The sequence below is a fragment of the Halichoeres trimaculatus genome, unplaced genomic scaffold (genome assembly GCF_033239565.1).
Source record: "Halichoeres trimaculatus isolate MK-OKI-2021-1 unplaced genomic scaffold, fHalTri1.1 fHalTri1_scaffold_8, whole genome shotgun sequence".
Lineage (NCBI taxonomy): Eukaryota > Metazoa > Chordata > Actinopteri > Labriformes > Labridae > Halichoeres > Halichoeres trimaculatus.
In genome coordinates this window covers 37,439,960-37,581,583 of record NW_027437186.1, presented here as the reverse complement: position 1 = coordinate 37,581,583, position 141,624 = coordinate 37,439,960, and the positions used below count along the sequence as shown (strand labels likewise).

At 38.1% G+C, this 141,624-nt stretch overlaps 12 protein-coding genes across 17 annotated transcripts in view; 9 read left to right on the top strand and 3 right to left on the bottom strand.

Annotated features, from left to right (window-relative positions):
* The window catches only part of tmem72 (transmembrane protein 72), a 114,150-nt gene extending 89,730 nt beyond the window's left edge, over positions 1–24,420 (top strand). For all 3 annotated transcript variants that reach the window (XM_074675482.1, XM_074675483.1, XM_074675484.1), the window contains exons 3-7: positions 15,154–15,301; positions 18,654–18,720; positions 20,441–20,512; positions 22,051–22,190; positions 23,730–24,420. In XM_074675482.1, the coding sequence (XP_074531583.1) occupies positions 15,154–15,301; positions 18,654–18,720; positions 20,441–20,512; positions 22,051–22,190; positions 23,730–24,172 (870 nt within the window). In that variant the 3' untranslated portion in view covers positions 24,173–24,420. The remainder of the gene's footprint in view (positions 1–15,153; positions 15,302–18,653; positions 18,721–20,440; positions 20,513–22,050; positions 22,191–23,729) is intronic.
* A 3,252-nt stretch (positions 24,421–27,672) lies between these two features.
* On the top strand, positions 27,673–65,274 carry rassf4a (Ras association domain family member 4a). The gene is made up of 11 exons (XM_074676624.1): positions 27,673–27,799; positions 39,502–39,567; positions 39,697–39,772; positions 56,023–56,129; positions 57,757–57,836; positions 61,687–61,856; positions 62,258–62,359; positions 62,443–62,494; positions 62,599–62,720; positions 63,396–63,493; positions 64,825–65,274. Exons 2-11 carry the CDS (start codon positions 39,515–39,517, stop codon positions 64,892–64,894), a joined length of 930 nt encoding a protein of 309 aa, XP_074532725.1. The 5' UTR covers positions 27,673–27,799; positions 39,502–39,514; the 3' UTR covers positions 64,895–65,274.
* LOC141795403 (C-X-C motif chemokine 10-like) lies at positions 35,225–36,885 on the bottom strand. Its single transcript, XM_074676259.1, has 4 exons — positions 36,755–36,885; positions 36,354–36,483; positions 36,187–36,270; positions 35,225–35,704 (listed from the first exon to the last, which is right to left on the bottom strand). The coding sequence occupies exons 1-4, from the start codon at positions 36,819–36,821 to the stop codon at positions 35,581–35,583; spliced, it is 405 nt and encodes a 134-aa protein (XP_074532360.1). The 5' UTR covers positions 36,822–36,885; the 3' UTR covers positions 35,225–35,580.
* A 2,366-nt stretch (positions 65,275–67,640) lies between the features above and the next one.
* LOC141795135 (peroxisomal N(1)-acetyl-spermine/spermidine oxidase-like) lies at positions 67,641–75,272 on the top strand. Of its 3 annotated transcripts, none has more exons than XM_074675912.1 (10): positions 67,641–67,867; positions 67,969–68,159; positions 69,609–69,785; positions 70,049–70,179; positions 70,265–70,452; positions 70,631–70,812; positions 73,614–73,783; positions 73,858–74,074; positions 74,192–74,346; positions 74,445–75,272. In XM_074675912.1, the coding sequence occupies exons 2-10, from the start codon at positions 68,009–68,011 to the stop codon at positions 74,610–74,612; spliced, it is 1,539 nt and encodes a 512-aa protein (XP_074532013.1). In that variant the 5' UTR covers positions 67,641–67,867; positions 67,969–68,008; the 3' UTR covers positions 74,613–75,272. The 3 variants fall into 3 exon arrangements, with proteins under 3 accessions (XP_074532013.1, XP_074532012.1, XP_074532011.1); XM_074675911.1 differs by having other exon boundaries at positions 67,941–68,159; XM_074675910.1 differs by having other exon boundaries at positions 67,641–68,159.
* A 691-nt stretch (positions 75,273–75,963) lies between these two features.
* LOC141795619 (peroxisomal N(1)-acetyl-spermine/spermidine oxidase-like) lies at positions 75,964–82,884 on the top strand. Of its 2 annotated transcripts, none has more exons than XM_074676581.1 (10): positions 75,964–76,228; positions 77,024–77,200; positions 78,111–78,241; positions 78,321–78,508; positions 78,677–78,858; positions 78,945–79,114; positions 80,692–80,777; positions 80,869–80,981; positions 81,100–81,254; positions 81,373–81,809. In XM_074676581.1, exons 1-10 carry the CDS (start codon positions 76,087–76,089, stop codon positions 81,418–81,420), a joined length of 1,392 nt encoding a protein of 463 aa, XP_074532682.1. In that variant the 5' UTR covers positions 75,964–76,086; the 3' UTR covers positions 81,421–81,809. The 2 variants fall into 2 exon arrangements, with proteins under 2 accessions (XP_074532682.1, XP_074532681.1); XM_074676580.1 differs by lacking the exon at positions 81,373–81,809 and adding an exon at positions 82,044–82,884 and having other exon boundaries at positions 75,966–76,228.
* Positions 82,885–84,823: 1,939 nt separating this feature from the next.
* On the top strand, positions 84,824–90,825 carry LOC141794678 (peroxisomal N(1)-acetyl-spermine/spermidine oxidase-like). The gene is made up of 10 exons (XM_074675076.1): positions 84,824–85,352; positions 86,166–86,342; positions 86,704–86,834; positions 86,914–87,101; positions 87,271–87,452; positions 87,539–87,708; positions 89,515–89,600; positions 89,694–89,806; positions 89,947–90,101; positions 90,182–90,825. Exons 1-10 carry the CDS (start codon positions 85,211–85,213, stop codon positions 90,326–90,328), a joined length of 1,491 nt encoding a protein of 496 aa, XP_074531177.1. The 5' UTR covers positions 84,824–85,210; the 3' UTR covers positions 90,329–90,825.
* A 512-nt stretch (positions 90,826–91,337) lies between these two features.
* mtg1 (mitochondrial ribosome-associated GTPase 1) lies at positions 91,338–95,318 on the top strand. The gene is made up of 11 exons (XM_074675970.1): positions 91,338–91,582; positions 91,729–91,795; positions 92,596–92,698; positions 92,781–92,867; positions 92,971–93,027; positions 93,105–93,195; positions 93,280–93,341; positions 93,443–93,539; positions 93,625–93,706; positions 93,785–93,897; positions 95,129–95,318. Exons 1-11 carry the CDS (start codon positions 91,480–91,482, stop codon positions 95,224–95,226), a joined length of 960 nt encoding a protein of 319 aa, XP_074532071.1. The 5' UTR covers positions 91,338–91,479; the 3' UTR covers positions 95,227–95,318.
* A 70-nt stretch (positions 95,319–95,388) lies between these two features.
* Positions 95,389–97,913, bottom strand: sprn (shadow of prion protein). The gene is made up of 2 exons (XM_074676082.1): positions 97,781–97,913; positions 95,389–97,170 (listed from the first exon to the last, which is right to left on the bottom strand). The coding sequence occupies exon 2, from the start codon at positions 97,168–97,170 to the stop codon at positions 96,703–96,705; it is 468 nt and encodes a 155-aa protein (XP_074532183.1). The 5' UTR covers positions 97,781–97,913; the 3' UTR covers positions 95,389–96,702.
* Positions 97,914–99,603: 1,690 nt separating this feature from the next.
* Positions 99,604–104,907, top strand: echs1 (enoyl CoA hydratase, short chain, 1, mitochondrial). Its single transcript, XM_074675825.1, has 8 exons — positions 99,604–99,791; positions 101,672–101,869; positions 101,967–102,094; positions 103,486–103,585; positions 103,694–103,798; positions 103,901–104,020; positions 104,110–104,177; positions 104,262–104,907. The coding sequence occupies exons 1-8, from the start codon at positions 99,701–99,703 to the stop codon at positions 104,325–104,327; spliced, it is 876 nt and encodes a 291-aa protein (XP_074531926.1). The 5' UTR covers positions 99,604–99,700; the 3' UTR covers positions 104,328–104,907.
* A 7,072-nt stretch (positions 104,908–111,979) lies between these two features.
* Positions 111,980–112,852, top strand: LOC141795478 (arylamine N-acetyltransferase, pineal gland isozyme NAT-10-like). The gene has a single exon (XM_074676373.1). It carries the CDS (start codon positions 111,980–111,982, stop codon positions 112,850–112,852), a length of 873 nt encoding a protein of 290 aa, XP_074532474.1.
* Positions 112,853–114,239: 1,387 nt separating this feature from the next.
* fuom (fucose mutarotase) lies at positions 114,240–116,944 on the top strand. Its single transcript, XM_074675861.1, has 6 exons — positions 114,240–114,514; positions 114,745–114,813; positions 114,924–114,994; positions 115,076–115,174; positions 115,270–115,343; positions 116,642–116,944. The coding sequence occupies exons 1-6, from the start codon at positions 114,430–114,432 to the stop codon at positions 116,706–116,708; spliced, it is 465 nt and encodes a 154-aa protein (XP_074531962.1). The 5' UTR covers positions 114,240–114,429; the 3' UTR covers positions 116,709–116,944.
* Positions 116,945–116,965: 21 nt separating this feature from the next.
* Positions 116,966–119,767, bottom strand: LOC141795095 (uncharacterized). The gene is made up of 4 exons (XM_074675860.1): positions 119,342–119,767; positions 119,157–119,220; positions 117,727–117,764; positions 116,966–117,631 (listed from the first exon to the last, which is right to left on the bottom strand). Exons 1-4 carry the CDS (start codon positions 119,347–119,349, stop codon positions 117,064–117,066), a joined length of 678 nt encoding a protein of 225 aa, XP_074531961.1. The 5' UTR covers positions 119,350–119,767; the 3' UTR covers positions 116,966–117,063.
* Between the last annotated feature and the right edge of the window lie 21,857 nt (positions 119,768–141,624).

The window sequence follows — 141,624 nt, the reverse complement described above, 5'->3', positions numbered from 1 at the left end:
AGAGAAATCCTGAGAGTTATTGTGGAAATGAAGCAGAGCTGCTCTAATCAGGCTCTGACGTCTCTCAGCTGAAGATTTAGAGGTTTGGAGTTTCAGGGCACAGATTCAGAGAAACTTTTTACTTTTTCTTTTCTTTTCAAGTGAAACCTCTTTTACCAATGACCCTCGTGTTTATGCAGAAACAGAAGTTTGTTTATCCTTTTTCCTGAAGCTGTTTGTGTTAAGGAGTTCGGCAGTTTGTTGGTGAATCTTGTTCAGTAGCCGAGTCAGGCCGACCTGGAGCAGAGGGTTTATGGGTGGATCACACCCTGACCCTGAGGTCATCAGGTGTTCATCCACCGTGGACACTCACCTTTTCTTTATTTAGGGATAAGGAGACGACTGGAAAACACAACTTGAACAACAGTTTTGAATTTATTTCCTGGATACTAAAAGGCACAGCTTTAGCTTGTTTAAAAACTTTGGGCAGATTCAACATTTCAGTCATTTTGTTAATCATATCAAACAGAATCATCACATTTGATTTTTTAATCTTACACCAGAAGTTTATCACTTATTGAAAACAAATCTGGACAGGATTTTTATTTTTGCAGCTGATGGAAAAAACACTTCTACATAATCCACATGTGGTTTAAAAAGAGCATTAGTGATTTAAATGGGCTTTAACGAGATTTACTTGTGTTTTTTTTTCCGCTTCACTTCATTTCTATCCAGTGTTGCCACAGTTACTTTGAAAAAGTAATCCGATAACTGATCACTCCTTTAAAAAGTAACTTAGTTACTTCACTGATTACTTGATTTTAAAAGTAACTAAGTTAGATTACAAGTTACTTTATTAGTTACTTTCAGCCATTGCCAACAGCACTTGCAGCTGCAGGATTCAATATTATGAGTCTACATGTTTTGTTTTAAAGGAACGTGCAGACATTGGTAGTTGTGAAAAGTTTACTTTATAACTAAAAACTTTTTTTTTTTTAAACACTTTGTTTTCGTCCAGTTTGGTTTTTATCAGTTTCATTTTCTTTTAATTTTCTGCCATTTTCTGTAGCCTGTTGATCCTGTATCTGTAATACAATAAGCAAAAATAAATATTACTGGGCGAGTGTGGGCTAACATAATCCTCAGTACTTTACATCCTCTACTTGTGTAAATATTCATTTATTTTTGTTTTTATTTTTTTCACTTTTATTTATTTTTAATTTTTGGCAGTTTTGGGCCTCCATATGCTCGGGGCACCCCAGTCTAAAAGTCTTGGCACGCCCCTGCTTGTCACCAGGTGCCTTGTTGTAGCCACATTATGCTGCTCTGCTCATTAACAGATGGATTAATGTTAAACAGAGGGTTCAGCTCATGGAATAGAGGGAGTTACAGAGAAAGACAGGACTCACCTTTCCCCCAGGTAAAAGTCAAACAGCTTCTCTTCTCTCTCTGTGACTGATTCCTTAATGTTTCAGTAAATGATCTGAGGCAAACTGCAGCACAGCGAACAATGAACCTTAATACTGTCATCTTCCGTCTAATGTTAGCGTTGTTGTTTTGTAGTTGTAATGCTGACTCATTCCAGTAGATGGCGGTAGTTTACCAAAACCCCAAAACCTGCCACCTGCGTAGACAAACAGTGTTGCATTGTGGGAAACAGTTTTCCAGGTAGACTGGAATTGGCGGATTTTGCAACTTTTCGCTCAATGACTACTACAGACTGAAATAGTGGGCTCTGCTGGTGGAGTAGGCGGTTGGAAAACAGCGTTTGTGATTAAGGACGTTGTCAGCTCCTGTGTCTTGTTGCTGAATCCTGAATCCTGTGAATATAAACACACTTCATGTCTGACTTATTGCTGCTCTGAGCGTCTCTGTTTGGACAAATGACCCTCTCTGAAAAGATGCTCTTTGTCTTTTTCACTCTGCTTTATGAAACATCCTGTTAACCTTTCACCGATCACCTCTATTGATCTTCATGGATCTGATTTTTCTGTCACTTCCTCTTTTCCTCTGCATTAATCAGAAAACTGAATATCTGACTCGTCTGTTTTCATCATGAACCTTTCCCTGAACTCTTAGTCCAATCACATCAGGCCCACGCCAGCTTGACCCACGCTGTCAGGGTCGCACGGAGCCTGTGGAGGAAACGCCAACACTTCAGCATCCGTCTTATAGAGAGGGTTTAAGAGCGGCCGTGACCCTGCTGATGGAGGCTTCTGTGTGGTCAAAGAGGGTCAGAGGTCACAGAGAGAGCAGGGAAAGGTGAGGAAGACGTCACTCTGACGGTGGTCCACTTTTCATCTTCATCGAGGCTCAGCTCAGTGTGATGTAACTTCAGGGCGTTTGGGTTGTTTCAAGATCTGTGTACGGTTAACCAGTTTTTATCCAGAGAAACAAACAACAGCACCACCATGTTTCATTTTTCTCCTCTTCTTCTCTTAAAGGAGCTGTTTTTATATAAAACACACACTAAACTCCACAAAACTGAAAACGTCTCAAATTTCCCTTATTCAGGCTGCCAGACTCTGCTTTTAAATTCAATCAGATTAAGTTTTTTTAATTTTCAAGAGCAGAGCTGAAAACTGTTTGCACTTCTGTTTGTTTGCTTCAGAAAGATCAAGAAAAGTTTTATTGATTAAAAAAGAGGATCAATATAAATTAAATATAATTATTAAAACATTTCTCTTCTTCATTTTATTATTATCATCATCATCATCACAATCATTATTATTATTATTATTATTGTTATAAATAATAATAATAATAATAATAATAATAATAATAACAATAATTACAATAATAATAATAATAATAATAATAATAATAATAATAATAATAATAATAATAATAATAATAATATTTTATTTAAAGCACCTTTCATAACACTAAGGTCACTTAAAAATTATTTAAAATACAGAAAATACAGAAATACAGAAAAACAAAACAGAACAAATAAATGAAAAAGTGAGTAAAATAAAAATGAATTTATTATACAAATAAATAAATAAAAATTGATAAATAAAAAAGTAAGTAAGTAAATACATAAATTGAATGAATAAAAATAAACAAAATAAAATTATTAATTTGATAAATAAATAAAAAATAAATAAATAATTAAATAAATAATCAAATAAATGAATAAATAAAAAAAACACACAAAAAAGTAATATGAAGTTAAAATCAACCAGGAGAATAAACAAACAGACCTTACTGTTGCTTTTTGTCATTGTGACATTAAAGCAGCTGTTTGCAGCTTCATATTTAACAAACTGATATTAGTTTTTTTTTATTTAATCCAGATCGACATCATTGCTCGCAAAATATTGAGCTTTCAAGAGACTTCCACCACAGCTGCATTTTGGTCTGTACCATCAAACCTGCTCTATAAGCTCATTCAACATTTGTCTGCTGCAGAAATCAGGCGGCATCCAGAAACCTGAGACGTGTCAGAAACAATCAACTCAGTCTGAGCTGGAAGGATTTTTCCAGAGGCTAATACTGATAAATAAAAATTCAAAATGTTAAATCTTTATTGAGAGAAAAAAGTCAAATTTCAGAAAATAAATGAGAGGAAAAACACACTGAATGTTACATAAACTTTCTGAGCTTTACTTCGCGTCAGACACATATTCCTAAAGTATTCACAGATGTTTGGTAACGAAACATGAAACTACAAATAAACACGATAATAAATGAAAATTCACAGCAAACACAAACAACATGATGCTCTTTAAATGATAACTGAATCCATCTGTTGTCCCTCAGCTCCTCAGCTCCTCAGCTCCTCAGCTCCTCAGCTCCTCAGCTCCTCAGCCCCTCAGCTCCTCAGCTCCTCAGCTCCTCGCTCGGCCAACTTTAGAAACGGGATCCTCAGAGAGCTCTTCTTGGGAGTTCTCCCAGGAGCAGGACGTAATTTATGTGTGTGACAGGTGTTCACACACACACACACAGAAAAACACACACGCTCTTATTAGAGCACAATTAAAGTCATCATCTTTCCAGAAAGTTCTCTCCTCTCCTTTCTGTGGGCCAACTATCTTTGGCTGCCAGAAGAAACAATTTCTGACTTTTTTCATCAAATCTGCCTTTTTTTCATAACGCTGCAGATAATTACTGTGGTGATGAAGCCGTTTAGATTCATGTTTGGGGAACGCAGATGTCGGCCAATAATCTGACGACCCTGGGAGGATTCAGAGGAACTGCAGACTCATTTTCTGTTTTTGAATTGATTTTATAATAAAGGTATTCAAAGAGAAGAAGAAGAAGAGCCTCCTCTGATTGGTCAAAAGGTGCAACCAACCAGAGGAGCTGCTGTTCACAGACCTCTCCTCCTGCATGGAAACGTTTAACCAGGCTGAGGATGTCCCTCACCCTGACCACTGCACACACTCATCACACACTCATCACACGTCCATCAGTTTGGGCCTCAGAGGACACCGTATTTATTACTTAAAGTGTAAACTATAGCAGAAGAGTTGGCGTTGGCGTTGTTTGTGCTGTGAGCTGCGTTTCCTCTGTTGGTTGAGCTGAACTTACGACTGTTTGTGTAGAGTTATATTTCTGTTTTCATGCGTTTAACGTTTTCAGTCTGTTTGCTTTTTATATTGATTTCATTTTGGATCAGTGTGCTGTAGATTTTGGTCTGCATTTCAATCTTTATGTTTTGTTTTTCACACACATTGGCAGCACTGTTTCCAGCTGTAAAAGTCGCTCTCTTGTTCCATCATTTGCTGTATTTACTGAGAATCAGGGGTGGAAGTAACGAATTATAAATACTCAACTTACTGTAATTAAGTAGATTTTTTAAGTACTTGTATTTTTGTAAGAATTTTTTTTTCAAGTGCATACTTTGAGTGAAAGTAAAGTAGAATTTACACCATGTAATCTACTTCACTACTTGAAAAATCATAAGTCACCACTGAATACACTCACTGTTTGAAATTTTGTTATTATTTATTTTTATTTATTTCTTTTTTATTTTTATTTATTTATTATTATTATTATTATTATTATTATTATTATTATTATTATTATTATTATTATTATTATTATTATTATTATTTAAATAAACAAAAGTTTAGAAAATTAAAAAAGGGAATTTTTGAAAGAAGTTTTAATAATAATATTTTATTTTGGGAAATTTCAAAAATTTGCAAAACTTAAAAAAATCAGAAAATTAAAAAAAAAACAAAATTTTTTTAACCTTAAAAATTTTCCAAATACTAATAAAAAGAAATTAAATTGATTTGACAAAAAGTTCAAGAGTGCCTTAATTTTAACAAGTTGCAAAAGTCGAACATGTTTTAAAATTTCAATAATTTCTGAAATTTAAAAAGCTGCAAAAAATTCAAAAAAATTAGCAAGAAATTAAAAAAAAATGATGAAATGAAATGACTAAATGATGTGAATAAATATGCAAACATTCTAAATAAATTTGAAATTAACTGAAATACAACAATTTCCAAAACTTTAAAATGTAAAATTAAAAAAAAAAATTGCAAAATTTTAAACTTAAAAAATTTTGAAAAATTGAAAAAGGAATTTAAAGAATTTGACAAAAAGTTCAAGATAAATGAAATTTTGATTATTTTCAAAAATTTGAACGGGTATTAAAATTTCAAAAATCTTTGAAATTTAAAAAGTTCCCAAAAAAAATCAAAAATTAGCAGAAATTCAAAAACCTAAATAATTGAAATGTCAAAAATATGCAAAAATTCTCAAGAAAAAAAAAATATATATACATTATTATAATTTTTTTAATAAAAATTCTTGAAATAATACTTGAATTTAGGCTGTTGATGTTGTAGGAGGTGAAGTAGAGCGGTGGCAGGCTTTATTGAAAGATGGGATGAAGATTTAGTTCAACTAAATGTTAACACAGGATTTTATTTAGTGTCAGTGTCTTTAATCATCAATACCCTCTGGAAGAAAAATAACTATTCTTTATTTCAATGATATTTTTTAAAGCTACAAGGAGCCACTGCAAAGGATTCAAAGGGCCACATGAGGCTCCAGAGCCACAGGTTGAAGACCGTTGGCCTGGTCCATGAGCCTCCATGTCGACTCTCTGAAATGATAAACTACAGCAGCGTCTCCTTTTCCTCTCTGATGCTCTCGGTGCTCTCTGTGGTGTGATCAGGACTTCTTCTCTTCTCCTCTGAATCGTCTTTAAAGTCTGACTCCAGTCTCTGAGGACCTCATCAGAAAATCTTTACAGCCAGACCGGATCACCGTGAGAGACGTTATTTTCTCCTCCTGAGTCTGAGCGAGGCTGAAATGAGGAGCAGATTTTATGTTTTCAGCCTCTGTGACAGTAAAAGACGCTGAGCTGAGTTTTTTTTCTCTCTCCAATGAAACACTGCACCGTCCGAGATGTTATCACAGGGAGATGATGCCACACAGTCCAGTGTTTTAAGGAGGAATACTGTGGCTTTTTGTCTGAATCTTTTATTCATGTGTTTGAATCAGATCTGCTTCCTGCTGGAGGAGACATGTGCTGTCAGGACGGAGGAGGAGGAGGAGGAGGAGGAGGAGGAGGAGGAGGAGGAGGAGGAGGAGGAGGAGGAGGAGGAGGAGGAGGAGGCTGCCATCAGTCTACAGGGAGCACTGAGGGCTGCGTTTGAGCTGCAACCTCTTGGTTACAGGGCAAATACTCCATCTTTAAAGACTTTTCGCTCCAACCACAGCCTGACTCCTCCTGGGACGGAGATGTCGTTTCAGACAGAAATAAAAATTAAGGAGGAAAACATGAGAGCGCGTCAGTACCAAGGCCAAACTCTGAATCACAAACAGTCCTCCCTGTTCGCCATCAGAGGATCTGATCCTGTGTGTGTGTTTGTGCCAACACTCAGGAGGGATTGCCCTCTTCTTTTAATACATGACATGTCTTAAAGGGACAGTTTGCTGTTCTTAAAGTTTAGTTACTGTCTGTCACTGTGTTGATTCTTCAGTTGGATCCTTGAAACTCTGACACCTACGTGATAACCTCACAGGTTCAACGTTTAACTCCACCTCGAAAAACCTGAGGCCTCATGTACAAAGAGTGGATACACACAGAAATGTGTCATTCTAAGTGAGGTCTCCACAGAAACTGCTCCCCCTGGTGGCTGGCTGCAGTATAGGTTTAAAAATCCATCTCCCCAGTCATTCCAGATGGGCTGTGGTCAAACTTTAAAAAATTAACACACCTGGTAGAAATGTTTCTCACGTCTGATTGTTGTGGTGATTTGAAGATATCATTTGGCTGTCTTGAATTCAAGTCCTCTTTTTTCAGAAAAGTTTTGTTTTCATTAGTTATAGGAGGTTAAAAATGAGGTTTTACATCACGTTTATCGATGATTGACAGCTGACACGCTTGTGTATTTGTAAAATATTTTGGGAGGTAGAGTCAAGGCTAGGTGTCGTCCTGTTGGCTATGGCTGCATTTCGCAGCAGCTCTCTCTTCTTTGTCTGTAATTTTTTCTCTTTTTTGTCATCTTTTTATTTGGAGTGGATCATCACTTTGTTTGGCTCATTTGTTGGTCATGGACACCAAACTTTTTGTGTCTTCAGTGATATTTTTACTACTTTTTCTCCTGTGTTTGTCTGGAGATCCTACATGTAACCATGGCTGCATTGTTCACATGTGAAATCAGCTGTTAGCAGCCTGTAGCATGTCAATGCTGACCGGTGCTAGGCCGGATGTTTCCCACAAGGTGAGGAGGAGGAGGTGAGGACGACGTGCTGGTTCTCAGGTGTGAGCTAAGAAGTGACGACATGGACCTGTCCTTCCATCCATCGTTATTGGGAACGTAAGATCTATCTCCAATAAGATGGACGAGCTAGCCAAGTAGCATCATGCTATTCACAGACATGGCTAACAGAGCTAACAGCAGACACCAAGGCCACATGTGAAGAGCTTCACCTGCTGTGAGCAGACAGGATCCAGGAGACAGAGACTGAACAGACTGCTGAAGAAGCTCAGTCCTGGACCCTGTGGAGGTGGAGACTGGCTGACTGGACAATGATGGACAAGCTGTCAGCATCTATTTTATTATGGAGCTTTTTACACTTTCTATACACTTTCTTACTTTGGTTTTCTTGATTACTGCTGTGACTTTTATTTTGTTGGACTTTTTACAGTGACAAAGTTCTATTCTATTCTATTCTATTCGATTCTATTCTAAGATGTGTGTGTACGTGACTTCTGGTCTGTCTGCAGCCAGCCTCAAGCAGATTCTCAACAAACAGCAACATTTAGCACTTCCACAGAGGCTTAATTTTTACTAACTGGATGTTGCCCCTTGGTTTTCTGATCATGCAGGAAGGAAAATCTCAGGTGCAGAGCTTATTTTCATATGATTAGCAAGTCTTAGTAGACAAGGCCCCTGAACGTTAAACCCTGTTTCTCCTGGAGTGAAGCTAAACTCAGCGACAGCTCAAGGTAAAGACCTGGAATAAAAACATCCTCCTGGTCCGGACGCCATTCATCATCCTCTAACTGACTGAAACCGTATGAACGACTCGTCTGATGAAGCCTGTCAGAGTCAGAGCCAGTTCCTCCTCATCAGGTCCGTCTGCGAGCTGCTGAGGAGGAGGAGAGGACAGCACGAAAACAAAATCTACAAAGTTTCCATCCAGGAGGTTCTCCCATCGTCATCTCCTGTCAGTTAAAGTGAAGGACGGGGAGTGACCCTCCAAAACAACCGCTGCATGAGCAGTGGATGATCTCCACGATACACGCAGCAGATCAAAGTCACATCCACTGATTTCAGGAGACGGAAACTTCCAGATTCAGCTGTGCTGGGATTAAAACCCTGAAACAGACGAGGTGTGACAGTTTGACATCTGGTGTTCCAGACGAAGCCGGGATAATTATTCATTTAAACATACGTTAGAAACTCTGACGGAGACCAACAGGTCAGAGTCAACACGCAGACATGAGAGCGGGACGTGGGGCTCCGCTTTGACGGATCCTGATTGGACGTTTCCACGTTACTCTGCCAGCTCATTTACATCCTGTGTGAACAGAAACCCAGACATTCTGGTTCTCTGAGCCACGTCGAAGACCAGGACCAAATCAGGCTCATGTGAGCGCGCAACAGTTTCTCTTATCTCTTTTTATATTTCATCAGAATAATCACAGCTTGAGAAAAATCCATCAAAAGGCCTGTATCACATATCAAAAAACACAAATACTGCATTTTAAAAGTCTATGTTGCTCTGACTTGTGCACAAACATAGCATTCAAATATTCCTCTGACTAAAAACTTTCATTCATTCATCCAGATGCGTTCATGCATTTCGTTTCCAAAGTGGTGACATGCAAAGAGCTTTGCAACAATTTGTCAAGCTAATTTTTTAAGCTCCAAATCTTTACGGCTCTTTTATGAGTCCCCTGGCTGTTAGCCTCAGGCTTTAAAGCAGCGCTGCAGAGTGATCTATGATCCATAAACCTGTGTTGATTTATGCGGTTAGGACCCCACAAACACCATCATTCTCCAGCAGACTGTGGGGGCTCTGACACTGTGAGATACAAATCACCACCTCGCCATGGTGTTTACATCTGTGTTCATCGTGAGACACTAAACAGGCAGACGTTTCACATCCTCCATATCTGTCCAAAACTGGCTTCATAATTCAGATCTGTGTCACAATCAAATCTTTCCCTGATTTTCCCACGTCTGGGCCTCATCTCGCGCTGGATGATACCGCTGAGTGTTTTCTTATACTGGAATGAGTAAACACCATCAGTTCAAATCAGTTTCAATCAGTTTTAATATGTTATAATTTTACAGCTTGAACGATATTCCCTCAGATCCCACAGCCTCCATCTCTTCAACAGATCCTCTCCAGCCTCAAAAAACAAGTTAAACTGATCGTTCCCGTTTCCAGCAAAGTCATTTACAGACTGTGAAGATCTGTTTGAGACAGGAAGTGATGCGTTTGCCACAGTGTCAACAGGCAGAGGGGGATGTTTCAGAGTCCAGAGTCCAGAGCCTTCCTGAGGACTGATCTGATGTGACGTGTGTGATCACTGAGTCCCTGGTGCTGCTTTTAGAATGAATAATTGAGAATTAACCAATCAGAATCAAGTATTTGACACAGCCAGGAAGTAAACAAGGATCAGATCAGGAGATGGGAAAATAAAGACATAGATATTAAAGCTGAATAAAGCTAAAAAAGGAAGTACATTACAACAGATGGAGATTTCAAATCATTCATATATATATATACATATATATATATATATATATATATATATATATATATATATATATATATATATATATATATATATATATATATATATATATATATAAACATTTTGCGCAAGAAAAGTCCAAAACATAAATATCTTTTGGGGTCTTGCTTTGCGTATTTTTTAAAAAGAAAACAAATATTTACCCATCCTTAAAAAAATACAATTCCTATAACACTTGAAAGAAAAAAAATCCAGTTTTTATGATAAAACTAACTTGTAAAAACAGAAATCACTGAAAGGCTTTAATGGTTGGTCAATCGGTGTGAAGGCGTAACCACCAAAAACACGTTCATTACAAAAATAACAGTTTGATGGACGTTAAAAGACTCCCATAACTTCAGCCTATTGGCAGTCACTGGTGTTTCAGAGTAAAGTGTGACCCTGTTCACTGGTGACCCTCAGCCTACAATCACTGAATGTTTGGCTTAGCAGTTAGCAGTTAGCAGTTAGCACAGTTCCTCTGAACTCCAAACACCAGCTGCTTTGTGACGCTCAGAACTCCACAGGAACTGACTCCATGGTTTAGTGTCGTCTCTGGAAATTGAACACAGACTAACCAGACTTTTTTATGCAGATGACAGTTTGAATTTAGTATTTGAAGAACACTAGCTAGTTTGATTACATGGAGCTAAACTCGACTTCTGTTGCCCGAATGCTTCCACATATTCATGATGATGTGAATCCTGTTTTTAATGATAGAGTAAAATTAAAAACAAATAATTTCTGTTTTTGATAAAATAGTTACCTCAGGAAAACAATATTTATTTTTCTTTTTATTTATTTTTTAGTGTATGCAGTACGCCATCAAATAAATCTGACTCTAAAACAAGATTCAGACCAAGAAGCTCAGGTTAAGGTAGGGAAGTTGTTACATCCCACTCTACGGTGGCCCTGTGGGACTAACAACAATCCACAAACTGATCCAAATTTAAAATTAAATAAATAGATAAAAAAAAAAAAAAAGAAATTAAAAAAAAAGAAAGAAAGTCAAAAAAGAAAACAAAAAGTATATATATTAAACGATTTAAAAGAAGAAATGTGTTATTAGCAGATGCCAAATAATTAAACCCAAAGAAGCAGATTGTTTTACCATCTTTTACTCTCTGACTCTGGGAAACTTTCTATTTTCCTTTCTCCAGTCATTTTAAAGATGAAAAATTAAAAAGGAAATGTTTTAAATTTGCATAACTTCAATTTTTTTTTTTACATAAAGAATAAAAATCAAAAAATCAAAAAAAATTTAAACATTTGAAAAAAAATACAGAAAAGGTCAAAAATATTGAAATTTCAAAACTTTGCCAAAAAAAAAAAAAAAAAAGCTTCGGAATTTAAAATATTGCAATAATAAAAAATACATTTCAGAAATATGCAAAAAGCTCAACAAACTAAGGATCAAAATAAAAAAAACTTAAAAAAGATTTGGAATTTAAATATTGCAAAAAAAAAGAAAAAAGAAAAAAAAGAAATGTAAAAAATTTGCAAAAAAAATCAACAAACTTTGGAATTCAAAAAAATTGCAAAAACAAAAAAAGTATAAAGTTATAAAAGCTGAGAAAGCAGATAAGTGTTTTTTTTTTTTTTAAACTGCACTTCTGCCTCTCCACCACTGGGGGGCTCCCTGCTTTTGTCAGTGTAATTAATAGACTCCATCAGGGTGCTGGTGTAAAGGACTTCAGTGAGGTGTGATGGTCCCAGATTTATTTCCTGGCGTCGTTATATCAAATTAATCTGCAGAGATGAGCCCAGTTTCTCAGCTTCCTGTCACCGCCTGTGGAAGATGAAACAATCAGGAGGAAGTGATCCTGGACCGAGTCCAACCCAAAGCACTGACGCTGGCTCATAAAGCTGCTGGTGTAATTAAGATTAGAGCTGTTTTCACCGCTTCTGTCAGACGCCAGACACCCACGCCAGACTGCGAGCGGCTGGAGGAGGAGAAGGCAGGAGGAGGCATGGCTAATCTCTGCGGTCTCCTGTACACAGAGAGTGTGATGAGGAGGCGAAGCCGTGTGATTACAGGGAACATGTAAGCAGGAGGTCAGAGGTCACGCTGGGGGAGCTGAGCGCTGAGAGGAGAGTGGACACGTCTGAAGCTGCACAGACCCAATGAAAACATGAGGCTGTGTTTGTTCTGTAACCTTAGATCTACAGTCTCAGAGATTAGCATCAGCCTCACCTTCCTGAAGACCCCTGCCCTCCGTACAGTCTCCATGAAGCTCACACTGATCCTCCAACAACACACAGACACTTATTACCATGACGGAGGTTTGTGTACCACCAGAGGGCCCAACATGTCAAACAAACACCAACACCAGCCTGAGGAGTCCGTCATATGATCATATGAACAGTGTGTGTTCCTGCAGCTCATGTATGTCCGAGTCAGGCTGTTCAAACACACACACGGTCTGATGAAGGCTCACTCGTTAGTTTGTCTTTGAGTAATTGAACACACTGAGGGTGGTCAGCGCGCTGTCTGTCATTATTCACAGCAGGTCGGGTTACACTGGTCGCTCTTTTACAGAAATTCATTTCTATCTGGGGTCCGACCCAGTGCGAGTGAGGTCTACCTGATAAAACGCTCTGTGAGTGTGACTGATGGTCGATATTTCACGTCTAACATCTGCAGAATTCCTTCAACCCTCTCCTCTTTATATCAAATGCCACAAATACTCTGAGTTTTAAGCCGGAAACAAGCAGAGCTGGGAAACAACAGTTTCTTTGTCAGAGGTTTAGGGAGATTTATGTAGCTTACTTTGGAGTCAGGGAGTGTGTGTGTGCTGGTGTGTGCTGGTGTGTGTTAGTGTGACTTGTTCCATTGGGCCTCTGCTGCGTCTGAACAGCTTACACCTCGGCTAAACGATTAGGCGGGCCTGTAATGAAGCCTGAGGAAGTGTGTCAAAGGCTCTCTGATGGCTGATGCTCCATTTTATCGCGTTTCCTTCACTTTGTTCCACTTTTCACAGATTGAACGACGGCTGGTTTGGAGGAGAGCGTAACACATTCAGGATTTCTCTGTCACTCTGAATCATTCTCTTTAAACTGATGCCAAAGAAGAGCTGCATGTGTGACTCCAGACTTTGTAGTTAAGGTTACTAAAAGTGTCTTTAACAAGTAGCATCTGAAGAAAACCAAGAGGATTTTATTATGAATCCTCTACCTCAAAACATGCATTATGTGTTTTTTGTGTTTCTGTGTCAGGAAGTAAATTTTAGATGAGTCTGCAACCTTTACTTTCACAGGAGCCATTTTGCCTCAGCTCACCTGGATTTAAGTCATTCAGGAAAAACAAAATCTACTTTATCTTCACAATCAAGACTATCCTGAACATAGTTTGAATCTTGTGAATAATCATCAAATCCAGAGGGTTTTTTTTATTTATTTATGAAATAGGTCATGTGATGTCTTTGTTTTTTGTTTTTAATAAGTCTGCAAAAATTGTGAAAATTTTGAAACTCCAAAATTTTGGGGAAAAAAAGCAAAGAAACAAAAAACAAACAAAAAAACCCCCACAACAACAATATTTGGAATTTCAAACATTTAAAAAAAAAATAAAAAAAAAAAGGAAAAAAATTCAATAAATTTGAAACTTTCAAAATTTGCAGAAATTTCAAAGAACTTAGAAATGATAAATATGCAATAAATAAATAAATACATACATAAATAAAAAAAAGAAAATTTTGAATATTTGCACAAATTTTAAATTTTGTGAAATTCAAACAAAATAATAAAAAAAAACATTTTAAATGTTTGAAAAAAATTACAAAAAAGGTTAAAAAAAATATTGAATTTCAAAAATTTGCAAAAATTCAAAAAACTTTTAAATATTGCAAAAATTTTAAAAAATCAAATTTCAGAAATTTGCAAACAAACTTTGGATCTTAAAATACTAACTTTGGAAAAGTATGGTATTGCAGAAATGGAAAAAAAAAGCAAAACAAAAGCTCAACAAACTGAGGAAATCAAAAAAATTCAAAAATAAAGAAATAGAAATTTATAAAAACTCCAAAAAAAGAAAAAAAATCTGACGGATTTCTTGAATCTGATAACATGCATTGATAATATTGCTCAGCTCACTATTTTTTGATGTTATCCAATGTCTTGCTGCATATCAATCATGTATATTAAGCTGGCATGTTGTTTGTTGTTAGTTAAATGAATCCATGCACACAGAATTAAAATCTGTATTTTCTTCCAGATTAGTCTTGTTGTAGATGCAGTTATCTTCCCAGGGCTGTAAAACTTGAGGTTAGCCACAGGTGCATGGAAAGTTGGTGGGCTGTTGATGTTGTAGGAGGTGAAGTAGAGCGGTGGCAGGCTTTATTGACAGATGGGATGAAGATTTAGTTCAACTAAATGTTAACGCAGGATTTTATTTAGTGTCAGTGTCTTTAATCATCAATGCCCTCTGGAAGAAAAATAACAATTCTTTATTTCATGAATATTTTTTAAAGCTACAAGGAGCCACTGCAGAGGAGTCAAAGAGCCGCAGGTTGTGTGAGGAAGTAAACTTAAGATTAATTCTCTGTTTGATCATTTTTAACCAGCTAATGACAAATGTGACATCGTTAACAGATGACCTGGAACTGAACCGTTTCACCTTGACAAACATGCAGGATTGAGAAACCAGCTGAAAGTGGTATTAGTGAAGTTTGTGTGTGTGTGTGTGTGTGTGTGTGTGTGTGTGTGTGTGTGTGTGTGTGTGTGTGTGTGTGTGTGTGTGTGTGTGTGTGTGTGTGTGTGTGTGAGGCTGATTAGCAGCTAATGCAGCGACCAGGGCACCAAGTCTCAAACCTTCCTGGAGTAAAGCGGTCTGCTCTCAGAGCCTCCACATCATGGCACTCTGGGATTTTCCAGCTTTTTCTCTTTCCTCCAGCAAACACTCAACCATGAGTCTCTGCTGCTTTGGTATCGTTTGAGACAGAAACTGATGACAGAGTTTGATTCAGATATCAGCGCACGGTGGGATCCACTTCCTGAAACTGTGGCAGAGGAAAGCTCTGGAGGCCATGGGGAACTCTGAGAGCGTTTGGTGGGTGGTTGTGGAGTTCGCCTGCAGGATTCTTGGTGTTTCTACAGCAACAGGTAGGAAATAAACACAAAACGAGAAATATGAAATTAAATAGTCTACTTATTGTCTCAGCGTGGGTTGGGTTGCATTTGTTGGAAACACTTGCAGATGCAGAACCAACTCCAGATGCTGTTCAGTTTCGCAGTGAGTGCATTAGGTACTAATGAGGACTCAGATTCAGCTTTTTATTCTGGAAGTGGTTTTATTTACTCCCAGAATCTGTTGTTTTAAAGCTGATTTATGCTTCTGCGTCTGTGATGAATTAACTTTCGACCCCAAAATCTCACAGTTATTTTTCAGCTTTGATGCAGATGAAGGGTTTTCCAGCTGGATTTTACAAACCATGAGTGTTAGAGGCTCAGTTTGTGCTGTTGGATAACTCTCCGTATGTTTTCCCTGATATACACAGAGCATATTGAAACTTACTGTGTTTTCCTCGTGCACACAGACAGATTGCACGTTAAATCAAAACTGGGGGGGTCGGTCTCTGGTTGCTGCTTTCTTTTTAAAATACGAGCTGCAGACGCTGAACATTTACCGAGACATGTGCCTCACATCACACCAAAACCAAGTCTGAGCATCCAGCTGGGTTCCTGAGAGCAAGCTGTGATACATTCACACCTACAGGAGCTCTGGGTGCACTGGGTCTATACATGTGTGTGTTTATGGGATGTCTACGTGTGCCTGTCTGCCTCTGTGTGTGTTCTTCAATCACAGGAGCATGCTGGGAGGCAGGAGCACAAACTGTATATGTTAATGTGCAGCCGGCCTATATGCAGCGTTAATTCCTCTCACACTCCATAAACTACCACGAGCTTTCAGCTACGTCCTCCTGATTTCCCTCTGGTGCAGATTTTATCTCTGAGCTTCTTTAGCAGGACAGAAAATTGCTGCCATGTGTTTTAGCGATAATCACCTATTTATGCTAACTTAAAAAGCGTTTCTTCATGTTGGAGGACTTTGTTCCAGCATCCAGTTACAACAACATCAAACCTGAATCTGTCCAAAAGCAACAAAACAGCAAACACATGTTGTGGTTTCAGGAGGCAGGAACTTCCTGAAGAAGCCACCAGTAGCTGAAAACCTTTCCCTGACAACAACACGCTTGGTACAGTTTTGAGGCCAAAATCCCCCACTAGAGGCACTGCTGGGCTCCTCCGCCTTGGCTCAGTGCCAGCAGCAGCACACACCCACAGCCTCCAACCGTGATTTTGTGAACACACTCACTAGCCCAGCAACCACCTGTAGCATCATGTTTAGCTACAGGCCGTGCACCTGACTGAACATGTTAGCACAAGCAAACCACAGGTATATTTCACTTTTGTTGTTTTTCTTCCTTCGTGCTACACCAGCTATCGTAGCTGCTCTGATTAGCTTCTTTCACTCGCTTATTAACACACAAAGTCATTTGTGTACTGGTTGCTCTGTGACTGACTGAGGTAACTACTAGGGTTGGGAGAAAAAAACGTTATATAATATATTGGTATTTTTTGTTTTGCAGTATCAAAATCAGGATTCTTTGTCAAGAAATTTTCCAGCATCCAGTTACAACAACAACAACAGACCTGAATCTGTCCAAAAGCAACAAAACAGCAAACACATGTTGTGGTTTTTCAGGAGGCAGGAAGTTCCTGAAGAAGCCACCAGTAGCTGAAAACCTTTCCCTGACAACAACATGCTTGGCAAGACCAAAGACTGTATATAGGCTCCTCCTCCTTGGCTCAGTGCCAGCGGCAGCCCACACCCACAGCCTCTGACTGTGATTTTGTGAACACGCTCACTAGCCCAGCAACCACCTGTAATATCATGTTCAGAGAGCCATGCACCTGACTTAACATGTTAGCACAAGCAAACCACAGGTATTTGACATAAACTTAGTTAGCAGAACGCTAACTCATGTCGCTCTTCGTCCCATGCTGTTCTCCAAGTTCCTGAAAGCGAGTGAAAGTTGAGCCAAGCTTTACCCTCATTTAGGAAAAACTTTTTCATTTTGACTGTTTTTCTTCTTTCATGCTATGTCCGCTATCGTAGCCGCTCCGTTTAGCTTCTTCCACTTGCTAATTAACCCACAAGTCACTTGTGTTCTAGTTGCTCTGTGATTGGCTGAGGTAACTACTACTAGGGCTGGGAGAAAAAAATGTTATATGATACTTAATTGTTTTTCTGGCAATGTCAAAATCAGGATTCTTTGTTAAAATATTGTATTGTTTTGTTTTTTCAAATTTAAATTTTTCATTTCAGTCTTTGTTAACAAACTGGACAAGAAAAAAGTTCCCACTTTTCTCCAGCAGGGGGGTGAAATGTTTCTCTCTGACTCACGTGATGTCATCATCATTTAACTTTTTCCCACGGTCTGGTGTTAAAAAAGTAAAACTAATAATTGCAAAAACCATAAATATTGAAGAATTGCAAATTAAATCGAATTAGCACCCTAAAGATCGCAACAGAACCGAATCGCGAGAATAGCATGTCATCCTAGCTCTAGTCACCATGCTTACTCTCCGCCCAGAAACGTCCTGAAATAACCAAAACATTCCTATCCAGGCTGAGGAGGGGGTTGAGGCAGACACAGATACTAACACACATATTAGAGGCCCTTTAAACTCAATAAACTGTTGTTGACTTGACACAAAAAATCTGTGAAGTCTGTGCTTTGTTCACAGAAGATCTACAAGAGAAACTGATAAGAGAATCGGATCAATAAGCAGAATCGATAATAGCATTGGTACAAATAAAATCTCATCAACCTTTCTCTAATCCTGACATATCTGGAAAAATACTTTAGTTGTGCAGCCCATCTGGGTTTTACAGCAGAGTGACATGATAAACACCACTCTGCTTTTCATACTGGTTGTATTCCTGCTCTGGTTGAAGAGCTGAGATGTGTTTAGCGTCCTCTTAAACACTGAACCAATCAGCCGTCAGCAGTGACATGATAATAACCATTACCCCAAATTACCCTCACTCTGTGATCATGAGGGGAATAATTACAGTAATTACTGATAAATGTGTTTTTAAACATCCTGATATGATTTCACTCTTATCCTCTGGAGCGTGGGTCACTCCAGGTCACTCCTGTCAGTTTGGTGGGATGATAAGTGAGGATGGTTTTTCTCCAGGACTTCAGTGAGGTCCTCAGATCTCCCTCAGAGATCACAGCGAAGCATCATGTCTCTAAGAAAGAAGACGTCTGTAGTGACATGCTGGAAAGTTTTCAGACCAAAATACATGAAGAAGTATGCTTCAACAGTTTAACAGTTTGAGATGTTACACAATGCGTCAGGTCTGACACCTGGTGGACACTCGAGTCATTACACCCAGCACCAAGGAAGTTAATGATCTGTCTGATCTTTGTGTTTCTTACAGTGCTGTGCGCTGTGGGAGTAGAAACTCTGCAACAAGGAGAATTCAGCAGCCTGGGGATCTACTTACTGTGAGTGCTAAACTTTAACTGCTCTAGATTCAGAAAATATATTTTATCCAAGGTCAGAATTTCTACTGATGTGTTCTTACTCTGCCTCCGCTGCTTCAGTTAAACCCATCTAAGCTCGACCTGGTTCAGGGGTCTTCAACCTGTGAGCAGTGGCAGGCTTTATGGACATATGGGATGGAGATTTACTTCAACTAAATATTGACGCAGGATTTCATTTAGTGTCAGAAAAATAACAAATATTTATTTCAATAATATTTTTTCAAAGCTACAAGGAGCCACTGCAAAGGGGTCAAAGAGATGCATGAGGGTCTCTCTGGGTCGAACAATATATATCAATATATGTTTATTTTTACTTAATTTGCAAAAATTGTACAAATTTTGCCAAAATATATATTGATAGTTTTTGCAGTTTTTTAAAATACAAAATAGTTTGAAATTTTGACCAAATTTTGAAATTTCAGAATTTTTGCAATTTTTTAAATTTTAAATTATTTTTATTTATTTTTTCATTGTTTTTACTTTTTTTTAAAGCCTGTTGAAATTTTTTGAAATTTCAATTTTTTGTGAATTTTTTGCAAATGTTTTGCGAAATTTTTGCAAATGTTTTGTGAAATTTTTGCAAATTGCAAAATTGTTAAAAAAAAAAATTTTTTTTAACGTTTTGTTAACATTTTTGCAAACTATTACAATTTCTAGAAATTTATGTAACTTTTAAAAATAAATGATGCATTTTTTTTTAAATTTCAAATTTTTTAAGATTCTGGATTTTTTTGTTTTTAATTTTTGCAAACATATATAAAAACAACAAGACGTGACATGTAAAATTTCTTAAATTTAAGAGTAACTTCTCATTTGAATAATTGTTCACTAGATTTTCAGTGTATAGAATTTTCTACATTATATATTTTATTCTATACTATTTATGTTATATTATATTATATTATATTATATTATATTATATTATATTATATTATATTATATTACATTATTTTATCATTTTGTATTATATTATTATATTTTGAAGGTCAGATAGATTTTGTGGCTCCTGAATGACTTTAATCCAGGTGAGCTGAGGTAAAATGTCTCTAATCAAAGTAAAGGTTGCAGACCTCTGACCCAGTTTTCTGGTCAGATTTTAGCATAAACACAACATGAGGATTACAGTCTGTGCTCGCTGAAGGTTTTAAAGCACAATTAAAAACTTTAACTACCTTCACTGTTACTTATGCAGCCAATAAACACACACACAAACACACACACACACACACTCAGACATGTGAGAAGATCCAGGAGTTAGAGCGATGAATCTGAGGGCAGAGAGGAGACGTGTCTGCTTCTCCTCATCATCTCTGAGGCTCAGAGCCAAACTCCCACAGAGGGACCGGATCATTTCTCCCAGAGGAGACGGAGAAATGTATTTCTGTTTACTCTCACAAACTCTGAGGAGCACAAACACACAAACAGAAGCTCAGAGTTCAGCGATAACTCCTCACACAGAGGGCAGAGCACGCTGATCATATCAGGACAGTCAAACAGAAAAGTGTTGCACCAAGCGAGCAAAGAAAAAACACTCTAAGTGTCGTTTTACTGCTCATATTATCCTCATTAGAGGATCTCAACCCTCTCCCACAGCTTAATGAAACAGACAGATCCAGGTTTACATCCTTTAGAAACAGATCCATTCAGATCCTGACCCTGAACTCTCCTCCTTCTCCTTCAGCGTCTCATCTGTGGGCATCATGTTGTTCGAGCTGGCCTACTTCCTGGACGTTCTTCTGTTCATGTGTTTACCGTGAGTACACAGCGCTCAGCAGCAGCACAAAGACAGAAACAAACAAACACTCGAGCTCTGTAAAATGCAGATCCTGGAGCTGGAACTTAAAGATAGTTTCTATCAGTTAGTGTGATAATCTGTTCACTGTCTGCATCCAAACAGAGGTTGTGTCTGGTTATAAAAGTTTAAACCAGCAGGGGGCGACTCCACTTTCTGTAAAACCAGTCCAGATGCACAGAATCAGATGAGAGAAGAATCCTCTCGGTCTATTCAGTTATTTCAGCAACATTTTCCGAACACTCACGTGTTACATGTCACCTACAGCACATACATGATGAATATTCTGTAAACTGGGCTTTTAAAAAAAAAGAAGAATTAAAGGCCTGGTTAGGTCATTGTAAAGTTGTTTCCACACTCATCTGTCAGCCAGAATAGAAACATCACAGTGAGTCATCCTCTCACTCCTCTTTGGCCACTTCAGTTCTTTGAAAGAAAAGAAAAATAAACTTTTTATTTGTCCGCACTGTTGAAAATTGTCCTCAGCTTAGAGGAATAAGAGGGCTTTCTATTGTCACTATCATCTATTCATAAACACAGAGAATAATATTCAAAGTTGAAACAAAATTCAAAACACAATTGTTTCATTTATGTCAGCTGCTGTTTCCAAATATACCTGTTGAGCTTTTTTTTTTTTTAGTTTTCTGCTGCCCCCCCCAAATAAAATAAAATAAAATAAAATAGAATAAAATAAAACGAATAAATAAATAAATAAATAAATAAATAAATAAATAAATAATAAATAAAAATCAACAGGAAAAAAACAACCAAAAAATAAAAAACAAACAAAAAAAAACAAGAAAACAAAAAAATGGTAAAAATGAAATATTTTTTTAAACAAAACAAAAATAAATAAATTAACTTAAACAAACAAATTAAAAAAGAGGTACATATTTATAAATGTATATTTACAGTCTCCAGGATCAGAATCAGAACCACTTGAAATATTTCAGGTGAAATTAGATTTGTTAGACTTGCAGCATAGATATTGGATTATTAATGGAATATGAATAAGACAAATATGTGACAACTTGTCTCAGAGTTAGACCGGCTTCAGTTAAAGACAGTTAATAAGATGCTATCAGGTAACAAAAACCATCTATGTCCATGGAAATATAGAATATTGTTAGTTTATTTTTTTGGTGTGATTTTATTATTTTTTATTTATTTCCAATTTACTCTTTTTGCTTTTAACATACGTCTGATTGTTGATGTGCTTTTTTTAAAAAAAAAAAAAATCCTTTCTTTAAAACATTGGCTTTGACAACAGGTTTTTTTTAAAACTTCACGCTAAGAAAGCTTATTTTGAATTTGAATTGAAATGGGAAGAAAAGAAAGTGATGTGCAAACAAAGCAACAAAGCACAGAGAGCTAAAAAACAAATGATCCAGTTAGCTGTGTGCCGTCCAGTCCTGTGTTGAAGCTGAAATCTCTTTGGTTTGACTTGAACCTGTTACCTGTGTGAATCACTGCCTCCTCCCCCCTCCCTGTCTCCTCAGCTGTCCTCCAGACTGGATGATCTTTGTGCTGTGGGGGAAGATGGCTCACGTCGGAGGTTTCCATAAGTTCCTGTACTACTCCATCATGGCAGTGGTTTGCTTCCTGCACCCTGTGTTGGTGTGGCACGCTATTATCCCAGGTAAGGTCTCCCACAATTCTCAGCCAGGTAATCTGGAAGAGGCCAAAAGAGCTGAGGATACAACAACACTCGCAAGATACGCTGTATGTTTTCCAAAGGTGTTGTGGTTACAGGTAGTTAAACTGCAGCAAAAGAAGAAAACGTGCAGGAAATGTTAACGTGCTGCTAAACAAAGAATTGGGTTAGCTGCACAGATAATAATCTAAGGTTACTTACTTTGTTATTTCAGCTTTATGTGCTTGACAAACTGTTTGTAAATGTGGAGACCAGAGTCTTCAACCTGCAGCTCTTTGACTCCTCTGCAGTGGCTCCTTGAAGCTATAAAAAATATTACTGAAATAAAGAGATTTTATTTTTCTTCCAGAGGGTATTGATGATTAAAGACACTGACACTAAATAAAATCCTGCGTTAACATTTAGTTGAACTAAATCTTCATCCCATCTGTCAATAAAGCCTGCCACCGCTCTACTTCACCTCCTACCACCTCTCGAACAGGATAAGTGTTTAAGAAAATGGATGGATGGACGATATGTGGCAAGACATTAGCAAACAACAAAAAGATATTATCAGTCGACAAAATAATCAACATATGCTGTTTTTCTTCATTTACAAAAAAAAAAAAACATGCAAATTTTGCGCATTTACACATTTATTATTATTATCTTATTTTTTCAACAATTTCTTTTCAATACATATTGTTTGAAACTTTACAAAATTTTGAAATGCATAAAAAAATCTTTCTAACATTTTGCAAATTTATATTTTCCAATTTTTGATTTTCTTTAAAAAAAAAACAAAACTGAAAATTTTGCAAATTTCTGAAAAGTCAAAAGTGTTTCCATTTTTAAAATATTTGTAAATTTTTGCAATTTTTTGCTACTCCAAATTTCTTGCTTTTTTGGGGGGGGGGAATTTTCAAATTTTTTGGATGTCAATATTTTGCGAATTTTTGAAACCTTAAAGTTTTGGTGAAACTTTTGCAAATTTTTAAAATGTCAAAATGTTTTAATTTTTTTTACAACTAATGTTAATTTTTGCTTTTTTTTTAAAAAACATTTTTGCTATTTCTTCTGAAATTCTAGATTTCTTTCTACAGTTTTAGAATTTTAAAAATTTGGAAATTTAGTATGTTGTTATGAAATTTTTGCCAATTTACTAAAAATGAAAACCAAGACATCATATTTCATAAATTCCAATTCCATATCTTCTCATTATTATTCAATAGATTTCAACTTTGTATAGAATGTTATACATTTTATATACATTTTATAGTCTTAATTGTGGAGATAAAGTAGATTTTGTGGCTCCTGAATGACTTTAATCCAGGTGAGCTGAGGAAAAATGGCTTTTATCAAAGTAAAGGGTTTAGACCCCTGGTGTAGATGATAAATCGTACCAACCAAGCCATGTCAGTGTGACAGTGACCCAGCATGAACAATATGTAGGACCCTCAGGTCAAAGCATCATAAATAAAAGCAGAAAAACATAAACACTTCCTCACGCTAAATGTAAGATTAACAGATATTTTCTGGTTGCAGGAATAATGCTCCTGGTGACCGCGCTGTTCAACTTCGTCCTGAGCAAGAAAACAAAGAAGAAGTGTCCAAAACGACCTCAGGAGAACCACAACGACCCGGGCCCCACCACCGTGTGTGTGTCACAGGGAGCGCCCTCACACATCAGCTCCTTCTCCTTCCTCCACGTCCTGACCGGGAGGAGAGGAGGAGGAGGAGGAGTGACTCCTCCAACCAGGGACCCCAGCTTCAGCCCGGGGGAGGGAGGTGAGAGCGTCCAGGCCATGCTGGAGCTCCAGCAGACGACGGCGCCCAGAGACTCAGACAGAGAGAGGAGGAGGTGGACGGGGAGGATGTGCTTCAGAGGGAGGGAGGAGCCGGTGGAGAGGGAGATGGAGGAGATGGAGGGGTACGGAGAGGCGGAGACGGATACTACCTCAGACACAGCACCCATGATAACGGACTGATCTGCTGGAAGGTGGTGCACACCTGAGCCGCCAAAATAAGACTCCTGACGCTCATCAAGACTTCTCTGTTTGGTTTTTAAACAGAAATTTCTCCTGATTTCTTCATTTTTTACTCCAAAAACAATCAATCAGAGCGGAATAATCCAGAAATTAAAGCAGCTCTGCTCACAGCTGGTGGCTTTTACTCAGATTACCTCTTTTTTGTGTCTGAATCCGGCGTAGATTGACAGGCACACATTCACTCTGAACAATCCAATCCAGTTACAGCAGCTTGAATTATTCATGAGCTGATAAATTAGATCAACTGTTCGGCTCAGTCAGCGTCAGAGGAAATAAAACGTGGCTGAGAGGAGCGGGCTCGTGCAGGTGTGTGTGTGTGTGTGTGTCGGACACATTGGAGTCTGCTCTTTGTGTGTTTGTGGTTGTGTGAGCCGTGACCATGGAGACGGAGCTCTGGGAGGAGTGTTTATGTGTTATGGTGATGAGGATGGAGCAGATCACAGACAGAGGCCTAAACCTAAAAATCTGCATCTGATGATTTCATTTCTCATGCACTTTTCATTCAAAATTCTGCAGAAAATCACCTTGAAATGAAGATTTTTGTGACGCTGCAGCGAGCAAAAACAGTCTGCATCAACATTTTCCTCTTTTGTTATCATGCAACCAAGAAAACACTTCTCCGTGCACACAGCCCTCCTTTGTTCAGGTTATAAATCAATACCGTTTTGTTCTGTCATCACACACACACATTTCACACACTGTATTCCTCTCTTTTGTTCCTGAGCTGCAGATATATACCTGCACGTAGCCGTAAGAGGCAATCTCAGCAGCATCTGAGCTAAAGAGAGAATCAATAACCGCAGAGAGCCTCATTCATCAGAGTGAGCTGCGGGGTCAGAGGACGCTCGCAGAAATAAAAAGCCTGAAGGTTAAACAGCTGGATGATTCCCCACAGCGGCTTAGATACAGACATGTGAGCGCTCTAGAGATGTTTTCTGAGGGCGAACACAGAGTCTTTGTCCTCCCTGGCCCCTGATCTGGACCCTATTCTCCTCCTCATAACAGGTCACACACCAATTAGCAGCAGAGTGAGCGATCAGGAACAAAAGGGAGGAAAAGAGCGTCACGATTTCCAGCCCGGCGTCCATAAATGTTGCAGCAGCTTTGTCACATCCACATCCTGCAGAATGAGCTGTTCTCAGAGGAGGAAGTTATTCAGCTGCAGGAACGACTCACTTCCTCTTTGTGCAGCTTCAATCATAAATCCTGCTCATACAGACACGCAGAGAGACTTCCTACAGTCTGAGTTTCCTCGACGGCAGGTCCAGGCTCAAAAACAGGATGGGGGAATAAATCCTATCAGGTCACTTCTTCCTTCACTGCTGGAAACAACAGGACAGATTCTGAAGACAGAGATTCAGTGAAGGATTGTTTCATTTCCTATTTGTTTGAATATAAAGTTCAATTTTAAAGGACCAGTACGTACCTTTATTAAAATATTAAGACACAGACACTTTAAAAACATGAGATTTGAACTCTCCACCACACAAACGGCTCAGTGCAGCTTAAATTTTACACAACTTCCTGATCGAGTCAAGCAGGAACAAATTAATCTACAGCATTTCTAGGTCTCTATGAAAATGATTTCTGTGATTAATTCTGTAGTGATGGTGGACACTGGAGCCTAACTGTCAGACAGAAAAAGGACAGAAGAGAAGAAGAAAGAGAAACAGGAGAGAGACAGAGCACCAGGTAAAGGATAAAACATGAGTTAAAGGCCAAAACCTGAGATAAAGGTTCAAACAGAAGCCAAAGGCTTAAACAAAAACTAAAGGCAAAAACATAAGCTACAGGCTAAAACATGAGCTACAGGCTTATACACAAGCTAAAAACTTATACACAAGCAAAAGGCTTAAACACGACCCAAAGGCTAAAGCACAAGCTAAAGTACGAAACCAGAGCTAAAGGCTAAAAACACCAGCTAAAGCTTGGAACACAAGCCAAAAGCTTAAACACAAAATAAAGACTAAAACATAAGCTACAGGCTAAAACATGAGCTAAACGCTAAAATGCAAGCTGAAATCGAAAACACCAGCTTAAGGCTAAAACATGAGCTAAAGGCTAAAACACAACCTAAAGACTTAACATGAGCTGAATGCTAAAACCTGATCCAAAGGATAAAATATGACATGTCTTAAAGGCTGACGCGCAAGCTAAAGGCTAAAACATGAGCTTAAGACTTTAACTCAAGCTAAAGGCTAAAAAACACAAGCTAAAGGCTTAAACACAGGCTACAGGCTAAAACATGAGCAAAAGGCTAATACACAAGTTAAAATCTAAAACACCAGTTTGAGGCTAAAACATGAGCTAAAGGCATAAACACGAGTTAAAGGCTTAAACATGAGCTTAAGGCTTAAAAAAAAGTTAACGGCTAAAACATAAGCTAAAGGCTAAAACACAAGCTAAAGGCTAAAACAAGAGCTAAAGGCAAAAAAAAGGAAAAAAAAACAGCTCAAGGCTTTAACACAACCTAAAGGCTAAAACATGAGCGTAATGCTAAAACCTGAGCTAAAGAATAAAATATGAGCTACAGGCTTTAACACAAGCTCAAGGCTAAAATATGAGCTAAAGGCAACAACCTGAGCTAAAATCTTAAATACCAACTAAGGTCTAAATGTGAGCTTAAGGCATAAACACGATCTTAGGCTTAAACACGAGCTAAAGGCTAAACCTCAGGTTAATCTGTTAGTGCTAATGTAGCCTCCAATCCACAGTCAGCAGTTATTCTGCAGTGGTCTGTTCAAACTTGAGAGTCTATCAATAAAATGAAGAGCCAGGTTACGTTAGCTCTGCTTGGTGAGGTTGGAGTTGGTAGATGAGCTCTGGTAGGACAGAACCAGGATTCACTAACGTTACACGTTACAGACACGTCTCAGAGCACCGGGCTGTGAGGAGAGAGAAATATAGCCGAGAAAATTATTTCCAAAACAAAGGCCTGGTTAAAAGTCACATCTTTATGACAGTGTGCGTGAGACTCCAGGCCAGAAGGTGGCGCTGCAGTCACATTGAAACAGATCCTCCTCACAGTATCTTTAACATATCAAACACAGCTCTAGACACAGCTTTTGCGCAACATTTGAATACAAATAAAACATTTTCGAGATTTTTTTTTATCTGAAATGCACCAAAACATAGAGCTCATTCAATACAGTTTAAAGGACTAATGCCAAAAGTTTTGTGTACAAGCGATTGTAAAATCAGCTGTCAGAGTTTGGTGTTTCAGTGTGACAATAAAAAACAAGTTACTTCTACACCCAAAGGTGAAAAAATACATTTAAAAAAAAACAACATTTTGTCTGTTTTGTCTGAGTTTTGTTTTTTTTTTCTTTGGATTAATTTCTCTGAGGAGGAGAGAGGTATGTGACCCTGACTCTGCTCGCCCCGCCCACTCTCAAAGCTGATTGGCTGAGACGCGTCATCGCTCGCCTCCCACTGGATTCTCCTGCTGTCACTTTCACCTCCCAGCTCTGAATGCCGCACGGCCGGGGGAGGCATGAAGACCGGGAGATAAGCGGGATACATCGCTGCTGGGGACACGGAAGGAGACGGAGGACGCGCTCTGATATGGTAAGCTCCAAAAAACGGGTCTGACGGATGTTTGTTTGAGACAGGGAGGTGAGGAACTGCAGGAAACCGAAACCAATACAATATCTCTGAGAAAATAAGTTACTTGCATGTTTCTAGCGGAGCAACTGAGTGATTTCCATGAAGGTTGACTGATTCAGAGGGGAGTGAACTTTCTCTCTGGTCACTTTGAGTCTGCGACACTTCTGGAAACACACTTCCAGACAGGAGCGCAGCGCAACACACATCACAACCTGCAGTAAATGCCCTGTTAGATATCAGCCTGACTCTGTTTTCCTCCACGTTTCAACAATGCCTGCGCTAAAATCTGCATCCTGCGCGTCACTCCGAGCTCCGCGCACAGTTTTACGCATGGGAACGGTTGGGTGTTTGGGCGCAGCTGCCGGAGCAGAGCGATAATTGGATCCGAATCTCGCGATGATCAAACCAATTAGACCTGCAGTGGAGCTCCTTTGTCCTTACAGGGAGAAGAAGAGCTGCAGTTTAGTCACAGGAAGGAAAAGAGGAAGAGAGGAGAGGAGACAGATTATGGAAATGAAGCAGCACCTCACAATGGAGTGACCCCTGTCTCCTTTAAGTCCAGCTCCTGTGCTGTGCAGCCATGTGCAGGGCTGAATAATTCATCATAATGGTGACAGACTGGGAATCTTTAAGTAATGGAATATTTATGCAGCCATTATGGTGTGAATATGAATCAGAGGGAGATTGGCCGTGCAGTTATGGAGCCACATTGTCAGCAGCTTCCTCAGATGGAGAGGAGGAGGAGGAGGGCAGAGGGCTGTGAGGAGGAGGAGGAGAAGGAGGGAGGTGTTGGATAAAAGCATCACCTTATCACTGAACAGGAAATAACTCTTTAATGAAGAGCGGGTTTAAAGCTCAGCGTATCTGACTCAAAGTCTGCTTCTTTTATCCTCAGTGAGTCTGCAGCTGGTCTCTGAGCTCACTTCCCAGTCTGTGCTCGGTTTCCAGTCTGTTTCCTGGTTTTTGTGGTGACTGTCTCTGCTCATGCAAGCATTTTTCTTTTTTTTTTCATGAAGTAACTTCTGTTTTCAGGAAATCCACAGGAATCAGTTTCTGAACACCAAATGTTATTTTTGGTAAAGATTTGTTTGTATCAGAGCGACACAAAGAAAATCAGAGGGGGATGAAATGACTGAGAGACAACGATAGAGGATACGACAAAAACACGGTTAATCTGTCGTCTAGCCTTCTGGTTTTCAGCCTGTGGAGTCAGAGGTCATAATCTCCTGAGTGGACGCTGCAAAAACTGAAATCTTATCAAGTGTTTTTGTCTTATTCTGCGTAAAAAATGTCTTATTGTACTCGAAAAATGTCTTGTTTTAAAGGTCCCATATTCTGCAAAAATCACTTTAAGTCTTTTAGTGAAATGTGTGGGTCTTTGTCTTTCCTCCCAGCCCACAAAATGTGATATTTAATGACCAAACCTGTTCTTAGTAGAGCTTGTGAATGTAAAATCCTGACCTAAAAAAAGCTGTTTGCAGTGGGGAGTGGGCACTGAAGTTGAAGAGCCATCACTGCTCTGTTTTTGGCTGTAAACAGCCACATAGCTCCATGCTCAAGCTTCCCATCTCTGAAGAAGACAGACTAAGTGTCTAGAGTTCATTTATCAGGAAATGTTCCAGCTACACTCAGTAAAACTGAGCATGTGTGTGCTCGTCACTTCACGGCCGACTGCTTTTCCAACTTTGGACAGTCCAACAGAGGGCTAGCCAATAGACTGGTCCTGAATCCAGGGGCATTACCAACCATCCTCCAACAAACCTGGGACCCTGGAAATGTGAGTATTTTAAATGCTGTGTGCTGTGGAGCAGATGGAAGAGCTTTTCCTCAGTGTCCCCCCTGTCTCTGTGTTAGCTTCAGGATGCTAACTTTAGCTGCAGTTAGCCTGTTGTTTTAGCCTGTAATGTTACGGTAAAGGAGCTTCTCTGTTTTCTAAACATTGTGCACTCGGAGCTCGTGGCGCCGCTCTCAGTGACGTGGAAGAGCGGGGCGGTATCAGCGGTGGCTCATTTACATATGAAGGCCACGCCCACTAAATCAGAGCGTTCTGAACAGAGGGGCTATGAGAGCCTGGAAACAATGCTGCTGTGCTTGATTTATTGGCTTTTTGGACCAAAACATGTTACTACCATTTCATGAAGACATCAATGATCCAGATTAAACTGAGGAAAGGAGCAGGAGATGGGAGCTTTAAAGACAAAAACAAGGTCGGGATGAAATCTGCTGATTGTACAAAAAAAAATGCTTGAAACTAGAATAATGTTTTCTCTTTTTATTTTTCAATAACTTGAAAGGACATTTTTCTGGACTGGTCAGGTGAATGTGGCTCATATTAATTCTAAATAGAAATTTTTTACTGAAATCAGACAAAAACACGTTATAAGATTTCTGTTTTTTGCAGTGAAGCAGAGTCTTAAATCACAGAGCAGATGATTGTCCCTGCAGTGAGGGATGTGGACAGCAGATGGCAGCAGACGTCTGAATTATGTCTGATGGAGAGCAGCAGATCCCTGTGTACGGGGATTTCTCTCCACTTTGAGTTCATATTTCTCGTCAGTTTACCTTTTTTTGTTTGTTTTATAGATGCATCAAGTTTTTTATCAACTATAAAAAGTTACCAGATCAAACCCTCAACCAATGAATTAGATGCCTTTCTGAAACTTCTGCCACAGTGACGTTTTATCAAAAGGACAATAAAACAAAACTCTAACCTTTGATTAAAGGGTTATCATAAAACAGGCATGACAAAAGCGTGGCTGTAAACTTCTTGATAAATAATTTACTGGAGTATATAATAGATTTTAACGTCTTATCCAGAGGTTACGTCTGCAGAACAGTGAGATCAGTGTGTGGTGACCCACAGACACCAATATGAGCGGTATAGAAAAGTTAATAAGTGAACAGTGTGGATCAGCAGGTGATTAACTCAGTTTTTGTTTTGTTTCCTTTCATGATCTGACTCGCTGATCCCCAGTTTAGCAGGTTGTGATTTTTGTATTCAAAGAACAATGTAGAGCAAAAGACAAACTTTGATCAATATTTTAGGTTGGGAGTACTTTTCTTTCCACGCTTCGGAGTGTTTCAGTCAGTCTGTGCTTAAAATCTCCATGACAGGACAAAAAAGACTGCTCCAGGAAACAGACTCCAGCAGCAGCATCTCACTTCCTGCTGACATGTCAGCATGTGTGTGTGTGTGTGTGTGTGTGTGTGTGTAGCTCTGTCGTTAGTGTTTCTGTCACTTTATGTCCAGCAAGAGACCTGTCCTCAGCTGGGCAATGGGTGGACTTCTATTTGTATTAATGAAACTTAATAAAAACCCTTAAAGTTACTGTTGGTAGAGTCCAGCTTGAGGTGGTTTTGGTGTTTGTTTGTTTTTTTCATGGGAAAAAACAGTTAAATCCACAATCATTGTGAGTATCTAGACCATAGAGTGGTAGTATAGTGAGTATATAGAGTGGACAGCGTGGCTCCACCATTTATCATTGTACAGTTTTGGAGCCAAATTCCTCCGTCATCGCAGCCATTGTAGCAGTTTGGAGCCAGAGTCTGTGCAGTAGAGACTGTGAGGGATTCTGGGAGAATCTGAGTGGAGCTGGGTGACAAAAATAATAATTATTATTTTTCTTTCGAGAGTCTGATCACTTCTTAACTCTACCTCCAGACATATTTTATGATCCCTGAAAAAAATACACAAGAACATCAGCTGTCAATCATCGTTTAACGTTACATAAAACCTCTTTTTTAACCTCGTATAACTAATGAAAACAAAACTTTTCAGAAAAAAGAGGACTTGGATACAAGACAGCCAAATGATATCTTCAAATCACCACAACAATCAGACGTGAGAAACATTTCTACCAGGTGGATTAATTTTTAAAGTTTGACCACAGCCCATCTGGAATGACTGGGGAGATTGATTTTTTAACCTATACTTCAGCCAGCCACCAGGGGGAGCAGTTTTAGTGGAGATCTCACTTCGAGCCAGGCAAGATGACGTCCACTAGCTTTACAGTCTATGATCTAGACATGCACTGATAGACTGGTGCCAATAACCTTAATTTTGGGGGATCAGTGATCAGCCCATCCCATCCTGAAACTGATCTCATAAACCTTCAGGAAGCTCTGACAGCCAGCCTTTGTTGCTTTTTGCTCTGAGACCTAAAACACAGGACACTTTGTTGGTTCCGTTAAAACACAAAGATTTTATTGTTTCACAGGTATTGTTCAATGATTTCCAATAGCTAAGATTGGAATATTGAAGGTATATGCTGTCAATTATTAAAAAAAAAAAAATCAGTATCGGCAGGTCAGGCTTTTTAAAGATTGGTAATCGGCCCCTCGACCCCTATGAGTATCTATAGATGTAAAAAAAATAAAAATAAAAAGTCTGTTTCTGAAGCTGTGAATGGGCTAAAACCAAACTCATGGCAGCAGCTGTAGAAATTAAATGTAGCCACATAGAAAAGTGAACTATTATCCCTGGTGCCTCTCACTGGGGCTTTAAAGTGTTCGTCCTGATAATGTGACAGTATTTAACACTCAAGAAGAAACCTCCAGTGATTAAATTAAACCCCAAACAGAATTTCTAAAAGCTGCATTTCCTTGAGTGTCCACTAGGGGCTGGCTTTAAAATCAACGGAATCAAATTTTTTAGTCTTCTTAAAATGTTCATTTTGAGCATAATTAGGGGCGTGTATTAGTTGATGGACAGGTGGGTCTGCAGTAGCTGTGTGGCTGGAGGTCAGAAGTTTCACCTCTTTGCTTTGAGCTGGATGGAGGATGGTGAAGTTTCCAGTACGGTGTCTGTGTTTGTGCTGAGGGCTGTCTGCTTTTACATGGTATTTTAAAATGTTTTTTAATTCATGCTGTCTTCAGTTTGAAATACACTTCTTTGAATTATTGATAACGGCACGCTGCTTAGAAAAGTTTATGCTGTTTTGGTTTGAAACCTCTCTGTCTCTATTAGATAAAAGCAGCAAAAATCTACAGCTCAGAAAACAAAGTGCTGCCAGTTTTTACTCTATGTTAACCCTTTAACATCCCATCCAAGAAGAAAAAAATTATGATATATTATTTTGTATTTTTTATGTGGTTGGAGCCAGGATTTCATTTTTGGATGGGCCTTAAGTTACAAAAGTTGGAAAATAACTCTTACTATATAGACATAAAGATATAATACTGTTTCCATGTTTGTTTCAAAGCAGATTTGATGCTTTTTGATCCTTTGATATTTGATAAAATTTTCAGATGGCAGTGGCTCTTCATGGTATGGCCAAAGAGTGGCGCTCTAACGCACCAATGGGGGCGCCGCCTCGACTTTCCATGTACTTTTCAGTGTTTCCCCTAGGTTTACAGCCTTGGAGGGGTGGTGGCGTTGTTGGCAGTGTGTGTGTGGGGTGGGGTTTTAAATCACTTCTGCTGTGATCTGGCGCCATATGGTAAAGAAAATTAAATTTACTGCCCCCATTAGTTTGACTCTAAGTTTGACTTGCCGCCAAAGACACCCTTTAACTATCGAACATGACGTAAAATGTGATGCTTTATGAAGGGGTGAAAAACACTTGTGAGCACAAATGAAGAGCAAATCCAAAGAAATGGAGGAGTTTTAAATGACAGATAAAACATATTACTTCCTGTTGACAGTAGGGGGCGCTGTACTTTAAGCTGAAACGGGCATATAGATGTGTTCAGGATGTCACACTTAACAGCTATTGAGGTTTTTCTGATGCTGAAGAAATGGTCAACTTTGGGGGTGTTTTATGGCCACAACCAGTGAGTTACAAAAAAATCTTTTACACATTTTCCTAATGAATGTGTGTAGCATATACAATCCAAGTTTAGAGTTGATAAGATGAAAAACCTGGTAGTAGTTCAATGAAATACATAAGCTATAAATCATCAAAATCTGATGTTTATGTCCAAATTGTGAACTTCCTGTTTAGAATTCACCATGATCTAAAGAGACTTTTTTGTAGGTCTAGGCATGATAGTTATGGGCAGAAAATTTTGGGGCTGTAGCTCAAAGGAACCACAAGGGACTGCAGTTTTAGGCCACAAGGGGGCACTATGGAGCATTTTTTTTTTGTCCTTATACCGGATTCATAAATTCTTACCGCCAACTTAATTTTGTGTCTCGGTGCATTCGAGTTTATTGTTTAACGTTTTTTAACAACAGACTCAAAGATTACCAAACTTGGCTCATTTTGTGAAGTAAGGGCATCTTATAATAAAACGAGCGTTACGTGAGAAAATTTTGTAATACTCCTCTTTAAACCCTATAAAAAAAAAGAGAGAGAAAGAAAGATTTTTTGAAAGAAAATTTTTAGGTTGGCTTATCAGAAAGTTGGTGGGCCTGGGACCCTTGGGCCCACCCATGACGCCGCCCCTGGTTGAAGCAATACGTTCAGAATCCCTAAAATTCAGAAAACGTATTTCAAGCTGTAGAGAGATGAGCCAATCAGGGTTTTAAGATCCTTAAAATCTGCTGTACAGAGGGTTTCAACAGGAAGTTAAAGGGTTAAGAAGCGACTCAGACTCAGTTCACTCAGCTGTTGATTTACCTCCATCATGATAAAGTTTAATAATTAACCTCAGAGGCACCAGGCTGCTCTCTCTGCAGAGCAAATATGAAAAGTCCCTGAAAGACCTTTATCCCCAGGACAATGGCGCCTTGTTGAGCTTTACTTTCACTTTCCATTTCACCCCCATCACACATTCAGAGATGGAGGGATCAGATTTCAGAGTCCAGACCTGTTCCAGATGGATTTCTGAGGCGGGTTAGCACACGCTGCGGTTATTAACTTTCCATAACCAGGAGAGGAGCGGGCGCCCATCAAACTTTTTGGTGTTTTTTTCCTCTCCTCTTTTTTTATTTGTTGGACTCAGTCACATGATTTAGAGGAAATCTCTGAGAGGGAGTGTGGATATCATAAAACGCTCAGTCTCAGGTGTTCGGATCACCTGGGTGAGTCTGTTTACTGTGTAAGAAGGAAAGTCAGTAAAAGCATTAAACTGTAAACTCTGATAAGCATCATTCACAGTTTGCTCCAGCCTCCGTGTCTTTGTTTACCTCCTCCTCCTCCTGCGAGTGTTTCGTGTCAGACTGAACCGTTTGCCCCCGTTCGAGCTGTGACATATTTGTGCAGATGTTTTGAGGGAGATGTGTTTGCGCCGCGCTGGCCGCTGACTCACATCCTGTGGTTTATTAACCAAAGCTGAGGCTGTGGGTGAAGTGACCTCTCATATCCTGCCAAGGAAGTAATCGCTCCTCTCATCCCTCCCGTCTGAGGATAATCAGGAGCTTTTACAAGAAACGGCACAACCAGTCAGTCGCTTTGTTTTTCTGACATATTTATTACAAAAAAAAAAAGTGGAATGTTCCTTTACACGTAGAAAAATAAATAAGAAATGTGTTTTTTTATAGCTTTTCCTGCTGCAGATGCAGAACGACACATCAACAAAACATTGAGTTTATCAGTGTTTTAAAGCTCTTATCGTCAACGTTTATGACCAGCCTCCAGGGCGGGGTTATCATCATCATCATCATCAGTCAGACGGACAGACGGATGCTTGCTGTCCCCGGTTTGAGTTAGAGCCCAGAAACCCGCTCAGGGACCCGGAGCTGAAGCAGAGAGACATTTACAGGAGGAGAAACCCAGAAGCGGCGGCGTGGAGCGCGTCCTCTCCTCCCTCCTCCTCACAGTAGCTTTAATTCAGGGTTCAGTGAGTCGACGGCGAGCGGGTTAAACCGACGTGTTCCTGCTCTGAGCTCGGCTCCTCTGTCTGCTCCTCTGGCGCTGACCTCCTCTTCCTCTCCTCCTCCTCCTCTTCAGGCACAGTTTAGCATCAAGACCCATCTTATGAACCCTGAAAACACACAAGAGAGGAGACTGAGACCTGTTCACAGCTCATTTTCTAATTAGCTTGGTGAGAAATGTGATTACATGTGAGAAACGAGTCAAAGAGTTTCACAGTGAGCTCTCTGTCGCACAAATAAAAACGTTAAACTGTAATTTATCAGAGTGAGCAGATGATGGTCACGTTGAAGCTTTATCTGAGTGAGGAAAGCTGGTGTTTTGTTGGGGCAAGAACTGGCTTGGCAGCAAACAAACAGGAAGCTGTTGGCGCTGATACACAGGAAACATGATCTCCCCTAAAGCTACGAGGACGCTCCGCTTTGATTTTCTGCATGTTTCACGTCACAAAAGTGAGCTTTTTCATTTTCAGACATGGGTTTCAAGGCTTTTTGCTACCCTGGGGTTTAAAATCTGACTTTTATTTCACAGAAAAGTTTAAAGAAGAGGAGTTTTTGAGCTCAGAGTGACTCTGTATGCTCAGATTTCTCTCACCTGTTCCAGCAGCGGACCAGCTGTTTCCCGAGCCCCGTGTCTGGATTCAGACACCTCGTCTCGCCGTTGCTCTTCAGCATCACTCTGAAAAACACACACCCCAGCGTTAAATCCCACTCACTCAACCTTGTGTGTGTGTAGAGTGTGTGTAAAGTGGAGGGACTCACATCACGGTGACTTTGTGGCAGCTGGCGCTCTTGGGGTACACGGTCAGCTCCTTCAGCTGCCCTCTGACGCCGCTCTGCGTCTCTGGACACAAACATCGCCCCGGGACGAAGGTGCTGTCAGCGTGTCTCACTGCACAGATGGAGAAACAGGATTAACAGGTTAATTCAACGCAGCGTGACACGCGCAGAGATTTAGTCACTGTGGGCTCACATGTTCAGACGGCTTCGAACTGAGAACAACAAACACAGAAAACTTCAGATCCTACAGATCTAACTTCACTGGAAATCAAACATTAGTCATTCAGCGTTCATGTGTTCACCTCTCCCTGTCTTATCTCTGTTCACCCTCTGGCTGAAAACACTCGTCTGTAGCTGAGGACAAAGGTAGAAACGTCTCTTACCTGAGAGGAGCACGCAGCACAGGCCCAGCAGAGCCAGCGGACACACAGACTCGATCTGAAGCTTCATCCTGGAGACGGTTCAGTTCCCTCTGAGCCCCTGAGCCACATGTGTGCTCCTTTATACTCCACGCTCCTCCTGCTCCTCCTGCTCCTCCCCCTCCTCCCTCGCAGTCAGACCTGGGCTTTCCAAACCAGGAAATCCCCACAGCACTTTCCCTTTTGAGAGTGAGGACGCAGGATTCAGGATCAGGGATCAGGGACCTCGTTTCTCTGGGTCTGTCAGAAAGAGCTGACACCCTGAAGGACACGGGGTAATGAAGAGGTTTCCCTTTCCTTTCTCTGTCTGCATCATGCAAACAGGACAGAGGATGCAGCTGAGTCACTTTTTACTGAGGAGTTAAACTGCTGAGTCATGTTTCTCATTATTAGATTCCTGGGTTCATAAGAAACACAGCATGAGTAACTCCTGGATGAAACAAAAGTGATCCCAGACTCTTTTTGGAGTTATTGGTTATTGAAAAATAAACTAAGATGTACACTGACGGATTATTATTTAAGTTATTTGTTGTGCTTGTAAATACTGCAGGAAGGATGGTGTCAGATTAGAGATAAAGAAGCTATTTTTTATGGTTTTGAGCTAAATTAAAAGTCCCAGTAGAGGTTCATCTGACTCCAACAAGCTGAGATTCTAATAAAAAAATCCCACCAAAATAAGAGAAACCAGGAGATTTACATTCTGTCATAATTTTCAGTATTTTTTTTTTTTATCCCAGCCGTGAAGTGGAAAGACAGATGCCTTTTTTATAACTTCCTTAAACAAACACTAAACGGCCAATCAACAGCAAGCTTGATCATTTTATTTTATTGTTATAATCAATTGCACATGAAGCGAATCCGGTGCTGAAAGGAGATGGTCGTGCAGAGAGCTGCACATCTGCACAGAAACAGAACATTGCTGAACACAGTTTAAGAGAGGTACTGGATCTGAGTTGTTTATTTTTTTAATTTATATTTGTTTAATTGTCCATTTTCTTATTATATATTGGTTTTTAGGTAAATACAATGTTTAAAAAATAAATAAATAAATACAACAATCTGGCACCACAAATAAAAACATCCCCCACCCTACCAACTTTTAAATCCCGTCTTAAAATTTATTTTTATTTTAGCTACAGAGCTGTGATATCTCTGTCAATTTATGTCTTTTAAGGTCTTAACTTCTGTGTTTTTATGACTCTTATTTATTTTTATGTGTGATCTTATTTTATTTTATCTGTTTTTATGCATTATTTTATTGTATTTGTTTTTATGCGGTATTTTACTTTATTGTATTTATTTATATGCGTTATTTTATTTCATTTTATTTTTTGCATTTTTTATTTTATTTGTTTGTATATGTTAATTTTTTTATATTATTATATTTGTTTTTATGCGTTATTTTGTTTTATTTAATTTGATTTTTTTGCGGTATTTCATTTTATTTTATTGTACTTGTTTTCTATGTCTTATTTTATTTTATTCTATTTTACTTGTTTTTATGCATTATTTTGTTTTATTTTATTTTATTTGTTTTTATGCGTTTTTTTTTTTTTTTTTTTACTTCATTTTATTTTTTAAATTGATGTTCATATTTGATTATTGCTGTTCAGCACTTTGGGAAACTTGATTGTTTTTAAAATGTGCTGTATAAATAAAATGGATTGGATTGGGTAAATACAAGAAAATAAGATACAAAACACACAAGGGTCAGACAAAAACAAAACTGAATGAGAAAAATAAGAATAGGGTAATGATGTGTACAAAATCTAAAACGGAATTAAAAAAGACAAATCAGGGAACAAAATGCAAAAACAAACAGAAAAACAAACAAGAAATCAAAACAAAACTGAAGCATCAGATTGTTACAAGCTGGATTAGTAACATTTATAATCTGGGTTTTTCATTATGTAAATCTGAGGCATAGATTTGAGTTGATTTCCTGCAGATCGTCTCGGATTTCTGTCTGTTTTATTTTAAGCTAAAACTCCTGACAGGAGCTTTAATCACCTCTAAGGAGAAGTAGTGAGACTTTCAGACTTAAATAGACATGTTGGTTAAGTTTGCGCAGTTACATAACAAGACAAGAAAAAATCAGGACGACTATTTTTAATGAGAGAACAATACTTTGGGATAAACAGGATAAAATTTATCATCCTGTTCAGGAGATAACACAGACTGAAAGTTCCTCTCTGATCTTATTGTTTCACTTTTTACCATTTTACTGACCTCTGATGTGTTATTTGTTTTTGTTGGTTATATTTCTTCGCCCTGTGGTTAAATCTTTCCTCAGTTTTTAACTTTTGCTCCTGGTGTTTATCACTCAGTGGAAAGTGTTTCATGGATTACCTGGCGAGGGTTCGTGGAGCTTTGCCACGACATGTTACCTCTGTCAGTCGCTTGGCGCTTTGTCAACAACAGCATGTGATTCATCATCATCATCATCATCATCATCATCATCATCATCATCATCATCATCATCATCATCATCATTCCTCGTCTCTGGTTTTCCCACAGGAGCAAATTATTCAATAGTATCTGATCACTAAGATAAGGAAACTGAATCAAAACGAAACATGAAGGAATGTGAATGAGTTGATCCTGAGTTTTTGTCTGTACTTTTCCATCGTTTATTTCTGTGTTTTACTGTCATGAGTTAATTTTAAACACACTTTATTGAAGTGTTATTTCATGTCTGACTTTCTCCTCAGCTGTGGAGCCAGGATGGATGAGCGTCAGACCCACGTGAAGCTCAGCGAGGACAAACTCATCCCTAAGTAAGTTCACGGTTTCCTCCAAACACGGCAAAAGTGAAGATCACACGGATTGAATTTCATCTCTGTTTGCTCTGTGTGTGTGTGTGAGCGTTGAGTGTTAATCTTTGTGGTGTTTGTGTTCACGCTCAGGTCTGACATCCTGTCTCTGCTGAGGACGTACAACTGTTACCACGAAGGGAAGAACTTCCAGCTGAGGACTCGAGAGGTAAGACGAGACACGGTCACCTGACAGCAGGCGGAAATCACCTGAGATAAACAAGGAGAGTCATCTTTGATTGCTTCTATAGTGTGTGTGAGTGTGTGTGGGTGTGTAGGTTGCAGGACAAACTGTAAAATGGGTCACACACACACTCACTCACACACATGCCTAAAGTGGAACCAGTTAAACCAGAACACTGTTCACACACACACACACTCATACACACATGCTGTGAGTGTGTCTGCAGGCTGCTAGGAGTCTCTGGATCCTGGCGTACCACAAAAAGCCCCTCGCCCTCCGAACGCGGCGTGCGTGGAGGACGGGATCCAGGTTTTTCTCACGTGCACTGACCGAAGAATGTCCACCCTGAGCGTTTTGCTGCTGTTTCAGGAGTTTGGGTCTTTGTTTGCTGATCATTCTATGGCTTTCATGGTCTGGAGTTCCCCTTTGTGTTCCCCAGCAGGTTTCTACATCGTGTGTGTGTGTGTGAGTGTGTGTGTGTGTGTCTGATACAGTATGTTGCTCTGTTTTGTCCAACCAGACAGACTCACTGCACAGAGACACACTGGGAAAACCCCTCAGGGCTGCAGACATGATGCACCAACATGTAACAAACACGCGTGTAGAGAGGAGAGCAGAGATCCCAGAGCACGGATCAAAATATGACCAGAGATAAAACAAAAGTTTCAACATCTCCCGTCTGGAGGAGCGATGTCAGGACGGTTTCAACCCGTGAGTGACAGGAGCCATAAAAACAGAAAACACAGAAAACACCAGCTGTGGGTGTGAAGTGATATTTTTTCACGCCTGAGATTCCTCACAGCCCCCTCAAAACCTCAAAACCTCAGACTGAGATTAATGTTGGAAAGAAAACATCACAGACGTGTTTTTAGATTTTAAAAATGACTCAACATCAGTTTGGACCAGCAGATTATCAGAGAGTTCAGCTCCATCAACACAAACACTCAGACGTCTCAGCATCTGTAACAGAGCCAGATCTGAACATTTCCCTGATTCACTTTTTCTCTCAGGGGTTTGAGAAAATGAGGATGTTCTGACTATTTTACCCAAATTCAACAAAAACATCAACAATATTTAAAGCAGCAGGAGTTTGTAACTTTTTAATGTGCTCACTGCTCATTTATTTATTATCTATTTATCTATGGGCAGTTTTATTTCCACTGAACCTCGCCTTTCCCTGGTTTTATTTATCATATCTTCCCATCTGATCAATTTTGTTAGACAGTGTCAGTTCCATTACTAGCTGACAAAACATGATTTTGTTTCTAATATTAATAATAATAATAAAAAAAAAATGTTTTAATTGTGGTCGCCTTACATGACACTGCAGGTCCCCTTACATGGTAAAAGTATAGAGGGATTATTTATCTATCAACAACGGAGGATGCGCGCGCAACTTGGGTGCAGAAGCACTGCGGAGTACAATGGTTCGTCAACTGAAGTGGAGGAATTGACCACCAAAAATCACATTTTTAAACTAAATATCATCACTTTGATGGACGGTAAACAGCTCCCAGGTTTGTGAAGTAGCAGAGAGTGGACAGATATTAGGTGGACAGACGTTTTTAGCGGAGAAGTCCAGCATGTACACAGAGAGGAATTTAAACACACAAATGTCACTTGATGCTCCTGTATTATCCATGGACACTTACAGACTGTGACAGACCAGGACGTAAACATGTGTCAATAAATCAGAAACCCTCCCAGACCAAAAATCACACAGACTGCTGAGTCTGAGACCAGGTTCAAAATAAAGAACTAGAAAACTACGTCCAGAGAACTGAACCAGATCGGATAAAGACGGCACATTTAATTATTTACCCACAGACGTTTCTGGTGTTTCAGTATAAAGTGTGACCCTGTTAACTGGTGACTCTGAGCCGTTAATTACTGATACTGTCGACTGAGAGTCACCAGTTAGCATGGTCACTATTAACTCCAAAACACTGGTTGCTCTGTGACGGTCAAAACTTGATAGACGTTGCCTCTGCTGTGTAATATTGTTTCTAAAAACTGAGCACAGAACAACCGTACATTTTGATGCTGATAACAGGTTGAATTTAGTCTTTAAACGCTAACTCGTCTGAATGAATGGAGCTAAACGCTGCTTCTGTGGCCAAGATGCGTGCACATCTTTATGACGATGTAGACTGATAATCCCTCTATAGCTTCATAAAAAACAAAACACAATCAGTTCCATAAAAATACAACAAAAGGCAGAAGTGAGGATGACGTGGTCAAACAGAAAAGACTCATCCAAACAAACGAGTTTTAAGGGGAGATTTGAAGATGCAGAGACAGGTGATGTATTTTCACCGACTGGCTCTTCTTCTGTCTCCCTACTGGCTCTTTTACCCTGCCTAAAGAAACTTTACAAAGATGTTTGTTTTTTGTCCATTTTGCTAGCTTGGAGACTTGGTGTCAAGAATGAGTTATAGACGGGTGTGACGGAGAGATTCTGGTCATTTTTCAAAATAAAACATAGTTCAGATAAATCAAACTGAAACATTTTAGGTTGAGTATTTCTTATGTGCGGCCCAGGACCAATCGACCCGCGTACCGGTACAGGTACGTGGCCGGGGGGGTTGGGGACCACTGGGGAAACTTTTTCGTTTTCTTCCCTTCCTTGTGGGGGGTTACAGTAACAGCTTCCTGTTTTCGGTCTTCTCTGGCTCCATGGCGCTTCGGTAGCTGAGCAGCTAGCTGACGTGAGAGGGGTGGTGGGGAAGGCGAATCGGACGAATCCGAACCGCACATACCATGCACAGATTTTTTTCATTCTTTTTGGTCTTAATATTGTGTAGATTGGACCATAGGACCATTACAGCCCTATAACCTGTGTTATTAAGATGTACAAAGCTTCCAAATCATACACCATAGTTTTAATAAAGTCCTGAATCTAGACGGTGATCTGGATCACCTCCAAAATGTAATCTCTTCTTTCTCATCCCATGTTGAACATTTCTTGAAAATGTCTTCAAGATCTGTTTGTTATTTTTTGAGTTATGTTGTTCACAGACACAAAAATTGACAAAACATAACCTCCCTGGTGGTTGAGGATAGTTCATGTTGTGAAGCTGGAAATATGCTGACTGAGTGATGATGTTGATCTGAGCTTTTAAGGATGGAGTCCTGTCAAAGAAGACACCCAGGCTCTTCACTGTGGGTGAAGGAGGGGCTATAGAGCTGTCACTGGTTACTGAAAAGTTGGGGGACGTTACCAAAGCTGGTTTGGAGCCAACAAAGAGGACTTTGGTTCTCAGTAAAAACACTTTCTTTCTCCTCTTTTATTACGTTGTCTCATGAGCAGCTTGTAAAGAGTTTTGTGGTTTGTAGCTTCCAGCGCAGAGACGACCTCCCTCCTTACGCGAGCTTTAAAGATCCACCAATCAGACGCTGAGTGTTATCGCTGCATCTCTTTCACTGAGTAATGATCAACCTATGAGCAGAGATATCTCAGGGATTGTTGTTTTACTGTCCTGTTTGAAGCCTGGTTATATCTCCTCCCACTCAGACATGTTGCTCTTTATTGCACAATAACTGTGATGTAAGTACAGTCGAGCAGAGGCGAGAGGTACACATTACGTCCGTCAGAGTCAGGAAACTTTTTATCTTCTGAAACAGAGAAACATGAAAGCAGGGAGCCGTCTGTGAAGCTACAGAAAGATTTTTTAAAATTCATTTTTGACTCAAAACCAAAACGCTGCATGTTACACAGGAGAGTTTATTTGGATTGGCAGCTTGATTTGGAAAGGGTTGATAAACGGGATAAAGAGGCTTTTGTGTGAGGGGAAGGAAAAGGGTCCAGAGGAGTTAGTCTGAAGTCTGGGAGGTGGGATTCAGGCGAGCTGACGACTCCTCAGGAAGAGTTTTTAGGAAAGCGTGAGAAGGTGTGAGTTAAAAAGAAACAGCCCTGGTTAGTTTTTCCTTGAATGCTTAAAACACTAAATTTTCTGTTTGTGTTTGGCACAGTTCAAGTTCACCAGTAATTCCCAATCTGTGGGCCCCGGCCCCCTGGTGGGCCACGAGGGTATCGCAAGTAAGCAACAAATCATGTCTAAAATATTAATTTTTTTGTAGGTGTGAGTAACAAATCTCACTTATATTCTTTTCATTCTTCTGTTTTGTTTTTCCATTTTGTTGTTATCAGCTGGATCACTTCGCAGCAGGACTGCGTGCAGTACTCAACCCTGTTTGTTCAATCGTCAGTAAAAAGAAGTGCTCAGAGAAAGTTAGCGAGTGCAGGCACGCTCCAAAGTTACTTTTGCGGTGCAGGGGCGCTTTTGTTGTTGTATCCGCCGTAGTCATCACCCAGCGCAGGCACTCTCCTGGGGCGGTCTCTGCCGTGAAGGGGGTAGGAATCCTGGCAAGGGTACCTACCTTGGCACAACACCACTGCCAGCTGATCAGAGCAGAGCCGACTGTGGGCGGGGCTTTACCTTTCTCAGCGTGTCTTCACCAGCTCAGTTTACAATGCTAAAGATGCGTGGCTAACTTATGCTAACATCTATTGACAGAGCCGACCCGTTCCGACCAGCAGCGTTCAGTCATTAGCCAGTACAGGCTCAGACTAACCAGAGTTATTCAGCTGACATCTCCCACTGTGGGAAACATAGTCATTACCTGTTCAACAGAAACTCAGCTGTCTCTGCGTCAGTCTTCTCCAAATCCCTCTGCAGCTTTTTCCACCGCTCGTACATTTCTCCAATATTCAGTCTCTGTTGGCACCTGTATCGCTCATAATTTTTCCTTGCTTCAGCCTTTTCCTTGAAACTTTTTTGTTTTCTTCCCTTCCCTGTGGGAGATAACAGTAACAGCTTCCTGGTTTCGGTCTTCTCTGGCTCCATGGCGCTTCGGTAGCTGAGCAGCTAGCTGACGTGAGAGGGGTGGTGGGGAAGGCGAATCGGACGAATCCGAACCGCGCATACCATGCACAGATTTTTTTCATTCTTTTTGGTCTTAATATTGTGTAGATTGGACCATAGGACAATAACAGCCCTATAAACGGTGTAATTAAGATGTGCAAAGCTTCCAAATCATACACCATAGCTTTAATAAAATCCTGAATCTAGACGGTGATCTGGATCACCTCCAAAATGTAATCTCTTCTTTCTCATCCCATGTTGAACATTTCTTGAAAATTTCATCAAGATCTGTTTGTTATTTTTTGAGTTATGTTGTTCACAGACACAAAAATTGACAAAACATAACCTCCCTGGTGGAGGTAACAAAATCCAAAATGTAACAAGTTCTTACAATTTCGGTTGTTTTTCAGTTTTTTAATAACATTTCAGGCTCAGCACTTCTGTTACATTTCAGGTTTTATTATTTTTTTTTCAATGTAGCTCCCCCTAGTGACCGGTTGAGCATCAGTCAACACATGCCAAATATTTTTTTAAGCAGTAAAAATTAAGAAATGTTGTTTTCCTACTGGACAGAAAAAATATTGTTTTTTCTCCGTGTTTGGGAAAAATTTAACTTGATGCTTTAACCAACAGCTGGAATGAAGTGGCTCAGGTTTCCACGTTATCTTCTTCTTCTTCTTCTTCTTCTTCTTCTTCGTCTTCTTTCTACATCCATCATGATACAAGATGACACTGTTATCTAAGCCTTAATTTCCCTGCACTTAAATAAATCAAATTAGCTTTAAAATGACCCTAGTGTTGGTGTAATACACTGTCTTTTTTGATTGTTGATTGTCACGGCTTTGGATGTAAAAACTATCACTGATAAAGACAGATCCAATTTTAGCTAAGTGGTTTTTTTTTTTGTTTGTTTTTGTCTTTTTCCCTTTTTTTGGGGTGGGGGGTGGTGGCTTTTTTTCGTTTTTTAATGTTCTTTGTCTTTTTCTTTGTTTTTTCTTTCTTTTTTTTTTTTTGTCTTTTTGCCTTTTTTCTTTTAGTTTTTTTTTCTTTTTTTTTCTTTTTTGTGTCTTTGTTTATAAATTGTCTTTTTTGCTTTTTTTGTTTTTTTTTTGGCCTTTTTTTTCTTCTTTTGTTTGTCTTTTTTATGTTTGTTTTTTGCCTTTTAGCCTTTTCTTCTTTTGTTTTTTTCAGTTTGTTTTTTTGCCATTTTTTTTGTCTTTTTGGTTTGTTTGTTTTTTGTCTATTTCTCTTTTTTTAATATTTTTAATCAGCAAATGCTGTATAACTAGTGCTGGAATAAAGGGGCTCAGGTTTCCATGTTATCTGATCTTCTCTTTCACTTTCCTCCAAGCCAGCACCTTTAATCCTGTTTCTTGTAAAAACAAAGGTTTCAGGTCTCAGGTCAGTTCAGATCGCAGTACGCTGACGTTATCAGTTTTTCCTCCATTCCCCAGATGAATTCTTCGATTCACGGTGTGACATCTGATGTTTATGTTTTTATTTGGGATGTAACAGCCAAATTATTGGACACTTCAGTTCAATGGCACCAGAAGATCTCCTTGAATTAGCCTTAAGTCTCTGATGAAGCAAATGAAGCGTCTGAGTTCACGCAGTCTGCACCGTTCACCTCGTTTAACAAGAGTTTCGTTTACTCCTGTCTGATCTGAACGCGACATCATACTTTGACCAGCAGCTGTTGGCTAACGCGGCCGCTGCAGCGCCGTCTGCTAACTAACACAGGAGTTATTGAACTCTCCATGAACTGAGTTTTCTGTTTCCAACTGAAGAATCAGTTTCACTAAAAGCTGACCTGAGGGATGTCTGTGATTAAAAGTTTGGGGATGATAATACCACGGCTCATCGGCCCAGACTCTTCTTTACTGTCCAGACTCCAGCTTGAAAAAACACCAGCAGTGTAATAAGTGGTCTCCAGCTGCAGGGCTGGTTTGGCTGTAGCTCTGTGTTACAGTAGGAAGTGGAGATGTGTCATCTTTTGCAGTGCTTTTAGGCACTCTGGAAATTTTACATTTGCTCCTAAACCACTGCCTGACATCAGGTGTTTTTAAAGATCATGTGACTCGATTGAATTCCTCAAAACAGCTGTTAAACCAGCTTTAAAGGACTGTGTTTGATCAAAGCTTCCTGCACAGTAAACAGTTATGGCATGGCGACATAGAGACAAATGACCTCATGTATGTAGGTCAGGCTATGACCAACACAGAGCTGAACTGGTCCTTGGCTCCTGAATCCTAAAGACTGATTCACCAGGAGTCTGTGGGTATGAGGGTCAAAGCTGTGACGTTTGGTGGATGGTATCTGGCCCCAGATCAACAAGTGGAAACTCCTGATGTGAGTGACTGAGGACAAAATAATGACTGTGCATGTGGCTGTTAATTAAAACAACCTGTTAGCATGGCATTTCCAGACAGAGCTGTGCTGTGGTCGTAACATGTAACTGTATAAATGATTAATTTAACCACATTAGGTCAGGTTTGGGTTTGTCCGCTGCCTTTATGAAGCCAGAGTTTGGTATGTTGTTTTTCTGCAGCCCAGAGTGATTGTGTGTTTTTTTAACCGGTGTGTTAGCCAAAGTAATACTCCAAGAATAATATCACAGCAGACATCTGGTTACTCTAATAACTGTGTGGTTTGTAACGGACCACCATCTCTCTGTGAGGATCTGCAAAAAAAAAAAAAAAAAAAAAAAAAAAAACATCTTGACTGTATAACCCCCACCCCCCCCCCCCCCAAAAAAAAAGGAAAAAGAAAAAATAAGTAAATAAAATACATAAAAATAAAATAAAAAAAATAAATAAAAATAAATAAAAATTGAAGTAAAATAAAATAAATAAAATAGTACAAATAAAGTTGCCACAAAAACCCATGGAATTGTAAAACATTGGCATGAAAAAAAACTAAAAAAAAATAATAAATTAAAAGAAAAATAAATGAATGAATGAATAAATAAATAAATAAAATAATTATAATAATAATAATAATAATAATAATAATAATAGTAATAATAATAACAATAATGATAAATAATAATAATAATAATAATAATAATAATAATAATAATAATAATAATAATAATAATAATAATAATAATGATAATAATAATAAGGCTTTGACAACAAAAACAGAGCCAAGACATTACTTAAAGAAACCTGAATTTTTCTACACCTGATCTGGAGTAGAGAGGACAGTGGAGGATTGAAGAGTTGGTTAACAGAAAGCTAATAAAGCTAAACGCTCATCCATCAGCTGGTCAGTGAGCCAGTTTAACATCAATAACAATATGACAACAGATGAAATTCATTCACCAAAACAACTGGAGCAGCCTCAGCTGGAGGATTATAGGGCAGGCTCATGGTATGACTCATCTTTGAGAAATTTCCCATTTTCATAAAAAAAAAAGTCCCTCAAAGGCACCAGCAGCAGGAACTTGCCAAGATTTAACGTTTGTGACTGAATTAGAAACTTCTATGTGTGTCAAATAGTAACAAACCTGTATTTGGCCTTGAAGTTATCTGCACACAGAGACAGTCTGTCTCCAGTCTGAGCTGGATCTGATCCACATGTTCCTGTCTCCTTGAAAACTGTTTCACACTTTGAGATCCCGGGCGAGGCTGAACCCCCCGGCTCATAGATAGACATAGCATTCCCAGTGTCAATGCATTACACTGGAGCATGTCTACTGTCTGTCATTTTCTTCTCTATCGAGCCATCTGATACATACATATATATATATTTGTCCAGTTGAAAAAAAAAAAAAGATTTACAAATCTTCTCTTTTTCGTGAATTCATTTGATTAGTCATGCACTATCATTTTGTAATGCCCTAGAATTAAAATTCTTTATGTGGGGACTTTAAACAGATATAAGATTAAAATGTGATTAATCAATGTGATCAATTAATTACAAATCCTGTAATTAATTACATTATTTTTTTAATCTCCTGACAGCACTTTTTACCACATAACGGCTGATGAATGTACTTGAAAGTCGTGTCCACAAAAAAACATCTTCTGAACAAAATAAACAGGATTTTGTTGTTTAAACTTGTGTATGAGAATATTCAATGATTTAGTCTACTACGAAAATCTGTTTGAATTGAAAAGTGTTGCTTCTGATATTGAATATTGATGTGATTAAAATGTGATTAATTACGATTAATTAATCACAGAATATAATCTCAAGTGGTCGGCCTACTCCTGAATTAGACATCACAATGGCAAAGAATTCTGTCCATCACTTTCAAGCTAGCACTTTTGACAAACATAAATGGCTAGCTGGCTGGACTACGACAGGGTATGGTGATTTCAACAACCTTCACACTGCTATGAGCAAGCATGAGCGAGCATCTCCGCACATACTCTGTACTGTAAATTCTAACACATCGTTGTTGGTACCATGGGCATGTGAGTAGGGATGGGTGCCTTTAACATTTGAAACGATACGATACCAATGCCCAATACCCGGCAATCGGTAGCGGTAGTCAATGGTACCACTTTTCGGTACTTTTTGAGTTAACGTGGTAAAAAATATCAATTTTTTTGATAATGAAATATTAAATTTTTTCAATTCAACATATTTATTCTTCAATATATAACCTTGCAATGCTGTGTTCATGTCCAGTATAGAAAGTCTCCTACTCTTTCACTCCCTCGCAGTCACAAGGATACATTTAGGTACCTAAACATGGTACCTTTTGGTTTATGCGTGAATCGGTACCCGGTACTTTTGACAGAATTCAGTTGGTGCCCATAAAAGTACCAAATTAAACCTCACACTACATGTGTGAGTGTGAGAGTGTCTATTAAAATTGATAGATATAGTAGTCAAAAAAAACTACGGAGCCCCGGAGGTGTCTCACTATAATATAGCGAGGTAACACTTTATTTATCTCGTTCTCTCACTGGACTATAGCGTGAAGGAAACACTATATATATATATATATATATATATATATATATATATATATATATATACACAAAATTAATTAAATTAAAAAAAAAAATCAAATAGAAATATCAACTATAAACGTTTTTTCACCAGGCTGTTTACACATTTTTTTCCTGCTGTAGATTTTGATTTTAACATGAGATCTAATAGTACTGGCTGTCTTTTAGAGCGGGCCCCCTGTGGCCACTTTAGGCATTGCAGCTTTGATGGTTCTGTGATGGTTTTATATCTCAATCTGTAATTTAGACGATATCAGGGGAAGAATTGTCTTTGGGATTAAATTGTTTGGGGGCTTTAGTCCTGAAGCAGGCAGCTCTGGTTTAACTTCCTTCCCTTCATCTTTCTATCCAAACTTACGAGTGTTGTCTGCTGTATCCACCATCCTATCTCTCTCTGAACAAAAAGTTACAGGCAAAAAATACATAACTTAAAAAAAAGAAAATATGCATTATGAAATATCTACAGTCTGTTGAACAATTAGATGAGGCCTGAAACCACAATATTTACCTTTTTCTCTAAATGCGTGTATGTTTAAGGGACAGGCATTACTCTGCAGATAGAAGCTGGTCAGGGAGATTAAATAAAACAGATACTGATTTCCTTTAACTGTTTTCATCCATCACCAACCTACCTGAGTTCTGCTTCTCATCGTTCAGTTACTGTTGTGTGTTGATGAAGCCAGGTGTAGTCAGGTGATGTGTGTTAGTCACTGCGTGGGAGGACGTGTCAGGTGCTCTGGGGTTCAGCTCCATCTACGGTAAACAAACTCCAAATATTTGAGTTCAACATGCTCCAACACGAGAACAGGCCGAGGATAAAGTCAGCGCTCAGAGTTCACAGAGTTTTCACTTTCAGAGTGACGGTCCTCAAACAGCTCCCTGTAACTCCTTCCTGCTCCTGGATAAAGGGGTCAGGTGACAGGGTGGGAAAGTCAGAGGCTGTTCACATGAGCTGAGTGTGTGGAAACATCAAAGTTTATGAATGGAGCGCCATCTAGTGGTTGTAACTGATACTGTAGAGTCGAGAAGGACGATAATGTAACGCCAATATTTTCCACAAGATGTCAGTGTAGAGCTGGGGTCTTTTCAGAGACAATGCTCTGGAGGATCTGGGTTTTGGATCGACTTCTTCAGACACTGGAGGAGAATTGAGTTGTTTTTGTATTTCTCTTACTCTGAACGTTTGTTACTGCTCTTTCTGTGTGTAGCTGGTTTGTGGATGTTGCTTTAATTTGATCTCTGTTGACGTCCAGCTCTTTGTCTCCTTTGGTTAGCTTCTACATTTCAGTCCTAGAGTTAAAGACTCTTTTTGCTTTTTCAAAGAGAAACATATTTACATTAATTTATGAAATTATCCTTTATGTCTGAGTAATGTTTTAACAAGTCTATCACCAGTTAGCTGCCCTTTTCTTCTTCTTCTTCTTCTTCTTCCTCTTCTTCTTTCTTCATGCATCATGGTCAAGGGATACAAAATGACACTGTGATCTAAACTTAAATCTTCCCTCTATTGAATTAATCAAATTAGCATCAAAATAACCTGTGTGTTGGTGAAATACACTCTGTCTGTTTTTAACTGCAGGCTTTGGATGCAAAAATTGTAAAAGTTTGTAAATGACTTTTTTTTTCTTAACTTCAGCCATAATAAATAAAGCTAAACATTACGACATGACTGATCCATGAAGCTAAATATAAGACGACACATTACAGGTAAATAAAAACACATAAGAAAGGATATCAAATAGTGACACCCATAGGAAGCTGTATTTATCATTCTTGTTAGTTATCATATTTTGTTCATTTTTTCTTTTTTTTTTGTTTGTTTTTTTTATCTTTTTGCCTTTTTTTGTTTTTTGTTTTTTTTCTTTTTTGTTTATTTATTATTTGTATTTTTGCCTTTTTGTTTTTTTCTTTTTTTGGCCTTTTTAGTTTGTTTTTGTCTTTTAGTTTGTTTTTTCTTTTTTTTTGTCTTTTTGCCTTTTTTGTTTTTTCCTTTTTTGTCTTTTTGCCTTTTTTGTTTTTTGTTTTTTGTTTTTTTTCTTTTTTGTTTGTTTATTATTTGTATTTTTGCCTTTTTGTTTTTTTCTTTTTTTGGCCTTTTAGTTTGTTTTTGTCTTTTAGTTTTTTTTTTCTTTTTTTGTCTTTTTGTCGTGTTATTTGTTTTTTGTTTTTTGTCTTTCTTTTTGTCTTTTTGCTTTTTTGTCTTTTTTAGTTTGTTTTTTTCTTTTTGTCTTTTCTAGATTTATTTTAAACCAGCAAACACAGTATAACTGGTGCTGTAAAAGGTCAAATATCTCCCTCTGGTGGTTGTTTACAGCAGTCAAAGCAAAGGACGTGAGAATGGTGTTTCAAATACATCGCTTCAGTCCATAGATACAAATGTGAATTTCTTGCTAACATTTCCTGAATGAATATAGTTTTGCTATAATAAGGGAGAGAAGGATCTGTTTAGAGACCAAATTAGAGCTGAAGTAAATGAAGATAAATCTCAATTGTCGATCAAACCTCAGTTTTTTTAGGATTGTATTAGGCTAACAAGCTAATGGTCTCATCATCATCAGTCTGTCATTGGTAGAAATGGGAAGTCAAGGTTTGATCCCAGGTCCTGTTCAGGGACCCTTGTGCAAGACACTTCACCTCTGATGGAAAAGGGATTTACTGCTTTCTGTTGGAGCTGCCATCAGCTGAGACTCCAGCTCTTTGTTTTTTTTAGAAAATAATCCAAAAGTCACAAATTCCCAGAACTCAGCATCTGAAATGCTAATGTTTGGTCTTAGATTAGTGCAAAACCACAAGAGACTCAAACACATCTCAGTCTTTTTAAAAAGGTTTTTGTTTGACTGATTGAAATCCAGCTTTGTTTCTCCTAAAACTAAGACGTGAAGATCTTCATCCTTTAGCTAAGAGCGTTCAGAAACAGAGGAATCAACCTTTTCATGATTATTTCAGGATTTTATTACAAACTACATAATTTACATCATAAAATATAAAACTCTGTAAACATGTAGACCTAAGTCCTCAGTGCAAACCGCGAACTACACGAAGAGATCAGCACTTTTCTCTGGAGCCATCGTTAGTCCATCAACCCTCTGTTCCTGTCTTCAAGGCCGCCTCCACCAGCTGAGTATTATTATAAAACCATCTCCACGGCGTCTCCAGGCCCCCCTTCAAGTCCTAATCTGACCAAACAGCCAGTCCACGGGGTCTGTGCCCCTGCAGTCTCTGCTGGTCTTCAGGGAGAAATCCTCAGAGCTGTTCAGGCTCAGACCGTAGAGTCTGGACGTCCTGAGGGCGCGAGGAGACCCGCGGGGCAGCGAGCCCGACGCAGAGAGCTTCATCTGGGCCTTTGAGATGTTCCTCAGCCGCGGGGACCTCTGGAGTCTGACCGGGCCGCAGCTGGGGGGCTCCACGGGGCGGGCCAAGGCCTGGATACTGCTCATGTAGTCCTCCAGAGACTGGGAGCTCTGGGAGGGCTGGGAGGAGGAGGGCAGCGTGGGCAAGTCCTCGAGGGTCTCAGTGATGGTCGGCAAGAGAGACAGCGAGAGAAGCAGACGTCTGTGTTTCATTCTGCAGGAGGAGGAAACATCAGCGGTTTATAAATACGTCTCCATCGTTTCTGATTCAGCATTTGTCTAATTTTTAAAATGTTGACCTCAGGAACTGTGAGCTGACTCTGGTTCAATCTGACATTTTTAACGTAAAAATAAATTAAGTTTGCAATCTAAAAAATGCATATTTATATTTGAAAAACAATCAAGAAATGCTGCAAAGTTTGAGAAGTTTGTGACTGATATTAAACAGTAAACATGTTTAAAGCTGAAGTTCAGTTAAAGACATAAAGAAGCTGACGATGAGGAGCATAAAAAGTGGAAGAACTCACCTTTGCTGGCGCGGTTGTTTGTTTGACACACTCAGAGTCAGTCTGATGTTCGTCCGCTGGTCTTTGAGAGTCTGGCTGGTCCGGAGTGAGAGTCCAGGCTTTATAGAGGCGGGCTGGAGCAGAGCGATTAGCTGCTGCTTCCAAAAATAACTCTGCTGACCTTCCTCACATCTGAGCCAACGTGTGTGTGTGTGTGTGTGTGTGTGTGTGTTTGTGTGTTTGTGTGTGTGAGGGTGTGTTCAGGAAGCCGGGCAGGGTCTGCCTGGAAAGGTCTGGTGGTGCAGCTGGGCTCAGTGTTTATGTTCCTGAAACAATGAAGCTCGGGGAGCGATCTGTCCTGACTCTAATTTCCACTCTGTGCTCCTGCATCTCTGATGTTCCAGAAATAAAAGCTTCAAACCTTTGATTTCACACTCATCCCTTTATTTATTCCTCTGACATTTTACTCTGAAACTTTCTTTTTTTCTCTTACAGTAAAACAGTTTTTATCTCCTGCACCGTTCATGCAGAAATCTGAACTTCTCCCATCATCAAACTCAGTTTAATCACATGACTCTACAGCTGTGACTTTACAGTGAATAATGTGACTCATAAATACTTCAGCTAAAGGTCAAACTCCTAAACTCAATCTGTAAAGGGATAAAATATTAAAGGCCTGCCTGTGGAGGCCCGTGGTAGCTTAGAAAATCAGTTAAACTCTGTGAACCATCTGTGTATAAAGTCGTAAAATGATAAAAAATAAAATGTTTGAGATCAGTATTCACTCTGCTTCCACATGAACTGAGTTCTGGTGCTTTCTCAGCAGGAGGTCTTAAATATTCTGCTGTATTTCTGTCTGAATTTTGGTTTCATCTGAAGATAGATTTGATCATTTTTCTACATTTTCCAAGATGTTCTGCCGGTTTGCTAACATATTTTTAAAGTAACAAATATTTAATACGGTGGCCCGCAGGTGTCAGCCGGATTAAAAAAAATTAATAAATAAATAAATAAAAAAACAAGACAAGAGAAATTAAAAGAGGTCAGTTATCCCAAAGGACACAGAAGATTTGTAAAAGTTAGTGAATGACTATTTTTTTTCTTAACTTCAGCCATGATAAGAAAAGCTAAACATTACAACATGACTGATTCATAAGGCTAAATATAAGATGAAACATAACTCGTCAATACAAATTTATAGCTATGGAAATCACAAGGTAAGACCCATAGGAAGCTGTAGAAATCAAAATTGTTATTTATCTTATTTTTTTCTTGTTTTTCTTTTTAGTTTTTTGTTTTCTCTATTTTTTTGTTTTAATGTTTCTTATTTAAGTTTTTCATTTTGGTTTTAATTTAATATTTTAGTTATTTGTTTTCTATTTTTATAGTTTTTTTAGAATAATTTTTGTTTTTGTTTTTTAGGATTGTTTTTTTTTTTTTTTTTTAAGTTTTTAGTTTGTGTTTTTTTTGTATTTTGTTTTGTTTTTAATGTGTTATTTTGTTTTTAGTTATTTTTATTGTTTTTGTTGCTTTTTATTTTTTTAATCTCAGTTTTTGATGTTTTTGTTTCATTTTTTATTGCACTTGTTTTTTTATTGATATTTTCATTTATTTATTTTTATATTTTGCTTTTGTTTTTGTTTGTATTTATTTTAATTTTTTCATTTTTTGTCATTGTTTTTTTTTTTTGCTTATATTTTAATTATTTTTTGTGTTTTAGTTTTGTTTTTTTAAATTGATTTTTTTTTTTTATCCTTTGTTTTTGCTGTTTTTTTTTTGTTTTTTTTTTGTTGTCTTGAGACAAAAGAGTGTATCACCATCTCTGTCTCAGTCGGGTTTATTGACAGGTGTTGGTCGTTGACCTGGCCACAAACATTAAAGAGGCGTCTCATCAGCTGACACACCTGACCGCTGAGTTTAAGATCTGTGTAATGATCTGTGTAGATACAGAGCTGATAAAACAAGATGTTTGGAAAAATAAAGCGCTGTGTGACAGACTGTGAGTATGATGGTCACAGTTGGACAAAACGTTGGACTAAATATGGAAATTTTCTCTAAAACACACACATGCACAAATTAAATGGCATACATTGTCAGGCCTAGCTAATCTACATGCTACATGCTCCTTTTCATCAGCTGTTTGTCTGTTTTTTGTTTTAGCTGCCAACCTTACTCACACTGACACAGTTACTTGTCCAAACTTAGAGCCGCTGGGGCCCTTTCCTCTAAATTTGGAGTTTCACTTCAGCAGAATCAAAAGTCTTCCTCCACTGTGTACGTGACCCTTAGCAGTACTTCTTTTTCCTTTCACTGCTGACTTCTCAGACATGACTTCACCCAGCCCCCTGTGGGAGAGGAGGGCTGGGCCCAAACCTGACGGGGTTCCTCCAGGTCTTCACCTCCACGCTGCGAGCGACTGCTTCTGCACGTACACCTGATACTGAGCCGCCGTGGCAGACGTCCAACAGGATATCCCGTCTGACCACGAGCTCTGATAATTATTGTTAAACGTGTGTGTTTATGTGTGTGTGTGTGTGTTTCTCTCTGTAGGAGGACGGCGAGCTCATTCTTGAGGGGCTGCTGAACATTTACTGGGGACTCCGTCGACCAATCAGACTTCAGATGTACGACGACAATGAAAGATTTCGTCTCAACCGGTAGGTACGAAGAAAATGTGATCGACACATGTGTCACAGATTCAGGTCTTTGGCCAGCTACTGCTGGAAAACGATCAAACACAGTTACGCAAGATGTTCACTGCCTGCCAACGAGGATATTTACACGATACAGGAGCATCAGGGACAGTCCTAAAAGTTTAATTCTGTTCAAACTTTTTATTCTTATTTTAAACCTTAAAGCTTTAAAGGTAATCTTTCAACTCTGAAATAAATTCAAGCAAAAACGTAGCAAAAAAAATAACCATCGTCACAGGCAGCTGTACTTGTCAACCTCGCTGAGTTTATTGGACAGAAAACAAAAATTTTCTGTTTTCTCAACCCACAGGTTTAAAATAAACTCCCTTATTCCAGGCTGGGAAGAAATCTGTCTTAACTACAGGCTGCCCAAGCTTTAAATAAAAAAATTAATTTAAAAAAATGGGCAAAAATAAGCAAAATTCCCCAAATTTTGAAATTCAAAAATTAATAAATAAAAAAAAAAAAAATGAATTAATAAATTAATAAACAAAAATGTGCAAAAAATTAATTTCACAAATTTGCTAAATTTTCAAAATGTTGTTAAAAAAATTTAATATAATTGGCAACATTTTTGGAAAAAATGGGTTTTAAATATTTGCAAAAATTTGCAGGAAATTAAAATGTTAAAAAATTAAATATAATTGGCACATTTAAAAAAAAAAAAAGATTTCAATTATTCGCAAAAATTTGCAAAAAATTGAAATGTTGTTAAAAAAATTAAATATAATTCGCAATATTTTTGAAAACATATGGATTTTAAATTATTTGCAAAAATTTGCAGAAAATCAAAAATGTGAAATTCGAAAAACTTGAAAAAATCTTCAATTTAAAATTGGATTTTTTTTTCTAAATTTGAAAAAATGTCAAAAAATTAAAATACAAATAATTTGCAAAAAGTAAAAAAAAAATTGAACGTTTTGTTGCAAGATTTTCTTTATATTAATTTGACAAAATGTTAACGCATGACTTCATTTAGCGGTATCTGGTATCTGTCTTAAAAGCAAACTCTTATCAAGCTGATTTATGTCTCATTTATTTTAGAAATTTCATCTAATTTTTTGTTTATTTTACTTATGGTCAGAGAAAATGTAACAAGCATCAAAAACTTAACGCTCTGTTTCTTTATGGATTTTCTCCCACATGAGGAAACGTCTAGGTGCTAATTCCCATGGAGGCAGTGTTTGGGTGGAAATCAAAGCATGTTATCTTTTCTGTACAGTCAATGGTTTGAACGCGAGAAGGATCAGATTCGCTTTTTAGATCAGACAACCAACATTTATGTATTTATATTTCTGTTTTTTAAGTCATCTTTTGGGGCTTTTACTCCCTGATTTGTGGAGGAAAGGGCTCAAACTGGTCCCAAACCCCAGGAAGCTGGTACCAGTAGGCCAAGGCGGGTCTGGGCTGGGCCCCAGGTTTGATTTAATGTTTGACTTGACTAATGATGCTTTTAATAGCCAGATAGACCTCATTTTTGGGGAAAAGAAAGTTACATGCTCAGGCTGCTCGTGATTCTTCATTTATCAAGAAAATGAAGAAATGTGTCGTCTACAGATTATAAACTGAACTGTGCTCATTTGGCCTCCAGGAACGACCGATCCTCAGTGGACAAACAGTCATCGAAGGAGGCCAACAACAACTCTGTCAGCAGAGAAACTGGATCAGCTGGTAAGTCGCTCCACGTCCAGTCATTCTCCAACTCACACACACACCACCTGGATTAATCTGGATTATTGTATACACACATACTGAAACAGATTAACGCTCCAAAAGTTCTCCCTCAGCATTTCCAGTGGAAAGGTTTCCTCACGTGCCGAGCAGAGATTACGGAACGGGGGATCTGGATCAGATCATCAGGACTATAAATACCCAGGGTCAGAAAGAGAGCCGCCTTTTTAAGCAGTTTTTATAACTGTTGACTTGTTGGTGGGGTTTTCCTCAACCACAGATAAACAGCTAAAGAAACATCTGAAGAAACAAGTGTGTTGTTCTGAGGGCAGCTCACGTACTCCCCCGTCTAACCAAGGCCAGGCGTGTGGGCGCCGCCGTAAACTTTGGTCACGTGTAGATCTGCGGGCTGACTAACAAAGAGGATTTAGGTTTCTAAAAGGAAACGCTAAGCCGTCACAGTTATAATTTAATTTCAGGGTTTCTCTTCATATCTTAATCTGAGAACAAACGCTCCATTGATGCTGTGCTTCGGTTTTCAGATAGAGACTGGCCTCACATCTGTGTTCGGTGTTTAAACACGGCACATTGTTAAAAGAATGACTGTTTTTTTTTGAAACTTTAGCCACAATAAGAGAAGCTATAACATTATGACACGACTGATTCATACAGCTAAATATAAGATGACACATAACTGGTAAATAAACACCTTTAAGTAAGGAGATAATAAGGTGAGACCCATAGGAAGCTATATTTATCATTCTTGTAATTTATTTGTTCATTTTTTCTCTTTTTTTTGTTTCTTTTTTAGTTTTGTTTTTTGTTTTAATTTGTTTTATTTTCTTTTTTTTAAGTTCTTTTTTGTTTCATTTTTTTCTGTTTTTTTTTATTTGTATTTATTTTAGTTTTTAAGTTTTTTTTTGTTTGTTTGTTTTTTTTTGTTTGATAGTTTTTTGCTTTTTTGTTTTTTTTTATCATTTTTAACTTTTGTTTGTTTTTGTGTTTTAGTTTTGTGTTTTAATTTTGTTGTTATTATTACTTTTTTGTTTGTTTTTTGTTTTTTATTTTTTTGTTTGTTAGTTTTTTGATTTTTTGTTTTTATCATTTTTAACTTTTGTTTGTTTTTGTTTTTATTATTACTTTTTTTTTTTGTTGTTTGGTAGTTTTTGCTTTTTTGTTTTTATCATTTTTAACCTTTGGTAGTTTTTGCTTTTTTTTTTAGTTTTGTGTTTTTTTTTTTGTTTTCATTACTACTTTTTGTTTTTTGTTTTTATCGTTTTTTGTTTTGTTTTGTCTTGTTGCCTCTACTAGAACAAAGAGTGCACCACCATCTCTGTCTCAGACACAGCACATTGTTTAAGAAGAAGAAACACTGAAGAATTAATAAAACTTAAACCATGAGATTAATTTTTCACATAATTTGATTTTGAAATTCACTAATCTAGGTCATCATTCAGAGTTAAGTTTCTCAAAACATGGATTTTTTTTCCTCCTTTCTTTTTTCGCTGTTGAGAAATATGAAGTTCTAATGTACCTTACAGAACGATTAAAGATGATGAATAATATGGATGTGTTTATTCATGTAGCACCTTAAAAAACCACAGGTTTACATACAAGCGAGAGTTCAACAGAACAAAACAAGAACCAGAAACACAAAAGAGCTCAGAGAGCAGATTAAGCGAAGTGACAAAAGAACCAAACATGATAATCCCAAAGAGAAAATAACCTCAGCCGCTTAGAGACCAAGAGCTGAGAAACCCAAACAATGAAAACCAAGTGACACAATGACCCAACAACATAAGCCGATAAGAAGCCACCAACACAGGAAGCGGATACGAGGTGAGATGATGTTTGGGTGAATAGAGAAATTTGACAAATCTTTACAAATCATGGTTGATAACCAACAATTAGACATTTATTTTATATTATTGAAATGTAATAAAGGATTTTTTTAACCAGAAATGAAGCATCGAATATTGGTCCAAACCATAAACTGTAAAAAAAAAAAAAATGGAAGTCATCTAGTTCGGCTTGAAATGAGGTCGCCACAAAAACTGCTCCCCCTGGTGCCTGGCTACAGGAAAGATCAAAAACTCCATCTCCCCAGTCATTCCAGATGGGCTGTGGTCAAACTTTAAAAAATGAATCCACCTGGTAGAAATGTTTCTCACGTCTGATTGTTGTGGTGATTTGAAGATATCATTTGGCTGCCTTGTATTCAGTCCTCTTTTTTTCTGAGAAGTTTCGTTTTCATTAATTATACGAGGTTAAAAACGAGGTTTTAAGTCACGTTTAACAATGATTGACAGCTGACGTTCTTGTGTTTTTTTTTAGGGATTGTAAAATATGTCGATTTGATGTGAATCGGTACCAGGTACTTTTAGCTGAATTTGGTTGGTATTTATAAAAGTACCTAATTCGGTACCCATCCCTACCTGTGACAGGGGTATTTTGGCTTTAGACAGTCTATGATCCAAACCTGTAAAGAAGGGACCAACCAGCTCAGTGAAGAGGAGTTATTTCTAACAGACATGGAAAATATTCCTGTGTTTCATGTTGACATTGACTCATTCAACCCTGAAAACAACTTTCAAACAGTTTGTACAAAGATGACCTTTGTTTTTGAGGCCTTGACCACACGTAGCCAGGCCTTTTTTTAAAGAAACAAACATCCCCCTTTATCAGTTTTTAGAAATACTTTCATCCACACACACTGGGAAAACCCAACGAGAAGTGCGGCTCGAAGCACAGCAAACCCATATTTGGGATTTTTGGGGCCGATGCAGATATCGATACTGGGGGCAAAAAGAAGCCGATATCAGATATATGGACTGATATCCAATATATGGCTGATGTCTAAAAAAAATTATTTCATTGAAGACAATAACTTGTGAATTTATAATCCCAGGTTGATCCTGCATGGCATTATGAAGTGAGACGCTGTGTAGTCCCCTTATATTAATTAACACACAGGAGCATGAGCGACAGAATCTACACGGAGCAAAAATTTTTATAATCAGCTACATTTTGGCCCATGTTGATTAATCGGTGACAGGCTATAATCTGCCCGGCTCTAGTGCCGACCAATCAGAATGACCCCCAATCAATCAGCTGTGATGTTTAAGAACCAAAAACTCAGTTTCCCAGCGTCTACACCAAACCATGAAAGTGGAGTTTTCCAAAAACTTCACTTTGGTCGGAGTTTTCAGAAAACATAAGTTTTAGTGACAAAAAAATGCGGTTTCATTTGGATAACAGGCGTAAACATATAAAAGTATATTTCTCAGGTAACAAGCTACGTATGGACGTGGCTCAACAACTAATAAAGACTCTAAGCATCATGGGTACTTTAGTCTCAAAACAAAGGTTTTAGAAATGAATCAAAATCAATTTTTTTATTTCATTTTGTTTTAAAGAGAAGTCAATGCAGAAGAATAATAATTATTAATCCAGCATTTTACTAACTTTTTAACCGCTGTTGCTAAGTTCTTCTTCTTCTCTCTTCGTCTGCTTCATAAACAGTTTACACATCTGCTGCAGCTTGATGTGATTTTATTCCTGTTGGTAGATTAGTGTCAGATCTTTGATGAACTCCAACAAAACAGTGTAAAAACAGTGATAAAGTAAATTATTATTAATGCCACAGAGGAAATGGGGTCCAAAGTGTTTTAATCTGTGAATAATTTACAAAGTAGACACATGATGGTATAAATACAGGTGTATGTGTGACTGAAATCACAGTTTGAGTGTAAATCACGCCTCTCTTCCCGTGTACAGATGGTGTGTTATAGACATCATCTGTAAACCGTAAATGAAGGTGTGTGTGTGTGTGTTGACGTGTGTCCCTCAGGTGGTGACGTGGTCGGACCAGAGGAAGAGGATTCTCCTCAGCTGCTCAGGACCAGAAGTGACGCCTCCTTCATGCGTGTCCAGAGGAGATCAAACACACACACCGCCAGGGACCTGCACCGCCTGCGCACACACAGGTTCTCCATCAACGGACACTTTTACAACCACAAGGTACACGGAGAAGATGTACACACACACACACACACACACACACACACACACACACTCTGTCATGATTGCATCCCGTTGTTGAGCGATGTCCAGGTGCAGAGGGGCCGAGCTTTCCTGTTGGAGTGTTTCTGTGCTCGCTGTGCGCTGATTACTTACCCAGTTCCTACATTAGCTTGTCCTGGTGTGTGTGTGTGAGTGTGAGTGTGTGTGTGTGTGTGTGTGTTATTGTTGAACTGCCAGGTGCAGATTTGAGGGACTTCCTTTATGTTTTGGTTTTCCGGGTTCAAAACGTCCAGACTGTTGAAGTCCAGGAATCTGTTCGCTCAGTTCTGAAAATAAAAAACTTTCTGTACGTTTTGTTCTTTTGATTTCTGCTTTGTTTTTCTTTTTTCTGACCGCAGACATCTGTTTTCACCCCCGCCTACGGCTCGGTCACAAACGTCCGAGTGAACAGCTCCATGACGACCGTACAGGTCCTCAACCTGCTGCTCCACAAGTTCAGGGTGAGAGGTCGAGACACAGCGCGTTGGTCTGGTGTCATTTCAGTGAAGCTTCAGACCAGAAATCATCTCAGTTTGTTTTTCAGGTGGAAAATAAACCAGAGGAGTTTATCCTGTACATGGTGCATGAGTCTGGAGGTGAGCTGGGACTTTAACCCTGTGTGTGTGTGAAGATGTTGAGTTGTTTGTTGTCTCTGTGAGTGTGTCTTCATCAGTCATCGTCTGTGTGTTTGACCTCGCAGAGAGGACCCCGCTGAAGGATGGTGAATACCCGCTGGTGGCTCGCGTGCTCTACGGACCCTGTGAGAAAATCTCCAAGATCTTAATCACGGAGGCCGACCTGGGAGAGGAAGTCACTTATGATGTGAGTCTGGGCCTCCTGCCGCGCCTCCCTCTGTTCCCTCAGTTTGAGCCTTTTTATATCTGTGTGCCGTCCTCACGGGGACGCTCAGAGCCACAATGGGACGGTGACAGACTGTTCGGATAAATTTAGCAGCAGAGGAAAGGTATCCTGTTTCCAGACTGATGCAACAATAGATTTCGCTGAGCGACGCTGTGTTGTGACTGAGCTGAGGGATAAAAATAAATGGAAATAAAACCAGGTTGTTGATGTTGGAGTTTTCTGACCAATCAGTTTCTTTTCCCTCCATCTGAGTCTCTTCAGGGTTTAGTTTTTCTCTGGAGTTTATAAATCCCAACACAATGGAGGTGAACAGAAGTCTGAACTTCTTAAAAGATTAGCTCTAAACTTGTCATCAGTATTGTTTCTTACAAAGAAACGAACACAGTGTTACTGTGGATTATCCAAAGATAAAGCTCTCTGCTTTTTTAATTGGACCTACTTTGTAATCGTGCTGTAATTTCAGGGCAGTAAATTATGTTGGATTATTCAGATTAACAGGGCAGCTACCAGCTAACGGTGGTTAACTGATGTGAGCTTTCTCCATCCCCTGTTTTTTCTCTATCTAAGCATTTTGATGTGTCTACAGGAACAGGTGCAGCTCATTCATGTTTTCTGTTTCAATCGTCTTTGTTCCAGGTCGCCCAGTACATAAAGTTCGAGATTCCCGTCTTGGACAGCTTCGTGGAGAAACTGAAAGAGGAAGAAGAGCGGGAGATAAACAAACTCACCAAAAAGTGAGTCAAAAGTTTCTGGAGTTAGCAAACAAAGTTACAGACCTCTGATAAAGTCTTTATTCGTGAAGTGTCTGTCTGTGAGATTAAAAGTTTTGAAATGTGACACTACTAGCCTTAGGGTTAGGGTTACTAGTCCTCCCCAGTATACGTCCAGCATATGTTACACACTGAAGCAGTCGCTTGCCCCTTTGAGCGCCATCTCCACATTAGGACAACTCTGTGTATTTTATAATGATGTAAAACAAACTTTTAAGATGATAACAGTTATCAAAGATGTATCTTGTATTAGAAAATACTCATCAAAATTGGCACACACCTCAGATTTGGCCCAAAATTTAAACTCTAGCGCCACCTAGGCACACTAAAACGGCTCTCAATGGCAGTAGGAATGTCATAGAGAGATCAAACCAACGTCAACATGTTCGCCTCATTGAGACGCACAAATTGTATGCAGACACCCCTGACCTATCTCAAACAGGAAGCCGGCAATTTGCCTTTGAAATAAAATTTGGCGACAATTTTGGGCCTTAAACAAAAATGATCTTCTCCTAGGCCGTAAATGGTATCTGCTTGAAATTTGCTCATATGACAGAGGGGACCCTGCTTTACAAAAGCTGTGCAGGAATTTGTTGTTTCTCAAATGGTTTTCAAATGATGAGCCCCCTTAGGAATCCCTAAGAAACCCTTTCAGCTCCCCCTATTAGAATGAATGGGAGAGGAGGATCCAGGTCCAGACAAGTCGCAGCAGTTAGGCCTCTACACAAAAATTTAAAAGTAGTACAGCTTTATAAATGACATGGGTGGATTCCTGACAAAATTTACTACTAAATATCTTTCTGCTTTCAAAGAGATTTGGTCAAAATTGTGGCATCTATGAGGAGACGTTTCAAAACATCAGTCCATTTCACTTCTGGGAGGGCAGCAGTTGGTGATGATGTCACAATGAATGATGGTTCCATGCAGCTGGTCATGTGACCAAGCGGGAGAAACTTCTAAGAGGGTCAGAAAGGGGTGAAACTTTCACAGTGGAGGTCAAACTAGCATGAGAGACGAGGCAAGCAGCGTTAATTTTCATGTGTGATTCTGTGTTTAAATTGTCCAACACATAGACAGTAAAAATAAACAATCCATCCACACAAAACAAAGCATTTAACACAACAAAATAACTGTAAATTTTCACTATTTTTTTAAATGAATGTGTATTCATTGTAAATAATGGCTCACTACTCCACTGCAGTACCCTTTAAGGCCACAGGGGGTGCAGCTTTACTTGAAGAATCCATGCTCTCTGCTGATCCATGCACATAACGTGTGTTTTTTCACCTCTGCAGGTACAGCGCTCTGAAGTCTATGATTCAGCATCAGCTGGAAGGCAAAGCTCTGACCAGTGACAGAGTATGAGTGTGTGTGGTTTCATGTCCTGATGGGGGTTGGTTAATGTCTCTCTGAGTGTGTGTATGAGTGTGTGTATGCGTGGAAACAACACTAATGAATGTTGATTAAAGCTGTAAGATCTCCAAACACTGTAGTGAATGTACAGGTGAAGGTAAAAAGTTAAAGTTAAGGCTGCAACAGAACCATATCAGAAACCAATGTGCTTCTACTTTTCTGACTTTGAACCAGTTTTTAAACCAGTTTGTTAATGTAAGAAGTTTATCACTGCTTTGATATCTGCTGTTAATACATCCACAGACTCTTCCTGCTGTGAATATTTATACGGACTGTTTTTTCATGATGTTTTCTAAGACTTGGACCTTTTTATGTAATAAATCAATTTTACTGTGGCCTTCTTTAAACGCTGTTCAATCTGTGCTGACACCAAACACAACACCAGCTCCCTCTTCCCACAAAGAAAACAGTGTTTTTTATTACTTCCTGTTCTTCCACTGAGACCGGAGCGCAGATTAGCATTGTTTTACTGAGCGACCCTCTGTGCCAACCCGTTCCCATGAGCTCTGTGTGTGTGTGAGTGTGTGTGTTTATTTGTGAGTGTGTATGTGCCTATCCACATTACACAATGGTGGTATCCTGAGAGAGGGCTGTTCCTTTTTTCCCACAGTTAAACAAACAGAAACTCTGTTGTATCAGCCTTGACCTTAAACACTGACTCAGAGTCAGCTGAACAATATTATTTGATTAATCAGATAAAACTAATAATGATAAAAAATGGAGCCTCCCACTTAAAGGCACACACACACACACATATCTCTGTCCCACAGGAAGAGAGAAAAAAAACCTAAATTTAAAAGACCGATCAACTATTTTTGCTTGTTGTTTGCAGAATCTGCCTGCATCAGAAACTAGTCCACCACAAGAAGGATATTTGAAGCCATAACTTTGATGCAAAGATCACAAAAGCTGTCAAATAATAATTAGATAAAGGCAAACACACTGAAAATCACTGAATCAGTCCAAACCTGTGATTAATGTCAGTTTTCTTGCTTCCTTTCTATCTGCTTTAAAATTATACTCCAATGACTCAATGTCACTAAGGCTGATTTCAAAAACACTGAAGAGTTAAAACAGGACTGGACTCCACATTAACACCTCACTCAACAGTACAGGGTGGGGAGTTAGCGCCCACTGCTGGTAAAACATGATGCTGGTGGTTTTAACACATCACATCTTTTAAGCTTCTGAGAATAAGAATGATGAACGTTCACATTATGAAGAATAAATATCAGATTTGTCATGGCAGCCTTGACCCGCTTCAGTCTGCGCCAACACTTTAAAAACTGTTTTGTTTTTCTACTTTATCTAGAAAATTTGAAGTGTCAACAAAAACTCACTCTCAACCTTCAGTCTGTCGCTTAGTTTTTCACTCAACTGTTTTATCTGGAAAGGGCCTAAAGTAAACCAGGTAAGGTGTATCTATTTTTATTTGTAAGCTGATTTCTTTCTTTCTTTCTTTTTTTAATTTATTATTTATTTATTTATTTATTTATTTATTTATTTATTTATTTTTATTTTTAAAGAGAGGCCACAAACAGTGAGATTGTGAAATGAAGAACCAGCCTCTGTTTGTGTCATTTGTGTCATCATAGATTCACCACATGGTTGGTATTTTAGGCTCTGTGTGACAGCTGGTTTTCATGACTCAGTACAATGTTACTTGCCTGGTTTCTACACTGCAAAAAAATGGAAAGACAAGTCAGTCAAATGATCAGTCCAGAAAAATCTCTTGTTTTAAGATTTTATTCTAGTTTCAAGCAAATTTTCTCTTAACTTTTCTCTTGATCAGGTGAATTTGGCTTATTTTAAGTCTAAAGAGACATTTTCTGCTAAAAATCAGACAACAACACTTGATAAGATTTCAGTTTTTTTCCAGTAGCAGCCCCATCTCATGTCAGTATCTACGGTCAGTATATTAGCAGTATGTACTGTAAGAACAGTAAATCATTAACACACCAACATAAGACCTGGTACATGTTTTGGAAAGAAACTGAAGTTGTTTAAATGGTGCAAAAAAAAATTAGGAGTTTATTATTATTATTATTATTATTATTATTATTATTATTATTATTATTATTATTATTAATTTAAGTATCCTGTCTTTTTTTTTTTAATAATCATATTATTTCATTTTTTTAATTATCTGTTTATTTATGATTTACAAACTAAAACTAAAACTAAAACTGCTATCCTAATTAGGATTACCCTAATGTGACCAAACTGCATGTAATGTTATTGTATGACACACTTTATGAGAAAATTAAAGAAAAACGCAAATTTACCTTTAACACTCACTTATTTTTCCTAGATTATTATTGTTATCATAATTAATATTATAATTATTATGTTTTGCGTGTGTAGTAAAAGTCTTTGTCAACAAACACAGAAAGCAAATTACCGTCTATGGTCATTTTAGATCTTAGATGTATCCAGACATTTTTACTCTGTTTTCCTTTGATGACTGTATGTTTCTGAGTTATAGGAGATGGACACCTGCTAGATTTCAGTAACACTGACTCTAAAGCGGTAGGAGAAAATGAAATGTATCCATGTCCATTTCCACTTGTGATTTTTGTGTCTATGAAAACACTCAATGAAATTTTTTCTGCTTTGCGTTGTCCTTTTGGGCTGCTTCAGCACCCGTACCTTAACTGTCCTAATAGGCGCGCATCTCGATCTCTTCGACTATTTAGCCTCTCCGCTACAGGTCACAGCGGGGCTGTCGATATGTGATGAAAAATGTACTGAGGTGCTTAAAAAAGTCCTGTGGAAGGAAAAACAAAAAACAAAAAACAAAAATATGACGGTGATTCTGGTCTCATTGATAAAATCCTAAACGCACCGCACCCAGAAACAACGGGTCAGGTCTATTCAGGGAAGTGGGCTGTTATTCTTTACTCTTATCAGAGTTCATGTCCAAAGGTAAGAATAATAACATGTAAGTCCCAGGACAGTAGACCAGAAAGACTCATTAAGACGTTGTGTAACCGCTTAGTGAGCCCTGAGGTGTAGCTCGTCTGCAGAGCTCCGGGGAAACCGACAGGTGGCGCACTCAGGGCGAGCATGGCTGATCGAGGAGCGAGGATTGTGATTATCGGCTGTGGGATATCAGGAATATCAGCTGCTCACAGACTCATCCACGCTGGTTTCCAGAATGTGAGGATACTGGAGGCGACCTCAAGATGTGGAGGACGGATTAAAACAGACAGACTGGGTGAGAAGATCCACGCTCCGTGTTTTACTTTCACTTTCACTGGACTGGGTCAGGGTGCAGCAGCTGGGGTCAGATCTAAGGTCCCACAACCCGATGGTCCCACAGCCCTATGGTCCCCCTTTCTAAAACTTCATTTCACTTAAAATTAGGCCCTATTTCCCCACATTTCTATTTTTATTTTTATTCTTTTTTCAGAATAAATTCTTGTGTCTACTTTCACTGGGTCAGGGTTGGGTACTTTTCGCCTTTGAAACAATACTTACTGCAAAATACAGAAATCTTAGCAACTGCTTTTGTCTTATTTTTAGTTAAAAAAAAAAATCTTATTCCACTCAATATGAGCCACATTCATCCAATCAGTCCAAGAAAATGTCTTGTTTTAAGTTTTTTAAAGACCAAATGATGTCTGAATTGCTTGTAATAAGTGATAAAATATCTGCTAATGGAACAAGAAAAATGATGCACATCCAGTTTCTTAATACTAGAATAATGTCTCAATACATGTAACTTTTCTCTTCTTCCAGATTTTTTATACTTGTCTTTAAAGTTCCCATCTCCTGCTCCTTTCCTGCAGTTTAATCTGGATCATTGATGTCTTCATGAAATGGTAGTAACATGTTTTGGTCCAAAAAGCCAATAAATCAAGCACAGCAGCATTGTTTCCAGGCTCTCATAGCCCCTCTGTTCAGAACGCTCTGATTTAGTGGGCGTAGCCTTCATATGTAAATGAGCCACCGCTGATACCGCCCCGCTCTTCCACGTCACTGAGAGCGGCGCCACGAGCTCCGAGTGCACAATGTTTAGAAAACAGAGAAGCTCCTTTACCGTAACATTACAGGCTAAAACAACAGGCTAACTGCAGCTAAAGTTAGCATCCTGAAGCTAACACAGAGACAGGGGGGACACTGAGGAAAAGCTCTTCCATCTGCTCCACAGCACACAGCATTTAAAATACTCACATTTCCAGGGTCCCAGGTTTGTTGGAGGATGGTTGGTAATGGGCCTGGATTCAGGACCAGTCTATTGGCTAGCCCTCTGTTGGACTGTCCAAAGTTGGAAAAGCAGTCGGCCGTGAAGTGACTAGCACACACATGCTCAGTTTTACTGAGTGTAGCTGGAACATTTCCTGATAAATGAACTCTAGACACTTAGTCTGTCTTCTTCAGAGATGGGAAGCTTGAGCATGGAGCTATGTGGCTGTTTACAGCCAGAAACAGAGCAGTGATGGCTCTTCAAACAGCTGGTTTTAGGTCAGGATTTTACATTCACAAGCTCTACTAAGAACAGGTTTGGTCATTAAATATCACATTTTGTGGGCTGGGAGGAAAGACAAAGACCCACACATTTCACTAAAAGACTTAATAAAGTGATTTTTGCAGAATATGGGACCTTTAAAAGAAGTTGAATGTACTCATAATTCTCCTGTTTCTGTCCCTGTTTTCACTTCAGGTGATACCATCACAGAAATAGGTGCGAGTTATATCCACGGTCCATCAGAGGAAAACCCACTGTTCTGTCTGGCTCGGGATTATGGCCTCCTGGATCCAGAAGCTGCAAATCCAGAAAACCAGGCCATGGACATCGATGAGCGTCCACCCTGGGTCTCAAACTTTTTCAGCAGCTCAGGTTCCCGAAACTTTTCCATCATGAATATTTAAATCCTCAGAAAACAGAATCACAGAAGAGCAGCTCTGATTGTTGTTTTTTAAGGGTTAATTGGTGGTTTTTAATGGTGTTAATTTGGTCAAAATTTGATTTTCATGGGTATTTTTTTAAAACACAAACTCTGATTGGACTGTAGGGGTGACTTTGTTATTCTCACTACTTGCTGTGTTTATCCTGCGTTGTGTGTAGAGTTTTGGTTTAATATCACCTTGTGTGTCCCTCAGGTCAGAAGCTGAGTGCTGAAGAAATGAGTCCTGCTCTGGACTTATTTAACGAGCTAATCGATGATTCGTCACAACTCAGGGTTAATGAAGGAAACTCCTGGCGAAGCGTGGGACAGTTCATTAAGTCAGAGGTAAACACTCTGTAATAGCTGGGATCGGATGCTGAACTAAAACCAGTCAAATTAAAAGCTGTTTATCTTTCATCTCTGTGTACAGGCCCGAAAACGAGCCGCAGAGAGGTGGGGAAACAAAGAGCGGACCACCCGGGAGCAGCTGCTGTGCGCCGTCAGCGCCGTGCTGAAAGGCGAGTGCTGCAGCAGCGCAACGCACACCATGGAAAATATTGACCTGCTGGGGTTTTCTATGTACAAGAGCCTGCCTGGACTGGACTGCACAATCCCAGGGTTTGTACTCCACCATCTCCTCAACTGCCTCCACTGTAAACCAAGGGTGGTGCTGTTCTGTCACCACCTGGTTGATGATATCAGACTTATTTAAGATAAACCACCACCGAATTCCTGACCTACAGATACCAAACATTTAATGCAGAAAATAAAACACTCTTTGTTTTCCTCTGTGCAGAGGTTTTGAAGGCCTGGTCAAAAACCTGATGGAGGAACTTCCTGCTGATTTGGTGACTTACAACCAACCTGTGCAGCGAATCCACTGGAACGATACGGAGAGCAGAGCCAACACGGTGACAGTGGAGTGTGACGGTGGGCAGAGGATCGCTGCTGATCACGTTATCGTCACTGTGCCTTTAGGTAGATCTCTGCACACACTCTGTACTGGATTCAACACAGTTTAATTATGTGATTTACAGGAATGAGGGCTGGGTGTTGGCAGGAACCTCTCGATACGCATCACGATACAATAATATCACAATGTATCATAATATTGTGATATATTGCGATATTCTGCACCAAGGCAAGGCAAGGCAAGTTTATTTGTAGAGCACAATTCATACACAAGGCAATTCAAAGTGCTTTACAGCTAACATAAAATAAAATCACAATAGGCAAAATAAAATCATTGCATAAAATCACATCATAAAACATTAAAATGATTAATTAAATTAAAAGAGGAGAGTGCAGATAAAATCCTTTCAGTTGTTGTATGCTATGCTGAACAGAACTGTTTTCAGCCGGGCTTTGAACATTGCCAGAGTTGAGGCCTGTCTCACATCTTCTGGCAGACTGTTCCAGATTTTAGGAGCATAAAACTGGAATGAAGCCTCACCGTGTTTAGTCCTGACTCTGGGCACCAGCAGGAGACCTCTCCCTGAGGTTCTCAGAGACCGAGTTGGTTCATATGGTTCTAGCATGTCCAAGATGTACTTTGGTGCTAGACCATGAAGGGACTTGTAAAGAAGCAGAGCTGTTTTAAAGTCTATTCTCTGAGCCACAGGAAGCCAGTGCAGAGACCTGAGAACTGGACTTATATGGTCGTATTTCCTGGTTCTGGTCAGGACCCGAGCAGCAGCGTTCTGGATGTACTGCAGCTGTCTTACAGCTCGTTTTGAGAGTCCAGTGAGCAGGCCATTACAGTAATCTAACCTGCTGGAGACAAACACGTGGATCAGTCTCTCTAAGTCAGGTTTAGACACTATTCCTTTAATCCTGGCAATGTTTTTGAGATGGTAAAAAGCCGCTGATGTTATTGATTTGATGTGGCTGTTAAAGTTCAGGTCTGAGTCCAATATCACCCCTAGATTTCTGACCTGGTTACTCACATTTAGAGAGAGAGTCTGAAGGTGACTGATAACCCTTTCTCTTTGTTTCTGTGGGCCACAGACAATGGTTTCAGTTTTGTCTGAGTTCAGCTGGAGGAAATTGTGGTCCACACCAGTGGTCCCCAACCTTTTTTGCGCCTCTGTCCAGTTTAATGCCAAACAATATTTTCACAGACAGACCAATATTCTGTCTCCTCACTGGCTCTTTTACGCTGCCAAAAGAAACTTTCTAAAGATGTTTGTTTTTTGTCCATTTTGCTAGCTTGGCGGGTTTGGCGTCAAGAATGAGTCATAGACGTGTATGACGGAGAGAATCTGGTCATTTTTTGAATAAAACATTATTCAGGATCGGATAACAAATCAAAATGAAATTATGTAAGTTGAGTATTTTTATTTTTTTTTGTGCGGCCTGGTACCAATTGACCGATGGACCAGTACTGGTCCACGACCCTGGGGTAGGGGACCACTGTTCTACACAGTTAACTAAGAAAGAAATGTTGATGATGAATATGTAAATTAAAATATTACTCGACATTAAAAGGACCAAGGAAAACACAAAAACCCACATCATCAAGTTTAGAAATTAAAAAATTTGAATAAACTGTGAGATGATATTTACTATACAATCTATTGGCAACATATAGAGTAGTAGCTCTTTGGCGCCATCTGCTGTAGTGGAAGTGTGGAAGTTGTAGTTCACTTCCAACTCAGCTAAAATATGAACTTTATTTCTCCAAAAATATCGATATCTGTGGTCAAAGTATCAGGATATATTGCTGTATCAATATTTTTTACACACCTCTAGGGACAATGCATATTAATTAACATTTCTGTAAATATGCTAGAGTTAGCCAAAAGGCTAGTTTCTGTCTGTAGTCCCTGCCCTGATATTAAAGTAGGAAACCTAAAAAGCACAAGATAAGATAAAACAAAGCAGAATAAAATGTGTGAGGAGCCAGTTATTAGAAAACAAATCACATCCTAAAGTTTAACATTACTAGAATAAAATAGAATAGAATAGAATAGAATAGAACTTTATTGTCATTGTAACAAGCACAACGAAATTGAAGCCACAGCAGCAATCAAGAAAACCAAATTAAGAAAGTGTATAGAAAGTGTAAAAAGCTCCATAAGAAAATAGATGCTGACAGCTTGTCCATCATTGTCCAGTCAGCCAGCCTCCACCTCCACAGGGTCCAGGACTGAGCTTCTTCAGCAGTCTGTTCAGTCTCTGTCTCCTGGATCCTGTCTGCTCACAGCAGGTGAAGCTCTTCACATGTGGCGTTGGTGTCTGCTGTTAGCTCTGTTAGCCATGTCTGTGAATAGCATGATGCTACTCTGCCCTCTGGTATTCCATCTGTTGCTGGGTTAGCACAGCTAGCTCGTCCATCTTATTGGAGATAGATCTTACGTTCCCAATAACGATGGATGGAAGGACAGGTCCATGTCGTCACTTCTTAGCTCACACCTGAGAACCAGCACGTCATCCTCACCTCCTTCTCCTCACCTTGTGGGAAACATCTGGCCTTGCACCAGTTAGCACTGAAATGCTACAAGCTGCTAACAGTTGATTTCACATGTAAACAATGCAGCCATGGTTACATGTAGGATCTCCAGACAAACACAGGAGAAAAGAAGTAAAAATATCACTGAAGCCACAAAAAGTTTGGTGTCCATGACCAACAAATGAACTGTACAAAGTAATGATCCACTCCAAATACAAAGGTTATGAAAAGAAGAGAGAGCTGCTGCATGATCCAACATCATCAGATACAAAAGGAAAATGAGCTCAGTGTAAATGGTCTCACAGCAGCCTGATCTTTCTCTCTCCAGGTTACCTGAAGAAGCATCACTCGGCTCTGTTCAATCCGCCTCTGCCCACACACAAGCTGAACTCCATCCACAGACTGGGGTTTGGAACATGCAACAAAATATACGTGGAGTTTGGTTCCCGGTGGTGGGACGCTGACTGTGAGATCATCTACCTGGTGTGGAACGACGAGGTCTGTGGTCCAGGAGTGAATCCCTGATCCACTGATGAATGTAATCTTTTGATAATAAGCTCTTGTGTCTCCAGGAGGACGTCGTGGACCAGGTGTCAGATTTAAAAAGCTCCTGGATTAGGAAGATGTCGGTTTTCACTGTGCTCAAACAAGCGAAGAAGGCACCAACATCTGAGGCATCGAGTCATGTTCTGTGCGGATGGATCGCAGGACATGAGGCAGAGCATCTGGAGCCGTTAACAGAGCAGGAAGTCAGAGCGTCCCTCACAGGGCTTTTCCACACATTCACAGGTGTTTGTTTCTGCTGTTCAGCTCATGAAAACATGAATTTCTGCAGAGTTTACCCAGTTTGTCAGTGTGAGGTGAAGCTGGGAAACATTTGAATGATCCTGGGTCATTTGTCTTCAGGCGACCTGTCTGTAACACCACAAAGGATCCTGTTCACTCAGTGGTTCAGAGACCGCTGGACGTGTGGATCGTACTGCCACCCAGCGATCGGCTGCTCAGCCAAAGATCTAGAAAACATGATGGAGCCTCTGCCCACAGGGGATTCGCAAGCACAGGTAACACGCTTCATCACACGAAAACACACACGTTAAAACATCCGAAAACATGACCTGGATCAAAATCTGTGTGTGTGTGTTGTCTCTGCTCGTCTCAGCCCCTGCAGGTCTTGTTTGCCGGAGAGGCGACTCATCCTCACTTCTACTCCACGGTCCACGGAGCTCTGCTCACAGGATGGAGGGAAGCTGATCGACTCATCGGTCACTACGCCTCCTTCACTTCCTGTCGTCATCCACAAAGAAAAGAGACCGACACACACAGATGAACAGACTTCACAGTTCTGGTGTCACTTTATGAATTATTTACTTTGCACATTTTTTTAGATTTACTGTGTTTTTATTTCCTGTTCTGTGTCAATGAGACGAGACCAACATGATTTTAAACCATTTCATGCACAGAGTTTTTCCCAACCCTGCAGCAGCTCAGGGAAACAGACAATGCAACATTCATGCTTTTTCATACTTTGTCAATACATTACACGTTGAAAACAGTGGGCGAATATGTTTGTTTTACCTCCAAACTCTGATTGTAGTGTTTGCATGGACAGACCTCTGAGTGGTTTAAAACGGCCTGCTTCCATTATAGGTGATTAAATCTGACGCTGATTAGGATTCATGACTTTATGAGCAATAAAGGAAATAAAGATACCACTTTAATGCTGGGAGTTCTTACGGTAAGAAATAAACTTAACGACCTCTGTCAGAGCAACTCTGGTCCCCAGGGGGGATTAACACTCTGTTGACGTATGGTTTCATGACACATACAGGACACTAGATGGCAGCATTTTCCCTCAGAAAAGACACCAACAAGTTTTTCATCTTTTTTTCTTTTATTGAGCAGGTCTCAATAAATAAAGACCAACATTACAGACACTTGCTCCACATAAATACAAATGAAAACAAATGAAAGAAAAGAAAAAAAAGAAGGGGCATATAAATAATGTTAATAATAAATTAAAATAAATGTCAATTTCTAGATGCTGAAAGAAAAATCTTCTCCAAGATATTTGTTAAAAAGATCAACTGTTCTGATGCTTTTTCTGTATCTATCAATTTATATGTAATCTAAATAAAGTTTGAGTCATTTAAAAAAAAAAAAAAACTTAAAAAAAAGGGGGAGAAAACAAGGGGTGCGTTTTGTTTTTTTCAATTCATGGGAAAAAATTTAGTTTACATTTGTGAATATGAGATTTACCAAATAAAATAATTTTAATTGCGATAAAGTCTATGTCTTTAAATTACGTTTTTGGAACAGTTTATCATCAACAAGTAAAATAAAATAAAGAATCAATGATTTGTGTAAAATTAAATGACAGCGATGAAAAAGAATAAAAAGGTGGTGCATAAAACTTTTTTAACCCCCTTAACATCCCTTTGTAACATCCGCATAAATGTCTTACCGTTACCTGCTTCCGGTGAATTTTTTTATTTTTATTTATTTATTTATTTTGTACGATTTTTTCCCATCTTAAACCTGTCCTTTCTAGAGTCACGACGACAGAATTATGGTCTGGCTGCCGTATTGTGCAGATCACATTTACTTTTCTAAGAAGAGCCATTTACCTGCTACCGTTATAAACGACCATTATTTTGAAACTTCCAACCGGAAGTATTTTTTTCCCCCTCGTTACCGATCTCCACTTAAAGGAAGCGCAGCTCATATTTTCCTCCCAGTGGAGTAAACCGCTATCGCAGAACTAGCCCGCTCTGGTTCCGGCTGTGGCCCACGGTACCGTGACTATGGACTCCAGAATAGTGATCATAGGATCCGGAATAGCGGGAATATCAGCCGCTCACAAACTGATCAAGTCTGGGTTTCATCATGTGCGGATCCTGGAAGCGACTGGAAGAAGCGGAGGACGCGTTAAAACCGGCAGATTTGGTGAGAGAAGATCTGCAACGATAGAAACTGTCACAACTAAACAGCAGTTTGCATAATGTTTGACGTTAGGAAATAATTAACAACTCTTAAAAAATTAAAAAGCTCATTATTGAAGCCTATTTCAAAAGTCTACCAGGGGCGTGTCAAACAGGGTGGCACATGGGGCCCCTGTGGTCAGGTGATCAATCAGGACCTTTAAAACTTTGTTTGGCTTCTTGTCAACCATGATTGTTTTGATACTAAACAATTTTGGCTGGGTCCAAACAAAGTAAAACCTTTTTTTGCGTTCTATTAAAGTTTATATTAATATTGAAGTTTTATCGGTGAATATACAGAATTTTTTTTAGGTAAAAAAAATGGCGCTCACAAGATTCATATGTTTCCACTCTGTTGTATAACTTTATGACACTAGAGAAAATGTAAACATGTCAGTGGTTGAGCAAATATGATTAACACTAATACGTTTTATTCATATAGCGCTTTTCAAAAACTCAAAGACACTGTTCAATGATCAAAATCATATCAACCAATGTGTGATTATTTATGTATTTGAATATACTTCAGGCCAGCCTTGCATTATTCAAAGGGTCATAAAATGACCCCATATATAATACTTGAAGAATACTTTATTTATGATACTTATGATACTTTATTTATATAGCATTTTTTTTTAAGTGACAAAGTGCTTATGAATGCAATAAAATAAACCAGTAGCAGCAAAACAGATAATATCAAAATAATATAAGATAAAAAATAATGTGTTATCATATTTTTTTTAATGTTTTTTTTCTGAAGGTGATAAAGTAGTCGAGATTGGGGCGAACTGGATCCATGGACCATGTGAGGAGAACCCAGTGTTTCGTCTGGCCCGACAGTACGGGCTCCTGGATCCAGAGGCCCTGATCCCAGAGAACCAGGAGATAGAAATAGGGGGCATTCCTCCCTGGGTTCCCAATATATTTCTCAGTTCAGGTATTGAATTTTTTAAATCCCAGATATCATTAAGACTGAGCTACAGTAGGACTTAATATGGAGCAGCTACACTGTGACCTTTGACAAATTAAGAAAAACAGTGAGTCTGGTTTCATTTAGACACAGTGTGATATACAGGTGGTTTAGTTTCAGCAGGAAGTGCCAGGTAAGAACACAGCTGTTCAACAGGTCTTTCTGTTGTAAGTTATGTTTATACAGCTAATCTTAGTTTGAGTCTTTTCTTGGGCTTTTCTTTTTTGCTTTCAGCCTGTGTTTTATACTTTAGCCCGTGTTTTAGCTTTTAGCACTTTTTTAGCCCTTGGACAGTATTTTAGCTTTTAGCCTGTGTTTTAACCTTGAGGTCACATTGAAGCCTATAGTTTTTGTTTTTTGCTTTCAGCCTGTGTTTTAGCCTGTAGCCTCTTTTAACTTTTAACCCTTTGTTTTAGCCCTTACACCGTATTTTAGCTTTTAGCCTGTGTTTTAACCTTGAGATCACACTTAAGCCTATAGTTTTTGTTTTAGCTCTTAGCCTGTGTTTTAGCCTGTAGCCTCTATTAACTTTTAACCCTTTGTTTTAGCCCTTACACCGTATTTTAGCTTTAATCTTGTGTTTTAACCTTTAGCTCATGCTCTATCTCTCCTGTTAATCTTTCTTCTGCTCTTCTGTCTTTAAAGCTGCTTCACCATCAGTTTCAGTTCATAAAACTCTAAAATCTCAAGAAAATCTTTGAACTCAACACAGTAAATGCCAAGAGAGCTAATTTGGAGATTTTCGTCCTTTTCTGCAGACGAAGAGGTTTCACACTACATTCTTTAATGCCAGCCAAAACACACATTCCCACACACACCTCAAATCAACATGTATGTCAAATGTTCAAACCTCTGGGTGTGTTCCTGTCATGTGCAGGTCAGAGGCTGACGCTTGAAGAACTGGATCCTGCCAGAGAGATGTTTGATAAACTGCTGACAGAAAGTTCAGAATTCGCAACCAAAGGAGGAGAGCCCACTGCCAGCGTGGGAGACTTCATCCGCTCAGGGGTACACAGACTTAAATAATGACACCAGCCACCAGTTTGTGCATCCCACAGGGCTGAAGAGCTGCCTTTTCCTCATACAGGTGCAAAAACAAGCAGTGGAGGAGTGGAAGGATGTGGATGCCAAGACGAGGTCTCTGAGGCTATGTGCCATCAGCCACCTTCTGAAGCAGCAGTGCTGCGTGAACGGGACTCACAGCATGGATGAGGTCGGCCTGGGGGCTTTTGGTTTGTACAAGTGCCTTCCTGGACTGGACTGCACGTTCCCCAGGTACAAGCTCCAGCTTTTCCAAACATGCAAACAGATGATTTATCAATACTGCGTAAAAGCTGGATTCCCCAGGTTATTAAGAAGAGAGGGATGTGGCTTCAATAAAAAGGCACACCTTGTGCAAATTGTGCTTTTGGTTAATCTGGACATTATTTCCTCCTCCTGCAGGGGCTATGAAGGCCTGATTACAAACCTGTTGGCGGAGCTCCCTCCTGATCTGGTGACCTACAATCGGCCTGTGAGCTGCGTCCACTGGAACGACGCGGAGAGGACAGAAAAGCCTGTGATGGTGGAGTGTGATGACGGGGAAAAGATCGCTGCTGATCACGTTATCGTCACTGTACCTTTAGGTAGGATCAGATGCTTCATCATCAGCAGTATAAACTCTCTTTATTTAGCACTGAGCTCACCTCCCCTGCTTGTTTTGTTTTCTAAGGCTACCTGAAGAAGCACCACTCAGCCCTGTTCTGTCCTCCTCTGCCTCTGCACAAGCTGCACTCCGTCCAGAGACTCGGCTTTGGCACAAACAATAAGATATTTGTGGAGTTTGACTCACCGTGGTGGGATGAGGACTGCGGGGCCATTTTCCTGGTGTGGGACGATGAGGTGAGATGAATGGGTGCGTGTAGACGCTGGAGTCTATTACAGCTCATAAATGATGTTTGATAACCTGGAATCAGATGGTGATAAAGCCTTTTCTCACTGAGGCAGATAACCTTTGTTACACAAAATAAATATCATGGTCCAGGGTTGGTAATCTGCTGTAATAAATTATAAGCAATAAAATACAACCAACAAAATCCAGTCACATAATTAGTGATAAAAACAAGAATTAAAATTAGAAAATCTGTCATAAAAAATTGAAGAAAATATAAGAATATGATGGAGAATAACTCCCTGCCCCTTTTACAAAAGAAAAGTAAAAAAACCCCAAAAGTATTTCGCAATGATCCCTCCAGGCCAGGGGTGGCCAACCAACAGGAGACAAAGAGCAACATCACACATGTGGTCTAACAAACGCACTTCCTCTTGCACAAAAACTAAATGACACAAAATGAAAATCAGTATGTTTCCAAATTTCAAAACTGGATTTATTGTTTGTGAGCGTGTTTAAATTTGTAGTTGGAGCCGTGTCAAAGACAAATGTATTTTTTGTTCTTCAATGGACAAAGTTCAATTTATCCATCCATCTATCTATCTATCTATCTATCTATCTATCTATCTATCTATCTATCTATCTATCTATCTATCTATCTATGTAAATACCTATGAGCACATAAGCAATTAAGTGGAGTACATGTAGAGAAGAGAAACTGAAACTTAAGTATCAATCTCATCACCCAACACTGATCCATCCCAGACGTTGGCATCAGTATATGAACACTTAAGATTGATTCAACTATATATATATATATATATATATATATATATATATATATATATATATATATATATATATATATATATATATATATATAAATATTTATATATATATATATATATATATATATATATATATATATATATATATATATATATATATATATATATATATATATATTATGAATGAATCAAAAAGCCACATGCAGCTCACAAGCCGCAGGTTGGCCACCCCTGCTCCAGTCAGTCTGAAGGGAAACAGTTTCTCTAATTTTTAGCAGACTCTCACAGCTATGAAAGTTCTTTGACTCTTGTGTAAGTGCTCATTTTATTTCATATTTTTAGCTTCACTTTTAGGGAGTTGTTAGATCATCCATCATTTATTCAGAGTCAGCCTGTCTGTGCGTTTACATGCAGCTCAAGAAATGGGATTAGTCATTGCAAGATCGGACTGTTGAAATACATGTTAACAGCTCAGTCAAACCAAAATCAGACAAAGCACAGCTCGATTGGCACACCAAGGTAATGTGATCACTATCAGACAGTGGTTGGATTTCATATGAGTAGGCAGTTCAGGAGTTCAGCTAAACGAGGAAGTAGATGACTGTGATAGATAGGGTCACTGTGCTCCAACACAACGAACAAACACCATGGCACACAGTGAAGCTAGTTTGATACGCATGCAGCTTCACTTACCAAAAAAAGACAGCGCCATCTATCAAAGTGAGCTATGACTTTAACCAGGCTGCTGCATTCATGTAAACATCCTAAGTGTTTATGTCATTGTCTCTTCTCATGTTTAGGATGAAGTGGTGGACCAGGTGTCAGACATAGAGAGATCCTGGGTGAAGAAGCTTTTCGGCTTCACTGTCCTCAAACCCACTGAGAGGTCAGGGATCGTCTAACACGGAAAGGGATTTGTTTTAAACTGAGAATAAATGTAGATCAAACATTAACTGAAGATGCTCTTTACCCTCCAGGTACGGCCATGCTCTGTGTGGCTGGATTGCCGGCCATGAGTCGGAATACATGGAGACGCTGTCTGAACAAGAAGTCACACACTGCATCACACAAGTGGTGCGCAGGTTCACAGGTCAGTCGACACGAACATTAGGCAGCGATTCTCCTCCATTAAGAGGTGGTTAATATCTCACTGGGTCAGGATCTCAGAGAGCCTGGTAGAGGACTGTGTGTGTACTGTGTGTGTTCAGGAAATCCAACCATCACCCCGAAGAGGATCCTGTGCTCTCAGTGGTTTCATGACCCCTGGACGTGCGGATCCTACAGTTTCCCAGGGAAGCTCTGCTCAGCTCAGGACCTGGAGAACATGATGGAGCCTCTGCCGACCAAAGGATCACCTGCACAGGTACCACAGAGCACACACACCATCTCACACTCACTCAGACTGAGGTCTTTTGGAGTGTGCAGGACTCTGCTCAGGACTTTTTACGACTCTGTGGTGGCTTCTGCACTTTTCTATGCAGTGGTCTGCTGGGGAGCGGGGAGTACAGAGAGGGACAGAAAGAGACTGAACAGACTGGTCAGGAGGGCTGGTTCTGTCCTGGACTGCTCCCTAGACTCCCTGGAGGAGGTGGGTGAGAGGAGGATGCTGACAAAACTTACATCCATTATGGACAATCCCTCTCACCCACACATGAGACTGTGGGGGACTTGAGTAGCTCCTTCAGCAGCAGACTCAGACTCCCACCCTGCAAGACAGAGCGCTACCGCAGGTCATTCCTCCCTTCTGCAATAAGACTTTATTACACACACACCTGAACCCTCACCAGTATGACATCAAACATTCAATAAATACATGTCCTGTGCACTCCGTACCAGTTCTCATTGTAAATTTTCACTGTAAAAAAAAACAATCTTTGTATATATTGCTCCAATATAAATATGTAAATAGTAATATTTTTTCTACTTTTCTATATTTCTTTATTTCTTCATATTTCTTCAAATTTCTAATTTTATATTCTCATATTCTATTTTTTATTGTTATCGCATTACTGCACTTTGTTTTTTTCGTGAGCTGCTGTGGCAAAAAAAAATTCCCCCAAGGGGGATCAATAAAAGAATATTCTATTCTATTCTTCTTCTATTCATTCAGATGAATGAAGACTCTGAGCTCTAACCACTGGTTCTGTTTTAGCCCCTGCAGGTTTTGTTTGCAGGAGAAGCCACTCATCCTTTCTACTACTCCACCGTCCATGGGGCTGTCCTCAGCGGGTGGAGAGAAGCTGAGCGGCTCATCTCTCATTACTCCGTCCAACAGTCTGTGCCCAAGTCGAACCTTTGATGAAACATGCTGCTTTTAACCACAACAAACCTACAACACTCGCATTTTAAACAATTAAACTGCCTTTTTTTCACAGTGTGGTGATTCTAATCTTAAGAGAATCTGACGCATTGCAAGAATATTAATGATTCAAACAGCTAAAAACTTAAAGACTTTCAGTGACCTGATGTCAAACTGTCTGACCTGTTATCACATTGAACAACTTGTCTTTGCTTTTTTATTCACTTTATCCGTGTTTATGTTTCTGATTTGGAGCTAAAATATGACACTACTTCAGGATATGATTTCAGAGTGAATTAGAGGGGTTGTTCGGCGGCAGCTTTTTAAAATTCAGCGTAAAATCCTCAGCTGTTGAAATGAAGGGACTGAAATGATGCTGTGGGGTCAAATGTATTGAATCAAAACTGAACTTTTACTTTTAATGTAACACAAATTATATAATTGAATTATTAATTATTTCTTTATATTTTTTAGAAATTATTTTTGCTGTCATATTATTTGCAAAAAAACATATTTAATCAATAAATTTGCAAAGTGTGTTGATAAAATGTAAAATGTTCTACCTATATTTGACAAGTAAATATTTTTGCACTAATTTGCATATTTTTTTCACGTGAATAAAGGTTCAATTGTCCTATATAATAATTTTTTTTTGCTCTTGTGATGATTCCTCTGATTTTGCCTTTTATTGGAGAAGTGTGGTGTGTGATTATTAAACATGAGTCTGACCAAACATGTTCCATAAGCTTTAATTTTATTCAATTTATTTTTATTTATTTTTAACTTTGGGGCTTAATTTACTTTAACTGTAATACAAAAAGATGATTTCTCTACAGTTAAAGCTTTGAAGAGATTAAATCATGTAAACTTTAGATCATAGTTTAAATTTCAGGTGAATTATTCCAATAAACACTTTGCTGCAGAATTTTTCCCAACCCTGCAGCAGCTCAGGGAAACAGACAATGCAACATTCATGCTTTAATTATGAGGAACTTTGCAATTAACTACATGTTGAATATAGTGGGCAAATATGTTTGTTTTATCTCCAAACTCTGATTGTAGTGTTTGCATGAACAGATCTCTGAGTGGTTTAAAACGGCTTGCTTCTATTTTTCGGTGGTTCAATCTGGCACTGATTAGGATTCATGACTTTATGAGCAATAAAGGAAATAATGATACAGTTTGAATGCTGGGAGTTCTTATGGTAATAAAGAAACTTAACGACCTCTGTCAGAGCAACTCTGGTTCTCAGAGAGGATGAACACTTGATTGAAGTTGCCTGTGATAGTTTCATGACACATACATGACACTAGATGGCGGCATTTCCCCCCCAGAAAAGACACCAACAAGTTTTTCATCTATTTTTCTTTTATTGTACAAGTCTCAATAAATAAAAGACATTTGCTCCATATAAATACAAATTAAAACAAATTGAGGAAATAGATAAGGAGAAAAAAAGAAAAAAGAAGGGACATATAAATCATGTTAATAATAAATTAAAATAAATGTCAATTTCTAGATGCTGAAAGAAAAATCTTCTCCAAGATATTTGTTCAAAAGATCAACTGTTCTGATGCTTTTTCTGTATCAATCAATTTAAGGGATCCAAAATATAGTTTGAGTTCTTGTTTCAAAAAAAAAAAAAAAAAAAAAAAAAAACAAGGGTGAATTTTTTTTGTGGGTTATATTAATATATTAATATAACCCACCTTATTGTGTCTCAGGGCGATATTATTGATCAGTCAGTTTTCTGTATTAATCCTCTGTTATATTGATTTGATGATGGTTGTGTTCAGTGTTTTGTGCTTTAAACTCACAGCAAACCCTTTATTACCAGATTTATAATCAGTGTCTGAACGATCCTCTGTGCCTGTCCTCAGCTCGTCTTTTCTCTTATTAATCTATGTTGTGTTTGTGAAGTTTCATGTTAAATCTGAGCTGCTGCAGCGTCCAATCAGAGAGTGATATTCCATAAGGGGGCGTGTCTGTCAGTGAAAAGACTTCCGCAAAGCCAGCTCTCGTGTACTACTCATACTAAGTATGACGTCAAAAATAGTATGTATTGCGTTCACATTAAATAGTATGAAAAGATTGTGAGCGCGAGAAATACCCGGATGTATAATATATCGGTAAAAATTGTAAGTATGGGAGGTGGGCATACTAGTCGTACTGACACGCCCCATAATGCATTGCGAGCCCCGTATTTATAAACGTAAATACATGAGATGACAAGATGAGAAGCGACTAAAATGGACTTAGCTCTACAGGGAAACCTAAACGTTAGTACAAAGAAATAAAGTGCCTGAGGCGACGGACGGATCGTCTTCGGTGTCTGCGAGCAGTAAACATTTTTTAATTTTTTGAAGAGTGATGAATTCGTCTTGAGACCGGTGTTAGCTAAAAATCATCCACTAGCGAACTTTCCGTTTTCAAAATAAAAGCATCTTTTATTATCTCCTTTAAGTTCTTTCAACACTTTTGTAAATTGGGCTCTTGTTTTGGAGCGGACCGGAAGTTTCTTCGATAGCATATTGGCGCTCTTAACGGAATGTCCGAAATGTCGAAATTAAATTTGTATCCGTGCGTTTTGTGGCTCAAATGACCACATTTTGGTTTTCTACGTGATGACTTTCTCGCCTAAAATGTTCTTAAAACTTTCAAATGTGGCGAATCAACAGAGATATTTGATAGCCTGGTGTGCTTCCATAGACTTATGTGTGCTTCCAATTTTTGTCGTCGGAGGTTTTGAAATGCATCATGGGAAACCGAGTAGTATACTACAGTGTAAACGGTTGGCACTCTAATCATACTTAAAGTATGTAGTATACAGTATATACACAACGACCATGTAGTATGTAGTATGTAGTATGTTAGTATGCCATTTCGGACACAGCCATTGAGACGCACCCACTGATCTCCACTTGAAGGAAGCGCAGCTCATATTTCCCTCCCAGTGGAGTAAACCGCTATCGCAGAACTAGCCCGCTCTGGTTCCGGCTGTGGCCCACGGTACCGTGACTATGGACTCCAGAATAGTGATCATAGGATCCGGAATAGCGGGAATATCAGCCGCTCACAAACTGATCAAGTCTGGGTTTCATCATGTGCGGATACTGGAAGCGACGGGAAGAAGCGGAGGACGCGTTAAAACCGGCAGATTTGGTGAGAGAAGATCTGCAACGATAGAAACTGTCACAACTAAACAGCAGTTTGCATAATGTTTAACGTTAGGAAATAATTAACAACTCTTAAGAAATTAAAAAGCTCATTATTGAAGCCTATTTCAAAAGTCTACCAGGGGCGTGTCAAACAGGGTGGCATATGGGGCCCCTGTGATCTGGTGATCAATCAGGACCTTTAAAACTTTGTTTGGCTTCTTGTCAAACATAATTTTTTAATAAATAAACTATTTAGGCTGGGCCAAATTAAACTAAAACCACATTTTGTTGAGTTTTAAGTTTATATTAATATTGAAGTTTTATCGGTGAATATACAGAATCTTCTTTAGGTCAAAAAATGGAACTCATAAGATTCATATGTCTCCACTCTGTTGTATAACTTTATGACATTAGAGAAAATGTAAACATGTCAGTGGTTGAGCAAAATATGATTAACACTAATGCGTTTTATTCATATAGCGCTTTTCAAAAACTCAGGGACACGGTACAATTATTAAAATCATATCAACCAGTGTGAACATACTTCACGCCTGCCTTGCAGTAGCCAAAGGGTTCTTAAAATGCCCACATGTATAATACTTTAAGAATACTTTATTTATGATATCAATAATTAAAAAATACACACAATAATATCACAATTAAAATAAGATAGAATCACAAAATAAAAGCTTTTCTGTAAAAACGGGTCTGTATAGCGCGCAACATCCATCAACACCCAAATTAGTGCCAAATTTGTCAGAGCCACCTTTGTCGTGTTTGCAAAAAAAAAATCTGTTTTCTGTGATTTTTTCTGAAGGTGATAAAGTAGTCGAGATTGGGGCGAACTGGATCCATGGACCATGTGAGGAGAACCCAGTGTTTCGTCTGGCCCGGCAGTACGGGCTCCTGGATCCAGAGGCCCTGATCCCAGAGAACCAGGAGATAGAAATAGGGGGCATTCCTCCCTTGGTTCCCGATATATTTCTCAGTTCAGGTAATTGATTTTATAATCACAGCTATCCCTAAGACTGAGCTACAGTAGTAAAAAATATGGAGCAGCTACACCGTGACCTTTGATAAATCAAGAAAAACAGCGAGTCTGGTTTAATTTAGACACAGTGTGATATACAGGTGGTTTAGTTTCAGCAGGGAGTGCCAGGTAAGAACATAGCTGTTCAACAGGTCTTTCTGTTGAAAGTTATGTTTATACAGCTAATCTTAGTTTGAGTCTTTTCTATAGGTTGGTTTCACACTACATTCTTTAATGCTAGCCAAAACACACATTCCCACACACACCTCAAATCAACATGTATGTAAAATGTTCAAACCTCTGGGTGTGTTCCTGTCATGTGCAGGTCAGAGGCTGACACTTGAAGAACTGGATCCTGCCAGAGAGATGTTTGATAAACTGCTGACGGAAAGTTCAGAATTCGCAACCAAAGGAGGAGAGCCCACTGCCAGCGTGGGAGACTTCATCCGCTCAGGGGTACACAGACTTAAATAATGACACCAGCCACCAGTTTGTGCATCCCACAGGGCTGAAGAGCTGCCTTTTCCTCATACAGGTGCAAAAACAAGCAGCGGAGGAGTGGAAGGATGTGGATGCCAAGACGAGGTCTCTGAGGCTGTGTGCCATCAGTCACCTGCTGAAGCAGCAGTGCTGCGTGAACGGGACTCACAGCATGGATGAGGTTGGCCTGGGGGCTTTTGGTTTGTACAAGTGGCTTCCTGGACTGGACTGCACGTTCCCCAGGTACGAGCTCCAGCTTTTCCAAACATGCAAACAGATGATTTATCAATACTGCATAAAAGCTGGATTCCCCCGGGTTAATAAGAAGAGAGGGATGTGGCTTCAATAAAAAGGCACACCTTGTGCAAATTGTACTTTTGGTTAATTTGGACATTATTTCCTCCTCCTGCAGGGGCTATGAAGGCCTGATTACAAACCTGTTGGCGGAGGTCCCTCCTGATCTGGTGACCTACAATTGGCCTGTGAGCTGCGTCCACTGGAACGACGCGGAGAGGACAGAAAAGCCTGTGATGGTCGAGTGTGATGACGGGGAAAAGATCGCTGCTGATCACGTTATCGTCACTGTGTCTTTAGGTAGGATCAGATGCTTCATCATCAGCAGAATAAACTCTCTTTATTTAGCACTGAGCTCACCTCCCCTGCTTGTTTTGTTTTCTAAGGCTACCTGAAGAAGCACCACTCAGCCCTGTTTTGTCCTCCTCTGCCTCTGCACAAGCTGCACTCCGTCCAGAGACTCGGCTTTGGCACAAACAATAAGATATTTGTGGAGTTTGACTCACCGTGGTGGGATGAGGACTGCGGGGCCATTTCCCTGGTGTGGGACGATGAGGTGAGATGTTAAGTCAGTGAATGGGTGCCAGTCAGAGACCAAGAGCCACAAAATTACCATGGTACAACAAAGAGCCACATCACACATGTGGTCTTACAAAGCACTTTCTTTCACACAAAAACAAAATGAAGTTTCAACTATCTATCTATCTATCTATCTATCTATCTATCTATCTATCTATCTATCTATCTATCTATCTATCTATCTATCTATCTATCTATCTATCTATCTAAATAGCTACGAGCATGTAAGCTATTAAGTGGAGTACATGTAGAGAAGAGAAACTGAAACTTAAGTATCAATCTCATCACCCAACACTGATCCCAGGTGTTGGCATCAGTATATGAACACTGAAGATTGATCCAAAAAAATAAATTATATATATATATATATATATATATATATATATATATATATACATATATATACATATATTTATATATATATATATATATGTGGTACTTTTTTCATCACTGGTGATTGCTCTAAGACTGCAAGGGAAGCTCAGCTTCCCCTAAAATGTCCCTAAAAAGTGTTGATCTGTTCTGCTGCGTGAACATTTCATTGATAAAATCTGAGCTAGAATTCCTTCATCTTTAGTTCAGAATCAGCTCCTATCACAGGTAACTGGCTCCACCTCCTTCTCATTCATCCCTGCAGCGTCTCAGCGCTTTAACACAGTCGGACGCTGAGCGTCTTCTGACTTCAGTGGGGAAGCGTAGAGTGGGTTGTTCCACTGTGGAAACTGGACGGTCATTGGATAAACGCTGGGCTTTGTCCCGCCCATCGGACACTCAGCGTCTCTGGGGGTCTATGAGGCAGTGGGCTGGCCTGGACGCTGGGCTTCTGCATGATGATTGGATGATCTGTCTGAGGCTGAATCCCTTTTTGATTGACAGTGAAATGAGTCAGTCAGAGATCTTGAAGTATAACCCTCCACCGGAGTATCTTCTCAGTTGTTCTGGACTGACCTGGAGGCTTTATCGATCCCCAGCAAGTTTACTTTTCCTAAAAATGACGAGCCTTGAGAGAACACTGGTAAAATCCCTGGAAAAAAACACCTGGTTGGTACGACAGGGTCACAGATCATTTTTTTTTTGAATGGAACAGAGGGTAGAATTTACGTTTAAATAAATAAACAAATTTATGATGTAAGCCGGGAAAAAAAATGAGCTTCCTCTTCTTGGCTGACCAGCAGCCGCCACTGATATATATATAATTAATGAATGGATCAAAAAGCCACACACAGTAAGGCAAAGAGCCACATGAGGCTCACAAGCCGCAGGTTGGCAGTCAGTCTGAAGCAAAACAGTTTCTTTAATTTTAAGCAGACTCTCACAGCTATGAAAGTTCTTTGACTCTTGTGTTAGTGCTCATTTTATTTCATATTTTTAGCTTCACTTTCAGGGAGTTGTTAGATCATCCATCATTTATTCAGAGTCAGCCTGTCTGTGCGTTTATATGCAGCTCCAACTTGGTCAGTGCAAGATCAGACTGTTGAAATACGTTTTAACAGCTCAGACAAAGCACAGCTCAATTGACACACCAAGGTAATGTGGTAATTATCAGACAGTGGTTGGATTTTACAAGATTAGGCAGGAAGTAGATGACTGTGATAAATAGGGTTGATGTGCTCCAACACAACAAACAAACTTCATGGCGCATCATTAAGCTTGTTTGATACGCATGTAGCTTCACTTATAAGGACACAGCGCCATCTATCAAAGTGAGCTATGACTTTAACCAGGCTGCTGCGTTCATGTAAACATACTGAGTGTTTATGTCATTGTCTCTTCTCATGTTTAGGATGAAGTGGTGGACCAGGTGTCAGACATCGAGAGATCCTGGGTGAAGAAGCTGATCGGCTTCATTGTCCTCAAACCCACTGAGAGGTCAGGGTGTAACACGGGAGAGGATTTGTTTATAACTGAGAATAACTGTGAAACAAACATTAACAAAAGATACTCTTGGTCTTTACCCTCCAGGTACGGCCATGCTCTGTGTGGCTGGATTGCCGGCCATGAGTCGGAGTACATGGAGACGCTGTCTGAACAGGAAGTCACACACTGCATCACACAAGTAGTGCGCAGGTTTACAGGTCAGTCAACACAAACATTTGGCAGCGATTCTCCTCCATCAAGAGGGGTTAATGTCTCACCGTAAACCTTAACTCACGGTGGTGAGTTAAGGTTTACGGTTGCTGTATGACATTCATTGGGTCTGACTGTGTGTGTTCAGGAAATCCCACCCTCACCCCGAAGAGGATCCTGCACACTCAGTGGTTTCATGACCCCTGGACATGCGGATCCTACTGTTTCCCAGGGAAGCTCTGCTCAACTCAGGACTTTGAGAACATGATGGAGCCTCTGCCGACCAAAGGATCACCTGCACAGGTACCACAGAGCACACACACCATCTCACACTCACTCAGATGAATGAAAACTCTGAGCTGTAACCACCGGTTCTGTTTTAGCCCCTGCAGGTTTTGTTTGCAGGAGAAGCCACTCATCCTTTCCACTACTCCACCGTCCATGGGGCTGTCCTCAGCGGGTGGAGAGAAGCTGAGCGGCTCATCTCTCATTACTCCGTCCAACAGTCTGTGCCCGAGTCAAACCTTTAATGAAACATGCTGCTTTAAGCCACAACAAACCTAAAACACTCATGTTTTGAACAGCTGACCTGCCTTTTTTTTCACAGAATGGTGATTATGATCTTAAGAGAATCTGACACATTACTAAGCAGGTCCTGTTGCATTTGATGTTGAAAACAATGAAGAATATTAACGATTCAAACAGCTAAAAACTTAAAGACTTTCATTGAGCTAATGTCAAACTGTCTGACCTGTGAGCGCCTTAAACAACTTGTCTTTGCTTTTTTATTCACTTTATCCGTCTTTATGTATCTGATTTGGAGGGACTGAAATGATGCTGTGGGGTCAAATGTATTGAATCAAAACTGAATTATTTTTACTTTTAATGTAACACAAATTATATAATTGAATTACTAATTATTTCTTTATATTTTTTAGAAATTATTTTTTGCTGTCATATTATTTGCAAAAAACACATTTTAATAATACATTTGCAAAGTGTGTTGATAAAATGTAAAATGTTCTACCTATATTTGACAAGTAAATATTTTTACACTAATTTGCTTTTTTTCACATGAATAAAGGTTTAATCGTCCTATATAATTATATTTTTTTGCTATTGTGATGATTCCTCTGATGTTGCCTTTTATTGGATGAGTGTGGTGTGTGATTATTAAACATGAGTCTGACCAAACATGTTCCATAAGCTTTAATTTTATTCAATTTATTTTTATTTATTTATTTATTTTAACTTTGGGGCTTAATTTATTTGATTTTTTTATTATACCTGTTTACAACAGCCATTTCAGCTCCTGAGTGAAATATGTCAAACAGAGATTAAACTGTTTTGTAATTTATTTATTTGAATCCCAATATGTAACTTTTAGTCCAAACAAGAAAAAAAAATACATGTCCTGTTTATTTTTAATGAAACTGTGAGTGTATTAATACTAACATGTTTTGTTTCACGGCCTGTAAGAAACTCATCCAGGTAAAAACATCGTTTGTGAAGCGGAACCGTTTGACTTGGAGGCTACGGTTTCAAGTCGGCATGTAAACAGTGAAGCACGCGACCGATACGTTCGGTAATGATGAGCTACCTGAACAGTTAGCTAGTCAAAATGAGTCTCCTCTTCGCTTAAATGAAAGTCAAGTGAGTTAATCTTAAATTAGCTTCAGTTATGAGACTGAACCAGACTCTCCGGAGCGTCTCCAAGTTCAGGACCGTTTTCGACTTCGGAGGACGGGATGTGGCTCACTGGTTCCCCGGACACATGGCTAAAGGTGACAGCTTTGCGATGACAGGAGTTAGAGGAAAAGTTTCTATTTATTTTATGTTATTTTATTTATTGTTTTTTAAAAAAAAGGTTAATTCGTGTTTTTTAACCTTCACGTATTGCAGTAGAGTAACTTTCATGTGACGTTTCCAGGGCTAAAGCAGATGAGAGCCAATCTGAAGAATGTGGACTGTATCATAGAGATCCATGATGCCAGGATATCCTTTTTGGGGTCTGAATTATACCAGAAAGCAGGGTGATATTTGATGAATATTTTATTCTGTTACTCACATAAACAAAAGGAGACAAACCATGAACCTAAATGTGGTTTTTATCCCAACGGTTTGGTTAACAGTGTGTTTAACTCAACTCAACTTTATTTATAAAGCACTTTAAAACAACCTCAGCTGAAACAGAGTGATTTAAACAAAAGTAGTGCAGGAATAAATAAGTAAATAAAACAAATAAATCATTAAAACAAAGGTGCACATAGTAAAATAAATTGTGACATTGTTCTAAAAATAATTTAAAACAATAAAACATTTGACAAAAACTTAAACAAACCATAAAATACTAAAGGATAGGAGTAATGTGCTCCCTCTTACGTGCTCCAGTTAGAAGCCGAGCGGCTGTGTTCTGCACCAACTGGAGATGTGCAAGCGAGCCCTGACTGACTCCCAGGTAAAGCGCATTACAGTAATCCAGCCGAGATGTAATAAAAGCGTGGATTACCGTTTAATGGTTATTAGAATCAAGACAGTACAAGTCAAACACTTCTATGATAGACATGGCAAAACATTTACATTCTGAAAATAACTGTTTACATTCTGATAAGTGTATGTCTCAGAAAAGCAGTGGGCATTGGTCTCTTTTTATTGATGAGGTAAGGATGGTCTCTGGTCCAAGGGATGGACTTGACATTATAAAATCAAACTGAAATGGTGGTTTTATTATTTTATTACCGAATAACAATACAAATCTAGCCACATTCATGACATTTCTCTTTAACACTAAGCACATCCCTTTATCTGGAAGAAACCCTGTGTTTCAGGAGACTTTAGACGTCAGACCACATCTGCTCATTCTCAACAAGATGGATCTTACTGACCTGTCAAAGAAGCAGGTAAAAGTCCAAAGAAGTTTGAGTGTAATCAGCACCTTAAAAAATAATCCAGTTACTGAAATTTTTATCATTAACCCTGCAGAGTATCCTGAAAAAACTGGAAAAACAGGGAGTGAGGAATGTCCTTTTCACAGACTGCTTAAAGCAGAGAGATGACAACGTCCAGAAGGTAAAGTCTGTCCGTCACTGAGAACTAAACGTTTGATTGTTTTTAAAAGTTTTTTCTCTGCTGATATGAAATAAATACATTATTTCTTTTTAATTTGCTGCAGATTGTGCCAACAGTTTTGGACATTATCCAGAATAAACCCAGATTTCACAGAGAAGAGGTTTGTTTGAGTGCATATTAAATCATTTGTTGTACCACCTTCCTCTCCTTCACTGGTTTCTCATTCACTTTGTTCAGAGCACAGGTTTTTGCCTGATGGTGATCGGGGTGCCTAATGTCGGGAAGTCATCGCTCATCAACTCCTTAAGAAGAACAAACTTGAAGAAAGGTGTGTGTCATAATGAAATAAGCAGTTGTCTGATATTTTTTCAGTCAAATAAATAGAAATGTGATTTGTATCCACCTGTCGCAGGTCGTGCGTCTCGAGTAGGAGGGGAACCAGGTATAACCAAAGCAGTTTTGACAAGAATTCAGGTGGGTGTGGAGGACGTGTGCCTCTCTTTGAGAGTAGTTTTGTGTTTGTAAATTCAACTTGTTGCAGATTTGTACATATGTTGTCATCTTTTTGTTCTCAGGTGTGTGACAGACCCATAGTTCACCTGTTGGACACACCAGGAGTCTTACCTCCTAAGATTGAGAGTGTCGAGACAGGAATGAAGCTGGCTTTATGCGGTGAGCACAACTCAAATCAGGAAAATATCAGATTTTCAAGTGATCTATAAAAGTAGTCATGGTTGTGTTTTGTTTCTTCCTCCAGGAACTATCCTGGACCATGTGGTTGGTGAAGATGTCATTGCAGACTACCTGCTTTATTCTCTGAACAGACTCGAGAAGTTCAGGTGAGCTGAATGATGACGCTGCTTTTGAGCGGGGCATTTTACAGCTGACCCCACTACAGTATTTGATGTTTTGTGCAGATATGTGGAGAAATATGATTTAGAAGAGCCGAGTGACGACATTCAGCACATCCTAAAACGCATCGCTGTCAAACTTGGAAAGACTCAGAGGGTCAAAGCCATCACCGGAGTGGGTAAGAAAGTGTTTGTGCCAGAAATATTCTGCTACATATAAAAGTTATTGACACACAATATCTTAGTGGATTAGATTTACAGGGGTAGATGAAGATTTGGGGAAAAAGTTAGCTAGCCTTGTTAGAGCCGGAAATGTAAAAAATTTGATACATTTTTGGTTTTATTAAATTATTTTTATTACATTTCAGGCTCAGCACTTTTGTTACATTATCAACTAGTTGTTGCATTTCAGGCTTAATAATTATCATTATTATTATTATTATTATTAATATTATTATTATTGTAATTATTATTATAATTTTTATAATTTTATTAATATTTTATATTATTATTATTTTTATTATGGGTCGCTGTTACATTTCAGGCTTGACTATTACTAATATTTTATTTCTTTATAATTATTATTAATACTATGGGTCATTACAGTTCAGGCTTTATTATTATTGTTATTTTTATTAGCATTATTATTATTAATAATGATAATAAAAATATTTTATTTTTTTAATATTACAATATACATATTGGGCTGTTACATTTCAGGCTTTACTATTATTGTTTTAAATATCATTATTATTACTATTATTATTATTATTATACATTATTATTTTTTATATTATGGGTGGTCGTTACATTTCAGACTTTATTATTATTATTATTATTTTTATTATTATTATTATTATAATTATTATTATTATTATATTTTTTTCAAATTATGAGTTGTTACATTACAGGCTTTATTTTATCATTATAATAATAATAACAACAATAATAATAATAATAATAATAATAATAATAATTATTATTATTATTATTATTATTATTAATGTTTCAAATTATGGGTTATTGTTACCTTTGGCCTTTTGCAGAAAGTTAGATAAGAGCAAACATTTTCTGTGGATGTTGTGTTATTTATCTTATGACTTACTGTTGAGGTTTAATGTGCATTAAGACTGAATTAAGACTAAATTTAAATTTCAGGAATGAGCTATCAGATTGATAAATGAATTTATAATCGTTGCATAATTACATTTTTGTACATGCTGCCTGTAGAAAACATCAAAAATACTTAATACAGCCAGAAAAAAAGTAATTTTAATATTGACAGAAAATTATTTTTTAATTAACCGCTCAAAAAAATAATTGACAGATTTTATTTTTAATGATATAGAAATCACCAAATCTTTCATAGATGATCACTCTGACCTCAGTTCTGTCATTTTCCCCCTTCAGGTAATATCACAGTCACCATCCCAAACTACACAGCAGCAGCTTACGATTTTATCCGAGCCTTCAGGAAAGGAGAGCTGGGACAAGTAATGCTCGACTGACTGAAGCCTTAGAAATAAAACAGAGACTGTTATAAATTAAATATGTTAAATTCATCTTTATATTCTGTATCTTGTGTAAATAAAATATTCTAACTGGATCAAACTGTTGGACTTTTTTCTCACCTCTTTAAACACATGAGCCAAACATCAGACGTGGTGTAAACAGGAGATTTATTAGCATAAAGACAGTGATAACAAATTCTTTATTTTATATATTATATACAACAGGGGTTATAGATTTTAACAGAGTGCACTTAGAGATGTGGAACAGTCTGTTGCTCCTGAGTGTCTGCTGCAGGTAAAAATCTGATGGAAGCAAATAAGAGACATAATTATTTCCATATTAACAGCCACTGAACACTAAATACTGAAATAAAAGTTAAGTTTCATAACTCAACAACAAATTTGTCTAAATACAGAAATTTCTCTAACACAGATCCAAAAACTCAAGTTGGAAAATTCAGATAACAACATCCGGATGTTTCTTATATTCATGTCAATTTGTTATATCGCCTTTCCTGTCCTCGGTAGCCCAAATGTTGCCACCTGAATTTTTCATCTTGAATTTTTCGATCTGAATTTTCCGTAGATGAATCCAGGACAAATAAATTCACATTAAGTGGCTGTAAATACTCAAATAATTACGTCTCATCTCTTATTTAGTCCCATAAAATCTCCTCTGGGACAAAGTGGACAGACTGTGGAAACTTAGAGAAACATGAAAAACATTAAGAGCAGCTGTTTATCTTTTAGAGTCACCTCCAGTGACTGAGAATTATTTTAATTTCAAGTGTTTTTTAAGTGGATTCACTCAAACTAAAGAGGAAATCTTCATATCCAGTCTTCATGAACGCAAAAAAGTCAAATGAAAAAATCCCATCAGTTGTGTGGCAGTCAGGATATCAGGGCACTTTGGCACTTTGACTCTGTTATTCATAGAAAATCTTCACACAGCTGGTCCCCTAAACTTCAGAGAGTTCATTAATTCATCCAAACTCTCATTTTTTTTACACATAAAAAATATACACACACGCTTCTTGTGATTGAGATTGGCACCTTAAAGTTTGGTCGTTCACTTGTTCATCGTTTTCTCACAGCGCCACTTTCCTCCTTGAAATCTTCCTGTTACAGTGATGAGGAGCTGGTTTTTAAAACCAACATCGAACACTTTTCTCAGTCGTAGGGATCAGGGTTTAGGTGGAGGAGCCGTCTCAGGTTGAACCGACACTGAGGGGGACGCAGGTTTGACGAAGGCGCTCTCTGAGAGGTGAAACGTCACTGAATACTGTGCTGGTAATTTACATTTGTCTTTCTGCGTGGTTGATATATGTGCAAAAAAACATACAGTACAGCGATTTTATTCGTTATTGTTTTGTCTTAATACGCCATGTTGCACCTCTGAGTGGTCTTTCCAGCTCCATGTGGATCAGGTTTCTGCCTGAATCTGAGATGTTTGCTAGAAAATAACCTGAAGTTTTACAGTAGATTATCCAGAAAGAGTCCACACTTTGGGGAGAAGGTTGCGATAATGAGAGAAACCAGCTGAGAGAGAGTGGATCCGTTCTGCGTGGAGCGTGACATCAGAGCGTCAAAGTAATTGGTCCTGTTGTAGTAATCCAGCTCCTCCTCCGAGGAGTCGGCGTTGCTGCGGCGGTAAGCAGAGGCGTACCATTTATCTGCTGTTAACGCCACGGCTGCTCCTGCTGCTGCAGCGCTCGCCACCCTTACAGGGGACGACCGCCCCGCCGCTCTAAAGCGAGAGCGAGTTCCTCCATAAGCGCCTCCTCCTCTGTAAGTCCCCGCGTTGGAGCTGCGGGAGGAGGAACCCCGAGAGGAGCCCCTGGAGCCGCCACGACCGCCCTTGGATAGCACCGGCTCACACAGGAACGCAGAGAGCAGGAGGCAGGTCCAGCAGGTTGCAACGAACTGGTTCATTCCAGTCATCTGCAGGAGGAAGACACAGAAATCATCCATCCAGCTGTAAACACGATCACATCGCTCTGCTGCTGATCAATGCTCTGTAAAATCCCCCTGAGCTGTCGTGACATAACACTCTCACCACACTCATGGGTTTCTGGCTGCTCCTGTTTGGAGTTTCAGCTTCATAAAGACACTTCTGTGTTTGCAGATTGTTGCTCTCCATCAAAGTAGGTCAGTTAAAAATACATGTTTTCAGGAGAACAGACTGTCCTTTGCTTTCGGCCTTTGCACACAGCAAAAATGAAACACTGGGTTATGGCTTGGTGTGAGGAAGAGGAAAAGATGCCATTTCTGTCAGCAGTGAGAGGCCATCATTTCATTTACATTACAGATCTGCAGCAGCCTGCTCGGTCATTTGGTTCACACACAATATAATAACTAAATGTATAAACAGAATAAATTCATGCATGGTTAACCCTGCAGTATTTTAATAAATTAGCTTTAATGCTACAGTGATGAATCTTAGAGATATTAAATCACCCTTAAAAAGCAGAAATGCAGAAATAACCAACATGCAAACGACCCCTCGCTCCTGTCTTCAGTTTGAGGATCAGATTTGATGCTGTGTGCTTACCGTGTTTCCGTGTCTTTGTTATTTTGTGGAGGAAAGGTAAACGAGGATAGTCATGGGCGATGCAGGCGCGTTCACAGAGATGTCGGCGGGGACGCGCAGCGCGCTCAGACGCATGTGAGCAGGAGCGACTGTGAGTGAAAAGCTCGTTGAATCTATTTTTGGATCGTTTGCCTTTTCTGTTGTTGTTTCAGATGCACTGACTGATTTATTTCACCTCTTTGAACACACATTGGAGGATTCTTGTGATTTATCGGACAATTTAAAAAGCATGATTAAAATAGAGTTTGGAGCCTTAGTGCAATAAGTGTTTCTGTATTTTCACAATTTTTTATTTTTTTTGGTCGGAAACAACTTAAACACATCTACATATTTTTTATCTTTTCAGAAAAAAACGTTAACCTTTGCAGACTAGGGAGGTTTCACAAACCTGTTTTTCAAGATAATGATATAAATAGATATTTTCACACTGTTAATATTAAAACAATGCACAACAAATATTTTTTTAAAAAAATACATTAAGATAGCAAAAAAAAAAAAAAAAAGAAAAAAGAAAAAAATTGATAAAATATAATGTTAAAACAAGTTAAAAAATAAGGAAAATTCATGTAAGTGCAAAATAAAAAAAAAAAACAATAAAAAAAAAGTTTTCTTCAAGAACAAAATTTTCCTTGTGTGAATTTTTTCTTTTTTTTTAATATCAAAGTCATCAGACCAGAATAATTTCATATTTATTATTTTTATTTATTTTTATTTTTATTTTAACATAAAATTATATTCGTTTTTTTTCTGTTAATAATCCATCTCAAGTTGATTTAAATTAGATTAATTGAAAAAAATCCTTATGTATAAAACTAATTAGTTTAAAAAGCCCTTTTGTAATAAATGAGTAGATGAATTAAAAAAATAAAATCCTTATGTTATAAAGATCCTTTTCTATAAATCAATATATACACAAAAAAAAATGCATGAGGTGAATAGATTCAAACGATAATTGTGTCAATTTTCTCACAATGTTTATTTTTAGTCTAATTTTTTTTTTTTTTTTTTCATTTTTTGTGTCGAAAATAATTTAAACACATCTACCTATTTTTATCTTTTCAGAAAAATCTTTAACCTTTGCAAGACTATGGAGGTTTCAAAAGCCTGAATTTTCAAGATAATAATATAAATATATTTTTTCAAACTGTTAATATTAAAAAAGGGCAAAAAAAAAGGAATTAAGGTGGCAAAGAAACAAATGATAAAATAAAATAAAATGTTAACACCAGTAAAATTGTAATTATGGATGCAATAAAAATTAGAGATAATTCATGCTGGTGCCAAAAAAATAACTATTAACAAAAAAACAACATTTTCATTGTGTGAAGTATCTTTTTTTTTTTTAAGTAAAAATTTTTTTTTTTACCTGAATATTTTAATATTTTTTTAAATTTATTCTTTTTATTTTACCATAAAAATATTTTCGTTTTTTTTCTGATATTAATCCAGCTAAAATTAAGATACACTGAAAGAGATAAACTGAAAAAAAAACTCATGTATAAAACGAAATAGTTTAAAAAAAGCCTGTATGTAATAAATGAGTAGTTACATTTTAAAAATAAAATCTTTATGTTAAAAAGATCCTTATGTATAAATTAATATATACACAAAAAATATGTACGAGGTGAATAAATTCATTAAAAAAATCCTAATGTGTAAAATCAAAAGATACATAAAAATAAAAATAATAAAAACCTAAATAACTAATAATAATAAAAAAAAAACCTTCATACTCGCGACACACGATGGCGCTAATGCGAGTTAGCTAACCACTCCGCTTCCTGAAAACACCAACGAAGAAGACATAACAGGAAGTAGCTTCCAGTGATCTTGTGGATCTTGGAGCAACTCCTCTGCCAACAGTCCTCCATCGCTGCTGTCATGGCTTTTCTCTGCAGAAGCGCCGCTTTACTCCTGAAACCCTCCAGAGCTGCACCTGCCGCCCTGTCCGCCGCGCGCCTCTACAGCTCAGGTGTGTTCGAAAACAAGTCCAGGTAACAGGCTTGATAGCTGCACGAGCAGCTCTGCCACAATGTCAAAAATCTTGCGTCACTGACTGAGCGACCCACGTGAAGCAGGTAGACAGTTGACACAGGTGGTTTTTAAAAACATATTCACGTGTTTAACTCGATGTTTGCATGAAGCAGTGGTTAGTTTATAACCTGTAAAGAGGTTATATCAGGACAAGCTGAAGAGGGGAGAAACAAGTCTGTGCTAACGATAAATAAACAAATTCAGTTTACAGGCATAAACACAGCAATGCATGAACATGTTGTTATCAATGTGGAGTCGATAGGTTTGATTTATTGTTCAGTAATGATTCACTGAAGGGAAGTGGGTCAAAGGTCACAGATCTGACGTCGATCACTGGTTGGCTCCAATGATCAAAAAACACCAGATATAAGGCGATCATCAAGAGCAGAAAAATAAAAAAAAACAAACAAACAAAAAAACCCTGAAATCTTACAAACTTTATTCATAAAAATCCTGAAATCTTATGAACTTTATTTTAAAAAAATAAAAACAAAAAAACCTGAAATCATAAAAACATTATTTACTGAAAGAAATCCAAAATTTTTCCGAACTTTTATTAAAAAAAAAAATATTTTTTTTTTCTATAACTCCTTAAATTTTATAAACTTTATTTACAGAAAACAATCCTAAAATCTTAGCAACTTTATTCAGAAAAAATATCAAAATCTTACAAATTTAATTTACAGAAAAACAATCCTAAAATCTTGTGAAATTAATTTACAAAAAAACTAAATATATTTTTTTAAATCCTTAAATTTTGCGAATTATTTATTTAAAAAAAACGAAATAATTAAAAAAAATCTTAAATTTTATAAACTTCATTTACAGAAAAAAATCCTTAAATTTTATAAACTTTTTTTTTACAGAAAAAAATTCCTGAAATCTCAAGAACTTTAATTACAAAAAATACCGAAATCTTAAAAATTTTATGTACAGAAAAAAAATCCTAAAATCCTACAAACTTCATTTACAAAAACAACAAATTTAAAAAAAAAATCATTAAATTTTCGCCTTTATTTACAGAAAAAAAATCCAGAATTCTTACAAACTTTATTAATGAAAAAAGGAAAAAGAAAAAAAAAACATTTTTATGGTGAAATAATATTAATCATATATCTGATGCTAATAAGCAGAAGTTACAGTTGAGTTTTGTGTCTTTATTTAGGTCTGGAAGTAAAGCGTTGCTGAAAAATGTGTACATAGATATCCTGACATCCAGTTCAGAGTATTACCAGCCCACGTGTTAAATGCACTGATCTGAATGTATCTTCTGTAAACATTAAAAAAAAAAGTTCAATGTCAAAAATTGACAGTAACAAAATGTATTGCCTGACACTGAATCAGCTCAGAGGTCTTAATGATCTCTTTGAGACCTTGAAACTCAGTTGTTAGAGTTGATCTTTCACCTTGTCTTAAATGATTTACCTGTTCTTCACCTTGAATAGAGATAGCTCTGTTTCTGAAGTCAGGCTACGTTTGTTGACCCATTACCTGATTTAAGCAGTGTTAAGCAGTCAGGCATGGTGTGTATAAAACAGCGTTAAAAAGCCTTCATGTCTGATAATCCGTTACACTTTTTAGTCCTGCCTCCAAAAGGTTTTTATCTCAGGATCCCAGACATCTGCTGATCTGGGTCCAGGTTGGTTCATATTGATTATTCTGTTAATTCACTTTTATTGTTTTATGCTCTAAAGGGATGAAAAAAAAATCACATTGGACAAAGAATCATCCTTAGTCCTGCTGGACTCAACCATACCTGTAAACTTAGATTAAAAATAAAAAGGTATTTAATGCACATTATGATTTTGCTCCCTGCAGGGGGTCAGTACGAGTACATCCTGGTGGAGAAGCGAGGAGAGAAGAGTAACGTGGGTTTCATCCAGCTGAACCGGCCCAAGGCTCTGAACGCTCTGTGTGACGGTCTGATGAAGGAGGTGGGTCAGGCTCTCGACGCCTTCGAAGCTGACGGGGAAGTCGGAGCCATCGTCATCACTGGCAGCGACAGAGCGTTTGCAGGTAGGAGAACTGTGTGTGTGTGTGTGTGTTTTCTGCTCCTGCTTTTTCTCCTGGAGTGTGTGATTTAATGCGTGGCGTGTTTCTCTGTGTTTTCCAGCGGGAGCAGACATTAAGGAGATGCAGAACCGGACCTTCCAGGAGTGCTACGGGGGAAACTTCCTGGCTCACTGGAACAGAGTGTCCACGGTGAAGAAGCCTGTGATTGCAGCCGTCAACGGGTTTGCTGTAAGTTTCTTTTTTGGTTTAAGTTTTATTTTTTAGCAGATACAATAAAATATACAACATGAGAAGACAATAAAACCTTTTACATGAAGAAAAGACTCTCATCAACAATCTGAGAAGTTAGACTTGAAAGAAATGAAGAAGAGGCTGAGAAAAAGCTGAAATGTGTCCAAATCTTTAGCCTAATAATACATCCCCCTCTCTGTACATGAAGTATTTGATCCGTCCTGGTTTTCAAAGTGCTTCACAATTAAAGTTGGATTGAATAGATCAGGAGTCTGCAACCTCTACTTTCATAGGACCAGTTTTGGGGCCACAAAATCTCTAAGACTATAAATTATTTAAATTTCAATACAAAGTAAATTTTATGAAAAACTATCTAAATGAGAAGTTTTTTGAATTTATGTAACTGTACATTTAATGTCTTCTTTTTTAATAAATTTGCAATATATAAATATATTTTTAGCATTGAAATTAAAAAAATAGCAAACATTTCTGAAATTAAACAATGTGTAAAAATTCCAAAAAAAAAATATTACTTAATTTTTTTTTTACAAAATTAAAAATTAAATTTTAAAAAATTGCAGAAATTTCCCTAAGTTGCAAATTTTTCTTTTTTTTTAAGAAATAGTCTCACAGTCTTTAATCATCAATACCCTCTGTAAGAAAAATAAAAATTCTTCATTTTAATAACATTTTTTAAATCTACGAGGAAACAAATTACAAAAAACAAAAAGTTGCAAAGTATATAAAAGCAAAAATAATTTGAAATTTTATAAATTTGTAAAAAAAAAAGATTTAAATTTGCCAAACATAAATTTAAAAAAATTTAAAAAAAAAATTGTCAAAATTTAATCAAATTTTAAAAGTTTGAGAAATTTAAAAAACAACAACATTTTTTTAGTTTCACAAATTTTAACAGTTTCAAAACATTTTGATATAATAAAGAATTGCAACAATTTCAAAAATTGAAATTCAAAAATTTGCAAGAATCTAAAAAAAAAATAATTTAAAAAATTTGCAAAAAATTCAAACAATTCTGAAATATATAAAAAAGAACAAAAACAAAGGAGAAGAAGAAACTTACCTTCCCAGGGCTGTTAAACTTGAGGTTAGCCACAGGTGCATGGAAAGTTGGTGGGCTGTTGATGTTGTAGGAGGTGAAGTAGAGTGGTGGCAGGCTTTATTGACAGATGGGATGAAGATTTAGTTCAACTAAATGTTAACACAGGATTTTATTTAGTGTCAGTGTCTTTAATCATCAACACCCTCTGGAAGAAACATAACTATTTTTATTTTGATAATATTTTTAAAGCTACAAGGAGCCACTGCAAAGGGGTCAAAGGGCTGCAGGTTGAACACCCTTGGGTTAACTGATGACTTCTGTCTTTCAGCTGGGAGGCGGCTGTGAGCTGGCGATGATGTGTGACATCATCTACGCCGGAGAGAAGGCGCAGTTTGGGCAGCCAGAGATCCTGCTGGGAACCATCCCTGGTAAAGACTCATAAAGACTCATGTTGACCCGCGCTCCGTGCAGCAGAGACGTTAGGAGGAGGTTTCTCCTGGAGCTGCTCCTCATGATGTTTGTCTGTCTGCGTGCAGGAGCCGGCGGCACTCAGAGGCTGACGCGTGCTGTGGGGAAGTCTCTGGCGATGGAGATGGTGCTCACAGGAGACAGGATTAACGCTCAGGAAGCAAAGCAGTCAGGTACCAGCAGCGCTCTGCGTCTTCCTCTGTGTCAAACAGCTGATGATGGTTATTTCACTTTGAGACGACATTCCTCCATCGATTTTTCCTGTGTGTGTTCAGGTTTGGTGAGTAAGATCGTTCCCGTGGACCAGCTCGTGTCTGAAGCTGTGAAATGTGGAGAGAAGATTGCTGGGAACTCCAAGCTGGTCTCTGCGATGGCTAAGGAGGCTGTGAATGCAGGTTGGTGACCTGAAGAAAGGATTTTATCTCACAAAATGCAAATTATTTCACGTCTGTTTGATCTGACTCGTGTCTCTGTGTCGTCGCAGCGTATGAGCTCACTCTGGCTGAAGGAAACCGTTTGGAAAAGCGTCTCTTCCACGCCACCTTTGCTACAGTGAGTACTAAAACTGGTCTGAGAGCCAATGAGAGGAGTTTCTTTCAGTTTCTGCAGCCCCGTCTTTTTCTGTTTGTCCTGCAGGATGACCGTAAAGAAGGTATGACCGCGTTTGTGGAGAAGAGGAAGGCCAGTTTCCAGGACAAGTAAAGAGAGCGCTTCAGGAGCTCTGCTGAGGACACACCAACGACAAAATCAATGGGTCATTTTTCTGCAACAAGCTGAACAAAGCTGAAACTCCTGATTGTAGTGGGACATGAAAACTGTCTGAATAGGATTCAGCGCGTGCACGAGCGCCTGCTGAGTCTCTGAGTGAAAGGCAGTGTGTAGGAGCCCGAGTGGACGAGGGGTGTGTGTGAAACTTTTGATAACTATCACAGTCATGACTCGTGCTGACTTTGCCTTTTTCGATTTCTCTTTTAACATTTGTCTGATGCTTTGTAGGCGACGCCTTTCTGTGAATGTTTCACAAATACAGCTCCAGAGTGATTTTCAGACGTGTAACTGAGACGTGAACAAAGTGAAAACAATTGTCTTCCGGTTTTACTCACACACTGATTTCTGTTTTGAAGTGCTCTTGTTTCAAACGTCTTTAACATCAGGTGGTTTTACAGACAGAAAATCAGTTCAAAAATCAAATGCAAAAGAAAAATACCTGATTTCTTTGCTCTTTTCCGAAACCATCAATTGTTTATTAAACACAATGATCACGTAAAGAGTAAACATGTGATACAGACTGTGAGATAAACTTGTTAGATATTGGATCAAAAAACAAATTTCCTGATTTCAGACTGACTTACCTTCATCTAATGTAGGTCTAAAATATTTCTACATATATATATATATTATATATTCTTTGCTGTGCTCTATGAATGCCAACAGAAAGATATAAAAAAATAGCCACAATAAAATAAAAATAGAATAAAATAAAGGCAGTATCCTCCTGAAACTCAGAAGAAGAAAAGTGCTACAATTTCAGATTTTTCTGGGTTATATTACATATTTCTCTTAGTTGAAATTAGCGAGCTGCAATATTTTCTTTTAATAATTTTTTTTTTTTTTTAATCAGATGTCCTTTGTAGGGGACAGCAAGACTTCATTTTTTGAAAAATTGTCTTTTTTCTGTCATCTTTTCTATATTTTTAAAAAGATAAATCAGGAGTTTTTTGTGATTAAAACTAAATAAAAATCATTTACTATCTAAAAGTTAGCTTGTAGCAGTCGTAGCTTGTTTTTGCCCTCCCTGTTCCAGGTGTATCAATCATCATAAATGGAAAAAAAACATTGAAACCATAAAGCTAAATCTGGTTTGAGCTATGTATATATGTACAGTGGGGAAAATAAGTATTGAACGCATCAACTTTTTTCTCATCACATTTATTTCCAAAGCTGCAATTCAAACAAAGTTTCTCCCAGACATTGGTATTAACTCAAATAATCCACACATGAAAAGAAATCACAACGTTCAGGTCCATAAATAATGATTATGGTGAATTAAGTACGATAACACAGGAGAAAAGTATTGAACACACCATGGAAAGGCTGAATACCTTGGACAGGAAATGTACCATACCACCTGAAATCTGTCAGTAATTATTACTTGAACTTCCAATTAGTGCAAACCAACATCAGCTGGGCTAGAGCAAATTGATGGTCCTATAAAAAAGGTGTTTTTTTCACCAAGCAGTTAAATAGCACACACCTCATGATGGGTAAAGGCAAAGAGCTCTCTGAAGACATTCACAACCTGATTGTTGCTCAGCATCAGAATGGAACTGGTTACAGACTTATATCAAAGCACCTGAATATTCCAGTCAGCACCGTTGGGGCCATTATTCACAAGTGGAAGAAGCAGCACCTTACCATCAACAGGCCACGCACAGGAGCTCCTTGAAGATTTCTGACCAGGGAGTCAGAAAGATAGTCAGAAGAGGACTCAACCAGCCAAGGACCACCCTGAAAGTGCTCCAGAAACACTTGGAGGCAGCAGGTACAATTGTTACAGAGAAAACAATAGGCAATGCACTCCACCGCCATGGCCTCTATGGACGCTCAGCCCGCAAGACTCCATTCCTCAAGAAAAGGCATGTTGAAGCTGGTTTAAAGTTTGCTAAACAGCATCTTGACAAGCCTGTAGAATACTGGGAGAATGTTGTCTGGTCAGATGAGACCAAAACTGAACTTTTGGGCTGTCATACTACAGACCATGTTTGGAGGAGAAATGGCTCTGCACATCAGCCAAAAAACACTACACCAACAGTGAAGTTTGGAGGTGAAGCATCATGGCATGGCATTACACTCATGAAACACAGAGGTCGGTTGGGAAAGACAGATCTTGTGTTTCATTGGATAAACTCTGACAAATCAGAAGTTTTATTTTTTAAATTAAGCTCTGAAAGTGATGCCTCTACAGAGGATAAAAATGCATAAAGCAGTTGAAGAAAAATAAAGACTGAAAATTCAGGAGTTTACTCTAAACTCGACCAGTTTGTAGAATCTAACACCAGAGGGCGCGCTTGTGCTTTAAGGCACATGATGAAGGTGCAGCAACTCTGCGTGCAGACCCTAAATTCACTGAGCCTGTTGCGTCGACGTGCACCGGATTGTTTGCAAGTGTAAATACGTAAAGTGACAGCTTTACGACAACAACCAGACAAACAAACCTCTGTTTGTAAAAAAAAAAAATATCTTCAGCTGCTCGCTGAGTTCGTCCATGAAATGATGAATTCAGATAAATCCCAAACTTTACAGATTGGTTGGAGGAAGTCATTTAAAACTGTCTCATTAATTTGTTGGGATATTAAAAAGTTAGTTAAATTTAAGCCCCGCCCCTCACCTTGTGAGAAACTTTGCGTCATATTGGCTGAAAACCATAATTCTGACTTCAAAGAAATCACCAGAACAAATTTGGTTAGTGTGCGCTTTCTTCAGCCGCTCCAATCACCGCCGAGCACCTTTTTACTCTCTGATCTTCACACGGCGGCGCCCCATATCTCCACAAGGCCATGGCCTAATTGATTTTTATTTTCATTCAATATTCCCCCTGGAGCTCGCTTTCTTGTCAGCCCCCTGGAACAAAACTCTCGAAAGGAGGAGAGAAGAAAACTCGTCTCCTCTCTCCGCGGGGAAGCACAAAAGTCTGCGGAGAGGCAGCGAAAAGCAGCTCCTCTTTGAGGCTACCGAAAGGTCAAAATAATAAATGTAGACTCAATTGAGGCGCTCCGCACGCACAAAGGGGGCAAAACGTTACATTTTGGCAGCGCAGACCCTCATAGCGTGATAAACTCATTTAAAAAAGAGGAAATAAAGAGAGAGCAGCGTGAGTCCAGAGAGAGAAAAGAGGCTTTCAGTCCCGCAGACAGGCCTGGCTCCTGCGACGGCCTTTTCTCCAGCCCAGCAGCCCCCATCCCGGTCCAGGAATCCTTCACATGTCTCTGGACTGCTCGACTCTGTGCCACTCACTCAGTTTGGAGACTTTCTGCATCTAATTCATTTTGTGGATCTATTTAATGTTTAAAACTGTCTTTAACAGGAGTCTGCCACCTTTACTTTGATAGGAGCCATTTTTTTCCTCAGCTCATCTGGATTAAAGTCATTTAGGAGACACAAAATCTACTTTATCCAGACAATAAAGACAAAAGAGTGTAAAAAAAAAGTCCAGTGATTTATTATCTAAAAGAAAAGTTGTTCAAATCTATAAAATTGTTCATAGGATCTTATCTGTGTCAAAATGTGCTTAAATTAAATAAATAAATAAATAAATAAAATAGAAATGTCCAAAAATTACACAGAAAAAATAAAAAGTGCAAAGTATATCCAAAAAAAAAATAATTTGAAATTTTAAAAATTTGGAAAAATAGAAAAAATGAGATTAAATAAATTTCCAAAACTTAAATTTTAAAAAATTACAAAAACTTGTAAAAAAATTTTGAAAAAAATTAAAAATTAAAAATATGAGAAATTAAAAGAAAAAGGTTTTTTTTAAGTTTCACAAATTTTAAACAATGTCAAAACATTTTGAAATCTAAAAAAGCACAATTAAAAAGATGAAATTTTAAAAATAAAGAGAAGTTGTTCAAACCTAAAAAAAAAAAATTGTTCATAGGGTCTTATAGTTTTCTATTTTTAAAAAATGTGCTTCAATAAAAAATATTAGAAATTTTAAAAATTACACAAAAATTCAAAAAAAAGTTGCAAAGTATAAAAATTAATAATTAGAAATTTCAAAAATTTGGGAAAATTTAAAAAATGAAATTAAGTAAATTTGCAAAATATATTTTGAAGATATTAAAAAAATGTTAAAATCTAATTAGATTTCAAAAGTTTGAGAAATTAAAAAAGACAAACAATTATTTTGTTTGGTTTCACAAATTTTAAACAATTTCAAAACATTTTGAAATTCAAAAACTGTTAATGATCAAAAAAAAATGAAATTTCAAAAAAATTGCAACACAAAAAAATGAAATTTCAAACATTTGCAAAAATTTCAAACAATTCTGAAATTTAAAAGAAAGAAAGAAAGAAAGAAGAAATAAAGTGACATTACCAGGGCTGTAAAACTTGAGGTTAGCCACAGGAGCATGGAAAGTTGTTGGGCTGTTGATGTTATTATTATTTAGTGTCAGTGTCTTTAATCATCCACACCCTCTGTAAGAAAAATAACAATTCTTTATTTCAATAATATTTTTTAAAGCTACAAGGAGCCACTGCAAAGGAGTCAAAAGGCCGCATGAGGCTCCAGGGCCACAGGTTGAACACCCTTGGTCATTACTCTAACAGTGATGAATGGAAAAGAAGCATAAATCCACTTATTTGCAGTGATTCTGTCATGGATTATATTTTAAGCTGAAGGAGACACATTAACAACATCACTGCTCTAAAGAACATAACTGTAATGAAACATGTTGTAAATATGGTCAGATTAAAACATCCCATAAAGTACCAACATGTTTCTTCTTCATCATCATCTGCAGCTGTTCCAGGCTTGTAAATGTTCAGTGTACAAGCCCACAGGCCTGCAGCGGGAACGGGGACTGGACTTCCATAAAAGCCTTTAAAGGAGCAGATCTCCTGCCATTTTTACAGAACCAGGATCTGCGGTCATGGAAAAGACTCCTCAGCATTTCTCTGCCATCCAGCTGAGAGTTCCTCTGGAGTGGTTTCCATCTGACAAATATTTTCATTATCTCACATTCTTGGCACCAGAGACTGTGTCGAAATAACACATTCACTGGTGTCTGCTTTGAATTATGCCCACCCAAGGGTGTCTGAAACAACACGGGCCGGGGATTAACAGTCTGTGCTGTCTGTTGGAGTAATGACACTCAAACCCATTTTGTATATATTGAGCTGAAAGCCATCACCGTTTACAAAGCTGTTTACAAAAGTTATTGCATGTTTGGAAATGATAATGAGCTCAACACATACAAATTTCCTGATTCCCTCTAAAACCTCTCCTCCACGCCGTCATCACCACCTTAGGGTTAGCTTTTTTTTTAAATTTTTATTTAACATCCTTTTTTAGAGGGTGGAAAAGTTACATTGTCACATTTTTCCACCTTGTTCCTCCGTGTGTAAATTACCAGCTGATGCCTCACATGTTGGCTCTCCTTCAGGCAGTGAGAGATACAAACATGTTTGCTTAGTTACTGAAAATAAACCAGTTTGAAAAACTTTATTTAGACATGTCAATGAGTGTATTGAAGAAATATAATATGACTATTACTCATCATCAGTCACCTACTGTTTTACCATCTGCCTCCTCTGTACACGCTTTAGTCAATTAGTGATCAGCTATTTATGGATTATAAAAAAATATTTTAAAAAATCTGCCGATGGAACAAGAAAAAACTCACTTGTATTAAGACATTATTCTAGTTTCAACCAAATTTTCTAGAAATTCAGACCTCATTTTGTCTTTGAATGACTTGAAATGAGACACTTTTCTGGATTGGTCAGGTGAATGTGGCTCATATCAAGTATAATAAGACAATTTTTACATAAAATAAGACAAAAACACTTGATAAGATTTTAGTTTTTTTGCAGTGTGAGCTGCTTACAGCGCCTCCTACTGATCCATAACATGAACTATATCAGTTACAGGCATACAAACATAACAGGAATTGGAAGGAAAGTACATTAAATGTTTATTTCTTTAAATCTGCATGGATTTAAAGTTCTTGTTTAGTTATGGTCAAGGATTTTCTACCGGAGGACAAAGATTTGTCACTTATTTTTTGTCTATGTGTCTGAACACAGCTGATGTGGATTTTATTGATTCGGGAACTTGCTAAAGCAGTGGCATTGACAACTATTTTTCCTGTTGCAAGACTAAATATTGTTCCATTTGGCTTCTCCTTTCCTGGAATTAAGCATTGGATTTTTTTAATATATATTTATTTTATTATATTATATTATTTTATTTTTCTTACTAATAATTAATCTGTTTATTTTTATTTATCTATTTTTTATTTATTTTTATTTATTTATTTTTATTTTTTATTTTATCTATTTTTACTTATCATTAATAAATTAATTTTTATTTATTTATTTTAATAATTATGTATTTATTTTAACAAATTATCTATCTATTTATTTTTAATATTTCTTTTTCTATTTTTATCTTTTTAACTTGTTATTAATCAATTTATTTTTAATACTAATTAATTTATTTTTAGTAATAATTAATCAATTTGTTATTATTTATTTAATTTTTGTATCTATTTTTTTTTTACTATTTTTATCTATTTTGAGTAATTAATAATTTATTTATTTTTATTTATTTATTTTTATACATTGTCTTTTTTATTTATTTTTACTTTTAATTTATTTATTTATTTATTTTTACTAATTATTTAATTTTTATTTAATATTTATTCATTTATGTATTTTTTTTACTATTTGTTTCTTTTATTTATTTTTACTATTTTTTGCAGGATGAATTTGAAAAGTGTCTGCCTATCTCTATCTTTTTCTAGTTTACTGATCCTTTTGAACAAACAGGAAGAAGTCGTTTCCTTCTCCATGTTGACCTAAATGACACATTTAGCCTCCAGATACAAACTCAGAGTCGACTTTTTTAAAATATCATTTTTCATACGCTTAAGCACAAAGCTTGAGGTGCTTCACTGCAGAACAGGGACATTTAAAAATGCAACAGGTGAGAGGAGTCATATAAAATAACCACCAGTAAAATAAAATCAGGATTCCAGCTCCACTAACTGACACACTAATGGCTTCATAGCTCAAACAGAAACCTGTCACCTGTTTTTCTCTTTTTGCAATATGCATTGCTCTAAATGTTCTTTATGACTCTGTAAACTCACCCAGTCACGTTAAAGAGCCTGCAGGCAGGATAAGGTGTTAAATTTGGGAAGCCAGAGGTGAAGTTGGAAGTTGAAAGTTTTGTGCAAAGACAGACATGTCTCCAGGACATCTGCCCTGAGTAACCAGTTCATCAAGCTCAAGTTAAACAGCGACACCGGACTGAAAGTTTTCCACATGAACTTCAGTTTCACAGGCGAAAAGAAAGGAGGCACGTCTTCAGAGTAAGTTTACAGCTCCTATTGTGGCTTTAATTGCTCGAGTCTTACCTGTGTGTTTGACGTAGAAGACACCTGCACCACCAGGTAACTCTTTTCTGCTTTCCAGGGAGCTTCCTCCTCTTTAAACTTCAGTAACTGGAGCTGTTTTACTGAGTAATTTAGATGTTTGTGTCTCAAACTTTGTGTTTGAGGAACTTTAGAGTGTTGGACATCAGACTGAATCATGGCTCAATGCAACATCTGACTCTTTCAGGGGAAATGAATTTGGAGGAGTACTTTCAAAGAATAGGCTTCCATGGCTCGTTTGATTCACCTGATCTCACAACGCTGAGGTGGATCCACAAACAGCACGTCATGTCCATCCCTTTTGAGAACTTCAGCATCCACTGTGGGGAAAGGATCACCTTGGACCTGGAGATCATCTTTGAAAAGGTCGTGAGGAGCAGGCGTGGGGGCTGGTGCATGGAGAATAACTTTCTGTTTGGCTGGGTGCTGAGGGAAATGGGATATGACACCACCACCTTGGGCTCCACTCTCTTCTGCACCGCCACCGGTGACTTCCCAGGACCTGAGACTCATCTCATTAACATGGTCACCATTGAGGGACAGGCTTATCTAGCAGATGTTAGCTACGGGGAGTCCTCTCAACCATGGGAGCCTCTGGAGTTGGTCTCTGGGAAGGGTCAGCCTCAGGGACCAGGCGTCTTTCGTCTCACAGAAAGCGGGGGCGTGTGGGTCCTGGAGAAGACCGGTAGGAGGCTTCAGGTTCTCAATCCAGACTTTGCCAAGTCAAGTCTGCTGAACAGGAGAGTAACACGTCCAATCTACAGCTTCACCCTGGTGCCACGGGACATAGATCATTTCTATAAAGCAAACGATGATCTCCAGATAGACCCTACGTCACCACTCACCAATAAATCCATGTGCTCTCTGCAGACCCCGACAGGATTCAGAGCCCTGGTTGGCTGGACGTACAGCGAGGTCACCTACCAACCTGAGACAGGTGTTGATGTCTATGACATGAGAGACATACCAGATGGTGAGATGGACTCAGTGCTGGAGGAAAAGTTCAAGATAAAACTGAAGAACAAACTGCAGATTGTCAATAGAAAAGTACACTTCACCCTCTGAAAATACACACATATAATGAAAAGAATAAATGTAAAATAAGAAATGTTTGTTCATTCGTGGATGTAGTGTTTCTGGACCCTGGTGCCTTTGTCTCAACAAATCCCAATTAAAGTTTTACATGAAAAATGAAGCTGCTTATTTGAAAATATTTGTAAAGTTTTAATCTTAAAAAAGAAATTAATCTACACACCTCACTCAATCCCTTCAACTTCTTTTTCTTTCTATTTGATCTACTACATCTTTTTTTAATTTCAAGCAGCACACAGAATAAAACCCTCACAAGGCCCCATTTTCCTTTTTCTGTTCTGCTTATGATTTTATGATATTAAAAACAGAAAGGTAGAAACATAATGGTGACCTTCAGAAAAAGAGACCAACTTCTACTTTTGTCAAAAAGACTCACTCTAAGCTAGTAAAAACATTTTTAAAAGTTAGTTTTACATAAGAATGTCTTTTTAAAAAACAGTTATCATATGAGTTCTCTTTTTCTTTCATGTCAGACTGGAATAATGGGTGATAATGCTCAAATCTCTGTGTGGACAGACCATTACTTTTAATTCCATGCTGCTCTAAACATTTAGCTTACATTTTTACATCCCCCAGAAAAAAACTACTCTTTAAAATTACAAATATCATTTATCACTCCAAGACATTGCTTTGAGCATGTTTTATATTTGAATACAATTTATTTTTCCTTTGTGAGAATAAATGTTTTGTTGGTGTGTTTTTTTTTTTTTTTTTGTCCCATGCCAATTTGTGAAAACATTCTGAGCTGCTGTCTATGAATGCTTGGAAATAATACCACCAATTGGTCCACATTTATCTCTGTTAAAGTAAATAAAATAATACAGGATGAACTTTAGGGGTGGTATTAAAAAACAAATATAATAAAGTCTGCTGTAAAATAATTCTATAATTTTTTAAACATTTCTTTACATTTTTTTATTCATTAAAACAGGACACTGAAGTCTCCAAATTATTATTATTATTATTATTTTTTCCTATACGACTTTAAGATGTACTGGAAAATAATGAAAGGACCATGAACACCACAGAATGATTTTGTTCATCGGTTGATTATTTTTTTTCCTTCTCTTTCTTTCTTTCTTTCTTTCTTTCTTTCTTTCTTTCTTTCTTTCTTTCTTTCTTTCTTTCTTTCTTTCTTTCTTTCTTTCTTTCTTTCTTTCTTAAAAAAATCACATCAAATTTATATTTACGGAAGGGAATTGGCGCCACTGTCCTGTCGCCCAATCATATTAGAGATCTGTAACCACGTGACAGAAATCTCGTGCCCTCAAAGAGTGTAATGTTTAAAACCAAGATGATAAACGGTTGAAACTGGTCCGTTCACTCGCCCAAAAAGTGAAGTCTAGACTTTTTTATGAAGCCCTGTGAGTTTAAGGGCATCAAGGGAAGATTTACTTACTTTCTGGATGCTTCTATTCTTTTATTCTACCAAAGATGCTACTTTAAAAAGCGAGTAAAGCAAACAGACGCAAACGAAGGCGGAAGTAGACTACAGTGAGCTCTCTTGTCTCGTGTCGGGAAGCTCCTCTGCTAGCCGTGTATCTGTGACTATGGTGGTGTTGAAGGGAATCCCTGCTATCCTGTCCCCTGAGCTGCTCTACGCTCTGGCTAAAATGGGCCATGGGGATGAGCTGGGTATGATTTTATCAACAGACAGAAAGATTCACTCGGTTGTTGTCGTAGATATGATCTTTAACTTTAGTACAGGCGCTGCAGGGGATCAGGCTGAGTCAAGTTCACATTACACCTGAGCTAACACTGACAGCAGCAGGACTCAGGTGTCACAGGATGATAAACCTGTTGCTAACAAGGAAAAGTTAAAGAAATGTAACTTATTCTCTTTTTATTTGTGTTTGTGTCTGTAGTTCTTGCAGATGCTAACTTTCCAACATCTTCCATTTGTGCCTGTGGTCCAAAGGAGATCAGAGCTGATGGTATAAACACATTTAAACATGACATATTTTCCTTTTCTGTCTTTTTTTTTTTTTTTTTAATTTAAATAGCAGACTATTTTAATAATAGAAGATGCTCTGACCTTGTGAAGGTTTGGGTATCCCTCAGCTTTTGGAGGCTATTCTGAAGCTCCTGCCCCTGGACACCTATGTTGACGCTGCGGTATGGACTATTTCCATTGGTCTGTTGGGTACTTTGATTTTTGGGGGGTTGTTTTAAATCTATGCCCATATGTTCCCACAGGCTGCAGTCATGGACCTGGTGGACAGTGATAAGCAGAGGGGTTTACATGTCCCTGTGTGGGGCACCTATGTGGAGCTCCTGAGGTTGTCTGGGTCTCCGGTAAAGTTGCCCATCCACTCCACGGTTAGAAGATGATATTTAAGAGAAAATACTTTCAGTTTGACACCTTTTGTGTTGATTCTGTTTTCACACAGGCTTCTATTGACACTGTGGAGAGGTTTGCCTTCTATGAACGAGCTAAGAAAGCCTATGCTGTTGTGGCAACCGGGTCTGTATTCAATCTGCTTTTCTTTTATTATTGAATGTTGTCTACAAAATGTTTTCAGGAGTATCACTTAACCAATGATTTCTGAGGAGTGTATTTCCTTAGCTGACTTTTCAGAAAACGGCAACCATCCCTGTCTGTCAGGGTGTCCGCGGGGTCTTAAAAAGTATTAAAAGTTGATAAACCAGTTGAGGGAAAATTAAGTCCCTTAAAAAGTATTAAAGAGTCTTAATCCTAATGTTATGAGGTATTACATTTTATTGGTATTCAAGCTTTGACTCCAAACGTATCCATGAATATTTATTTTCCTCTTTGTGACTGTTACAAACTAACCTGACACGCCAGACAGACAGCTCCATATATCCTCTACAGAAACAGTCCATCTGGTTGGACAATGTTTTCAAAAATAACCACACCTGGTGATTGGACGATCATTCTGCTCATCACACTCATCACAGACCAGCGTGAGGATCTAGAAAAAGCTTTAGCATCTCAAAATATTTCTCTCTAGATCATAAGAGTTTCTCAAGCCTCCTGAGAAAATGTCTCAGACTTTTGACGACCTGGGATCTTGGATTCTTACGATTTAGAGAAAGCTTCCCCTGATCTCAGCTGTTTTGGAAAAAAATTTCTTTGATCAAATCATTTTTTTAACGGGTTCAACGTGATGAGATAAGGTATTTATCAATACAGTTATGTAGCGCTGTTGTTTGAAACCTGACAACAAGCAAAGTTGTTATTTTGTGATAGCGCTGATAGAAAGCAAATAACACAATCTCAACCACATGTCCTAAATTTTGACTATGATGAAATAAAATTCTTGATTTTTTTTCTGCAAGTTATCCTTGAGTATCTGTTACTCTTTGTGGGAATGGGAATGCCAGTTAACCTGTCTTTATTTTCATTTATTCTTTCAAGCTTCATTTCTCCCCAGCTTACCTAATTTATATTAAAATGCAAACTACAACTGTCACAGATCGGTCGCTAGCAACAGCTTTAAGCTGCGATAAGGTCTTAAGACTTTTTGAAAGGTTTGTCAAAAAGTCTTAAAAAGGTATTGAATCTAACCTCAGGATTTCAGCGTTTACCCTGCTCTGTGATACCCTGGGTTTTATTTGCCTGGCTCTCAGAGTCAGAGTCAAAGTTTACTTGAATCACTTCTTGATTTTTCCCTTAAGTCTTGAACAGAAGCAGTGATGAGTCAGAGGTTTACACATTTGTTTCACACACACATTGTAAAAATGTTACTATATTTGAAACAGTTCATAATAGAAATATGTCGCTTTGCTCTGTTTTCACAGGGAAACAGCGCTGTATGGGAACCTGATACTGAAGAAGGGGGTCATCCCTGCAGAGCTGCTGGAGTGACAACGACACTGAGACACACAGCTTTTTAAAGTGCTGATAATAACCCCAGCTTTAATCCAGAAATGGAAGTTTTTTCGATTTGAAAAGTTTCCAGCCAAGTCTGAATCAAAACATATTTTTTGTTTCTGGAATTAGAAATTTTAATTATTCTGTGAAGAAGCAGAAAGTGTCTGTAAGCTTTGTAAAATAAATCATCTGCCTTGTAAATATGTCGGAATAAAAACATGAATCTGAGTGTTTTTACGTTTTTTATTAGGACACACCTGAGTGCAGTTAAATGACGTTTGCGTTCTTGCAGTGACTGCATTTCTATAGATTTGCTCTAATATCTAACAGAGGAGGTGTATTTAAAGGATCACTTGTGGTAAATACCGTCCAGGTCTTCCTCCGGCTCGCTGTACTTCCTCTGAGACGGCAGATCAACCAGAGCTGCAGCAGGTTCAGCTTCATCTTGGTGGAGGACCAGCTCTGGGAGGTCTCTGTGGTACACGTCATCCATATCCTCTTCTGGTTCAGAGTACAGAGGCTGGACCTCTGCACCTTTTTGGTAATCCACCATGAATGGGGCCAAGTATTTAGCAACCACCTCCCTGGCTTTGTCTTCATCCCACTCCTGCTCTGGTTCTTCCTGAACCAGCTCAAACCTGGGGTGGGCCAGATCTTCCTCTGGTTGCTCAAACTTTGGAGGAGCCTCCTCATCGGGGACGACGTCCATGTTCTGGATTTGGACTTGAAGGAGATCAGCCATCGAGGGGTGATACAGCTCATCCAGGTCGACCTCGGCCTCCATGTGCTGTGGGCCTTCACCGCCCGTCATGCTCTTCCAGATCTTCATACTCGGGTCCACATCGTAGTGAGTCTCATCCAGATCCTCTGGGGGCTCCACTTCCACCCAGGACAGTTTCCCATCCTTATCCATGGACCTGGAAGATAAAACAATGAGAGCAATGTCTGAATTTCCTCCAGACGAAGGGAAAACTATTCACTTTTCTTTTAGTTGAAGGAAATGACAACTTACATAACGGTGTCCTGGAATGTTTCATCTGTAAATTTATTCTGAGAGACGAGGAGAGACCAGACGTTACTGTTGTGCAACAAACAAAAACACAAACCACCATCAGGAATATCTCTTCATACCTACGTTAAACATTTAATCCTCTTTATGAACACAAACATGCTGCATGTTACTCTTTCATATTCTACAACTTCTCTTATTTATATCAGGGCTGTCAAAAGATCCTTTTCCCCTTTTAAGTGTCTTTATTTGGGAATCAAATGGATGCAATGAATGTGCTTTAAAACTTAACAACTTTTAAAAAATCAGCCAAGAAAAAGAAATATATATAGATTATGTTGTTGGAGTACAACAATCAGAAACAAACAAAAATAAATATATAAATAAATAAATAAATAGATTAATTTTCAATAATAATAATAATAATAATAATAATAATAATAATAATAATAATAATAATAATAATAATAAATAACAGTAAAAAAGGATAAATATTTTGAGATATAGATTTACTATTTTTTTGTCATATTACTCATGAAGTGTCAAAAGCCCTGAAATATGTGATTTAAAGGTGTAGTTGTGTTCTTATTTTCTGTTTCAGCTGCAGGAGGAAGCAGGAACACGCTGCAGCAGCAGTTGAGCCTTAAGGACTCAAAAAGCATGTGATAAAAATATTAACTTAATCACATTCAATCAATGAAAGTCCTGGTGACTAATTCTATTATTTAGATTTATTTTTTTAATCTTTGTATCTGATGCTGTGATAAGTTTTACTGCTGTCTTTATATTCCACAACTCATCTGTAAAAATATGTGACAGATAATCTTGATCCTGAATCTTGATATGACTGAATGAGTCCAAAGGAGGAAATATGTGGGGTTTTATTTATTTATTTTTTCATTAATTCATTTTTAAATGATTTATTTATTCATTTATTTATTCATTTATTTATTTATTTATTTATTCATTGTATATATTTTATTTATTTATTTTCATCTATTTATTTTATTCATTTATTTTTATTGGCCTTTTTATCTATTTATTTATTTATTTTTTAATTATTTCATTTACTAAATTATTCCCTTTGGCTCGATTTTTAGATCTATTATTATTTTGTTTGTCCATTCATTTATTTTGTTTATGGCAACTCTTATACAGTCCTTTTGATAACTCAGGCAGTAAATTCTATATCAAACACATTCAGTCATTTATTTTCTTGTGTATATATTTTTTGTCAATTTAAATGGGGTTAAACTCATACTTATCAGATTTATGTATGTATTTATTTATCTATTTATTTATTTATTCATTCATTTACTTTTACCATTTATTTATTTAATTTAATTTTTCAAATACAAAATAAATGTCTTAACAGTCCAAGCTAAAAATGTAGGAGTCTACATTGTTAGAGTGTTAAAGAAATGTGTACATACCCAGGGTTTGTATGGCTTTGCTGAAAGGCCAACAATCAGAGAAACAGCGATCAGAAGTGAAAACCTGTGAATGAAAACTCTCAGGATCACTCTCCAAACTCACACAAAAAACTTCTTTTCAATTCAAAGAAAGAAAATTATGAATTAACCACAAAACAAAGCTGACAGATGAACAAAGTTCTTACCTGAACATGGTGTCTGCTGTCGGGTTAACGTTACACACTGACGACAACAAACCTTTCACATGGGTTCACCTGCTGTGGGAATCAAAGACCAAAGTCTGAGCAATAAAGCAGATATTCCCTGATCTTTGTCCTCTGAGGAAACTGAAACGTCAGCTGAAAGGAAGTCGTCACACCTCGTCTGATCTGCTGCGAAACAAAGTGAGGACATACCTGCACAGAGAGCCTGGCCTAACTGTCTTTATATCTGTGTGAATACTGTGTTAGACCATGTGTTTGGTTTTTATACATCTGATTTCTACCAGGATCTCACTTCAGATACCAGTGAACCTGCTGTTATGGTGACCTTTGACCTCAGAGTTGAGCCTGAGTTATGAGGGAGATATGATAAGACAGACGCAACAGTTAACACTGATACTGGGTTTAAAATAAAAATTAAAACTAAACTGATCCAGAAAATTCTATAAATATTTTAATAAATTAACAGGATTTCTGTTTCTGTTTGTTTGTCCATCAAAGCCTCTGACCCCCCCCCCCCCCCCCCCCCCCATCGTACAACAACAGCAGGAGAGTCACTGAGTCAACACACGGGACAACAATGCTTCATGACGACAGGATTCAGCACACGTACACACACGCTGTACAGAAAACAGCAGCAGACAGACACGCCTCACACTTCCTGCTCCGTTTAGGGGATGGCTCCACCGCGTCTGCCCGTTATCTGTCCGCTCTATCAGATCCATATGTACGGGTCCAGAACTACCCCAAGACCAGCCCCGCTCCCACCAGGTCATGATCTGCTGCCTTTGAGCCAAACATGCTCCTCAGGAGGAGGACGAGTCAGAGGTCTCCAAGATGGGATTGAATTTGAAAAACACAAATCTCAGCTGAGGCAACACTTCGACCTTTATTGACGTGGTGTAGTTGTGAAAAACATCTTTAAATCTGAGAAACTTGATCCAGAAACTCAAAGTAAAAAGGTTATTTCCCTAAATGTCAGCCCCCTTCTTTACTGATGAAAACATTAAACATCCCTGGTACAAACGCCGATCTGAAACCGACATCGCAGCCGGTAGATTGGAGCCATTACAGAAATGCTCCCAGAAACCACAACCCTGAGAAACTCAGGCCTGCTGCTCCAGAAACCTTGAGAGTGACGTTTGATGGATAAAGTGAGCCTCTGCTCCTGCAAACCCACCCCCTGCGTCCTGAACACATCAGTGTAAACGTCTTTCATGTGCAGCTCGGAGGCCCAGCAGCTTCCAGCGCAGATTAACCACAAAACTCTCCTCCCTGAACCCCCGACGGTCCCACAGGAAAACTCCGCTCTCTGTGGTTTACGCTGCAAATGAGTCGTCCTCTATTAGACTGCGCTTCATCTCAGACACTTCACTGAGGTGATGAAGTGGAGGGAAGTTTGAGAGGAGTGGTACTACAAGGGGGGACGCTGGAAAAGGTCTTTCAGAGTAAAGCTTAAGTCTGTGTTACAGGAGGAATGTCAGAAGTTAACTTTTTACGGTCTCATGGTCTTTGTCTCTCTCTAGCCCTAACACAAGTCCAGTCCTGTCTGAGGTTTCTGCTTTTCCTTGCCATCGTAAACTTGCTAAATGCTGCAAAGGTCTTTGATCATGACTTCTTATCTTGTCTTGTTTTGTTCGATTTAAGTTACTTAAAAAAACCCCGAAACACTAACGAGTCTAGACCTGTGAATGTTTTTGGAAATGGTCTTAAAATGTCAACTTTTACAAGATAATCCTGCTCAATCGTCTTCTCTGGGTCTCTATACACGAGTGTCAGTGTCTGTGTCAGCCTCAACCCCTTCCTCTGCCTGGATAGTTATGTTTTGGTTGTATCGAGACGTTTTGGACACAGAGTAAGTGTGGTTACATCAGCCAATCAAAGTGTGCCTAGTGCACAAGTGATTTTGTGTGTTGATTAGCGAGTGGGAGAAGCTAATCAGAGCAGCTGCGATAGCTAACGTAGTATGGAGCATGAAAAAAACAACCAAAGTGAAACAAAATACCTAAACAAAGATGCAGCTTGGATCTTGGAGAGCAACACGGGACGAAGCGCAACGTGAGTTAGCTTTCTGCTAGCTAGGTTTGTGTCAAATACCTGTGGCTTGCTTGTACTAACATGCTAAGTCCGGTGCACGGCTCTCGAGTCTCTCCCATGTAGAAACGTGATGCTACAGGCGGTTGCTGGGCTAGAGAGTGTGTTCATATAGTCATGGTCAGAGGCTGTGGGTGTGGGCTGCTGCTGGCACTGAGCCAAGGAGGAGGAGCCCAGTTTGAATGTTGTGTTAGGGTAATATAACAGCACTTATACAAATATTTTTATGATACAGTACACAGAAATAATCCCTCGATAAACACGCTGTCATAAAAAATGTCTCAACATTTAGTACTCGCATGCATTCAAACCACAAACACGTTTATTTAATATTTAATCTCACTGAGAAGAAACATGACCCTGCTTGTCTTTCGCCTTATCTGCGGTGTTGAAGAAGTTTATGGAGTAATTATGACGCCTTGAGGCAGTGGAAGATTCCTTAATGAGCCTCAGCTCCAAAATGACTGCAGGTGATGTGAGGATCATTTCATCTTAATGTGCGGTGAGGACAGACTCTCCCACCAGAGGCTTTATCTGATCCATGGAGTACATGAGTGGGTATGTTCCCCTTTATTTATTTTCTGCATGTGTGTGTTTGCGCATGTGAGAGACGCACCTTTCAGAAAAAGCACGGGCAACAATAAAGAGCAGAACACATGTGAGCTGTCAGCAAGTAATGACTGCTGCCAATAAACTCTGAAACACACAGTCACAGTGTTGTTGCACAAAATGCAGCGAACGGGCCAAGAATAAATTGCCTGTCTGTAACTATTTAGATGCAACATTAAGCTGTGATTTATGAGCAGAAATCTGGAGCTGAAAACACGCTCGAAATGCTGCAGCCGGCTGTAATTCATGAGGAAAACCACCAGAATGAATGCATCCATCCATTAACTACACCGCTTATCCCAGCCAGGGTCACAGGGGGCTGGAGCCGGGCCCAGCTGTCACTCTGCAGGAGGCGGGGCCTGGACTTCCTGGACAGGTTGTCAGCCTATCACAGGGCTCACATAGACGTAGACTCACACCTAAATGAAAGATTTTAATGAAAGAATTTGGAAGTTTGAAAGTCAGAAAAATCTTGTAACTGAAAAATACTATATTATCAAGTGTTTTTGTCTTATTTTCAGTAGAAAATGTCTTTTTAGACTTAGTATGAGCCACATTTACCTGACCAGACCAGAAAAATGTCTTGTTTCAAGTTATTTAAAGACAAAATGAGGTCTGAATTGCTGTAATAAGTGCGAAATAATCTGCCAATAGAACAAGAAAAAGGGTTCTTGTAGTTGAGACATATTCTAATTTCAAGCTAAATTTTGAGCAAATTTTTCTTGTTCAATTAGGATTTTTCTTAAACTTGTTTTAAGCAATTCTACAAAAGATGATTAGGGCCACTGCTAAAAAAAACACCAGATATTTTTTCAGTACTATTTTTTCTGAGATTGAAGTGAGACATTGGCTTTTTTTTTTCCAGAAAAAAATGGATACAAAAACATCTTTGACATTGGTTTAAAATCCAGACTTCAATCTCAGAATAAATAGTAAATTTAGAAAAAAAATTGGATCTATTCTTTTTTTTAAAAATTCTGACTTTAATCTCAGAATTCTTACTTTTCTCAGAAAAAAAAGTAAAATAAATGGATATAAAAATGATTTGGACATTTTTTTTAAAATCCTGACTTCAATCTCAGAAAAAAAAGGAATTAAAGACCAAAACTTGGACTTTTTTTTTTTTTTTTTTTTTTTAATTCTGACTTCAGTCTCACAATTCTTCCTTTTCTCAGAAAAAAAAGTAAAGATAAAAGTGATTTGGACATTTAAAAAAAAAAATCCTGACTTCAATCTAAGAAAAAAAAATTAGTTAAAAAAAATTGGCTGCATTCTTTTAAAAAAATGTGACTTTGATCTCAGAATTCTGAATTTTTTTTAGAATAAAAAATTGTAATAAAATAAAATAAAATAAAATAAAATAAGAAAAGGATATAAAATCAATTTGGACATTTTTTTTGAAATCCTGACTTGAATCGCAGTATTTTGACTTTTTCGCAGTAACAATTGTAAAAATAGTGAAAAAAAAAAGTTTTTTTTCCACGGGCCTTAATCATCTTCTGTACAAGTCAGACCTAATTTTGTCTCTTAATAATTCGAAACAAGACATTTTTCTGGACTGACTAGTTAAATGTGGCTCATATCAAGTATAACAATCAATTTTTACTTAAAATAAGACAAAAACACTCGATAAGATTTCAGGTTTTTTGCAGCATAAACAAAAATGTTCAATTTACACCTTAAAAAACTCACTCATGACGGAGGAAAATCTGCTTTTCATTTCGTGGTCTTTGTCTAAATTTTTAAGCTATCCATGCAGAGTTTGATCATATAATAAAAAATCTGAACGTTCGTTTTGTGTCATAAAGTGAATTAAAACGTCATTCTACCCGCTGACAGCACTTTTCTCAAACTGTGTGTAAATCCAGGATCTGATGTCCTGGCTCTACCCCAAAACCAAAAACTGCTCATTACTGAAAACGCTGTGAGGAATTCAGCCGTCATGTTTCTACTCGACTGAAAGTGTCGTCTTTATCAGGACTTTCTATCAACCCAGAAACAAATAGAAAACAGAAAATTTAAACAGCGACAACCAGCTGGAGACAGCAGACTCCAGGATGAAGTGATCCCTGTTTGAAGGTGGTAATGAACATATTGTACGCCTCATAGGAAAGTTTCTGAAACAATCATCAGCAGCAAAGCCTCATCATCACCGTCATTACTATCAGTAAATCCCATAAAGGTCGTTCCAGAGCGCAGGCCTATATTTGAGGCTAACCAGCCCTCTGTCTTCACTCGCTGTCTTCCGTCATATCCCCCACACTCACAACATTTAGGAAAGCTGGGGTTTTCTTAATAACTAAAATTAACTCAATGATGTACAATTAACTTAATTGTTGCCTCACCAACACCCATTAAACACACATTAGACATCTCACTGAGGAGCTTAACCGCGTGAATTACAGGGCTGAGGGGAAGGACCTCCGTGGAAGTGAACATGAAAAGTTGTGACGATGGTTTGGTGAAGAGGAGCTGCAGAGAGAAACACTCAGCTGCTCCAGGGTTACATGCACAGTTTAGTTTCTGACACTGACAGACGGTCAGATATTCAACGTTATGTTGATCCTAAGAGCCAGACTTAAACAGTGACCAACAAAAACTACCTCTGAACAACAGGACAAATCACAATAACACACATTAAACTGCTGATATCTCAAAGTAAACATCAGCAGACTGCAGGGAGAGTGGGAACAGGCTGAGCAGATAGAAACAAGCTAAGCTAAGCTAATGTTAGCATCATAGACACACAGGCTTTTTAGATCTAAAGGGAATTCAACGATATTCAAATATATATATATATATATATATATATATATATATATATATATATATATATATATATATATATATATATATATAATATTTATTTATAATTTTTTTTAAAGTGGAAAATGAAAAACACATGATGCAAAAAAAAAAAAAAAAGTTACGTTTTTTCATGGCCCTAATTTCGACTGTTGTATAGTGTTTTTAGGTTTTGGCCACATTTGGTGTCATACTGCAGAAACATTCATGCAAACATAAAAGTGCTTTGTTTTGCCTTGTTGGAATAAATGTTTCTCAAATTTTAACTGAATGGGAACAGGAATAAAAAGATTATATCATTATCTAAGCCTGAACACACTCAAACTGTTTTAGCTCTAATGTTGTTTGTTGCTAACGCCCTACAACAAATTAGCCGTCTCTACACTCACACTCTGCCAGTTCTGGACTGTTTGCAGCTGGCTTCAGCCAGGGATTTTAATCAGATAAATGCCTTTTTTGGCTTTTGGTGGAATTTTAAATCTCCTGTGGATGGAAATGTGGAAAGAAAACTGTAACAAATAAAATCTATCTTATTAAATGTAAACTAGCATTACTAGCATCGCAGTGTGTTACATGTGTTTCAAACTAAAATCCACTTTATATTCAGCTTTGAGAGGTATATATATATATATATATATATATATATATATATATATATATATATATATATGTAAGTTCAATTAACATTTTTTGATACTTATCTTTTTTTCTTTTATTCTTTCTTCTCAGCTTTGGTGTCAGTTAACTGAAGTTCATGTAGCCTCTAGAGATAGACCGATATGGATCTTTTCAGGGGCTGATACCAATACTGACTATTTGTCGGCAAGGAGGCCGATAACCGATATTTGAAGCTGATATTCATTTGTAGTGAAAGTGAAAATATTGACATAAAAATTTTGAACAATACAAACTCCAACACTTTACTGCATTCAAATACCTTCAAGCATATCTTTATCAAACAGCTCCCAGGCTCAGCAGCATGTTTGTTAAAGTTAAATAAAAACTTAAAAAATGAATACTTAATTTTTTTTTTTTTTTACAGTACATAAAGTTTTCCAAAATTTCTATGTAGCTGCAATAAAACTGGACAGAATTGAGTTTGTGCTGCCTTTTACAGGCATGTAATGCAGTTGAATTAATTTTCTGTTTGGTTTTACATGACTGATTTTAAATGACCATCTCGGGCTTCCATAGTGTAGACAGGGAGAAACTGTGCAGAGAAGTATCAGAGCCAAAACAACTCAGTTTTGAATGGGTTTCATATCGGCCGTGGGGTTAAAAAAAAGGCAGATGCCGATATGCCCCAAAATGCCAAATATCGGCCCCGATAATCAGCCCGGCTGATAACCGGTCTCTCCCGAATAGCCTCCTAGTAAATAGTCCATTCTCCTCAGTCTTTCAGATGTTCAGATGGGTTTTGCCGTCAATCCACTTTTTCCATTTCCTGTGACATTTAGATTGTTGATGTCTCAAATTGTGTGTAAAGATTTCCATGTTGTGTGTAGTTTTTCCACAATGTCCAACCAGTTTTTCAGAGTCGGGGGATCCTCCTTACACCACTTTCTTGTTATGGCTTTCTTAGATGCAACAGGTAATATTCCAACCAGGTATCTGTCTTGGTTTTGAATATTTTCTTGTGTTAAATTTCCCAGATACAACACGTCACACGCCTTAGGAAGTTCATAACCCAAGATTGCTTTCTTTTCTTTCCACACGTCATCCCAGTACTTGTTCGTTTTTACACATTACCAAAACACATGAGGTCCACATGGTCTGCATGATGGTCCATGTCATGCTCCCCACACAGTCTCCAACAAGGTGGTGGGACAAGTGAGGATTTTCCTTTGATTTTTGGGGTGATGAAAAATCGTATTGTTTCTCCAGCCATATTTCCTGGTTTAAAATTAGAGTCAAAAGCCATCCGACTCAAAATCTTTGCCTCATTGAATCAACATTTTCTAATTAGTGATAATGTTTTAATGGAGAAACAGGTCGTTCTGTACAGATGGGAGTAAATAAAAGCATCAAACTTGTGACTGGTGCAGTTCTCAGAAACCACATTTAGGGCAGTTTCTGAGGCATTTTTGTGCTAATGGTTTGTAAATGATGTCTCCAGGTGGGCTGCAGGGGCTGAAATAATAGAAGTGATGAGTCAGGCAGTCTGGGGTCTGGACTCACCTCTCTATCTGGCTCCATGGGGTTATAATGCCCTCAAAATGGTTTTCAGCAACAATAGCTCTGATGACAGCAGGAGCAGACGAGGATCTGAAACAGCTCCACAGGAGACGGACCCAGAGAGGGACTTTCTGTCTGTTATGTAACTGACGACGCAGGACAGGGCCGCTCTTTGTCTGTCTGAGAGGAGACATGGAGGAATATGGTTGACCTTTTTGTCCTGGGCAGTTAATCTGAAACTATCGTCTGATGCAGCCATTACTGCTCCATGAGCTGATGGAGAGCCGTAACCTGCTCTAAACAACACGTTTTACCAGACAAAGCTGAGGTGGTCCTTCCCTCTTCCTCTTCACACACTCACACACTCACACACTCTTATCCTCCCTCAATCACACCCCTCATAAACTCAGCAAACATGTGGGACCTGTTAAAGTAAGTTTAATGGCTATTTACTGTGTTTTGGACGCTTCTCATTAAACACATTTTCCACTCGAGGAGAACTAATGTTTTGGAAAAGTCCGTTAAATGAAACACATCATGCCAACACTTGGCACATGTGGCTCATAAATTAAAAGATCTGCCCCCCGACTGGATAAATCAGGGAAAGGCAGACTTATATTTAGCTTCACTGATATTTAATTTAACAGTGGAAACTTTTTATCTGAAACACTCGGAGCATGTCACAAATATTGGTTCCTTGGGATATCAGAGGCAAACAGTCAACAACACAACAATAACACTGCACCATAGAAACTACTGACGCCGTCTGAAAATGTTAATTGTCAAACAACTCACTTTAAAGCTCCTATAGGGAACTTTCAGTTTATGTGATTATGGTGTCCCCTGTGGAAAAAGTGTGACGCCTTGTGCCTTGGCTGATTTTGTCCAGTACAGGTTGTGTTTTTTATTACAAATAAATATTCTTTATTTTATATATGTATATATATATATATATATATATATATATATATATATATATATATATATGTATATATATATATATATATATATATATATATATATATATATATATATATATATATATATATATATAATACCAAATATTTAGTTGTTATATTTTTTAGTATATATAATAAAATATATAAAATAAAAAATAAAATATATAAAGTTATGTATATATATATATATATATATATATATATATATATATATATATATATATATATATATATATATATATATATATATATATATATATGTTATATATACAATCCCAAATTGTGTGCCTTTGGCTTAAGCAAAATGCAAACCCACAAAATTCAATCTCTGCGAAAAAAATCAATGATTTCACTGCTTGCCCAAAAATGAAAGTGACATAGCGCCCCCTAGGGACTCAAAACTGCAGCCCCTCAGGCTTCTTTAAGCTACAGCCCCGAAATTTGGTGTATATAACAACCATGCTAAGCCCTACAAAAAAGTCTCTTGCGACTTTTGTGATCTCCAAACACGAACTTTGCTATTTGGACCTAAACATCGGATTTTGATGATTTATAGGCTACGTATTTGAACAAACTAGTCCTACGTTTTTTCAACTCCAAACTTGGCTTTTTTATGCTAGTCACATTGATGATTAAAAGTTGTTCAAATACTTTAAGAATATTAATGGGCGTGGCCACAGCAAGGGCTCAGATCTGCACGTAAAACAGACATACATGTTCAGTAATGTTCCCTTGTCATTGTTTTCACCTGAAGGTACAGCACCCCCCAATGGCAACAGGAAGTAATATGTTCATAGGGAATGTTTTCGGACCAGCTAATCCTAGGTTTTTTCTCAGATCAACTCCAAACTTGCTATGTGTATACTACACACATTGATGATGAAGAATGATAATTGGATTTTTAAAATCTCAATGGGCGTGGCCAAAAATGGCCGCCAAAGTTGACCATTTTGGACGCTTGAGAGAATGAGAATCTTAATAGCTCTCTTGTACAACGTTGGATCAGAACCAAAATGCACACACAGGTTCAGTGTCACAGCCTGAGTGCATTTCTATCACTGGTTGTGCTAACATCAATGCTCCATAGCGCCACCAAGGGGCTCAAAATTGTAGCCTCCCTGGCTACTTCGAGCTACAGGCCTGAAATTTTTTGTGCATAACTATCATGCCTACACCTACAAAAAAGTCTCTTACAACCATTGTGAATTCTGAACAGGAAGTTCACCATTTGGACGTAAACATCAGATTTTCACTATTTCTGGTCTATTTATTTCATTGAACTTGTCCTAGATTTTTCATCTGAACAACTCCAAACTTGGCCTGTGTATACAACACACATTTACAATAAAAAGTTATTCATGGATTTTTGCTACATCAATGGACGTGGCCACAAAAGACCGTCAAAGTTGACCGTTTTCGCTGCTTCCGTAAAACCTTAATAGCTCTCTTGTACAATGTTGGATCAGACCCAAAATTCAAACTTTTAGAGTGAGATGTTCAAGGATGTATGATCCATTTTTCAATCAGTTGAACCTGATTTTTGGTACATGTGGTGTTTAAAATCTAATGATGAGTGACAACCTGTGTGTGGAAGTCAGAAATGACTCCTTGTTGTGTGCCAGACATGTCCATCAAGTTAGCAAGCCATAGCTGGAGCTCCCGCCCAGGATCTGCTCATTTAGTACGACTTGGTCATAGCACGCAGTCCCAACTGTCTAAAGGCAGTCTCTGGCTTTATAACCATACAACCATTCAAACACAATGCATTTCATATTTTTGCTGATTTTAATATCAAATGCGGTCAGCACCAAACAGGAAGTGGTAAACCAGCAAAACAAACATGATCATGAAGCCAGAGAACGCTCTGTTCTTCAGGACCGTGGGAAAGGTAGAGAAACCTGGAGCTGTGGAGAGTATTTTGCATTTACTCCCTCCAAAGAGAGGAGACAAAAATCGTGGACACATCATTGTGATCCATCTTGTGCTAAGCTAGCTAATTAGCTTCCATCTGTCTTAAATAAGGGTTGTGAATCCTGTTGCAGCCTTGCACTTTTTGACCCTGCAGAAACTCTGGGACTCGTTGGCTCATGGTCTGTAGATGTGAGAGGGTGTCAGATGTTAGTCCTTTAAAAGTCTGGACCAGAGTGTGAAGGCTTCATTTTTCCTAACGTCTGATAATTGTGACAGGATGAGAAGGCCTGGAGGCGTGTCGTACATCAAACAGGAGAAAAAGAAGAACAACAGTCTCCCCCTCTCCCCCGCGGCTCCGGCCACTGAATGCCTCTTCACTGGAGTCCACTGCAGCCCTGGCTGCCAGCTGGAGTACCCCTAACCTTTAACCTTTGACCCCCAGCCCCACAGAATTCATCACTGACGGTCAGCTCAAAGCGCTCAGCGGGGAGTCCGTCCATGAAACACTGAGCGCTGCAGACTCAGCTACAGGTGTGAGCGGTGAGTACAGGTGTTACAGATGTTCCTCACAGCGGCTCTTCCTCCCGTATTCAGAACACATCAACCAAACCAGATCAGAGAAGTCCTCAGTGTGTTTGTCACGCTCTGATTTGTGTCTGAGTGTGTTTGCATGTCACGGTCCCATCAGTCTGGATGCTCCCGGGGTTAGAGGGAGAATCCTGCTGTTCTCTGATGGAAAGCTGCCTGCTACACAAAGATCCGGTTACAAGAGAGCACAGCTTTCATCCTTATTAAAGAAACATGTGCTCCATCCCAGCAGTCCTGACTCTAACTTCTCTGTGTTCTCTTTGTATCAGAGCCTGAGCCTGAAAACCGGGGCGAAGGCCCTCTTCAAACCCTTAAGGTTATTCGTTTATTTGTTTCTTCTGTCACTTTAACCCTAAATTGCGTGTCTTTGACTTAAAATAAACAAAAACACACCTAGCTGCAAAATTCAGTCATGGCGAAAAATGTATGAATTCAGTGTTTTCTTGCCAACACTTGCTCCAGTGCGCCCCCTACTGACTTAAAACTGCAGCCCCTCCAGCTACTTTGAGCTACAGACTTGAAACTTTCTGTGCCTAACTATTATGACAACACTTACAAAAAAGTCTCTTACAGCCATATTGAATTCCAAACAGGAAGTTCAGAAATTTGGGTTAGACGTTGGGTTTTGACGATTTTTAGGGTATGTATTAAAACAAACTACTTCTAGGTTTTTCATCAGATCAACTCAAAACTTGGCATGTGTGTACTAAACACATTGATGATTAAAAGATATGAAAGGATTTTTTGTCACTCAATGGGCGTGGCCACAAACTGCTGACAAAGTTGACGATTTTTTGGCAAAATGAAAACCTTAATAGCTCTCCTGTACAGCGCCCCCTACTGTGTGAACAGGAAGTCATTCTTTTCAAATCTGCTCAGAAATGTCTTTCAGGACTCTATAAACGATCACTGATTGGGTGATGTCTATGGCGCCGTCCCAAACTCTGATATCTCTCCATGAACCAGGAAGTCATTGTGGTTCCTTCATATAAGGGCCAATCTGCTTCAAATTTCACACACACCACCAAGGTCCACTTCTCAAAACACGTGTAAGCTCAAAACATAGCTCCTGCTATAGCGCCACCCTCTCTTAATATGTGGTACTGCCTTGCTCATCTACCTAAACGGCTTCTGGCTGAGACAGACCGTGTTGCACATGCAGTGAATGCCACATGCTTCAATATAAACTGTCCCGTTTGGATTACCAAGAAACACTCAGTGCATTATTCTTTTCTTTCAGAGAAGCAATAAGAGAAACAAACACATCACAGCAGAATACACCAGGATTAATAAAGATTGCAATTTGTTTTCAGTAAATGTGATTTATGCTTCTCCATACTTCACATACTCATGGTTTCTTTGTCGCGCAGTCAAGTGATAATTACAGACTCTCTGGTGACAAAGAATGTCAAACCCATCTGCTTTCATTAAAATGATTACTTAATCTTTAGTCTTCATCATTTATCCTCGACTAATTGGAGCACTGCTGCAACAGCTTTTCTAATGCGCAGGCTTAGCGTCTGTCATCTACGATATCCTCGTAAGCAATAAGAGCTGAAATCAACCAACATATGGATCTCTACATCATAAACGGAGGTTTCCAAAACAAATTGCAGTCACATGAGAAGATAAAAATGTGGATATGTAAGTGACAGACCAATATGGGAAGAATCCAACCGGAAATTAAAGATGAGGTTCTTTAAAACTCCCTCTATAGTTTGGAAACAAGTCAAACTCATTTCTGCTGGAGGAAGTGTAGGAGGAGATCAAACACACGTTTCTGGGATTGTTGAAAGCTGAAATCATTCTGTGAGGGATTCATGCGAAAAGTAGGTTTTGCTATACCACCAAAACGTATGTGTTTCATTATTTATGCTGTCTTTGAAAAGTCTGCAGAAAAAAAGGAAAGATATGTTGTAATGTGTGATCTAGCGAGGAAGATGTAGATCGACTTATTTTACTTTTATCAGCCCTCTTATTGCTCACTTTGAGACGACACCATGAATTAGACTTTAGAGGTCTGCAGATTTGTGAATAACTCCTCTCTTGTTGTTGTTATTGTGTTTGTGAAACTGAGCAAACTGTACAAGAAGTGAACACTAAAAAGAAGTGTAAAAAAAAAAAAAACTTAATTGTCCGCTAAGAGCATTTAAACATCTTAAATCATTTTAATGCAAAAGAGGAGCACTGTTGGTGGGATCATTGAAACAGAAGGAATTAAACTGCTCTTATTTAGCTCGACTGTCACCTACACACACTGAAAGAACCGAGACATGCCGTGTGTTTAGCAGGCCTTTTGTTGTTTTGAGAAACATTTGCTTTGGTTGCTTTGGTTGTTGTTGAATATGTCTGTACCATGACTACACACTTAGTCTTATCCCTTCTAAATATCTGCCCGATCCTAGTCAACTCTTTAAAATGAGATTATCAGCCCCCACACAGGTTATTTCAAATGCTACTTCTTAGCTACCTGATGGGAAGCCTTAAACACAGGCTAAAACACAGGCTAAAGGCTAAAACACAGGCTAAAGGCTACAACACAAGCTAAAGGCTACAACACAAGCTAAAGGCTTAAACACAGGCTAAAGGCTGAAACACAAGCTAAAGGCTACAACACAAGCTAAAGGCTTAAACACAGGCTAAAGGCTTAACACAGGCAAAGGGCTAAAACACAGGCTAAAAAACAGTCTAAAAGGCTGAAACACATGCCAAAGGCTAAAACAAAGGCTAAAGGCTTGAACAGGGGCAAAAGGCTAAAGGCTAAAACACAAGCTAAAGGCTAAAACACAGGCCAAAGGCCTGAACAGAGGCAAAACACTTAAAAAAACAGGCTAGAGGCTTAAAAAAAAAAACAGGCTAAAGGCTAAAACACAAGCTAAAGGCTAAAACAAAGACTAAAGCTAAAACACAGGCTAAAAAGCAGGCTAAAAGCTTAAACATAGGCTAAAGGCTTAAACACTAGATAAAGGCTTAGACACAGGCTAAAGACTAAAACACAGGCTAAAGGCTAAAACACAGGCTAAAGGGTAAAACACAAGCTAAAGCCTTAAAGAGTTAATGTGTTTGTGCTAATGTTGTCTCCAACCCACAGTCAGCAGTTATTCTGCAGTGGTCTGTTCAAACTTGAGAGTCTATCAATAAAATGAAGAGCCAGGTTACGTTAGCTCTGCTTGGTGAGGTTGGAGTTGGTAGATGAGCTCTGGTAGGACAGAACCAGGATTCACTAACGTTACACGTTTCAGACACGTCTCAGAGCACCGGGCTGTGAGGACAGAGAAATATAGCAGCTGCTAAACTACGCTACAAACTGACAGTTAGCTTGCCATCACGTTAGCCTACGGATACGTCAGAGCACTGGGTTTCTATATATAGCTGACTACTGCTGCACGGTACAAACTTACGTTAGCTTGTTGTCACACTTGGAACAATTTGGTTTTAAGTGTTTCTGTTTGATCATAAAATGGCTTTTTAACACACTCTGTGTTTTACTATTTAATTTAACATCTGATAAATGGTTATAATGCTTATTTACCCGTCTCTGATGTTGCTAAAGCTGTCAGTGTTGTTTTTTGTTCAGCCTCTGCACAGCATCAAAAAACCAAACTGTGATCAGACCAGAAAACTCCTGCTCCGTGTAAAACATCAGTCATCATCTGAAGTTGTTTATAACACATCCTTCAGTGCCACATTAACATTCCCTGGCACACAGTCACACAGCGACTGTCCTACAGCTCTGTCTCTGTAGTTTTTACAGGCGAAACACCCACTCTTCTCCCTGACCTGACCCCTCCGTCTCCGCTTTGTTCCCACGCTGTGCCCTGGGGAAAGTCTGGCTCCGACTTTTTCAAACTGTGACACAAACCTGCACAACACGCATGACAGAGAGGGCCCACAGAAAAGAAGACGCTGCAGTATGTGACGTGGTATCTTACCAGATCATCATGTATTAAAGGATGGAACATACATTTAAAGCTTTGCTTGTTGGTGGTTTGCCAACATAAACCAACACAAATCTTTTGTTTATTCTCCCACCAGCTTTTCTGAAACTCACCAGCTCCAAATATGTAAAAAATACAAATAGAGGGTTTCTGTGATAAGATGAGAGCTGTGAGACATGTCTGGGTGATGTTACAGAAAAAAAAAAAAACTGGTCCAAGAAAAACAGTTGCGATGATGTTCACAGTTCATTTATAGATATAGACATATAAAGACAGACAGTATGTTTGAAAATAAATAAACAACATCTATTTTAATTTTCCAGTTTGTCTCATATTCCATCTGATGGAATGGAGGAGGCAGGCCTTGATACAGTAGTCAGTGATATGTCCTTGATATGTCCTGCTGGTTGCTTGCAGTTAACCAGCAGGGGGAGCCTTACAATATCTGACTTCTCTCTGGATTGTCGTTCACGATTTTATTAAAAAGTAAGTTTGGAGAAGGGGTCAAGGGTCTTCAACCTGCGGCTCTGGAGCCTTACCCGGCTCTTTGATTCCTTTGCACTGGCTCCTTGTAGCTTTAAAAAATGTTATTGAAATTTCACAAAAATGTTTTTATGGAAATTAATTAGATAACTTTTTGTGATTTTTCTGCAAATTTTTCAGATTCCAATTTTTTTCTGAAAATTTTGTTAATTTTTTAAATCTATTTTTTTCAACATTTTTCCATCTTTTTAATTTCCTTCATTTTAATTTATAAATTAAAAAAATTAAAATTTATCCAATTACTTTTTTGAATTTGAACAAATTTTTAAAATTCTAAAATGTTTTGCACATTTTTTTAAATTCTATAAATGTTCGAATTTTTTTTCAATTATTTTTTTTCGCATTTTTGCATTTTTTGTGTTTCTATTTTTTTATTTAATTTCAAAAATATTATTATTTTTTAAAAATGTATTAAATTACTTTCAAAATTTTAACAAATTTTCCACTGCTCACTTTTTAAATTCCAAAATATATATAAAATATATATAAAATAAGTTTTTGCAAATTTTTGCAATTTTTTTTAAATTTCTATCTTATTTTTATTTGATTTTTCTCAAATATTTGCAAATAGAAAAAAACAGACATCACATGTGCAATTGTATGAAGTCAAAAAACATCTGGTTTAGAAATTATTTACTAGGTTTATTATGTTTATAATTTCATCCACTTTTTTATCTTTACTATGAAGATAAAGTAGATTTTGTGTCTCCTGAGTGTCTTTAATCCAGTTGAGCTGAGGTTAAATGGCTCCTATTAAAGTAATAGTTACAGACCCCTGACCCAGGGCGAATATTAAAGCTCATATCAGCAACATTCACAACCTGATTTTCATTCAGACCAATTTATTTCAAGTTTCTCTGAGTTTTTTTAACCTCAGCGGCTGCTTGGCTCGGAGACTGCTGCGTGTATTTCAGTGTGTACTCAGCGTCCTTACATATAAAGCGAGAGTTACATGTTGTACACGGAGAGGTTAATCTCAGGAGTCACCGCCTCCTCCCCAAATCAAACAAACACAGAAATGAAGCCCACTGCGTCCTCTCCACAACACTAAATGAATCTCACTAAAGACTTTGACATTCTTGCTTTACGCAGCAGTACGGGCTGATCCCCGAGGAAAGACGCTCGCCAGAATGGGATTTTACTAATGTCTCTAAATCACTCCCAGCTGGCCTGGCTGCAGGAAATGCTTCTTTCTTCTCAAAACCTCCGAGCAAATGGTACATGAAGCGCGGTGCATTCATGGGCATGTCTGTCTTAACTTATGCTGAACTGTCTGTCCCAGATTTCAGAGCGTTTCATGTCCTCCAGGGCTGCGGTCACAGCGGCTCAGGCCTCTGCGCTGCCATGAGAGCCCCCTTTCACCACGTTAACCTTTGAGAGTGGTCCGCTAACTTCAGAGGGGAAACGCTTCCTGGTTTAAGAGGTGTGAGGAACGCCAGATCAGCCAGTGCTGAGTCCATTATGATGGTAACAACCGCCGCGAGGTCAGCCACACAGCGACTGCAGCCCGAGCCGGGTCTGAGGGGTCGCTCAGATATTTGAGGAGGTTTGGGCTCAAGCTTGTGAAAGCAGTTTAGCAAAGAGGTAAACAGCCCGGGGCCAGCAATAACAGAGTGGAACTGATTAGAGGAGGAGGTGGAGGAGGAGGAGGAGGAGGAGGAGGAGGAAAAACGAGACAGGGACTGATAGCATCTTCATACCCCACCTAATTATATTAGACGCTTAAAGACGCCAAAATCTCTCAGAGCAGAGCGTGTTTGAAATCTCCTGTGAATGAAAAACTAAACAGCAGAGTAGTTTCTGTGTTTAAGAGCGGGAATGTGAAAAAAAAGGCCATTACATTTGGTTTGACTGGAGCTTTACTAAAATAAATGAGTTTTTGTTAAAACCTTTATGTGGTTTTATTCAGGGAAATAATCCGTTTTATCGCTCCATTTTTTAATAATGAAAAAAATCTATATTTTATTATTATTATTTTTTTAATTCTTTAATTTAATTTAAATTATTTAATTTGATTTAATTTATTTTATTAAATTTCAATTTAATTTAATCTAATTTAATTTAATTTAATTTAATTTAATTTAATTTAATTTGATTAAATAATTTAATTTAATTTAATCTAATTTTAATTTGATTGAATTTAATTTCAATTCAATTAAATTTAATCTTAATTTAATCTTAATTTAATCTCAATTTAATCTCAATTTAATCTCAATTTAATCTCAATTTAATTTCAATTTCAATTTAATTTATTTTAATTTAATTTGATTTAATTTTAATTTCATTTAATTTCATTTAATTTATATATTTTTCTTGTTTTTTTTTTATTTATCTCATTTTTGTACTTTAATTTTTCTTTTTACAATTTGTTTTATTTATTCATTTTTTTTCTTTTTTTATGTTAGGTACTTTGAGGAAAAGAGCTCTGTTAGAGCCATGGGTTTTTTTTACCATTTATACTGAGACATTATTGATGTATACATGCCAGTTTTTGTGCTATGATTAAAAAACTACGGTGTCCAGTAAGTGTCAGTCGATTTGCAAACGCAACAACGGGAATAAAAAAAGCCACAACACAACAGATTAAGACGACAGTTTTCCTAACGGACACAGAAAAGTTGTGAAAGTAACCAAATAATTGTTTTTTTTGTTTGTTTGTTTTTAGCTTCAGCTATGATAAATAAAGCTTCAATGCTAATGTTGTGACATGGCTGATTTTTCCATCTTTTCTCTGTCCGTTGGGATAACTGACCTCTTTTAACTTCTGTTGTGTTGTGGTGTTTGACCAAAAAAAGTTTAGTAATTAGATTTCACCCAGTGAAATAGCTCTCATGTCACAAAAGATCAATTTGCAAAGAATCATGAGTTAAACTTGAGTTTCTAAAATTAACTCTAACCCAGCTCAGAAAGCCTCACAAGACCTGACTGATTTCATTAAATCAGACTTTGTTCTTTTTTAAACTTTGGTGTCCGGACTCAGAGATTACTCTGATTGTAGGGAGGGTTGGTCTGTGAGGCATGATGGTATCGTCTGTCTTCTCTGTGTTAGTGTGTATTCAACAACATTTAGCTCAACATTGGTGTGTTTAAAGCAGCGTGTGATCACCTGAGTGTGAGTTTGGTTTTGTTTTTGCCGCTGTCTCACATCATCCTGTTCCTGCAGTAGCTCAGAGGGAAGAAACCAGAAACATGCACATGTTGGTTTGGCGTGAGTGTCCACGGTGAAACGTGAAAGATGAAGAGGAGGAGTTTGAAATGATCAACGTTTTTGATGGGAAACATTCGACACATGGAGGATGGTCTTAATCGTGCAACACAGAAGCATCTTGTCATTATTTCAGCAGCGAGAGACAGAATCTAACCGCTGGACATGACCAAATATTTCTGCACATATTGTTTAACTGTTTTAGAAACTGAAGGGATAGCTTATCTAAGCACAAAATGAAAACATGTCTGGAAAAAAAACTACCAAAATCCATGTTCTGTTGTGTTAAAAAGTGCAAAAACTTTGAATCTTTGAGTGTAAAAAAATATTATTAAATTAAAGATTTTTTTTTCATCTGTCAATAAAGCCTGCCACCGCTCTACTTCACCTCCTACAACATCAACAGCCCACCAACTTTCCATGCACCTGTGGCTAACCTCAAGTTTTACAGCCCTGGGAAGATAACTACATCTACAAAAAGACTCATCTGGAAGAAAATACTGATTTTAACTCTGTGTGGATGAATTCATTTAACTGTGAGCATGCAAGCTTAGTATTGACGCTTGATATGTGCCAAGAAAATAGCACATCAAAAAACAATGAGTTGAGCGATAATATTGATGTATGTTATTAAGTTCCAAATTTATTCCAAAAATATTTCATTTCTTTAAAAATGTATTAAATTTCATTTTTTTTTAAAATTTTTCAATTATTTCACAAATTTTTAAAACGATAAAAAGCAAATATTATTGTATTACTTTTTTGTGATTTAAAACAATTTTTAAAATTCCATCATTTTCTGCAATTTTTTTTTAAATTCAGCTTAATACACATGATTGATTTGTAGCAAGATGTTAACAAACATAAAAAAATTAAGGGGTTGAGCAACAATATGAATAAATATAATCAAATTTGAGTATTCTTTCTAGAATTTTGCAAACTTTGCAAATTGATTTTTTTTGCAAATTGTTGCTAAAAGTGAAAAAAAAAAATCTTAATTTAATTTTTGGAAATATTTTCAAATATTTCAATTTATTTAGAGAAATGTTTGAAACTGCATATATATAAACATACATACATATATATATATATATATATATATATATATATATATATATATATATATATATATATATATATATATATATATATATATATATAAATTTTTTAATTTTATATATATATATATATATATATATATATATATATACATTTTTTAATTTTTTAAATTTTTGCAAATCTATTTAAAACCGGAAACTAATACATCACATGTACATTTTTTTCTATTTTTTTTGCAAATTATTGCTAAAGGTGAAAAAAAAAATCTTCATTTAATTTTTGGAAAGATTTTCAAATATTTCAATTTATTTAGAGAAATGTTTGAAACTTCTCATATATATATATATATATATATATATATATATATATATATATATATATATATATATATATATATATATATATATATATATATATATAATATTATATTATTTTTGAAATTTTTGAAATTTTTGCAAGTCTATTTAAAACCAGAAACTAATACATCACATGTACATTTTTTTTTAATTCTTCAAAACTTCCAATTTCGATTAATATTCACTACATTTAAACCATGTATTAAACACTTAATAGTCTTTATTTTGAAGATAAAGTAGATTTTGTGGCTCCTGAATGACTTTAATCCAGGTGAGCTGAGGAAAAATGGCTCCTGTGAAAGTAAAGGTTGCAGACTCCTGCACTTAATTCTTAAATATGGCAAAGAAAAAAAAAACCTGAATTATTCATATCTGTAAAATAATAACTTAAAATATCCAGAGTGAGACAAAGACTGCTGAATGAAAACAAAGTAAAAATTTGACAGTTTTTCGTTCTGGTTTGTCGACATGTGAACACAAACACAGAGAGAGGATAACCGTCTTTCATCATCCCTCAAACTCTCCTAAACCCCTCTTCATCTCCCATCCCCTCCCTGCTCCATCTCTGCGCTGCCAAGTCTTCAAAAGTCAGTGAAAGCTGTTGCTAATAAAAGTTAAAAAGGAGAACGATGAAAAGGAGGTGAGAGGGAGCAGAGGGAGGTGCATTCTTCCCTGGCTGCATGGGAAGACTTTTGCTGAAGCGAAAGGGAGATCCAGCAGATTGGGGATGGTAGAGAAGTGAAGGGGAGGAGGAGGAGGAGGAGGAGGAGTGTATAGGAGCTCCATCACCCCAGGACATGGAAAAAACATTTTGTTTCGTCAGGTTTCAAAGGCAGAGCAATTACATCGGCGACGCAGGATGACAGGACATCCCTAAAGTGAGCTTAAAAAGAGAGAAACGCTGAGGGGAAAAGGCCACGCCCACGAGGAGCGAACAGAGGAAAGTCATCCTCTGCTCTCTTCTCTCATCACCTCCTCGACATGGCTATAAGAAAGACTAAAGCTGCTCCCAATAGCTCATCTCCATCTCCTCAGTGTCCAGAGAAGGCGGCCATTGTGTGCCCATTCCTCTCTCCTCCAGTCAGTTTCCTATTGAGGCCGTGAAAGGGCCTTTGAGGGGCCCTGTTTTGGCTGTGCAGCTCACCTGCAGAGGGGAGACTATGGGGCTATTCTGAGGCCCAGCAGCTGCCAGGGCAGAGAGGCTGGCACCCGGTGGGAGGGAGAAAAGCAGCCGCAGAGCTTTTCAATATGAAGCCACTTAGTAACAGAAGGCATGTGCCAAGCCTGCGAAGCCAGAGCGAGGAGTCAGCCTGGGGAGCTCACTCCAGAAATCAGACCAGTCTGAGACCCGGCTCTGGTTTTAGTCTCTTATCCACGAGTTACGTCTCCTCTCTGCTCAGCCTCTCTGTCTGCGGAGTGGGATCAACAGGTAGCAGGAGACGAGGGACGGTCAGACCACAGAGTCAGAGATCTGGATCATTATTCTCTCATCATTGCATGTTTTTTTTTTTATATTTCCACCCTAAACTGTGCACACTTTCACTAACTACCTAAACTGCTGTGAGGGTTTATAAAACAGACTGAAATTAACTGACAGCTGCTGGATTACAAAGCTAAACGCCTGAAACAGATGCACAGGGGATGTTGTTGGAGGGGCAGGCTGGAGAAACAGACTGTATTTGTATTTTTTAACCGCAAAAATTAAAAATAAATAAATAAAACAAAAAATTCCGAAAAATATTTGTTGTCAGAAAAAATACCTTAGATTTACCTATTTTGTCCACAGGGGGCGCCAAAAATCCCCATAAACAGAACATTCCTCACTGAAGCTTTATACAATAATATTATAATATAGCTTATTATGACGCCGCATGCAAACCCTCTGCACAATGAGTGAAAGATTTGTCATGAAAAAAAATTAAGAAAAATACTTTTGTCAGAAAACAATACCCTAAATGTACATTTTTTTCCACAAGGGGGCGCTAAAATCACCATAAACAAGTAGACGCTTTAAATTATTTTATTC

Bases quoted from the DNA above. Each gene is read 5' to 3' on its own strand.
- LOC141795403 (XM_074676259.1), bottom strand. From the start codon at position 36,821: ATGAAGCTTCAGATCGAGTCTGTGTGTCCGCTGGCTCTGCTGGGCCTG. The intron at 36,484-36,754 runs GTAAGAGACGTT...CCATCTGTGCAG, and splicing joins GTGCTGCGTGCTCCTCTCAG to TGAGACACGCTGACAGCACC. The intron at 35,705-36,186 runs GTGAGAGAAATC...GTGTGTTTTCAG, and splicing joins CTGGTCCGCTGCTGGAACAG to GGTTCATAAGATGGGTCTTG.
- rassf4a (XM_074676624.1), top strand. From the start codon at position 39,515: ATGGATGAGCGTCAGACCCACGTGAAGCTCAGCGAGGACAAACTCATC. The intron at 39,568-39,696 runs GTAAGTTCACGG...GTTCACGCTCAG, and splicing joins GAGGACAAACTCATCCCTAA to GTCTGACATCCTGTCTCTGC. The intron at 57,837-61,686 runs GTAAGTCGCTCC...TGTGTCCCTCAG, and splicing joins CAGAGAAACTGGATCAGCTG to GTGGTGACGTGGTCGGACCA.
- LOC141795135 (XM_074675912.1), top strand. From the start codon at position 68,009: ATGGCTGATCGAGGAGCGAGGATTGTGATTATCGGCTGTGGGATATCA. The intron at 69,786-70,048 runs GTTCCCGAAACT...TGTGTCCCTCAG, and splicing joins AAACTTTTTCAGCAGCTCAG to GTCAGAAGCTGAGTGCTGAA. The intron at 70,180-70,264 runs GTAAACACTCTG...CTCTGTGTACAG, and splicing joins GACAGTTCATTAAGTCAGAG to GCCCGAAAACGAGCCGCAGA.
- LOC141795619 (XM_074676580.1), top strand. From the start codon at position 76,087: ATGGACTCCAGAATAGTGATCATAGGATCCGGAATAGCGGGAATATCA. The intron at 77,201-78,110 runs GTATTGAATTTT...TGTCATGTGCAG, and splicing joins CAATATATTTCTCAGTTCAG to GTCAGAGGCTGACGCTTGAA. The intron at 79,115-80,691 runs GTGAGATGAATG...TCTCATGTTTAG, and splicing joins TCCTGGTGTGGGACGATGAG to GATGAAGTGGTGGACCAGGT.
- LOC141794678 (XM_074675076.1), top strand. From the start codon at position 85,211: ATGGACTCCAGAATAGTGATCATAGGATCCGGAATAGCGGGAATATCA. The intron at 87,453-87,538 runs GTAGGATCAGAT...TTGTTTTCTAAG, and splicing joins TATCGTCACTGTGTCTTTAG to GCTACCTGAAGAAGCACCAC. The intron at 89,601-89,693 runs GTCAGGGTGTAA...TTTACCCTCCAG, and splicing joins GTCCTCAAACCCACTGAGAG to GTACGGCCATGCTCTGTGTG.
- mtg1 (XM_074675970.1), top strand. From the start codon at position 91,480: ATGAGACTGAACCAGACTCTCCGGAGCGTCTCCAAGTTCAGGACCGTT. The intron at 92,868-92,970 runs GTAAAGTCTGTC...AATTTGCTGCAG, and splicing joins GAGATGACAACGTCCAGAAG to ATTGTGCCAACAGTTTTGGA. The intron at 93,342-93,442 runs GTGGGTGTGGAG...TTTTGTTCTCAG, and splicing joins CAGTTTTGACAAGAATTCAG to GTGTGTGACAGACCCATAGT.
- sprn (XM_074676082.1), bottom strand. From the start codon at position 97,170: ATGACTGGAATGAACCAGTTCGTTGCAACCTGCTGGACCTGCCTCCTG.
- echs1 (XM_074675825.1), top strand. From the start codon at position 99,701: ATGGCTTTTCTCTGCAGAAGCGCCGCTTTACTCCTGAAACCCTCCAGA. The intron at 99,792-101,671 runs GTGTGTTCGAAA...TGCTCCCTGCAG, and splicing joins CGCGCGCCTCTACAGCTCAG to GGGGTCAGTACGAGTACATC. The intron at 102,095-103,485 runs GTAAGTTTCTTT...TCTGTCTTTCAG, and splicing joins CAGCCGTCAACGGGTTTGCT to CTGGGAGGCGGCTGTGAGCT.
- LOC141795478 (XM_074676373.1), top strand. From the start codon at position 111,980: ATGAATTTGGAGGAGTACTTTCAAAGAATAGGCTTCCATGGCTCGTTT.
- fuom (XM_074675861.1), top strand. From the start codon at position 114,430: ATGGTGGTGTTGAAGGGAATCCCTGCTATCCTGTCCCCTGAGCTGCTC. The intron at 114,814-114,923 runs GTATAAACACAT...GACCTTGTGAAG, and splicing joins AAAGGAGATCAGAGCTGATG to GTTTGGGTATCCCTCAGCTT. The intron at 115,175-115,269 runs GTAAAGTTGCCC...GTTTTCACACAG, and splicing joins TGAGGTTGTCTGGGTCTCCG to GCTTCTATTGACACTGTGGA.
- LOC141795095 (XM_074675860.1), bottom strand. The intron at 117,765-119,156 runs GTATGTACACAT...CTCGTCTCTCAG, and splicing joins CAAAGCCATACAAACCCTGG to AATAAATTTACAGATGAAAC. The intron at 117,632-117,726 runs GTAAGTTGTCAT...TTTATCTTCCAG, and splicing joins ACATTCCAGGACACCGTTAT to GTCCATGGATAAGGATGGGA.